This window comes from Choloepus didactylus (genome assembly GCF_015220235.1).
Source record: "Choloepus didactylus isolate mChoDid1 chromosome 11 unlocalized genomic scaffold, mChoDid1.pri SUPER_11_unloc1, whole genome shotgun sequence".
In the NCBI taxonomy this organism is placed as follows: Eukaryota; Metazoa; Chordata; class Mammalia; order Pilosa; family Megalonychidae; genus Choloepus; species Choloepus didactylus.
Genome location: NW_023637577.1, coordinates 2,369,456 through 2,513,634, shown reverse-complemented (window position 1 = coordinate 2,513,634; position 144,179 = coordinate 2,369,456). Strand labels below are relative to the sequence as shown.

Genomic DNA, 144,179 nt, shown 5'->3' with positions numbered 1-144,179 from the left:
ATCCAAATTGGAAAAGAAGAAGTAAAACTGTCATTGTTTGCAGATGATATGATCTTATATCTAGAAAACCCTGAGAAATCAACGATACACCTACTAGAGCTAATAAACAAATTTAGCAAAGTAGCGGGATACAAGATTAATGCACATAAGTCAGTAATGTTTCTATATGCTAGAAATGAACAAACTGAAGAGACACTCAAGAAAAAGATACCATTTTCAATAGCAACTAAAAAAATCAAGTACCTAGGAATCAACTTAACCAAAGATGTAAAAGACCTATACAAAGAAAACTACATAACTCTACTAAAAGAAATAGAAGGGGACCTTAAAAGATGGAAAAATATTCCATGTTCATGGATAGGAAGGCTAAATGTCATTAAGATGTCAATTCTACCCAAACTCATCTACAGATTCAATGCAATCCCAATCAAAATTCCAACAACCTACTTTGCAGACTTGGAAAAGCTAGTTATCAAATTCATTTGGAAAGGGAAGATGCCTCGAATTGCTAAAGACACTCTAAAAAAGAAAAACGAAGTGGGAGGACTTACACTCCCTGACTTTGAAGCTTATTATAAAGCCACAGTTGCCAAGACAGCATGGTACTGGCACAAAGATAGACATATAGATCAATGGAATCGAATTGAGAATTCAGAGATAGACCCTCAGATCTATGGCCGACTGATCTTTGATAAGGCCCCCAAAGTCACCGAACTGAGCCATAATGGTCTTTTCAACAAATGGGGCTGGGAGAGTTGGATATCCATATCCAAAAGAATGAAAGAGGACCCCTACCTCACCCCCTACACAAAAATTAACTCAAAATGGACCAAAGATCTCAATATAAAAGAAAGTACCATAAAACTCCTAGAAGATAATGTAGGAAAACATCTTCAAGACCTTGTATTAGGAGGCCACTTCCTAGACTTTACACCCAAAGCACAAGCAACAAAAGAGAAAATAGATAAATGGGAACTCCTCAAGCTTAGAAGTTTCTGCACCTCAAAGGAATTTCTCAAAAAGGTAAAGAGGCAGCCAACTCAATGGGAAAAAATTTTTGGAAACCATGTATCTGACAAAAGACTGATATCTTGCATATACAAAGAAATCCTACAACTCAATGACAATAGTACAGACAGCCCAATTATAAAATGGGCAAAAGATATGAAAAGACAGTTCTCTGAAGAGGAAATACAAATGACCAAGAAACACATGAAAAAATGTTCAGCTTCACTAGCTATTAGAGAGATGCAAATTAAGACCACAATGAGATACCATCTAACACCGGTTAGAATGGCTGCCATTAAACAAACAGGAAACTACAAATGCTGGAGGGGATGTGGAGAAATTGGAACTCTTATTCATTGTTGGTGGGACTGTATAATGGTTCAGCCACTCTGGAAGTCAGTCTGGCAGTTCCTTAGAAAACTAGATATAGAGCTACCATTCGATCCAGCGATTGCACTCCTCGGTATATACCCGGAAGATCGGAAAGCAGTGACACGAACAGATATCTGCACGCCAATGTTCATAGCAGCATTATTCACAATTGCCAAGAGATGGAAACAACCCAAATGTCCTTCAACAGATGAGTGGATAAATAAAATGTGGTATATACACACGATGGAATACTACGCGGCAGTAAGAAGGAACGATCTGGTGAAACATATGACAACATGGATGAACCTTGAAGACATAATGCTGAGCGAAATAAGCCAGGCACAAAAAGAGAAATATTATATGCTACCACTAATGTGAACTTTGAAAAATGTAAAACAAATGGTTTATAATGTAGAATGTAGGGGAACTAGCAGTAGAGAGCAATTAAGGAAGGGGGAACAATAATCCAGGAAGAACAGATAAGCTATTTAACGTTCTGGGGATGCCCAGAAATGACTATGGTCTGTTAATTTCTGATGGTTGTAGTAGGAACAAGTTCACTGAAATGTTGCTATATTATGTAACTTTCTTGGGGTAAAGTAGGAACATGTTGGAAGTTAAGCAGTTATCTTAGGTTAGTTGTCTTTTTCTTACTCCCTTGCTAGGGTCTCTTTGAAATGCTCTTTTATTGTATGTTTGTTTTCTTTTTAACTTTTTTTTTCATACAGGTGATTTGAAAAAAGAAGGGAAAGTTAAAAAAAAAAAAAAAAAAAAAAAAAAAAAAAGAAAAAAGACAAACAAGGGGAAAAAAAAAAAAAAAAAAGATGTAGTGCCCCCTTGAGGAGCCTGTGGAGAATGCAGGGGTATTCGCCTACCCCACCTCCATGGTTGCTAACATGACCACAGACACAGGGGACTGGTGGTTTGATGGGTTGAGCCCTCTACCATAAGTTTTACCCTTGGGAAGACGGTTGCTGCAAAGGAGAGGCTAGGCCTCCCTGTATTTGTGCCTTAGAGTCTCCTCCTGAATGCCTCTTTGTTGCTCAGATGTGGCCCTCTCTCTCTGGCTAAGCCAACTTGAAAGGTGAAATCGCTGCCCTCCCCCCTACGTGGGATCAGACACCCAGGGAAGTGAATCTCCCTGGCAACGTGGAATGTGACTCCCAGGGAGGAATGTAGACCTGGCACCGTGGGACGGAGAGCATCTTCTTGACCAAAAGGGGGATGTGAAAGGAAATGAAATAAGCTTCAGTGGCAGAGAGATTCCAAAAGGAGCCGAGAGGTCACTCTGGTGGGCACTCTTATGCACACTTTAGACAACCCTTTTTAGGTTCTAAAGAATTGGGGTAGCTGGTGGTGGATACCTGAAACTATCAAACTACAACCCAGAACCCATGAATCTCGAGGACAGTTGTATAAAAGTGTAGCTTATGAGGGGTGACAATGGGATTGGGAAAGCCATAAGGACCAAACACCACTTTGTCTAGTTTATGGATGGATGTGTAGAAAAGTAGGGGAAGGAAACAAACAGACAAAGGTACCCAGTGTTCTTTTTTACTTCAATTGCTCTTTTTCACTCTAATTATTATTCTTGTTATTTTTGTGTGTGTGCTAATGAAGGTGTCAGGGATTGATTTAGGTGATGAATGTACAACTATGTAATGGTACTGTAAACAATCGAAAGTACAATTTGTTTTGTATGACTGTGTGGTATGTGAATATATCTCAATAAAATGATGATTTAAAAAAAAAAAAAAAAAAGAAAAATGTCCATAATAATGTAAGATATCAATTTCAAAAATAAAAATGTCAATTATCTTTTAAAGAGATTAAAATAATATGAGCTATTTTATATTTACTCATGCAATTACCATTTCTGATTCCCTTCGTTCCTTTGTGTAGATCAGTATTTCTCTTTAGTATCATCTTTCTGCCTGAAGGACTACCTTTAACATTTTTTGTAGTGCAAGTTTGGTGGCAATAAATTCTTTCATCTTTTGCATTTCTGAAAAGCCTTTATTTTGCCTGGATTTCTAAAAACTGTTTTTGCTGGGTATAGAATTCCAGCTTGACAGATTTTTCTCTATGATACTTTAAGATGCTTACCCACTGCCTTCTTACTTCATTGTTTACAGTGAGAAATCTGCTGTTATGCTTAGCTTTCTCTCTCTGTACATAACATGTCTTTTTTCCTCCGGTTGCTTTTAAAATTCTTTGTCTTTATCACTGGTTTGAGCAATTTGATCAAGATGTACCCTGGTGTAGTTTTCTTCAAACCTTTGGTGTGCTTGGGATTTTTTTGAGTTTGTTTGTTTTCACCAAATTTGAGGAAATTTTGACTTTATTTCTTCATATATTTTTTCTGTCTCCCCTTTCTTTTCTCCTCCAGGGACTTCAATTATACATATATTAGACTGCTTGAGGTTGGCCCATAACTCATTGGTACTTATTCTTTTTTGCTTTCTCTATTTGTGTGTTTGTGTTTGTGTGTGTGTGTGTTAGATTGTTTCTATTGCTTTATTTATAAGCTCACTAACCTTTTTCTTCTGCAATGTCTGTTGTTAATCCCATCCACTGTATTTTTCATCTCACATAATGTAGTTTTCATCTCTAGAAGTTCAAATTGCATTGTTTTTACATCTTCCATGTCTCTATTTAAATTTCTGAATGTATGGAACAGAGTTATGCTAACTGTTTCAACGTCCTTCTCTTACTAATTCTAACCCCTGTGTCAGTTCAATTGATTGATTTTTCTCTTCATTATGAATCATATTTTTTTCTAATTCTTGCCTGCCTGATCATTTTTTAGTTGGATGCCACATACTATGAATTTTACCTTGTTGGTCATTGGATCTTTTTTATATTCCTACAAATATTATTGAGCTTTGTGCTGAAATACAGTTAAGCTACTTGGAAACAGTTTGAGCCTTTAAGGTCTTGCTTTTAAGATTTTTCTTATGTAGAACCAAAGCAGTGTTTAGTCAGCAGCTAATTATTTTCCACTACTGAGGCAAGAATTTCCTAAGTGCTCTACCAAATTCCCCATAAGTTATGAGGTTTTCCGGTCTGACTGGTGTCAAAGGGCACTATTCCTGGCCCTGGGTGAGTGCCAGATACTCTTCCCTCTAATCCTTTTAGGTGTTTCTTTCTCTTGCCTCAGCTAACATCCTCACATGCATACAATGATCAGTTCTTTGCTGAATACTCTAAGAGAACACTCTGCAGGTCTCTGGGGTTCTGTCTTTGTGTAGGTCTTTCCTCTCTGGCACTCTGTTCTGGAACCTATAGCTGCCTTGGTCTCCCTGGACTCTGAAATCTGTCTCCTCAACTCAGAGGGTCTGCCAGACCCCACCTGTGATCCTCCTCCTTGCACCATTGCATGGAAACCCTCCTGAGACAGTAAGCTGGGGCAATTGTAGGGCTCACCTGATTTGTTGCCTGATGCCCAGAGTCTTGAAAGCCATTGTTTCATATATGTTGTCCATTTTATTGGTTGTATCAGGTGAGAAGATAAATACAGTCCCTGTTACTCCATCTTGTCTGGAAGTAGAAGTCTCAACCTTCTAGATTTTAAATCTAAAAAGGAGAAAGAATCCAGGCAGGCAAGGGAAATTGACGTTGAAAATGGAGACTGGTTTAGCTATAGTGGTTTTCTTCTGGGAGTTTGTTTGTTTTTGCACCTGCAAAACTGCTACTGACCCATAGCTCTAGGTTACCATCACACTGTCTCTTGACCTGATCTCACCTGTAATTAAGCATTCTTCTTTTCCCCTATTTAAATCCCTTGGTCTTGAGAACAATACTGAATCAGTTTGGCCCAGCCTAGCTTTCTGGGGCTATAGGCAGAGTCAATTCTTTGAGAAGGGATGAAGTGGCTAAGAATGTCAACATTCATTCCATAAATATTTATTGAATGCCTTCTATTGGTCAGATACTGTTTTAGGTGATGGGAGTATAACAGTGAACAAAACAAACATCTCTGTCCTCAACAAGTTTATATTCCAGTGCTACATGATGGATATCTCTTGCACAACACAATATAAGATTGCCATGAGTTTCAATTTTGTTGAGAAGAAAATAAAGCACATACTAGCAAAATCATAACCCAAGCTAAGAGAAAAGACAGGCTAATTCACACAAAAAAATTTACACTATAAAAGTGTAGAATGCATTTAAGTCATCTTGGTTAGTCTTCTTTAGACCATTTGCAGAAAACAAAAAGCCCAGGGGACAATCTTTGCAGAGAAAATGCTGAAGTAGGCTCTTAAGGCTAGATGTCATTGCTGAGTGGAGAAATTGGTAAGTTGCTTTTTGGGTGCATGAGGCAATGTATGATTGGAAGACCCCAAAGAGTATCCTTCCATTCAACAAGGGATCTAGGAGCCAAAAAGCCTTCCCCCACCAGCCTGCCTCTGCCATTGGTTAAGTCACTTTCTCTCCCTGCCAGCATAATCACTATTCACTCTTACCTGCCCCTACCTCAGCACCAGGTGCCCTGATTCTTTGATAAGGTAGCATTGAGTCAGACCTAGGTTGGAATCTTGGTTCCACTAACATTAGCTGTGGAAACTTAGTTAAGTTTCTTCTCCTTTCTAACCCTCTTTTAAAAAGAGAATACTACTACTTACCTTGCAAGTTGGTTGAGAATATTAAATGATATCCACTCTACCAATTTCAAGTAGAGAGGCACATATCAGGAAATGTTACCTCCCTTTACATTTTGGTTTAGCAAAGTGTGTGTTTGTTGACTTTTGCCAGCCCAATGCCCATTTCACCTTCTCAAGTGAAAACATCCAAATTCTTGTGGGGGGGGGGGGGCGGATTGTGTGTTCTTTATTGAATATATTCTGGTGGTTTGATAAGGTAGTCAGCCCCTCCCTAGCTAAGGGGGTGGACATGCTTCCTCCTTGGGAATGTGAATTTTTTTTAATTAGAGAGGTTGCAAGTTTACAGAAAAATCATGCAGAAATCACAGAGTTCCCATATGCCACCCTCCTATTATTAGCACCTTGCATTGGTGTGATACATTTGTTACAATTGATGAAAGGATATTACTATGACTGTATTTGTAACTATAGTCCATGGTTTACATTAGGGTTCACTGTTTATGTTGTACAGTTGTGTGTGGTTCTTTTTTTTTTTTTAATTTTTATCCCAGTCACAAATACACAATACATAGTTTCCCCTTTTAACCGCATTCAGATATATAATTCAGTGCTGCTAATCACATTCACAATATTGTGCTACCATAACCACCATCCAGTACCAAAACTTTTCCATCATTCCAAATAGAAATTTTGTACAACTTAAGCATTAACTCCCTGTTCCCCACCTTCACCTCCCTGCCCCTGGTGAATTTGCTTATTATAATTATTTCATATCAGTGAAATCATATATTATTTTTCCTTTTGCTTCTGGCTTATTTCACTCAACATGACGTTTTCAAGAAAAGAATTTGAATCTTAAGCAGAAAGGCTGTGATTCTGTTCAGGAAACTCTTGCTTCCAGGATCCCCAGGTGCTTTGTTCTCTATCTACTCCCATGCCTGATTCTATAGCCTCCCTCCCAGGTAACTGAAATGTCACCTTTTCAGTGAATTTCCTTTTGCTTAGGTTAGCCATAGTAAATTTCTGTTGCTTATAACTAGAGCGTGTTCCCTGATAAGAAAGAAAAAAAAATGTATTTCATGTTGTATTTGTGTTTAAATCAACTAGAACCACTATTTTTACTTTACTTGCTTGGTCAGCAAGGAGAGAAACGAAACACAGGAGGTCTCAGGTTTTTTCCAACTAATAGAAGAGTCTGCATAATAGATATAGTAATGAGTACTCTCCATAACATTTCATTTACAAATTTCATTCCCTAAAACATACATAGTCAAAAGATTAAATGATGAATATGGTATATTACCTGCTTCCAGTGGGCAACTGTCTACCCCTGATCCCTAGAGTTTCCTTAGCTACCTCTGCCTGGAATCCTTGGAGCCAGCAAGCACCAAATCCCCACATGTTGGATACTTGGATTTGCCTGATTGGCTGGACCTACAAAGAGTAGAGGCCACCATCCCATCTTTGAGTGGGTGGGTGGGAGGATCAAGGGAGTCTTCCTGGAGGAGATAACAACTAATCTGATCTTAAAAGAAAGATAGGGAATATCCAGATGAAGAATGAAGGAGAGATTAGCTTGACAGAGGGAATAATATAGGCAAAGACCCAAAGGATGAGAAGGGCAGGCAATGGCAGGAGATGAGGTTGGAAGATTGGAAGAAAGATTAAGAAGGGGGTCTTCTCCTGCCTTGGAAATCCAAGCATTTTAAAAATCAGTGTCTTTTATTCAGGGACTAATAGGGGTCTCAAGGATACCCAACAGACCTTGTGTCATGGGGCAGGGGAATTACAGGCAGATGTCTCCTTGTTTTTCAATGGTTCCATTTCAGAGGAGATGGGAAACTTCAAGAGGGGCCAAGAGAATGGCTTACAACCTTATAGACAGAAATCTGGGGGCCTTGTCAAAAGGTTCTTCTTCACAATCTGTTCTGGTTTGCTAATGCTGCCAGAATGCAAAACACCAGAGATGGATTTGCTTTTATAAAAGGGCTTTATTTGGTTACACAGTTACAGTCTTAAGGCCATAAAGTGTCCAAGATAAATCATCAACAATTGGGTACCTGCACTGAAGGCTGGCCAATAGTGTCTGGAAAATCTCTGTTAGCTGGGAAGGCACATGGCTGGTGTCTACTCCAGAGTTCTGGTTTCAAAATGGCTTTCTCCCAGGATGTTCTTTTCTAGGCTGCAGTTCCTCAAAAATGTCACTCTTAGTTGCTCTTGGGGTGTTCATCCTCTCTTAGCTTCTCCAGAGTAATAGTCTGCTTTCAACGGCCATCTTCAAACTGTCTCTCATCTGCAACTACTCGCTCAGCTTTTTGTGCATTCTTCAAAGTGTCCCTCTTGGCTGTAGCAAGCCCACACCTTCTGTCTGAGTTTATATTGCTCTAGTAAACTAATCAAGGCCCATGCTGAATGGGTGGGGCCACAAGTCCATGGAAACTATCCAATCAGAGTCATCACCTACAGTTGGGTGGGGTGCATCTCCATGGAAACACTCAAAGAATTGCAATCTAATCAACACTAATACAACTGCCCACGCAAGATTACATCAAAGATAATGGCATTTTGGGGGACGTAATATATTCAAACTGGCATGCAATCCATTGTGGCCTCTATCTCCAGCCCCCACACCTCCCTTGAACTCTTGTGTCTGCCCACTTTTGCCTATTTCCCTAACTATGATTCCAGTTCAGTTCTCAACAGCTCTCACCCAACTATTATCCAAGCCTTCTCCAGGGTATATGTCTAGGACATGAACTGTTATGCCATGGGTTCTGGGTCTCTAATCTTGTAAGGTGGGGTTAGCCACATTTAAACATTTTAATTGCTCCCTCTGTGTTCCTTTGTGAAGTTGCCAGATACGATAGCAAATATTATATGCCACTTGTTCCTTTCTTTAAAAACCCATATTTATTATATATTCTTTCATTAGGTCTTAGATTTCTTCAGGCCTTGCCCTTCTGGATTCAATTCTAATAAAAGGAATTCTTTCTTCAGCCTTGAAAATGAAATCCTCTTAATTATAGGTAAAGGAAGTTAAAAAGCTGGTGCAGATGCACTTGGAGGTGAAATCCTAAACAATACATCCTTTGGGGAAAAAATTTTAGATAAAGTTGGAGACAGGCAACATGTTACAGAGAAAAATCCTGAGTTGTCTGTTTAGAAAACTCAAACGGTCCTCAGGAGGTTGTCTGTAAAAGTCCCTTTGCATATATGTGGGCTCAGGGTCTCCCTGTGGATTGTAGTCTTTAAAGCCCTCTCACACTGATTGGCTATCATCCCACGAAATGGTATTTGAGCATATATCATTCTCTGCCAGAAAAAAAGGAGATGCAGAATCCAATCTTGTCCCTTCTCCCTTGTGCACAAAGGTCAGTAAATTTATGAACCTGGCAGATTCCTCATCTTCAACTAATTTTTGCAAATAATGATCATCCTTCTATCCCTGGCCACCTCGGGTTTGTTCACCCAGAAGCCTCCTCCTCCAGGCCATGTGATCCTGGTGGGCTGCCCATCATGAGACTCAACTTCCCTGACCAACCAGGATGCACGCTACTCTACTCAGATTCTCTCCCAAGCACCTGAACTTTGAGACACAGAGTCACAAGGAGGCAGAGATGAGACATCAGATGGCAGCATCCTAAGTGGTGGGCTGTAGGTACCTGCAATTGAAGATCCTCATTCCACTGGACCTTCCATATGAAGCTGATGGAGCAGCTCTCCTCTCCAGTCTGGGAGTTTCCCATTGTCCTTACCTTAAAGTCCTCTTTGAGCCTAAGTCATCCAGGGTAGGCTTCTTTTTGCCAAAGAACATTAACTGAAATTCTGGCATTCCACAAAAAGCTACTGCAGCTGTTTGCCTAATGGGCTGCATCCCTAATTCATTTGATGGAACAAAGAATCTCTGCCATTTGTTTGGTGTTCCTTATGTACTCTGTTTCCACCTGTGCCTGATGCCTCATCTTCAGGTCACCCTATCTATCCAGGCCCTTCAGACTGAAGATTCCTTTGGCAATACACTCGTGTTTTTGTTTTGGCTTCTTTCCAATATTTTTTCTCCCTTTCATGCCCATCAGTGACATGCATCACAGCCCTTGGGGCAGTAAAAGCCACCAATCTGCACTGGCCCTGATTCTTGGACCTGACAAAGGAGTGTGCATCCATTCTCTCTGCTGAAGAGATGGTGCAGACATAATTTGCATTTTTATCCAAGAGGAGAATTGATTTGTCCAAAGTCACAAAATGCAAAAGATGGTGGAGCCAAAGGTCTTTCCCAAGCCTCTCTGGCTCCAAAGACCATAATCTCAATACACTGGATAGAGGACAATAGAGGGTATGCCTATCAGGGTTAACTATTTTAGGGTTAACTATTGAGAACCTTAGTTCTCAAACCTGAGAGAACCAAGCATAACTCTCCAAATCTCATTCATATATTTGGGACTAGGACTCATTCTGATTTTTTATTTTTAAATTAACTTTTTTAAAAATTACTTAAAGATATGAAAAACAAATCCATAAATTGAAATAAAGGAGTCATTATATCAACAGATGTCATTTTTTAATGCCAGATTTAGCACATTAATTAGAGGATATAAGACAAAGTGGCAGAGCCAGAGGTCACTAATAGCTCCTGGTGTTAAGTTACTGCCAAATGGAGCCCATACCCAAATGGTTGGGGTTTCTGAATCAAAGCCAGTATTGAAAATGTTACTTTGTATTTGCTGCACTGTAATAAATGTCTCATTCATGCTCATATGTGCTAAAATGAAACACATCAAAAAGCAACAATATCTACAAAGCAACAATGTGGGAAGAAAACTAACGTTTTTTTAGTGCCATCTATGGGCCAACTCAGGAAAGTTTTATCATTCTTGCTGAAATATGAAGAAACTGGGGCTCAGTAATATTTGTTAACTTTCCCAACATCACATACTCATAAGATGCAGGAATGGCCTCTTATAAGTATGTATCTTGAGCAACATAATTCTGAGATCTGGCCACCTAATTCTGTCTGATTGCAAAACCTGATCACTTTCCATGTTACTTCAATTTATTTATTTATTCATTCATTCAATAATGATTTATCAGAAACCTACCCTGTTTACCCCAGAACCATGAGCAACAAAAGAAAAAATAGATAAATTGCAGTCATAAAAAGTTAAAAAACTTTTTGTGCAAAGGACATTATCAAGAAATGAAAAGAAAACAAACAGAATTGGAGAAACTATTTAGAAATCATATACCAGATAAGAGTTTGATACCCAGAATATCTAAAGAACTTCTACGATTCAACAACAAAAAGACAGGCATCTCAGTTTAAAAATGGACAAAGGACCAGAATAGACATTTCTCCAAAAAAACATATGAAAATGTCTAATAAGCACATGAAAAGATGCTCAACTTCATTAGCTATTACAGAAATGTGATTCAAACTCACAATGAGATACCAAATTATACTCACTAGAATGGCCACTATTAAAAAAAAAAAAAAAATAGCGGTATGTTTTAGTTACTCCTCCAGGAAAGTAGGTAGAAAGCCAGGAACTGCGTGGACTGGACACCACAGAGCAATCTGACTTTGGGCATACTTCATACAACACTCATGAAAACGTGGAACTGCTGAGATCAGTGAAATCTGTAAGTTTTTGCGGCCAGGGGGCCCACGCCCCTCCCTGCCAGGCTCAGTCCCGTGGGAGGAGGAGCTGTCAGCTCCGGGAAGGAGAAGGGAGAACTGCAGTGGCAGCCCTTATCGGAAACTCATTCTACTGATCCAAACTCCAACCATAGATAGACTGAGACCAGACACCAGAGAATCTGAGAGCAGCCAGCCCAGCAGAGAGGAGACAGACATAGAAAAAAACAGCACGTAAAACTCCAAAATAAAAGCGGAGGATTTTTGGCGTTCCGGTGAACATAGAAAGGGGAAGGGCAGAGCTCAGGCCCTCAGGCTCATATGCAAATCCCGAAGAAAAGCTGATCTCTCTGCCCTGTGGACCTTTCCTTAATGGCCCTAATTGCTTTTTCTCTTAGCATTTCAATAACCCATTAGATCTCTGAGGAGGGCCCTTTTTTTTTGTTTTTTTTTTAATCCTTTTTTCTTTTTCTAAAACAATTACTCTAAGCCCAATACAGAACGCTTCAAAGACTTGCAATTTGGGCAGGTCAAGACAAGAGCAGAACTAAGAGAGCTCTGAGACACAAGGCAATAATCCAGTGGCTGAGAAATTTCACTAAACACCACAACTTCCCAAGAAAACAGGGGTGTCCGCTCACAGCCATCATCCTGGTGGACAGGAAACACTCCTGCCCATCGCCAGCCCCATAGCCCAGAGCTGCCCCACACAACCCAGGATGACAGAAGTGCTTCAAATAACAGGCACACACCACACAACTGGGCGTGGACATTAGCCTTCCCTGCAACCTCAGCTGATTGTCCCAGAGTTGGGAAGGTGGAGCAGTGTGAACTAACAAAGCCCCATTCAGCCATCATTTCAGCACACTGGGAGCCTCCCTACACAGACCAGCAGCCCAGAACCGCCCTAGGGGGACGGCACTCATCTGTGACATAGCACAGTCATCCCTCAACAGAGGACCAGGGGGTGCACGACCTGGAAGAGGGACCCATTCTCAAGTCTCAGGAGCCATACGCCAATACCAAGGACTTGTGGGTCAGTGGCAGAGACAAACTGTGGCAGGACTGAACTGAAGGATTAGACTATTACAGCAGCTTTAAAACTCTAGGATCACCAGGGGGGTTTGATTGTTAGAGCCACCCCCACTCCCTGACTGCCCAGTAACACGCCCCATATACAGGGTGGGCAACACCAACTACACACGCAAGCTTGGTACACCAATTGGACCCCACAAGACTCACTCCCCCACTCACCACAAAGGCAAAGCAGGGGAGAACTGGCTTGTGGAGAACAGGTGGCTCGTGGACGCCACCAGCTGGTTAGTTAGAGAAAGTGTACTCCACGAAGCTGTAGATCTGATAAATTAGAGATAAGGACTTCAATAGGTCTACAAATCCTAAAAGAACCCTATCAAGTTCAGCAAATGCCAAGAAGCCAAAAACAACAGAAACTTATAAAGCATATGAAAAAACCAGATGATATGGATAACCCAAGCCCAAGCACCCAAATCAAAAGACCAGAAGAGACGCAGCACCTAGAGCAGCTACTCAAAGAACTAAAGATGAACAATGAGACCATAGTACAGAATACAAAGGATATCAAGAAGACCCTAGAAGATCATAAAGAAGACATTGCAAGACTAAATAAAAAAATAGATGATCTTATGGAAATTAAAGAAACTGTTGACCAAATTAAAAAGATTCTGGACACTCATAGTACAAGGCTAGAGGAAGTTGAACAACGAATCAGTGACCTGGAAGATGACAGAATGGAAAATGAAAGCATAAAAGAAAGAATGGGGGAAACAATTGAAAAAATCGAAACGGACCTCAGGGATATGATAGATAATATAAAATGTCCTAATATAAGACTCACTGGTGTTCCAGAAGCGGAAGAAAAGGGTAAAGGTCTAGGAAGAGTATTCAAAGAAATTGTTGGGGAAAACTTCCCAAATCTTCTAAAGAACATAAATACACAAATCATAAATGCTCAGTGAACTCCAAATAGAGTAAATCCAAATAAACCCACTCCGAGACATATTCTGATCACACTGTCAAACACGGAAGAGAAGGAGCAAGTTCTGAAAGCAGCAAGAGAAAAGCAATTCACCACATACAAAGGAAACAGCATAAGACTAAGTAGTGACTACTCAGCAGCCACCATGGAGGCAAGAAGGCAGTGGCATGATATATTTAAAATTCTGAGTGAGAAAAATTTCCAACCAAGAATACTTTATCCAGCAAACCTCTCCTTCAAATTTGAGGGAGAGCTTAAATTTTTCACAGACAAACAAATGCTGAGAGAATTTGCTAACTAGAGACCTGCCCTACTGGAGATACTGAAGGGAGCCCTACAGACAGAGAAACAAAGAAAGGACAGAGAGACTTGGAGAAAGCTTCAGTACTAAAGAGATTTCGTATGGGTACAATAAAGGATATTAATAGAGAGAGGGGAAACATATATATGACAAACATAAACCAAAGGATAAGATGGCTGATTCAAGAAATGCCTTCACGGTTATAACGTTGAATGTAAATGGATTAAACTCCCAAATTAAAAGATATAGATTCACAGAATGGATCAAAAAAAAATGAACCATCAATATGTTGCATACAAGAGACTCATCTTAGACACAGGGACACAAAGAAATTGAAAGTAAACGGATGGAAAAAATATTTCACGCAAGCTACAGCCAAAAGAAAGCAGGTGTAGCAATATTAATCTCAGATAAAATAGACTTTAAATGCAGGGATGTTTTGAGAGACAAAGAAGACCACTACATACTAATAAAACGGGAAATTCAACAAGAAGAAATAACAATCGTAAATGTCTATGCACCCAATCAAGGTGCCACAAAATAGATGAGAGAAACACTGGCAAAACTAAAGGAAGCAATTGATGTTTCCACAATAATTGTGGGAGACTTCAACACATCACTCTCTCCTATAGATAGATCAACCAGACAGAGGACCAATAAGGAAATTGAAAACCTAAACAATCTGATAAATGAATTAGATTTAACAGACATATACAGGACATTACATCCCAAATCACCAGGATACACATACTTTCCTAGTGCTCACGGAACTTTCTCCAGAATAGATCATATGCTGGGACATAAAACAAGCCTCAGTAAATTTAAAAAGATTGAAATTATTCAAAGCACATTCTCTGACCACAATGGAATACAATTAGAAATCAATAACCATCAGAGACTTAGAAAATTCACAAATACCTGGAGGTTAAACAACACACTCCTAAACAATCAGTGGGTTAACGAAGAAATAGCAAGAGAAATTGCTAAATATATAGAGACGAATGAAAATGAGAACACAACATACCAAAACCTATGGGATGCAGCAAAAGCAGTGCTGAGGGGGAAATTTATAGCACTAAATGCATATATTAAACAGGAAGAAAGAGCCAAAATGAAAGAACTAATGGATCAACTGAAGAATCTAGAAAATGAACAGCAAACCAATCCTAAACCAAGTAGAAGAAAAGAAATAACAAGGATTAAAGCAGAAATAAATGACATAGAGAACAAAAAAACAATAGAGAGGATAAATATCACCAAAAGTTGGTTCTTTGAGAAGATCAACAAGATTAACAAGCCCCTAGCTAGACTGACAAAATCAAAAAGAGAGAAGACCTATATAAACAAAACAATGAATGAAAAAGGTGACATAACTGCAGATCCCGAAGAAATTTAAAAACTTATAAGAGGATGTTATGAACAACTGTATGGCAATAAACTGGACAATGTAGAGGAAATGGACAATTTCCTGGAAACATATGAACAACCTAGACTGACCAGAGAAGAAATAGAAGACCTCAACCAACCCATCACAAGCAAAGAGATCCAATCAGTCATCAAAAATCTTCCCACAAATAAATGCCCAGGGCCAGATGGCTTCACAGGGGAATTCTACCAAACTTTCCAGAAAGAACTGACACCAATCTTACTCAAACTCTTTCAAAACATTGAAGAAAATGGAACACTACCTAACTCATTTTATGAAGCTAACATCAATCTAATACCAAAACCAGGCAAAGATGCTACAAAAAAGGAAAACTACCGGCCAATCTCCCTAATGAATATAGATGCAAAAATCCTCAACAAAATACTTGCAAATCGAATGCAAAGACACATTAAAAAAATCATACACCATGACCAAGTGGGGTTCATTCCAGGCATGCAAGGATGGTTCAACATAAGAAAATCAATCAGTGTATTACAACACATTAACAAATCAAAAGGGAAAAATCAAGTGATCATCTCAATAGATGCTGAAAAAGCATTTGACAAAATCCAACATCCATTTTTGATAAAAACACTTCAAAAGGTAGGAATTGAAGGAAACTTCCTCAATATGATAAAGAGCATATAGGAAAAACCCACAGCCAGCATAGTACTCAATGGTGAGAGACTGAAAGCCTTCCCTCTAAGATCAGGAACAAGACAAGGATGCCCGCTGTCACCACTGTTATTCAACATTGTGCTGGAAGTGCTAGCCAGGGCAATCCGGCAAGACAAAGAAATAAAAGGCACCCAAATTGGAAAAGAAGAAGTAAAACTGTCATTGTTTGCAAATGATATGATCGTATATCTGGAAAACCCTGAGAAATCAACGATACAGCTACTAGAGCTAATAAACAAATTTAGCAAAATAGCGGGACACAAGATTAATGCACATAAGTCAGTAATGTTTCTATATGCTAGAAATGAACAAACTGAAGAGACACTCAAGAAAAAGATACCATTTTCAATAGCAACTAGAAAAATCAAGTACCTAGGAATAAACTTAACCAAAGACGTAAAAGACCTATACAAAGATAACTACGTAACTCTACTAAAAGAAATGGAAGTGGACCTTAAAAGATGGAAAAATATTCCATGTTCATGGATAGGAAGGCTAAATGTCATTAAGATGTCAATTCTACCCAAACTCATCTACAGATTCAATGCAATCCCAATTAAATTCCAACAACCTACTTTGCAGACTTGGAAAAGCTAGTTATCAAATTTATTTGGAAAGGGAAGATGCCTCGAATGGCTAAAGACACTCTAAAAAAGAAAAACGAAGTGGGAGGACTTACACTCCCTGACTTTGAAGCTTATTATAAAGCCACAGTTGTCAAAATAGCATGGTACTGGCACAAAGATAGACATATAGGTCAATGGAATCGAATTGAGAATTCAGAGATAGACCCTCAGATCTATGGCCGACTGATCTTTGAACTGAACTGGGTCATAATGGTCTATTCAACAAATGGGGCTGGGAGAGTTGGATATCCATATCCAAAAGAATGAAAGAGGACCCCTACATCACACCCTACACAAAAATTAACTCAAAATGGATGAAACATCTCAATATAAAAGAAAGTACCATAAAACTCCTAGAAGATAATGTAGGAAAACATCGTCAAGACCTTGTATTAGGCGGCCACTTCCTAGACTTTACACCCAAAGCACAAGCAACAAAAGAAAAAATAGATAAATGAGAACTCCTCAAGCTTAGAAGTTTCTGCACCTCAAAGGAATTTCTCAAAAAGGTAAAGAGGCAGCCAACTCAATGGGAAAAAATTTTTGGAAACCATGTATCTGACAAAAGACTGATATCTTGCATATATAAAGAAATCCTACAACTCAATGACAATAGTACAGACAGCCCAATTATAAAATGGGCAAAAGATATGAAAAGACAGTTCTCTGAAGAGAAAATACAAATGGCCAAGAAACATATGAAAAAATGTTCAGCTTCACTAGCTATTAGAGAGATGCAAATTAAGACCGCAATGAGATACCATCTAACACCTATTGGAGTGGCTGCCATTAAACAAACAGGAAACTACAAATGCTGGAGGGGATGTGGAGAAATTGGATCTCTTATTCATTGTTGGTGGGACTGTATAATGGTTCAGTCAGTCTGGCAGTTCCTTAGAAAACTAGAAATAGAGTTACCATTCGATCCAGCGATTGCACTTCTCGGTATATACCCGGAAGATCGGAAAGCAGTGACACAAACAGATATCTGCACGCCAATGTTCATAGCAGCATTATTCACAATTGCCAAGAGATGGAAACAACCCAAATGTCCTTCAACAAATGAGTGGATAAATAAAATGTGGTATATACACACGATGGAATACTACGCGGCAGTAAGAAGGAACGATCTCGTGAAACATATGACAACATGGATGAACCTTGAAGACATAATGCTGAGCGAAATAAGCCAGGCACAGAAAGAGAAATATTATATGCTACCGCTAATGTGAACTTTGAAAAATGTAAAACGAATGGTTTATAATGTAGAATGTAGGGGAACTAGCAATAGAGAGCAATTAAGGAAAGGGGAACAGTGATCCAAGAAGAACAGATATGCTATTTAACGTTCTGGGGATGCCCAGGAATGGTTATGGTCTGTTAATTTCTGATGGATATAGTAGGAACAAGTTCACAGAAATGTTGCTATATTAGGTAACTTTCTTGGAGTAAAGTAGGAACAGGTTGGAAGTAAAGCAGTTATCTTAGGTTAGTTGTCTTTTTCTTACTCCCTTGTTATGGTCTCTTTGAAATGTTCTTTTATTGTATATTTTTCTTTTTTGTTTTTTGTTTTTTTTAATATTTTTTTCCGTACAGTTGATTTAAAAAGGAAAAAAGGGTTAAAAAAAGGAAAAAAATATGTAGTGCCCCCTTGAGGAGCCTGTGGAGAATGCAGGGGTATTGGCCTACCCCACCTCAATGGTTGCTAACATGACCACAGACATAGGGAACTGGTGGTTTGATGGGTTGAGCTCTCTACCACAGGATATACCCTTGGGAAGACGGTTGCTGCAAAGGAGAGGCTAGGCCTCCCTATAATTGTGCCTAAGAGCCTCCTCCCGAATGCCTCTTTGTTGCTCAGATGTGGCCCTCTCTCTCTAGCTAAGCCAACCTGAAAGGTGAAATCACTGCCCTCCCCCCTACGTGGGATCAGACACCCAGGGGAGTGAATCTCCCTGGCAACGTAGAATATGACTCCCGGGGAGGAATGTAGACCTGGCATCGTGGGATGGAGAACATCTTCTTGACCAAAAGGGGGATGTGAAAGGAAATGAAATAAGCTTCAGTGGCAGAGAGATTCCAAAAGGAGCCGAGAGGTCACTCTGGTGGGCACTCTTAAGCACAATTTAGACAACCCTTTTTAGGTTCTAAAGAATTGGGGTAGCTGGTGGTGGATACCTGAAACTATCAAACTACAACCCAGAACCCATGAATCTCGAAGACAATTGTATAAAAATGTAGCTTATGAGGGGTGACAATGGGATTGGGAAAACCATAAGGACCACATTCCACTTTGTCTAGGTTATGGATGGATGAGTAGAAAAATAGGGGAAGGAAACAAACAAACAAACAGACAAAGGTACCCAGTGTTCTTTTTTACTTCAATTGCTCTTTTTCACTTTAATTATTATTCTTATTATTTTTGTGTGTGTGCTAATGAAGGTGTCAGGGATTGATTTCGGTGATGAATGTACAACTATGTAATGGTACTGTGAACAATCGAATGTATGATTTGTTTTGTATGACTGCATGGTATGTGAATATATCTCAATAAAATGAAGATTAAAAAAAATAGCAAGTGTTGATGAAAATACAGAGAAATGAGGACCTTAGTACAGTGCTGGTGGGAATGAAAAATGGTGCAACTGTTGTGGAAAACAATTTGGAGATTCCTCAGAAAGTTAAACATAGAATTACCATATGATCTGGCAATCCCACTTCTCAGTATGTACCCAAAAGAATTGAAAGCAGGGACTGGAACAGATATTTGTATACCAGTATTCATATCAGCATTATTCACAATAGCCAAAAGGTGGATATTTTTTATAGACTCCAAGCATCTGTCAACAGATGGATAAATAAAAATGTGATATGTACATACAATGGAATATTATTCAACCTTAAAAAGGAATGAAGTTCTGATACATGCTCCTACATGAATGAATCTTTTTTTATATTCATTTTATTGAGATATATTCACATACCACGCAGTCATACAAAACAAATCGTACATTCGATTGTTCACAGTACCATTACATAGTTGTACATTCATATGAATGAATCTTGAAGACATCATGTTGAGTGAAATAAGTCAGACACAAAAGGATATGCAAATTCACAGAGACAGAAGGGAGAGTACAGGTTACCAGGGATGGGGACAGGGAAAATGGGAAGTTAATACAAAATGAGTAGAGGGTGTCTGATTGTGGTGATGGGAGAGTTCTGGAAAGGATGGTGGTGAGGGTTCTGCAACATTGTGAATGTGATTAATCCCACTGAATGGTATGCTTGGGAGTGGTTGGGCTGGGAAAGTTTACATTGTCTATATGTTTCTACAATTTCAAAAGAGAGGGAATGACTAAAGAGACAATGGCAATTTAATGCAATACATGGTGCTGAACTGGATCTAACAATGGAGGCAAAAAAGGCCCAAAAGGACAATACTGGGACATATGGAAAAAATTAAGCTTTATACCAATGTTAAATTTCTTGAATGTGATAACGGTACTTAAGGTGATTACATAAGTGAATATGCTTATTCTTAGGAAATGTACATGGAATTACTAGGTGTTCAAGGAGCAGGATGTATATAACCTACACTCAAAGCTTTAGAAAATAGGTAGATACATAGATAGATAGATAGATAGATAGATATAGATGGAATATATAGCAAATGTAGCAAAATGCTTAAAATTGGTAGATATAGGTATATGAGTTGACGGGCTATGTTTGAGTTCCCTTATGGGTTTTGTATTATTTTTGCAATGATCATGTAAGTTTCAAAATAAAAAAATTTAAAAACAAAAGCCTACCATGACCCAGGCCTCCATGATACACAGAGTTTTTAAGTAAATGTGGATTTATTTACCATTTACTACTGTAGTGAATACTAAGAAAGAAAGCAAACAAGAGGAAATTAGAGAGAATACAGAACAGGGATGACTTTTTTGGAAGATTGTTTTGTTGTTCAAATATTTACTGCCCCTCCCTGGGAGAATATTATACTTCCCCAGCACATTGACTGCAAGGTTGATCATGGCCCTTTGGGAGCATTATTTACTCCACCCCCACTGAACTCAGGAGTCCATGTGACTAGTTTTGGCCAACAAAATGTGGCTGTGAGTGATGTATATTATTACCAGGTAGAAGCTTTAAAAAACAGCATGTCCCCTTGAGGAGCCTGTGGAGAATGCAGGGGTATTCACCTACCCCACCTCCATGGTTGCTAACATGACCACAGACATAGGGGACTGGTGGTTTGATGGGTTGAGCCCTCTACCACAGGTTTTACCCTCAGGAAGACGGTTGCTGCAAAGGAGAGGCTAGCCCCCCCTATGGTTGTGCCTAAGAGCCTCCTCCCGAATGCCTCTTTGTTGCTCAGATGTGGCCTTGTCTCTCTAGCTAAGCCAACTTGAAAGGTGAAATCACTGCCCTCCCCCCTACGTGGGATCAGACACCCAGGGGAGTGAATCTCCCTGGCAACGTAGAATATGACTCCCGGGGAGGAATGTAGACCTGGCATCGTGGGGTGGAGAACATCTTCTTGACCAAAAGGGGGATGTGAAAGGAAATGAAATAAGCTTCAGTGGCAGAGAGATTCCAAAAGGAGCCGAGAGGTCACTCTGGTGGGCACTCTTATGCACACTTTAGACAACCCTTTTTAGGTTCTAAAGAATTGGGGTAGCTGGTGGTGGATACCTGAAACTATCAAACTACAACCCAGAACCCATGAATCTCGAAGACAGTTGTATAAAAATGTAGCTTATGAGGGGTGACAATGGGATTGGGAAAACCATAAGGACCAAACTCCACTTTGTCTAGTTTATGGATGGATGAGTAGAAAAATAGGGGAAGGAAACAAACAGACAAAGGTACCCAGTGTTCTTTTTTACTTCAATTGCTCTTTTTCACTCTAATTATTATTCTTGTTATTTTTGTGTGTGTGCTAATGAAGGTGTCAGGGATTGATTTGGGTGATGAATGTACCACTATGTAATGGTACTGTAAACAATCGAAAGTACGATTTGTTTTGTATGACTGCGTGGTATGTGAATATATCTCAATAAAATGAAGATTAAAAAAAAAAGTGAATTTGCTAATGGCAAAATTTCAAATGGTAAAAAAAAAAAAAAAAAACCAGCATGAGGTTCACCAGTCTCTTCTCTCTGCCATAAGTCCAGCACTGCCCCGCATAGAGGCCATGGATCAGCTGTGTCCTAGAGTGAGACCATCACGGGGCAGAGCTGCAGCTGACCTTTGATGGACATGTTGCTGTTATAAGCCCCTGAGGTGTGGGGGTCATTTGTTGCTGCAGCATGACACCACCTGTCCTGACTGATATACTGTCTTCACCCACAGGGTGGTCAATAAGAACTCTTTAAGGAAGTGACATTCAAGCTGAGGCTGAATGAACAGAAGAATCCATCTAGGTAAAGAGCAGGGAGGAGAGGTTTTCAGACAAGGCCAAATAGTCAGTACACATACTCTGAGACAGGAAAGAACTTGACACATTTGAGAAAATGAGGGCTGGGTGGCTAGGGGCTAACAATAGTGGCAAGAGATAAAACTGGACAGGTTCCTGGGCCTGAGCACAAGGACCCTCAGAGCCATGGCGAGGAGTCTGGATTTTATTCCATGTGAGATAGGAAGCCATTGAAGGATTCCGAGAAGTGGGATAAAGGGATCTGTATCCCTTTTAAATTCAAGGGATTTTAAAAGATGGCCCTGACATCTGTGTAGTAAAGCAGGAAAGGAAGCAGGGACACCAGCTGGGAGCCTATTGCATTGTCCAAGCCAGAGGCAATGGAGACTTGGACTGAGGTGGTAGCATCGGGGATAGTCAAAAGCAGGTGAATTTGGCTAGCCTACTTATAATTGTGCCTTAGAGTCTCCCCCAAAAAACCTCTTTTGTTGCTCAGATGTGGCCCTCTCTCTCTAAGCTGACTGTGCAGTTAAACTCACTGCCCTCCCCCCTACATGGGATATGACTCCCAGGGGTGTAAATCTCCTTGGCAATGCAGGACATGACTCCCAGGGATGAGCCCGGATTCTGCATTGTGGCATTGAGAAAGACTTCTTCACCAAAAGGGGGAAGGAAATGAAACAAAATAAAGTTTCAGTGGCTGAAAGATTTCAGATGGAGTCAAGAGGTCATTCTGGAGATTATTCTTATGTGATATATAGATATCCCTTTTTAGTTTTTAGTATATTGGAATAGCTAGAAAGAAATACCTGAGACTGTTGAACTGCAACCCAGTAGCCTTGATTCTTGAAAACGATTGTTTAACTATATAGCTTACATGCTGTGACTTTGTGATTATGAAAATCTAGTAGCCAAAATTCCCTTTATCCAGTGTATGGAAAGATGGGTAGAAAAATGGGGACAAAAATTAAATGAATAATGGGAGGAGGGATGGGGGATGGGATGGTTGGGGTGTTATTTTTATTACTATTTTAATTTTTTGGTATAATGAAAATGTTCAAAAATTGATTCTGGTGATGAATGCAGAACTCTATGATGGTACTGTGAGCAATTGTACACTGTGGATGATTGCAGGGTATGTGAATAAATCACAATAAAACTGAATTTTAAAAGCAGGTGAATTCAAGACACATTATGGAAGGTAGGAGTGATAGAATTTGCTATTGGATTAGACATCAATTAAAATGGAAAGGAAGGACTCAAAGATGAAATTGTGAATTGAGCTATCTGTTTTATGCTTTCATGGATTATTGCCTCATTTCATCTTCATAAAAGCCTGTGTGTCAGCCAGGTCCTCTGGGAAGCAGATGCTGAGATGGAGCTAGGAATACAAAAGATTTACTGGGGGATAACGCCTGTGAAAGACAAAAAGGGGAAGAAACAAGGCTGTGCAGGGAAAGGACTGTGATGCAGATCTAACAAAGTTCCGGCCAACCCAACCCGATGAGGAGCTCCAGTGGAAAGCTTTCCCATCAAAGGAGTCCTGCATTGAGCAGAAATAGACAGGCTCCAGTGTTCCTACCATGCCTGGTCATTGGCTACCCAGAAAAAGTCTGGCAGATCCTGGAAGTTCTGACAGCTGAAGGCTGGCAACTCACTGCATTCCTTGCAGCCAAACAGCAAATTCTTCCTCGAGAGGAGATCCAAGCAGTGTACCGTATCAGCAGGGTATGGGAACCTATTTTACAAATTGGGAAACTGAGGCTCCAAAAAGCCTACTTTGAAACTTTGCCTTGAATGGGACAACCAGAGTCTCTGGCTCTGCTCCTCTAATATCATGGTCTCTGCCAAATTCAGGTTAGTATTTGTGGCAGAGACTGAAAGCTGGCTCACCCAGCATCTATTCCAAGCCCCTCCTAGCTTGTTCCCTCTCTGTGCTACAAGGGGTAAAAAGCTGAAAGATCATGTTTCCCGGGTTCCTTTGCAGCTGGGTTCCTTTCCCAGGTTTGTGACCTGCTTTCAGCCTATCTGATATACATCAAGAGACTTGGATCTGGCAGCAAGTGAGGGGAAGCAGGGCTTCTAGCAAGTGAGGACCATCTAACAAGCTCTGTGGCAGGGGCTACAGTCCCCCACCAGGGGTGCTGAGCAGCAGGTGGCAATAGCAGCAGTGTTTTTGCTAGAACAGTCCTTGTGTGATTGGCTGTTTCTCCCACCTAATTTATTTCTGACCATGTACTCCCAAACCTGGTTCTCCAAACACCTTAGAGGTCTGCAAGCTAGAGCACCCTTTAACAAATTCCTCTTTGTTTAAACTAGGAGGAGGGACCTCTGTTGTCGGCAACAGAGAACCCTGAGTTATGTGATGTCGGATAGCATGCAGTGGATAAAAGGACAATGTATGCCCCATTTAGCAGGGAAACAGAATTTAGATCCAAATGCATATTCCAAGCTCTGCCACACTTCAGTTTGGCATTTACTTCCAAATAAATCAAGCACATTTTGGACTTCGCAGCATGTAAACGTATCTAAAACATCAAATACACCCCAGTAGGCACTGTTTTGATCAAGAGAGTCTATATACTTTCAGATCTGCTAGAAATTGCTTTGAAAAAGCCAGAATTTGCCCCCCCCCAGCTGTATGCAAATTAACTATCAGCATCTTTAAACAAGCCAAATAATAGTGCTGAAAATTTTGAGTGGCTTAGTAAAAAAAAAAACACAGAAAATCAGCTTACATGGCTTTTTGTATTCAAGACCCTTTACAAAACACCCCTTTACAGTCTTTGATGTAAAGTCAAAGAACATGTTTGATTTCTTCCTTCCTCCATGTCCACTAATAGCAAATCCAAAGCAGTTTTCCTCAAGCCATTTTCCATACTGTACAACAGCCAAGACCACCAAGGGCTGACTTGTGAGCTGAAACCAGAGTCACATCAAGGACTTCTTCCTATGCAGGGGATATTATGGGGGAGAATGACAAATTCACAATATAAAGGAATGAAATGCCAAGTTTTTGGTCCTGCCACATCAGGCTGATTAACTCTGAACAAGCTCATCCCCTCTCAGAGTTTCCATATCCTTGTCAGGATTGAACTGAAAGCTGCACAGCAGCTGGTGAAGTGGGAAGCTGAGACAGTATGGTCTGGAGAGGCCACTGGATTCAGGTGTAGAGGAGCCAACTACACAGAACTATGCCCAGCCCACCAGCCCAAGTCATCCTCAGGACATCCCAGAAATGCCAGCTCCCAAAGTCCTCTTCATCAAAAGTCCTACCCCACTGGGGCTACTATACCTGTGGCATTTCCTGACTCCCAAGAAGCTAATCTCAAAAATCCTATCTGTTCAGTGGATGAACAATTACTATGTATTCATACAACGCAACATTACTCAACAATATAAACAATATAACAATATAATATAAAGGAATGAAATGCCAAAACACACAATATCATAGATGGATCTTGTTCTGGTTTGCTAAGGCTGCCATTATGCAAAATACCCCTTCTATAAAGGGGGTTTATTTGGTTACAAAGCTACAGTCTGAAGGCCATGAAAATGTGCAAATTAAGGCATCAACATGAGTATACCTTCACCAAAGGAAGGTCAATGGTGTCCAGAAAACCTCTGTTAGCTGGGAAGGCACATGGCTGGCATCTGCTGATCCCGGGTTGTGTTCCAACTCCACTCTCAGCTTCTCTCAGGCTTTTTTCTGTGTCTTCTCTCTGTCTTTCATCCTCTTTCATAGGACTCCAGTGATTAATTCAAGACCCACCCTGAATGGTCCACATCTCCATGGAAATAATCTAATCAAAAGTTTCACTCCCAGTTGATTGAGTGACATCTCCATGGAAACACTCAGTCAAAGGATTTCAACCTAATCAACAATATTATGTCTGCCCCCACAAGACTGCATTAAAGAACATGTCATTTTGGGGGACATAATACATCCTAACCAGCACAGATCTTATAGTCATTGTGCTGAGCCAAAGAAGCCAGACACAAAAGACTAAATACTGTATGATTCCATTTATTTGAAATTCTAGAAGAGGCTGAAGTAATATATGGTTACAGAAAGCAGATTATTGGCTGTCGGGGGGAGCATGACTATAAAGGGGCACAAGGGAAATTTTTTAGGGCAATGGAAATATTCTATATCTCGATGTTGGTGGTGTACACATTTGTCAAAACTCAATGAACTGTACAACTCACTGTGAAGTACACATTTTATCTTATATAAGTCCTACCTCAATAAAGTTGACCTTAAAAATTTGATCAGGAGGAACAGCACTTTTTATGCAAAAACCCCTTTTCTACTTGTTCCTCTTCAAATACATGCCCCTTCACTTCTCTAAAGAGAGAGATAGTTTTGCTGCCACCTAACCCTGAATTATAGCTATCCTTATCAGAAGAGTTAGGTTTTGGGCCTGTTTGAATGTATTATGTCCACCAAAATGCCATTATCTTTGATGCAATCTTGTGTGAGTGACATATTAGTGTTGATTAGATTGTAATTCCTTGATTGAATGTTTCCATGGAGATGCGACCCACCAAACTGTGGGTGATAGCTCTGATTGGATAATTTCCATGGAGGTGTGGCCCTGCCCATTCAGCATTGATCTTGATTAGTTTACTGGGGCACTATATAAGCTCAGACAGAAGGAGCGAGCTTGCTACAGACAAGAGGGACACTTTGAAGAATGCACAGGAGCTGAGAGAGGAACCACAGTTTACAGAGACATTTTGGAGATGGTCTTGAAAGCAGACTCTTGCTTCAGAGAAACTAAGAGAAAAAATGCCCCAAGAGCAACTGAGAGTGACATTTTGAGGAGGAGCTGTGGACTAGAGAGGAACATCCTGGGAGAAAGCCATTTTGAAACCAGAACTCGGAGCAGATGCCAACCACGTGCCTTCCCAGCTAACAGAGGTTTTCCGGACACCATTGGCCATCCTCCAATGAAGGTACCTGATTGTTGATTCGTTACCTTGGACACTTTATGGCCTTAAGACTGTAACTGTGTAACCAAATAAACCCCCTTTTATAAAAGCCAATCCATTTCTGGTGTTTTTCATCCTCTGAAAGAAAAAAAAAAGATGTAAGCTCTGCCAGTTAACTTCCTGTGTGACTTTTAGTACAATATACCTCACTTCTCTTAGACTCAATTTCCACATACATAATATGATAACAGTGTTAATACAGTAAGGGTTATATTAAAGTTTATATGAAAGTGCTGAGTCCAGAGCTGAGCATATTTGGGTGTCCAACAAACATTGGTTTCCTTTCTTCACTCTTTCAGTTAGGATTTGTATGGTTTGAAGTTATATAAACCTCAGAAAAGATCATGTTCTTAAAACTAATCCATTCCCGTGGGTTTCGACCTATTGTGGGTGGGACCTTTAGATCAGGTTATTTCAGTTGGGGTGTGCCCCAGATGGGTCTTAATCCTCTTAGTGGAGTCCTTTATAAGAGTTGAAATTCACAGAAGCTCAGAGAGACAGAAGCTAAAAGAGAGAAACACACAGGAGCCCAGAGAGGAAGCCACTGAAGCCAAAAGCTGGGAACAATGAAACCCAGGAGAGAAGGGAAAGACCAGCAGATGTGCCATGTGCCTTCCCATGTGACAGAGGAGTCCTGGATCACCAGTAGCCTTTCTTCAGGAAGAAAGTATCATCCTGTTGATGCCTTAATTTGGACATTTTCATGGCCTCAGAATTGTAAACTTGTAAGTTAATAAATCCCCACTGGAAAAGCCAACCCAATTCTAGTATATTGCATTTCATCAGTTTACCAAACTAAAACAGGATTCTTTTGATTTCAAATGACAGAAAATGTAAGTAGAACTGATTTAAGCAAAGGGGAGTTTGTTGGCTGAAGAGCTAAAGATCTCAGAATTTATGATGGCTTCAGGGAAGGCTGAATCCAGGGGCTCAGAATTGATAGCAACCACTGGATCTCTCTCCTTCTCTTTGCTCTACCACATCAGCCTCATGCTCCATATGGTACATGTTATGGGTTGAGATATGTCCCTCAAAAAGATAAGTTCAAGTCCTAACTCCCATGAATGTGATCTTATGTGGAAATGAGGTCTTTGAAGATATGATCAGTTAAGATGAGGCCCACCCTAATCCAATATCACTGGTGTCCTTCTAAAAAGGGGGAATGAGACATAGACACTGGGAAGGAGGCCATGTGACAATGGAGACAAGAAAGAAGGCCACGGGGATGTGGAGGCAGAGGGGTATCCACAAGCCGGGAATGCCAAGGTTTTCTGGCCACCACCAGAAGCCAGGAGAGAGGCATGGAATGATAAATCCCTATAGACTTCAGGAAGAACATGGCTCTTCCAAGTCTTTGATTTCAGACTTTTAGTCTCCAGAACTGTATGACAGTGGATTTTTATTGTCTTAAGCCACCCAATTGGTAATATTTGTTACAGGAGACCTAGGAAACTAAGCCAGTGCCCCCCACCCCCACCCCCCAGCAGCTCCAGCCTCTCTCTTTGGGTCTTCATAGTTCTACACTTCACATTCTCAGAGCACATCACTGTAACTAGTGCCTGCTGGCAACAGTGCCAGGCAGAACCCCATTCCAGGTTTGAGACTCCTGCTGCAGAAAGAATTCAGAGACAAGAGGAGCCAGTTGGAATAAGTAGTAAAGTTTTTTAAAGGAAGAGAGAAACAAGACATGTTAAAGAGATAACATAGACGTGTTCAAGGGAGAAGCATGAACTGAGTGGCAGTGGGTTAGCATCTTATAAAGGGAAGTTTTACAGTGATTTTATCTCAACCTTTGAATACCAGATGTTTTTTTTTTTGTTCTAGAAGGAGATAGTTATGGCAGTTATTGGAACTTGTGACCTGCTCTCACATATCTAAAATTTGTCTTTGAGCAGATGTTTAGCAATCTTTATGATCCCATACTTTCTGTCATTAACTGAGAATTTGCTTAGGGTTCATGATTTTACAAGCTTTCATGGTTTGTGAGGTTTTGGAGCTTTAGGGGGTCTGCAATAACTCTTTTGAAGCTCAATATAAGACTAGGGACCACAGCTTTGATGCCTTATTCTATCCTACCTCACCACCCTGGGATAAGGCACTTTCACTGACACAAATTGGGACACATCCCAATCCCTAAGCCAGTGACTGCAGCTAAGAAACCAGGATGTGTTCAAGAATTAAGCCATTGACCCTAATGCTGAAATCTGGGCTCAATTCCACCTAAACCAAATGACTGCTGTGAAACAGAGGAGATGCAACTGCTCCAAATCAGGGTGTTCTCAGCAGAATGAGGGGGATAATGGATGTTATAAGGTAATCAAAACAGAGGTCCTCTGAATGATTCTATCAGTCAGTGTCTTGATAAGGAAAATAGAAGCTTCACAAGTTATTTTCACAGGATTTAATCTAAAGGACAGTTTAAACAGATGTTGGAGCATTGAAACAATGAAGAGGAACACAAGGGTATCACAACCTAGCAACTGCAGGAAGCAGCTACCATTCCTAATGCTAGGGGAGCAAAAGGAAGAGGCTGGAATGATTAAATCTTAGAGACTTGGAGGACAGGACATTGGTGCTGTTGTCTCTGAGCTTGGAGGGAAGGCCCTAGGCATCTAGGACCAGAACTCTGAAAAGGGCCACCCAGCCTGTTCCAGTTTGCTAATGCTGCCAGAATGCAAAACACCAGAAATGGATTGGCTTTTATAAAGGGGGTTTATTTGGTTACACAGTTACAGTCTTAAGGCCATAAAGTGTCCAAGGTAACACATCAGCAATCAGGTAACTTCACTGGAGGATGGCCAATGGCATCCAGAAAACCTCTGTTAGCTGGGAAGGCACGTGGCTGGCATCTGCTTCAAGTTCTGGTTTCAAAAATGGCTTTCTCCCAGGACGTTCTTCTCTAGGTCACAGCTTCTCTCCAAAATGTCACTCTCAGTTGCTCTTGGGGCATTTGTCCTTTCTTAACTTCTCCAGAGCAAAAGTCTGCTTTCAAAGGCCATCTCCAAAATGTCTCTGTAAACTGCCATTCCTCTCTCAGCTCCTGTGCATTCTTTAAAGTGTCCCTCTTGGCTGTAGCAAAGCTCACTCCTTCTGTCTGAGCTTATATAGTGCTCCAGTAAACTAATCAACGCCCATGCTGAATGGGTGGGGCCACACCTCCATGGAAATTATCCAATCAGAGCTATTGCCCACAGTTGGGTGGGGCACATCTCCATGGAAACACTCAAAGAATTACAATCTAATCAACGCTGATACATCTGCCTACACAAGATTACATCAAAGATAATGGCATTTTGGGGGACATAATACATTCAAACCAGCACATAGCCTGTTAGCGCATGTTGCTCCCTCCGCTTTTGTTTTTCCATCTCCTCTAGGTACCTGTGACAGTTTGGATATATTATGACCCTGAAAAGCCATATTCTTTAATGCAATCTTGTGAGGGCAGACATTAATCCTTTGATTGAGTGTTTCCATGGAGATGTGACTCCAACAGTGGGCAAGACCTTTGATTGAATTATCTCCATGGAGATATGGACCCTGCCCATCAGAGTGGGTCTTAATTAAATCACTGGCATCCTATAAAAGAGCTTACAAACAGAAGGAGCTGAGAGCAGCTGAAAGAGACATTTCGAAGATGGCCGTTGAAAGCTGATGCTTTGAGATGCTGGCCCAGAGTTTGCTCCAGAGAAGCTAAGAGAAGACAAAACGCCCCAAGAGCAACTGAGAGAGACTTTTGGAGAGACACTTGGGAGCTGACAGGGATACCCAGAGATGCTTGGAGTTGCAGACAGAAGAACATTTGGAAATGCCAAGCTAAGGATGCACGGGAACTGAGAGAGGAAATGAAACACAACCCAGGACCAGCAGACGGCAGCCACGTGCCTTTCCAGCTGACAGAGGTTTTCCTGATGCCATCGGCCACTCTTCATGAAGGTATCCTCTTGTCAGTGTCTTAGTTTGGACACTTTTATGGCTGTAGAACTATAAATTTGTGACCTAATAAATCTCATTTATAAAAGCCAATCCAATTCTGGTATTTTGCATAACAGCTGCTTTACCAAACCAAAACAGTTCCCTATTGGCAGAGCCAAGCATAGAATCAGCTTGCAAAGTGGAAATGTGATTTGCAGAGATCTAGAATCACAATGCAGAGTCAGAAAATTGGGTTTGGAGCTGAGAGCCAATTATTTAATAACCAGCACACAAACCATTCACACAATCAGGATATCAATGGGAATGTTTTGGCTGCAAGTAAACTCAAAACGTAAGGCAACAAATTGATGATTTAATTACATCGACATTAAAGGTTTCTGCTCAACAAAAGACACTGCAGGCAAACTTAGACACATTGGGAGAAAATGTTTGCAATGCTTACAACTGATGTTGAACAACGGCAAATAAAAAAAAGACAGGAAGCCCAATAGAAAACAGGCAAAAAAATATTATCAAGTGCTAATAGGTAGATGAGAAGATGCTCAAGTTCTTTAGTAAATCAAGAAATATAAATTAAACAACAATATATCCTTTTACACCCATTATGTTAGATTGACAGAAATTAGAAAGAAGAATAACACCAAGTCTTGGGATGTAGGAAAACAGGAGGATTTGTACACTGCTGGTGAATTCTTAGCTATTGCCACCATTCTGGAGAGCACTATAGCAGAGCTTTTCCTAATTACAGGTGCATATATGTGCAGAAGTCTCACTCCTGGGTATATATCCCACAGTCTTTATTAAACAGGACTATAAGTGGACATGTGTAAAGATGTTCATCTATAATAATGAGTGGAGGAAGATATCCTGGATGTCCATCATGGGTAGTAAATAAGTAAAATGTGGTGACTCTGTACCAAGGAATTTTATCAGAAGTTAGAAGAAACAGACTACATGTACACAAGCAACATGAATAGCTCTCGAAGGCTTAGTGATGAATGAAAAAGTAAGAAACCAAATAAGATCTACAGAATTATAGGATATTATTTCTATAATTTAAAAAGCTTGTACCCAAACATTACTTGGTCTACAAGGATACATAGTAACATGTTCAAGCTGTTGCCTACGGAGGGGAGAAAAAAAAGAAGAGGAGAATGGCTTTAATGGGAATGAATAAATATAAAGGGAAAAAGGATAAGATGCTGTCACATATAATGTTTCTTTCAAACATTGTGTCTCCATCCAACCTCTCTCCATTCCCCTAAGGACTCAGACCTTTTAGAAGGCCAGGGCCTATAGACTTCTTTTCTATACTGTCGATGCAGGGTAGAATAGAGCATTTAGGCTGTGGTCTCCCGCCTAGCTCAGAAGGAGTTAATACACAACTACTAACTCCCTAGAGCAAAAATTTCCCCTAAAGCCCCCAAACTATAAAACTTACAAAACAGAGAGACAGTGAATGAACTCTTGGTACATATCAAAAGAGCTACAAACACTGAAGGTTATCTCCTACAGAAACAATGCAAAGGATGTAAGCACATGGTGTTCCAAGGTTACTACCGCCTGCAAAGACCTCCTTATAAAACATAAACCCCTGCCATTAGGCACATGCCTCTCTCTCTCTCTCTATCTCTATCTCTACCTCTGTCTCTCTTTCTCTCTCTCTGGCACTAATTCCCGTGCTAATTTCTCTGGCGTGTACCATCCTTTCAATAAACTAATTGCTACTACTGGCCATTCCACTGAGGAAATCAGCCCAAAACAACCTAGTTATTTGAAAAGTAAGGATGGGAGAGCAAAGGGTGTAGGGATAGAGACCAGTTAATCCGCTAAAAATATTATCCTACTACAAGTGTTTCAGGCTTCCTGGTAAGAGTTTTTAAAAGCATTAAAAACAAAACAAACAAACAAACACAAAACAGAAAAGACGGTCTCTTCCATCCTGCCATTTTCCTGTGACTTAGATGGTTCTGTTTTACATTGAACCTCAGAAAGGGCTGCCACATTTAGTTGTGCAACCCGTGCAATGCACAAGATACTCCTAGCTAAGAAAGCCAGTGGGAGCTGGAATCCAGCTGGATCTCTGCTTATAAGTTGGGCCAGACTGCGGCTGCTTCAATCACAGGTAAAAGTGCCCTTTTGTAACTTGTCTGCCACACAGGGTATCCTTTTCTAATTCCCACAAAGGCATTATATGTGCCAGCTGGAACCCTGATTTAATTCACCCTCAGCAAACTGGTCTTGGTCTGATCAACATGCTATTCAGAAATTCACACATCAACTGCAAAGTTCCTTTGCAACTTTTGCTTTTAGGACAGTCCAGAGGCAATTCTGCTTGTTCTCCCTTCCGTCCAGAATGCTCTTCTCCAGGTCTTTGCATAGATCCTCCCCTCCCTTCATTGAGGTCTCTGCTCAGATGTCACCTCCTCCGGGAGGCCCTCCCTGAAAATCCCCTCTAAATAGCTCCCGCACCCCTGCCTTGCTCTATTCTCTTATCCAGCTTTCTTCACTCCACTTACCACTCCCTGAAATTGTAGATCTCTCGGTTTATTGTCCATCACCCCTCTGGGAATGTAAGCTCCGTGGAGAGAGGACTTAGTCTCATTCATTGCACCATGTCTAATGTCACAAAGCTGATGCTCAGTCAATACATGTTGAATGAATGAATAGATTGGATCCAAAGAGCAAGCAGAGCTTCATATTCTTTTCAAAAGAGCTAAGGAATCTGAACAGTGAGTGCTTAACCAGAGCAAAAAGAAATGTGAGTCATTATTTCTTCCTTATTTCTGTGCTATTATATTAAGATTAATTTGACTAATGAATCAGTCCCTGAAAACCCTAATGGAATGACTCAGCCTTCTCAGTATAATCAACATTGTCTTTAGCCTCCAGGACCTATCTAAAAGTCATAATTGGCTTCTGAGTGATATCTAGCATTACTTTATTTTTAAACGAAGAGTCAACTCCTGATGTGGTTTTTGTGCTCTTGTGTGTGTGTGATACACCAAGCTTTCACTCCAAAACAGGAAGCCTTTAGGATTATTGCCTGTGTATTTGGGGAACAAAAGATAAAGGCTTATCTACTTGGTAGTGTCCATTACCATGGTCAAACGGCAGGTCAACTCTGTGATAACCACTAAAATTCTGCAGCAAAACTTGTGGCTCAAGAAGAGGAAGCACCATCTTGGATCAATGGAAGCATGCATGATTCTGCTGGTTCTTTGGCTTCTGATTCATCCCTTTACACAAGTAGTTTCCATCCTTGGCTGCAAATTGAAGTTTTAAAAATCCATATTCTGGGTCCTACCCCTTAAGAATCTGGTGTAATTGGTCTGGGGTGTGATCTGGACATTGGAGTTTTTGTTTTTAAAGCTCCCCAGGTGATTCTAATGTACAATCAGGGTTTAAAAGATAATTACTCCAGCAATCCAACTTGAAAATCTACTTACACCCACACTCTGCCTTGAGAAACATCCTTGGTTGTTCATTTGTCCCCTTCATCCCTCCAGCTTCTCTGCTCTACTAGCCCCTTGATTTCCCCCTCCTGGCCTAACTCAGGCTCCACCCTCTGCCTAGCATCTTCAATGAAGAACCCATGAGGATGCTTCCTCCAGTTTTAACCTCAACCCCTCTCCCAGGCAGAATCCCTACTCACTCTCTAGCTATACCTACCCACTCACCCCCATCTAAGTGAGGAAGGGATGCTCCTGCCCTCTGCCACCACCCATCCCTTGGGATCAACCAGTCAAGCCCACCCCATCCCCATCACTCCCCCACAAGGGTCTCAAGGTAGTTTGGGGGTGTGTGTACCCCAGAAAAACATGTTCTTAAACTTAATCCATTCCTGCGAGTGTGAACGCATTGTAAGTAGGACCTTTTGATGAAGTTACTTCAGTTAAGGTGTGGCCCACCCTGATCAGGATTGATCTTAATCCTATTACTGGAGTCCTTTATAAGTGGAATGAAATTCAGACAGACAGAGAGAAAGCCACAGCGGGAGCAGTCGGAAGCTGAACATCAACAGAACCTGGAAGAGAAGGGAGAGAAAAGGAGATGCGGCCACATGCCTCGTCATATGACAAGCTAAGGACCAAGGATCACTGGCCATCAGCCCCAGAATGCCACAGTCTTTGGGGATAAAGCATCATCTTGATGATGCCTTGATTTGGACTGTTTTTCCTAACCTCAAAACCATGCACTGTTAAATTCCCATGGTTTAAACTGACCCATTGCATGGTATTTGCCTGAGCAGTCAAGGAAACTAAAACACCCACCTACACCCAACTTGTCACACCTCTGTGCCCTTGCTCATACTGTTCCCTCTGCAAGGAATGACCTTTCCCCAACTCGCCACCTTACTTTTGTGTGTCTGTCACCCCTGCCAGGAAATCTTAGTTTCCTAGGGATTTGGTAGCTAAGTATCACAAACTAGATGGCTCAAAGCAACAAAAATGTACTGTCACATTTCTGAAGGCTAGAAGTCTGGAACCAAGGGGTTGGCAGGGCCATGCTCCATCTGCTGTCTCTGGAGACGGATCTGTTTCATGCCTCTCTCCTGGCTTCTGGACACTCCTGGCAGGCAATCCTGGGCATTCCTTGGCTTGTGGCAGTGTCACTCCAGCCTCTACTTCCATCTTCACTTGGTCTTCTCCCCTGTGTCTATCTGCCTCCTCTCCCCTTCTTTTAAGGACACTTTAATCCAGTTTGGCCTCATCTTAACTAATAGTGTCTTCAAAGACCCTCTTTCCAAAAAGATAAAAGAATACATATATATTTATATGGAATCTACCAGATTCCCTGCATTGTGCTAGATGCTGAGGATAGATAGTCAAATAAGTTGGAGTTTCTTAATTTAAAGAGTTCATGGTCTAGAGAGAAGACAAGACTGTAAAAGTATGGTTAAATACATTGCAGGAAGAGCCAGCAGAGAGATTTATGAATTTCTGTGGGAGCCAGGAAGCTGGGACACTAATAAAGAGAGCTCTTCATTATGGCTATTCCCTGTGGGTCAGGTGCCATGCCAATCTCTGTGTGTCCATAAACTCACATAATCTTTGCAACAGCCTCGGGAGGCAGGTATTATCCTTAGCACACATTAGAGAGAGAAGCCAAGTCCCGGAGAGGTTGAGGAATCAGTTTGATTAGGATCACACAGCCAGACAGGGTGGAGGTGGAATCAGAACCCAGTTTGGCCTTTCCCGAGAGCCTGTGTCCTTAGGAATTGTGCCATTGCACAGAAAGCTCCACAGATGAATGAAAGTTTGATGGGTCAGAAAAGAAAAGAAAATACTGGTAGGAAATATACTAAAAAATCTAACAAGAAGTCTGGGATGTGGGGGGTGGAATTGAATGTATGCATGTACTTTTCAAATTCATATGATGATTATGTATTTCTTTCAACATCAAAATTGACTGCATATTATCTGGAGATTCAAAGCTTTCATTAAAAAGTTTATTTGAAAGAAAAAATTAATTCTCACTAGATTTCCTGTTCCACCATGAGAAAACCTTCATCTTGTGATACACTCAGTAACATCTTTCCTCAGGTCACTGAACTTATGCTATGTTCAGATATGCCCCCCGTCTTTGCTGACTGAGCGTCGTTTTGTTTTGCTGTGTCCCGAAAGGTTCAAAGTCCATATTAGTATGCAAGGGTTTTGCAACCTTTGTCTATGCAAGCTTAGCAAAAGTTCCCAAACACTCAGTTTCCTTATCAACAAAGCTGAAAAAAATACCATGTTAGCTTCATGGAAGCTGTTTCTGAAAAGCCTTCATGTAAAACGGTGGTGGGAACACAATGTTGACAACTGCTTTTTATTTTTGATTCTCACTCTTCATTTCTTCTTCCTTTGTCCAACCTCCTTTTCCCACTTTTTCTAATTTGGGTGCTTTCAGCTCAAACACAACCTCTGCAGATTCCTCAGTCAATCAGGGATAGAAAGCCAACACAAATAGCTTAAAATTTTAAAAAGCATGGGGGTGGGTGAGATTTATAGGCTCATATAACTAAACTGCAAAGCCCTCATGTGGTTGGTGATAGATCTCACTTCGACATTGGCTGTGTCCCAGGCCTGAAATGATGTCATCCAACTCCGCTTTCTCACTGCTTCAGCTCTGTTTCATTTTTGCAGACTGGCAGTTTAACAATCCTAATCTCCTAACTTGACTATCCTAGTGTAAAAAAAATTTTTGAAGACCTCTCTATCCCAGGGTCTATATATAATTCAGGGCAGGATTCTATTTAGCCCAGTTTGTTTTGACTGTGGCAAATATGGGAAGATAAAGTCTCATGACTGACAATCTGACCAGAATCAAATGAAGTGAGGGAGGGGCAAGCTCCCCAAAGGAAACGGGAATACTGGAAATGCAAAAAAACCATTTATGACAGAATTTAGAAGGAAATAAATATCCCCAATTCTCTACCATTCCATGTAACTATACCTATTTACAAGATCACGTCAGCGCTCCTCCCATCAGCAGTGGATTCTATTTCCCCACTTCTGGAATCTGGGCTGGTCTTGTGACTTGCTTTGTCCTATACGATGCAGCAGAAATGATGGTGTGCCAGTTTCAAGGCTCAAGAGGTCTTGAGCAAGTCTCATTTCACTTTCCCATCTCTACCTTTGTCATGTGCATATACCCAGGCTCCACTGCTAGAGAAATGAGACATGAAACAGAGCCAAGTCTGCCCAGTTATACCAGCTAAAACCCCCAATCTGTGAAAGAGCCCAGCAAAGATCAGCAAAGTCATACAGCCAACCCATAGGCTCACCAACAAAAATAATTGTTCAATGCTGCATGCCTCTGCAGTTGATTGCTTGATTGTAATGTATCTTTCATGCAGCCATTCATAGCTATTATACTTTGTATTTAGTATACCTCCCTGCCATCCCCTTCAGCAGGAAAGCTAGTCAATCTCTCCTCTATGCTTTTGTAACACTTAGGTATACACCCCACATGTAGACTGTTACAACTGGCATGTTGAATTGTAATTGTTTATTATAATTACTTGCTTGCATGTCTATCTCCTTTTGCCCATAAGCTCTTTAAAGGGAGGAACTTTTTTTTTTTTCCTTTTCTAATCTTTGAGGTCAGCACTTGGCACAGGGCATAGTAAAGAGCAGAAGCTAGCTAAACATTCATAAGAATTCTAAGGACGAGGACTACTGCCCCAAAGCATCGTGAAACTTCTTCTAAGAGCCAAATCACCAGTAAGATGGAATATCTTCTCTTATGCTTCAGGGCCATTTGTTTTCCCTTTTCTGTCAATCACCTGAATTCATGTCTTTTCCAGGTTTTTCTGTTGGATGGTTTCTCTATCTTCTTATTAATTTGTAAACTTTTCTTATATTTTCTGGATATGTATTCTTTGCCAGATACATATGCTGAAAATATTTTCTCCTCATCTGTGCCAGTTTGGATGTATTATGTCCCCCAAAACACCATTATCTTTGATGCAATCTTGTGTGGGTGGGCTTATTAGTATTGATTAGACTGTAATTCTTTGATTGTTTCCATGGAGATGTGACCCACCCAACTATAGGTGATAAATCTGATTAGATAATTTCCATGAAGGTGTGGCCCTGCCCATTCACTGTGGGCCTTGATTAGTTTAGTAGAGCTCTATATAAGCTCAGACAGGAGGGGCGAGCTTGCCACAGCCAAGAGAGACTTTGAAGAACCCACAGGAGCTGAGGGAGGAGCTGCAGCTTACATAGTCATTTTGGAGATGGCCTTTGAAAGCAGTCTTTTGCTCCTGAGAAGCTAAGAGAGGACAAATGCCCTAAGAGCAACTGAGAGTGACATTTTGAAAAGGAGCTGCAGCTTAGAGAGGAACATACTGGGAGAAAGCCATTTTGAAACCAGAACTCCAGAGCAAAAGCCAGCCGCATGCCTTTCCAGCTAACAGAGGTTTTCCGGACGCCATTGGCCATCCTCCAGTGAAGGTACCCAATTGTTGATGCATTTCCTTGGACACTGTATGGATTTAAGACTGTAACTTTGTAACCAAATAAACCCTCTTTATAAAAGTCAATCCATTGCTGGTATTTTGCATAATGGCAGCACTGGCAAACCAGAACACTGTCTGTGAACAGTCTCACTTTTATTATGGTGTCATTGGTGAGTGTGAGTTTTTCCATTTTAATGAGATTTGACTTAGCAATCTTTCCTTTATATTGTTGTAGCAGGATAACATCTCTACTGAGGAATCTAATAATGAGGATGCTGACTCCTCTCTACGCTGCTTTCATATTTTCTGTTCTAACAGTAAAGAACCAGTTATTCCTTCTGATATAGAAGAATATTTAACAGAACTTTTACCTAAAAAACACTCAAGTACAATTTCCACATAATAAAAAGTGGAAAGGCCTTACTATAATATTTGGGACAGATGATTCATACCCTTCAAGTCTCATATTAGAAAATTATACTGAAGGAGAAGCAAAACATTTAAAAGAACTGTGAATATTTTCAAGAAAGCAGACACACCCTCTCAACCTTCTTAGATATAGATAACATATAATCACCTAGTCCTCTGTGAAAACAGAATGGGCTGCAGCTATTACTTTAATCATACAGAAGTTGTAAATAATGTAGCAAGGTTAAATACAGTCCTAATCAAATGTATGTTTACCAGTATGATGTAATGGCTAAATTAATTAATAGAATAAAATAAGAAAACTATATTAATCAGTTAGAAACAAGTAATAGTAATCTCTTTTCTAATTCTTAGACTTTATACGAGTAAAAGTATGTTACATTGCTCTTACAGAAATCATAGCTTAATTAGTAAAAGGATTTTTAGAAGTTTTACAGGCATTCAGGGCTAAGTCTCTGATAATGTGGATACCTTTCTTTGATCTTGAACCACTCATGAATTGAGATGCTTTGCTTCATGAGACATTTGTGTTCATAAGTCTTCATTTAATGTAAAAATAGAATATGATTTGATTGAATGCAAACCAAAAGTGCTATAAATTCTCTGTAACTGAGACAAGGGGGAGCTCTCTGATCTCATGTCCACCTGTGTCTGGAGGATTGGGGGCTCCTAGGCTTGGTAATGTATCAATTAATTATTACATTGTTAACTTGTTCCTTTTTACCTTAAGTGCTCCTTTAGTAAAAATGTGTTAAAGGGGAATTCTTGTCTTGAGTGCTCTTTACTTTTAAATTATTGTCTGTCCCTGCACTCTTAATTGAGTGGGAAGGTACTTGAGGAAGCCCAAACCCATTAAATCATGACCTGATTAAGCTCAGGCCTTTTCTAATGGAGATCCTAGGTTTGGGATGTAAAGAGATGAACTTGTGACATTGTCAACCTAGCAACAACAAATTAAGCTGCATGGCAATAAAGGCATTTATTTGGGGTGATTAGAATTGCAATTTGGGGATCACAGATTCAGATAGCAACTTGTTTCCCACCTTCATTTCTAGGTAAGGATTTTTAAAGGAAAAGAAGATTAGATAAGTTGTTTGTGGTTGATGGGTATTTGGGGTACTCTGATTGTCCCCCAGGTTAGACAGTTAACTGGGTTCATTATCTTGTGGGTTTTTTTGTTGTTGTTGTTGTTTGTTTTTGTTTTGTTTTGTTTTGTTTTTGTGGTGTCCAGATGTCCTTTGGGTTTTCAGGGACATTGTTGCTTGAGGCTTTGCCTACTGTGGCAGTTTGTGAGACCTACCTAAGGGTAACCTCCAAAATGACCTCTCCACTCCATTTGAAATCTCTTAGCCACAGTAACTCTATTTTGTTTTATTTCTTTTAACAATATTTTGTTCTTTTTGTGTTTATTTAAGAATGCCTCCTCTATCCTAGGGTCATAAACATACCTTCCTAGATTGTCTGCTACAAATTTAGAAGTCTTGGGTCTTTAATTGCCTGGAGCTTTGTGTATGACACAAGGTAAGGATCCCATCATCCTAGTATCCTTTAAAGAATATCTAACCTTTCTCCCTCTATCAGAGAGGCCAGGTTTCTATATATGCAGAAGCCCACATCCAGCATCTCTATTCGGTTCCATTAAGTTCTTTGCTTTTCCTGCACAATCGCACGATCTCGTTTATTTACCAGCACCTATAACAGGTTTTGTATCTGTAAGCTGAGTCACTCCACCTTGTTCTGTCTTCAAAATTGTCTTGGCTAGTTCCGGCTCTTTATTTTTCCATGTCTCTTACAGTCACCTTTTCAAGCTATCCACACACACTGTCATCCACACTAGAGTTGTCAGAATTATATTTGGAACTGCATTACATTAGAGGGTTAATTTGGGGAGACATCTTTAAAAATAGAATCTTCCTATCCATGATCATGATGTATTTTATCACTCACTAGATTTCATCTGCCTTCAAAATATGCCCAGAATCCAATACTTCTCACCATCTCCAGTGTTACCAGCCTGGACCAAACCCATCATCATCTCACCCCTGGCTTACCCCAATAGCCTCCCTACTGACCTCACGTCAGGTCTGTTCTCCCCATAACAGCCAGAGTGGTTCTTTTCAAGGCATAAATCAGGCCATGCCACTTGTACCACCTAAAAATCACCTTGTAGCATCAGTGGTTCCACCCTTTGGGAAACACTGGTTTAAAGAAATTAACGAGTGAGTGAATGAATGAATGAATGAATGATGACTTTATGCAAGACCCTGAGAATAAAGAAATGATTGAGGGGTAGTCCAACAAGGAAAACCAAAATGGAACACAATGGCTTTATCCTGAGCAGGGCTCTGCGCCACAGTGAGCATGAACTTGGGAGTCCCTGATTGCAGACGCGAGGCGGACGAGGAACCCCAAGCTAAGGCGCGGGCCAGGGGCGGGCTGGAGCGTGGGAACAAGGAGCGCGGATCTCCGGGCCTCCCGCGCGCGGCCGCCGACCTGGTCCAGCCAGGCCTCGCGGCATCCTGGTCCGGGGCGCGCGCCCGCCAGCTCGGAGACGCGCTCCGAGGACGTGCTCCGGGGCGGCGGAGGCGCGCAGGGCCGCCGTGGCGGGAGAAGCGCTTCCGGTGGCGGCTGAGGCGGCGCTGAGCGGGACCTGCGAGCTGCGCGGGCGGCGGCTCCCGGGAAGCGGTGAACTGCAGGAGGAGGCTCTCGCCAAGGTGGGTGGGGAAGGCGCAGGAAGCATGGCTGAGGCGCGCGGGCTGAACGGGGGGCGCGCGCCTATGGGCCGGTTGCGTGGAGACTCCCCCGAGCTCGGAGGTCGGAAGCCCCAGCGTGGAGCTGGGGACTCCCCGATCCTGGGGTCTCTTGTACCTTGGGGACCCTTGCACCTTGGGGACTCCTGCAACCTGCAGCCCCCTGTCATCAAGGCTGCCTGACAGCTCCCCATCTACAGCATGTCCTCCGCGCGCCCTCGCGGCCCCCACGGTGGGGCGAGTCTCGCCCCTGAGGTGAGGGGGCTCGGCCCCTCCACAACCTCCGCGCGCTGTGCCATGCTGTCCCCGTTGGCGGCGTGACGAAACTCGCTTCGGGGAGGACACCCAAGATGGCTGCCGCGGGAACAGGCCACAGCGCGGGGGGCGCGAGCGATTGGTAGGTGACCAGGTGGTCCCGACCCCCACGCTCCTTAGCTCTCGGCTTCCGTGCCCGGTACAGAGCTGGGCGAGGGGTCAGAGAGACCACCGGCCCCTGTCCTGGAGCTCACTATTTAGCGGGCAGGAGAGATGCAAGTAAGTAGATTCTTGGAATAGTGGTAGTCGCTCGTGGCCCTTGCATTTCCGTGCTTTCCTCTCTGATCTTTCTAAGTGTCTCAGATCGCGAACCTTCCGTGAATGATGAGAACCACAATATCTACTGTGTGTGTGTGTGTGCCAGGTGATTTGGGTCCATTTATTTTTACAATCTTCCAGCCCCATAATCCAGATGAAGAAGCTGGGGCTCAGAGAAGTTGAGTAACCTGCCCACGGTCACACAGCTGGCCATCTGTAGAATAAGGTCATCTGAGTCTCAGCTTAAGTGCTACCTCCTCAAAGATGCCTTCCCTTGCCTATGCTGTCTAAAATTGTACCCCCTCCTGCACACATCCTTTGTTACATTACCCCTGTGCTTTTTCTTTCATAGCATTTGTCACCTGTTGTAATTAACTATTTGCTTCTTTTATTCTCTCCAAAATGGACAAGGCCTTTGTCTTGTTCACCTGTCTATCCCCCTAGCAATTGCCTGCATAAAGTAGGCCCTCAGTGAGTATTTGTTGAGTGCCTGAATGAAAAATCCCAGCTCTCCTTGACTTGGGAGCCCTGGCACTTAACTACTCCATGGGCAACAGCCTCTGAAGCCACATGGCATTTTATTTGTATACTTTCATCACATTTCTAATCCCTCTTCTGCCTTGCCTTCTAGATTTTGACTTGAGTGCCTGTGGGTTTTATCTTCCTTTGTCCATCCTCAGTTTACTGAGTGTCTTCTGTGTTCCAGGCTTTGTAATAACAGGTGCAAAGTGGGGTATGCAGGTAAATAAGAAGGCTCTGCAATTCTTATGGCACTGGCTGCAAACTTGATATATATGACATATAAGTTGAGAAGAACTTTTGAGGGGGATAAGTGGAGACTCTATTGGACATTTCAGGGGCTTGAGTAGGTCCTTCTTTCCCTCATAACTGCAGGTATCTCACTTGCAAAAATAATGGTGTTTGGAGAGGTGGTTCGATCAGTTCCCATCCAGCTATAATGTAAAATTGCACTAAATATATATTCAGGGATTATATTGAATGTGCAGGCTCTTAGGGTGCATAGGCCTTCAGAAAGGGGATATCTGTGGCTGCAATGGAGGAAAAATGTATAGCAAATGGTGGCTGTAATGCAGGGACAGTAAATGTATAGCACATGGTGGCTATAATGCAGGGACAGTAAAATGTTTAGAATGCTCTCAATATTCTGGAAAGTTTTATGAAATTCCATGAGGATGAATATAGAAAGTTTCTCTCTGCATGGAAGGCTGAGAGGACAGCTAGGGCAAGGTTGGGAGCAGCGACCATTAGAGCAGACTCACCACCCAAGTTCTTTGCTTTATGATGCCTTAAAATGAAATACAGCATCTGTACCCTACTATGCAAGCAGCAGTGAACTGTATTTAGCTGGGGTGTGAACATGGGTGAGACCGACCTTTCATGTGTGGTTAAAAGTAAGAAACCAGCAGTAGGAAATTGTTAAAAAGACTTGCCTAAAAAGTGAAAAATCACTAGAATATGTATCAAAGTACTCGTATTGATACAAAGTCTAAAGTTGTTTTTGTTTTTTTTTTTTTTCCAATTTAACTACTGTTAATGAGTACAATGCTTTCATAGATTTCAGTATATAGAATCTTTTGGTTGATTCTGTTAAGTGGGTGGTAAAATATTCAACTGAATATGTCCACAACATTACAGTTTGGTGGCATTTTTATCATTTTTACAGGCTGATGCCACCATCCAAAAATGGAAACTGGTAGAGATTTTCTTTTAATGGTTGTAAGCTCCACCACCCTGAGATACTGCTTAAGAAACCCAAGACCAAAGTTTATCTTGAGGACTGGAACATAAGCAGTAAATGATTGTCACATGGGGCTTTTAAAGCTAATATAATGGTGGGCCCTTCACTGAAGGGGTTGGGAGAGAAAGGGTGGAAGGCAAGTCTTCTCCATATCTTTCTGATCCTAGACAGGCCCCACTTCATATAGAACTGTCCCAGCAATAGAGGGGAACATCCAACAGAAAGCCATTGCTGAGTGGAAAGACTCTTTGAAAGAGTCTGATTGTTTGCACAGGATTCTGTTTCCCGATCCATAATTAATTTCGTCTCCTGTGTGAAGGGATGCTGCGAAAAATTAGGCAGATGGCCAGCCCTAAGCCAAACAAATTAGTAAATTCACTTTTTGGGCTCCTTCAGTTAGTGTGATTGTCCTTTGGAGACAGATCCCCTCTGGCATCCAAAGGGTGAGAAGTTCGAGAAAGTTAGACAATTAATACTACCTCCAGGCTGTGCCGCTTTGGGCGTGGCGCTTAATTTCTCTGGATAATTCTCAAAACAGGATTGAATATTTTGGAGGGCTGTTAAAGAGGATTTAGTGCACTAATATTGTATGTAAAACCCAGTGTCTGGAATGTAATGGACACTTGGTCATCTAAAGCTTCCCTGGGTGGGGAACACCAATGACTGCAACAGGTTGTTTCACACCTGCCTGGCCCTAACTAAACAAACTGGGCAGTGATGCCCTTTCTCTCCTCTTTCAAAGGCAGCAGTTGTAACCAACAACAAACTTCCATTTTAATAGCTTAGTTGCCAGTGTTCATCTTTAGGCCTCAGAGTTCAAGGTTGTTAATAAATAATTCCCTGACAAAGCACATTCCCTGCTGTTTTGGTTTGCTAAAGCTGCCAAAATGCAATATACCAGAAATTGGCTGGCTTTTAACAATGGGGATTTATTAACTTAAATTTATGGTCCTTAGGCCATGAAAATGTCCAACTGAAGGCATCAATAGGATGATACCTGGACTCTAAAGACAAGCTGCCAGTATCAGGGACATTTCTGTCACATGAGAAGACACATGGCCAGCGTCTGCTGGTCCTTCTCTCCCGTGTTTCACTGCTTTCAGTTTCTGGCTTCAGTGGCTTCCTCTCTGAGCGTCTGTGGGTTCTCTCTTAGCTTCTCTGGGGCTTTTCTCTATGAGCATCTCTTAATTTCATCTCTTAGCTTCTCTATGTATTATATCCTCTTATAAAGGACTCCAATAAGAGGATTAAGACCCACCTTGAATGGGCTGGTTCACATCTCAATTGAAAGAACCTAATCAAAAGGTCCCACCCACAGTAAGTCTGTACCCACAGGAATGGATTAAAAGAACATAGCCTTTTCTGGTGTACATAACAGCTTCAAACTACCACAATTGCTAACCTGTTTTCTGTGAAATATTGGAAGGTTCTCCTCCCCACCATGCCCCAGTTTCTTGGCATGGAGCTAAAAGCTTGAGATGAAGCTTATCTTGGAGAAAATTTCTTTTTCTAAGACATTTCCAGTCATCTTCAAGAAGCTGTGGCAGCCAAGCTCCTTCTTCCCCTTCCTCTCCCCAAATTGCCTGCAAAACTGGCTTTTTGAAGATGGTCCTACCTCAGTGTAACACTTCAGAATTCATAAAGGTTAGTATAGCCCTGGTTTATACCTCAGCTTGCTAATCCTACTAACTTAGTGAGCCACTCTCATCTCCCATTTTATAGATGAGAAAATTGAGGCTCAGAAATGCAAAGTGCCTTGCCCAGAGTTACATGCCTAGAAAGGAAGTGACAGAATCAGGACTTCAGATTGTCTTCGTTCAAGTTCAGTTCTCTATCCATAGGTTGTCAGGATAGGGACTCAGGAGAATGGGCCACAGGCCGGCAGCCTCCCTGGACAGAAACCAGTCAGAAAGAACAGGTCAAACCAAAACAAATAGCCACGGAGTCTTCTGAATATTTATATTGCCCCTATATGAGGATAAGAATCTTCCCTTAACTGTTAGGTCATTCTTTCTTTCTCTTTTTTTTTTTTTTTTTTTTTTTTTTGTCGGTGGGGGGGATACAACATAAAATTTCCCATTTAAACTACTTTTAAGCATACAATTCAGTGGTATTAATTACATCAAGGTGTTGTGTTACCATCACCACCATCCATTACCGAAATTTATCCATCACCCTAAACAAACTCTGTACCTAGTAAGTAATAACTTCCCATTCCACCTCCAGCTCCTGCTAACCTATACTCTTACTTTCTGTCTTGCTGAATTTGAATGTTCTAGTTTTCATATAAGTGATACCATACAATATATGTTCTTTTGTGTCTGACTTATTTCATTCAACATGATGTCTTCAGGGTTCATCCATGCAGTAGCATGTATCAGAACTTCATTCCTTTTCATGGCTGAATAATATTCCATTGCATGGATATGCCACATATAGTTTATCCATTCATCTCTTGATGGACACTTGGGTTGCTTCCACTGTTTGGCTATTGTAAATAATGCCTCCATGAACATTGGTGTACAAATATGTCTCTGAATCCCTGTTTTTCATTTTTTTGGGGTATATACCTGGAAGTTGAATTGCCAGGTCATATGGTAATTCTATGTTTAACTTTTTAGGATCTGACAAACTGTTTTCCACAGCAGCTACACCATTTTACATTCCCACCAGCAACGTAGGAGTCTTCCTGTCCTCACTACCACTTATTCATTTCCATTTTTTCAGTAAATATATATATTTTTAATATACAATATATATTATTTTTATTTGTGAACACTCTATACCCAACAAGCAAAACTTCTCCTCCACCACCTTCTCCCATTTCCTGGTAACCTCTAATTTATTTTCTGTCTCTGAAAATTTGCAATTCCAAATATATTTTATCAGTAACATTATGTAATATTTGTCTTTATGTGCCTTGCTTATTTCACTAAGCATAATGTTTTCAAGGATCTTCCATATTGCAGCATGTCTCAGAATTTCATTCCCTTTTATGGCTGAAAATATTCCATCGTGTGTAAGTATGTACCACATTTTGTGGATCCATTCATTTATTGATGGTCACTGGGTTATGCCCACCTTTTGGCTATTGTGAATAATGCTGCTATAAACACTGGTGTGCAAGTATCTGTTTGAGACCCTGTTTTCACTCTCTTTGGGTATACACCCCGAGTGGAATTGCTGGGCCATATGATAATTCTATATATAACTTTCTGAGGAACTGCTATATTGCTTTCCACAGTGGGTGCACCAGTTTACATTTCCACCAACAATGCACTAGAGTTCCAATATCTCCACATCCTCTCTAACACTTGTTATTTTCCATTTTTAAAATAATAGTCCTCCTTGTGAGTATGAAGTGGTATCTCATTGTGGTTTTGATTTCCATTTCCCTAATGGCTAATGATGTTGAGCATCTTTTCATGTGCTTATTGGCCATTTGTATATCCTCTTTGGAAAAATATCTGTCCAAGTCCTTTGCCCGTGTTGTGCTTTTTGTTTTTTTTTAACGTTGTATTTCAAAGGGCAGATAAGTATTTCGCTAGGCAACAGCCAGGGAAACAGATGGCCAGAGGACAATTTGAGTTTATCTTAATAAATAACAAAATACCATTTACATTGCTTAAAACTTCACATAACCCATTTTAAGTAGATAAAATCCACTCTGTTGCTTTGTACCTAAAAACAACTCCCAGGCATTTGTGTGTGTCTCAGAGTGAAGCAAATCACTGAGCTTGAGGCAGCGTCATGCACAGCCAGGCTGTGACTGTGACACCCCCACCCCCACCCAGGTCCCCTCTGCAGGAGACCAGCAGCTTTAGAGACTGCTGATTATAGCAGTAATGGCCTCGAAGCTTGGCGGCAAACACAAAGCTTCCAGAATAACCACAGAATTCCATGGCTGGCATTTCCTGACATGCCTCAGGCCAGTCGGCCAGTGTGGAAGCTTCATTGTTCACATCTTGAAATCTGGACATCTTGAGTCAGAACAGTGCCTCAGGGCAGGGTGGCAGAGTCTTTGGGGTAATATGGTGGGTCCAGATTCTGTCTTGGTTTGTACTTTGGTTATCAGGTTTTCTAGCATCATTTGAGAGGTTGAGCTCAGTTGTGTGCTTGCTAACACCCCTTTGCTGGCAGGTATTTTCACATATGTCCTCATATCCTAATGTTTTTCACACAGCATATTCAAGTTCTCTGGAAATGTCAGACACATGTGTTGCCCCCATCCCTGGCATGCCTTTGCCCATTTTTTAATTGAGCTCTCTGTCTTTTTGTTGTTGCATTGTAAAAGTTCTTTATATATTAAACCCTTATCAGGTATAGGGTTTCCAAATATTGTCTCACATTATGTTGTCTGTTCACTTTCTTGATAATGTCCTTTGATGCACAAACATTTTTTATTTTTATGAAGTTGAAGTTATCTAATTTTTCTTTTGTTGCTTGTGGTTTTGGTGTGAAATCTAGGATTCCACTGCCTAATACAAGGTCTTGAAGGTATTTCCCTTTGTTTTCTTCTAAGGGTTTTATAGTTTTAGCCCTTACATTTAGGTCGTTGATCTATTTTGAGTTAATTTTTGTATATGGTATAAAGTAAGGATCCACTTTCATCCTTTTGCCTATGAAAATCCAGTTTTCCTGGCAACATTTATTGAAAAGGCTATTCTTTCCCTATTGAGTGTATTTGGCATCCTTGTCAAAAACTAATCAGCCATGGATGTGTGGGTTTATTTCTGAATTCTCAATTCTATTCCATTGGTCTACATATCTGTCATTGTGCTAGTACCACACTGTTTTGACCACTTTACCTTTGTGATAAGTTTCAAAATCAGGAAATGTGAGTCCTCCAACTTTGTTCTTTTTCAAAATTGTTTTGCCTGTTTGGAGTCCTTAACCCTTCCATATAAATTTGATGATTCCATTTCTGCAAGAATGCTGTTGGAATTTTGTTTGGAATTGCATTGAATCTATAAATTGCCTTGGATAATATTAACATCTTGTCTCTAGTAAGCCTTTTGATCCACAGGATATCTTTCCATTTATTTAGTTCATCTTTAACTTCTTTTAGTAAAGTTTTGTAGTCTTCCTTGTATAAGTACTTAATGTCCTTAGTTAAATTTATTCGTAAGTATTTTATTCTTTTACTTGCTATTGTAAATGGAATTGTTTTCTTGATTTCCTTTTTTGGTTGTTCATTGCTGGTGTATAGATTTTTGTACCCTGCCACTTTGCTGAATTCATTTATTAGCTCTAGTAGCTTTCTTATAGATTCATTGGGATTTTCAATATATAGGGTCATGTCATGTGCAAATAGGAGTAGTTTTACTTCTTTCTAATTCAGATGTCTTTTCTTTCTTTTATGAATAATAGCAGTGAAAGCAGGCAAGTCATTCTTTTTTATTATTATTATTATTTCCATATTCTTTCCAACATAGTGTTTCCTAAAGTTACCTTGTCATAGGATAACCCTGGTGAACTTCTTAAGAAGCTGATTCCTACACTCTTCTGTATCTACTGAATCAGAATATCCAGGGAGATGCTTTCATGCTCACCATGAAAGAGCAGTGGTTCTGGAGCCAAGTGGCCCATGTGCACATCCTGGACCACCATTTATTTGAGAAGCCCCATCCCCTCCCCCCCACCGGTAACCACCTTCATGTGTAAAAGGAGGATGGTGACAGCTGGGAGGATGAGAGAAGATAATTGTTGTGGTTTGCTAATGCTGCCCTTCTGCAAAACACCAGAAATGGATTGGCTTTTATAAAAGGGGGTTTATTTGGTTACACAGTTACAGTCTTATGGAAATAAAGTGTCCAAGATAACACCTGAACAATCGGGTACCTTCGCTGGAGGATGGCCATTGGCATCCGGAAAACCCCTGTTAGCTGGGAAGACACATGGCTGGTGTCTGCTCCAAGTTCTGGTTTCAAAATGGCTTTCTCCCAGGATGTTCCTCTCTAGGCTGCAGCTTCTCTCCAAAATGTCACTCTCAGTTGCTCTTGGGGCATTTGTCCTCTCTTAGCTTCTCCGGAGCAAAAGTCTGCTTTCAAAGGCCATCTCCAAAATGTCTCTGTAAACTGCAGCTCCTCTCTCAGCTCCTGTGCATTCTTCAAAGTGTCCCTCTTGGCTGTAGTAAGCTCACTCCCTCTGTCTGAGCTTATATAGTGCTCTAGTAAACTAATCAAGGCCCACGCTGAATGGGCGGGGCTACACTTCCCATGGAAACCATCCAATCAGAGCTATCACCCACAGTTGGGTGGGTTGCATCTCCATGGAAACAATCAAAGAATTACAATCTAATCAACACTAAACATCTGCCCACACAAGATTGCATAAAAGATAATGGCATTTTGGGGAACACAGTACATCCAAACCAGCACAATAATATAAGGAAAGCTCTGAGGATATGTATCTATTAAATGTTAGTAGTTATTATTAGGAAATATTATCCTCATTTTATTGATAAAGATACAGTTGCTTGGAGCAGTTGGATAACATGAAAAGGGCGCAGAGTAGTTGGTGGTCCTGGGATTTGAACTCAGATCAGCTAATCCACTAGCTTTTCTACAAACCTCTTCCCCTAACACCTCCATCCAGGATTAGAGGAGAGCAGCCGGGAGCCAGGAATTCAAGTCAAGCTAACCACTCATTCAGTGCAATTCTTTGGAAACTAAATAGATCACCATGGCCTAATTGTGGTGAACTGTTAACTAGACACTAAGAATAATGCATGGGGGGTGGTGTTCCAGGTCCTGGGGGTCAAGGAATGGGGGTCCCCTGCCCTTGCAAAGCTACATGCTGACTGTGGTCTCAGGCAAGGTGTCTAACCGTAAAACAAAGGTGGCATGCCCTTCCACTATCACAGAATTGTTCACAAGTATTGTCATGTAAAAAACACATTATCATTTATCATATGCAACCAATTTGGGCTCATATTCCTAAGAACTTTAATAATTGGAGGAAAAAAAGATGTTACTTATTTCTAGTAGGCCTAGAGTAATAATATATGACTGTATTATGAATATAGAATCTTTTGTCATGCTACTCATTGGCTTTAAAACTTATAAATTGTGTGACTGAGTTATTGTGGATATCAAAGCAGGTCTACTCTATTGAAATCTTGGGCATGCGTTGAAAGGTGTGTATGGATTTGTATACCAAAGAGTCATTCATATCAGTCTACAATAAGACTTGCCCAGATTAGTAATCTAGTAATTCAGTTTAAGACATCAGCAAAGTTGGGTGATGTCCATACAAAATTTGCTGAATATGTGAAGGGTGACCACAAGTGTGTTTGGGGAAATTGGGACTGTATTCATAGATGATATTTTATTTTTCAACTTACCATTTGCTGTGTATGAGGGGGTCTTTCCAAATCCAGAACTAAGCCAGTATTGGATAATGAGAGTGTTTTGTTTTTTAATTTTTAATTTTTTGTTGGATATTAAATATATAAATTAATTTTATTTATGAATTAATGATTAGAAATCATTTGAGAAGTTTCTTTTGATGAGGCTCCATGAGGCTTATATTTGCCAAAAATTCTTAGCTAAGAGGTGAATTTTAGCAGGGTTTTTTTCCCCTGTCTAAGAGATTATTTCTGTCACCTTTTAGGGGTTAATTAATATATCAACATATATAAGCTGTAAAATAATTTCTTTAGGAGTGACTCATTAAATAGAGTATAATGCTATAATTATTAATGATGTCAGATAACTGACATCCTCAGTTCATTGTAAGTGAGAGTCTTCAAATGATAAAGCCTTAAAGTGACTTTGCTTCTTAGTGCAAGTGGTATCAGTCAACCACAGGGAAAAAAAATTTAATCCCACTTTTCCCTCCCATACAAAACAAAACTTTTTTAATGCCTGTAAAATCCAAAATTTTCTTTAAAATCATTCATGAAAAAAAAATTCTCAATCAAGATTAACATCTCAATTAGTCAAGCATCAGGAAGTTACATTACAGCTATATAACAGGCAAAGAAACCTCTTTCCCCAGTCATTTCCATCGAATGCCTTCATTCCAGAACCTGCAGCCTCTCTCGCTTCTCTAGGATTCCCAGTTCATCATTTCTTCAGATCATGGAAACTGAATTTGTTGACCACCAGAAAGGAGTTAACAAGATTCTGTGTAAACATTCTGCTGTTGACCATCTGCAGTTAAGGCAGCCAGTACCTGGCTTCGTCGGTGCCTCCTCTTTAAGCCCTTTACTTCGTCTGTCTGTAGGTGCATCAGTTCTACCCACTCCTGCCTCTCTTTTCATAACCTTGGAATTTCCCAAGGGATTGTTTCAGATGTTCTCCACAACCATCCAAGCCTAAGGCAAATACAGCTAGGAGACTGTCCTTCCCATTGGTTGTCATTTCTCTTGATTGCGTCTTTCACTTGCTTCAGATATTAAAAAGCTGAGGAACTCACTCATGCCACCTTAAACATGTTCGTTTGCATCTTCTGCAATCTTTCACCGTGGCGGTATGGCATCTTCCATCGTTCTTGCCACATCCATCGGAAGATACATACGTTATTCTCTGCCACTTTCTTTTGGAACATTTGTCTTGGTGCTGGTTCAGGCTGTCCACGGTGTCACCAGGAGGCTCTGTAAACTGACTTCTTCCAGGGCAGCTGGCACTCCCTAGTTGAGAAGCATCTGTGGGAAAACTGCCACCACCTGTTGTCTTGAAGTAGCATCTAGAACCGTGTTGACAGCGGCACTTAAAGCCATCGGGGCCCAATTTCAGCCTTGGCAGTAAGTCCAGGAACTGCAGTGTGCCAGACTGTGGGGAGACCAAATCCACTTCTCAGGGCCAGTACCGGGGACCCCCCATCCACCCCTCCTCGGTGGCTGGTGTGGCCCCGGCCCCACGGCTGGGTGCAGTGGACTGGTCAGTGGCGCGTATGCTGGGATGGGTGCATCCCTCTGACTCTATATCCCGGTGCTGGGGGCGCAGGTCCCCGTGCCCAGTGCCTCCCTCCTGCCAGCCCCGGCCGGCTGTGCCCCGGTGGGCAGGCACCAGGTGCTCCCCAGGGACCCCCACGCGCTGCCAGGGGCTGGGGGCCTGGGCCATGCCCCTGCGGCCACGCCTTGGTGCCCTCTTCTCAGCTTTGAAACCAAGCTCAGTGGAGGTCTCGCAGGCCCAGACCCGGGGCAGGTGGGTGGTAGGGGAGTGGATCCTGTGCCCCACTGTGCTTTAGGATGGGATAGGAAATCAGGTTTTTTTTTTCAAGTGAGACTCTTGGTTATCGAAACTGTTCAGTTTTTTTAGAATGGAGAAGGTGAATCCTGTTTGTGTCCTTGAGGGTGGAAGTTCATGCTTGAAGAAAAGTCTTGTTTAATTGAAGCATGGGAACCATAGTTAATAATTTAAAAATGTTACCTGGCTGGAGATCATCTGTCTTTGTAAGAATGTAACTATGACATCCCCTATTGGTCTTTATGTTTTTGCAAATCTGGGGGTGGGGAGGGACATCATCAAGCCTGGTTGGTATTTCTTGTTTTTTTTTGCAGAATATAACATATATAATTGCAACTTTCCAAGTGCAATTTAACAAGTAGTAAGAAAATGTTTCAAAGAATATTAGAGATTACAATTCCACTGTTTCAGTTATTTCCTTATTATGAAATATAGCATGTATACAAAAAGGTAATATTTTTCAAAGTATGATATAACAAGTAGATATATAGGAAATTTCCAAAGTTATTATGAGTTATAGTACCATATTTTCAGTTATTTCCTTATTGTGAAATACAACATATATACAAAAAGGTATAGCTTTCAAATTACCATTTAACAAGTAGCTATAGAACAAATTTCAAAGGATGCTATGGGTTACAGTTCCACCCTTTCAATTCTTTCCTTCTAACTATTCTAATACCTTAGCAACTAAGAAAAAGAAAATTATATAAATATCCAGTATTCATAATCCTTTGTTAAATTCCATCATGTCTGTTGCTACCCCTTCCTCTAGTTTAATCACTTTCCCAGTCTTCAGGAATATATAGGCAATACTGGTTGGTATTTCTTAATGCCAGTATAGTGCTGTTTGAAAGCCTTCTTCATAGGGAAAATAGTGCCGTGTGAATTTCCTATGACTGCCATAACAAATGACTGCAAAGTCATAGCTGGGAACAACACATACTTATTATCCTACAGTTCTGCAGATCAGATGTCTAAAATGCATTGGCATTCCTTCTGGAGGCCCTAGGGGAAAATCCGGTTCCTGGCTTTTCCTGCATTCCTTGACCCTGGCCCGGCATCAACTCTACCCTCGGCTCTCATTGTCACCTCTCCTTGTCTCATTCCCCCTGTCCTGTCTCTGTCTTTCCCTCATAAGGAACCTCGTGGTTACATTGAACCACTCTCCCCCCGCCCCGAGTAATCCAGGATAATCTCCCGACCTCAAAATCTTTACCTTCATCACATCAGCAGAGCCCCTCATTGCCATGTAAGGTGACAGTCACAGGTCTGTGGTTTTGGATGTGCACTTCTGGGGGGGGGGGGGGTGGATTATTCTGACTTCCACAGGTGCGTCAAGGTCAATGAAAGTGAGCTTTTAGTGTCAGGTTTTGGGGGTGCTTGACCAGGATGAGTCAGAAGATAAGCAGTTGGAGCCAGCAACCCTGCTTCCTCCCCAGGGAGATGAGGGGTGGCTGTGAGTGACAGCTCAGAATCATAATGTCCTTGTCTATGAAAAGTGCATAGTATGCTTGAAGCACACAGTTGTGAGAATTGAGATCAGGTCAGCCTTGGCGCATAGTAGGAGCTTGCACTCTTAGGCAAGCAACTAGCCCAATTCCTCGTTTGTAGCAGAAACTCCAAAATGTGGGGTTTTCTTTCCCCATCTCCTTCCTTTTTCTTTCCTGTTAAAGAAAATACTTCCGTACAGCCTCCTCCACCACATCCTTCTCTCACTCACTGGTGTGGGGCAGTCACCATAACATTATTGTAGTACAGAACTTGATAGCATGAGTAGACAGTTTTTATTTAAAGGAAAAAAGGAAGGAGGCCTCAAAATATCAGTTCTGTGCAAACATTAATAGGTAGCATACATTGGGGGAAAAAATAGCTGAAAGAGAATAGAAATTCAATGCCCTGGGGTCCAGGCCTGCTTTGGAACCTCCCACCCCCCAGCACCAGTCATACAGCCTGAGTAGTTATTTTTCCTTATGGACCCGTTTCCCCATCCATAGGAGGAGCACATGGGTCTGGATTATTTTCAAGACCCTATCCAGCTCTTCCACGATTATGAAATATTCATTTTATAAAGGCGCTGTAATTTTTTTTTAATTCATTTTATCGAGATATATTCACATACCATGCAGCCATACAAAACAAATCATACATTCGATTGTTCACAGTATCATTACATAGTTGTGCATTTATCCCCCAAATCAATCCCTGACACCTTCATTACCACACACACAAAAATAACAAGAATAATAATTAAAGTGAAAAAGGGCAATTAAGGTAAAAAAGAACACAGGGTGCCTTTTTTTGTTTGTTTTTTTCCTTCCTCCATTTTTTACTCATCCATCCATACACTGGACAAAGGGGAGTGTGGTCCATATGACTTTCCCAATCACATTGTCACCCCTCATAACCTACATTTTTATACAATCATCTTCAAGATTCAAGGCGCTGTAATTTAAAAATGATATCATGATTTGCAACAACTCGCCCTAAATGTAGCTTCTTTGTTTTAATTTGATAAATTGAAGGTGGTTTACCATTACGGACCAGGACTGTATGAAATCCCCATTTTAAATTTAGGGGGAATTATTTATGTCAAGCATGAAGGAGAAAGAGTGATAGAATTATACTTGAAAGGGAAAAATGATTCCTTGGAATTGTTATTTTGGTACTCACTTTTTTGAGAAAAAAATAGATACCAGGCCTGAGGGAAGGGACAGGCAGGGCAGAGAAGGAAGTGGATCATGGGCTCGTGAGTCTGGTTCTCGGAGAACTGGGGGTCTGCATCCAGAGTGCCCCCAGAATCACCTGCCCACCTTCTGCTAGACATGCTGGGTCAGACTTTGGAAGAGGGATCATATTTGTCTTTTTAAAAAGCCCTCTAGGTGGTTTCTTTGTGTTCTGTGGGTTAGGAACTTCCCGTCTGTGCGTGTGGCTTTGCAAGAATAAACAGGTCCCTGTGAGGGGGATTTAATGTGCTATGCAGTTTCTCCCTTCTTGCTACCACCATTGCTTAGAATTTTTAGATCTTGCCAAGAGGATTCTCTTTGCAGTATCCCCCTCCCCCAGACTGGAGATGTATCCTCCTTTTTCACTACCTGACAGTGGGAGGAACCAGCCACCAGGGTGTTCTCTGCTTTTGGCCAATTAAACTACCGAGAGCGTGGCTTCCCCTGGATTCCCCTGGGCACTCACCTCTCAGCCTCCTTTGCTCTAACCTGTTCTTTTCCAGCCCTCAGGGCTCAGCCATCTCACCCCATATCCTGACTTTAAATGCAGTCTCTGTGCTTACTGTTCCCAGATGTTCATCTCCACATTAGACCTCTCCCCTGAACTCCATATTTGCATTCCAGCTGCCTCCTGGATGTCTTCTAGGCATCTTCCACTTAATGCGTCCAACTCTGGCTTCCCTGTTGCTTCCTAAGACTTCTCCAGTTGTTCCAACCAAACGCCTTCACTGTCCTGCATTTTCTTTCTCTCACGTTCCATGTGTAAGCTTTCATGAAATCCTGCTGGCTCCACCAGCAAAATATCCAGAGTACCAGCACCTCCCACCCCTCCACTTCCCATCACCTCTCCCCTGGATTACTACGATGCCATCACAAGTGGTCTCTCTGCTTCTTTTCGCCACACAGACTCTTCACAGAAGCCAGAGAGATCCTTTTAAATTGTCAGTCAGATCAGTTTATTCTTCTGATCGGCACCCTCCAAAGACTCCCCATTTCCTTCAGAGTAAAAGAACCTCAGCAGAAAGCCTTCTTGACCTAAAGGGGGAAGTGAAATGAAACAAAGTAAAGTTTTAGGGGCTGAGCAATTTCAAGTGGAGTCAAGAGGTCACTCTGGAGGACATTCTTATGTGCTATATAGATATCCCGTTTTAGTTTTTAGTGTGTTGGAATAGCTAGAAGAAAATACGTGAAACGGTTGAACTGCAACCCAGTAGCCTTGATTCTTGAAGGCGATTGCATAGCTATGTAGGTTGCACAGTGTGACTGTGTGATTGTGAAAACCTGGTGGTTCACACTCCCTTTATCCAGGGTATGGACAGATGAATAGAAAAATGGGGAAAAAAAAAGTAAATGAAGAATAGGAGGGATGGGGGGTATGGGATGTCTTGGGTATTGGGTATTCTTTTTTACTTCAATTTTTATTCGTTTTTTTTTTTTTGGAGTAATGAAAATGTTAAAAAATTGATTGTGGTGATGAATGTGCAACTATATGATGGTACTGTGAACAAGTGATTGCACACATTGGATGACTGTATGGTGTGTGAACATATCTCAATAAAATTGAATGTAAAAAAAAAGCAGTAGTTCAGCAGCAATTCTAAGTCTCTATAGACAAGTCTGAAAACTGCTCTCCTGTGTACAAATTGGAGATTTTGTTCTGCTTTATGTATGTTTTATGAATAATTCATTTGATGTATTCTGATTTGAAATTTAGACCTTTCTATATACACTGACACAGCTCTTTCACATCTATTTTAATCCTTGTATCCATGGACTTAACATGTACAATTCTGATGAGTTCTAATTTGAAATTTAGACAGTTTGCTTCTCATAGCTTAGACAACCAGTGACCACCACGGAGAAACCTGCCATCCAGTGAAGTCATGTCTGTTGGCTCATTGCAAAGAGGGAACATAGTGACCTTGGAAGAAAATATTGCGTCCTATTAACTTAGCAAGCTGGCTTTTATCTGTGACCGCAGCCTGATTTATAAATGGCAGGGCTTATTTTTGCTTTCTCACTCTAAACACTGACTGGCCATCATTTCCCACACACTGGATTATTCACAGTCTGTGGACCTAACGTACGTCATTTTGATCCATTGGTCTGGTATGTACTTTGAGATTTTGATGAAGTACGGATTCCAAGACTGCCCAGCATCTGTATCTGAAATCTTAACATATTTAATGACGTGTGAAGTACTAAAAAATAACTTGATGAAAAATGACCTGGAATAGAAAGCTCCTATTGGAGCTGGTATTTAAAAAGTAGGAAAGGAAACAAGGTTTAAGAAAGCAATGGTTTGAAGCCTTGAAAGCGATTAGATCCTTTTACCTGCTATTATCATGTAGTGTAAGGAAATTACCAGCTGTAAAGATTCATGTGCAAGAATGCAGCATAACTGATAATGGTGAAAAACTGAGAATGACTTAAACATTAAAGACACCATTGTTTAACCATGGGAAACACTCATAAACTAAGTGCAAAAATCTCAGAGTATATCAGCCTAATTTGCTTTATTTGAAGGAAATTGTGTGATAATATGTATAGAAAATGCCTGCATAAACGTTAAAGACATCACTGTATAACCATGGGAAATGCTCATGAACTAAGTGCAAAAAACTCCAGAGTATATCAATTTAATGTGCTTTATTTGAAGGAAATTATATGATAATATGTATAGAAAATGCCTGCAAGGAAATGTACCAAAACATTAACAATGGTTATTTCAGAATGGCTGGATTATGGGTGATTTTGTTTCTTTATTTTCTACAAAGAGCTTGTATTATTCAGAATACAACAGTAAGCATGTGTTAAAACAGTACAATGCATTTCTAAAATAAGCATGAATTACTCAGAAAAAGAAATTAATTACTTTTGGGGAAAAAGTAATGGTTCTCAGCCAGAAAGTAGACATTTTTTAAAGGAAATTATATGCTACAGTGTTGTTCCTTAGTATGTGGCTCACGGAGCTGTCAGAATGTGTTTCTCCCACTATGCCCCTGGTAGGTTGAAGAAGAAAATTTTTAATTTTTGATTAGTGGTTTATGTCCAGAACAAGGACGAATGGATCTAAATCTTTTTAAATTATATAATTTTTAGCACCCAAACCTTTTATGTAATTAGTCCCTTCTACTAATAGTAATAAAAACTTTAGTAGACTAGAATGCAGTAGTAGCTTGAACTTTTAACTATTGACTACCATTGTGCTCAGAAAAGGAGTTTCAGACTTCAGACCCCTATCTGTTGATGCTATTTTTAAACTTTTTATGTCTCTATTTTTCTAGAGTATTTCAAGATCAATGGGAATATTTGGACAAAGTTAGCTTTGGCTTTAGATCATCTTTCTGCCATGTATAACAAAATCATTTTTATAGATGGGAAGAGTACATACATCTTTACTTGAAGACTAGTGTGACTGTAGAGATTTAAAATGTTTAGAGACTTTGTAACCCTTAAATGAACTTGTCTTTTTGACACCCCTGTAGTCCAGGACGATGTCTGGAAAATTGCCACCAAACCTTAACATCAAGGAGCCTCGATGGGATCAGAGCACTTTTGTTGGACGAGCCAATCATTTCTTCACTGTAACTGACCCCAGGAATATTCTGTTAACCAATGAACAACTAGAGAATGCAAGAAAAACAGTACATGATTACAGGTAATTATAGTGATTATAATGTTTTTCAACTCATATATTAATAGATCAACATGTTAGCCTATTGTCTTTAAAATTTCACTTAGTGATTTTACAACTTTTTTTTTCTTTTTTTTTTACATTGGAGTCCTTTCTACAAACAAGTAGGAAGTAGGAAGCCAGGTGTTAACTGCCATTGCTGACCCTTAACACAGATATCCAGGGTTCATAGTAACTTGCAAGTGAGACAGGTCACTTCCCACCCGTAGGTACCAAACTGTGTGGTTGCCCTTTCCTAGCACTCTGCCTCTTGCCCCCATCACAACCACCCTAAGCATCTTTCTGTATCCAGACAGAGACAGTATCATGCAAAATGTAAGCTGGCAAGAATTAGGGGAAGGTTTGTTGCTTCCAGGTGGCTGCCTACCTGTGTAGATATATGTGCCAGTTTGTATGTATTATGTCCCCCAGAAAAAGCCATATTCTTAAATGCAATCTTGTGAGGGCAGACGTATTAGTGTTGATTAAGTTGGAAACTTTGGAAGAGGTTGTTTCCATGGAGATGTGACCTGCCCAACTGTAGATGATAACTCTGATTAGATAATTTCCATGGTGGTGTGGCCCCGCCCATTCTGCATGGCCCTTGATTAGTTCATAAGTTCACTGGAGCCCTATAAAAGCTCAGACAGAAGGAGCTCGCCACTAGCTGCAGCTGAGAGACACATTTTGAAGATGGCCATTGGAAGCTCACACTGACATTTTGGAGAATGCCGTTTTGAAATGCAACCTGGGAGCAAGCAGGCCACATGCCTTCCTAGACAACAGAGGTTTTCGGATGCCATTGGCCATCCTTCAGTGAAGGTACCCTGTGTGATGCCTTACATGGGACACTTTATGGCCTTAAGACTGTAACTTTGTAACCAAATAAACCCCCTTTATAAAAGCCAATCCGTTTCTGGTGTTTTTCTTAATGGCAGCATTAGCAAACCAGAACAATACACTATAAGGCAGGGGTCAGCAAACTTTTCTGTAAAGTGTTAGAGAATAAATTTTCAGGCTTTGCAGATGACAAAGGGTCCCTTTTACAGATTCTTTTTAGCATTTTTTACAGCCTCTGACAAAATATAAAAAGAGGCATACAGGCCAGGGACAGTGGTTTGCTGACTCCTGCTCCTGCAAAAGCTGGGAATTAGATAGCTGTGCACCTGCATGCATCCATTGGTAATTCTTCTGAGACAGACATTTGACTATTCGTGTAGGTGGTTAGAGAGGCAACCAAGGACAATCTATAAACTTTGTGGCCAAACACTGAGTCTGGCCAGATCTTACCATGTGCCAGTAGGAATAAAGAGGGAACATCCAGACAACAGAACATCATGGGGCCTTATGAAAAATATTAGAACAGTATTGAGACCAAGAGAAATTGAGAAGGCTTAGACAAAGCATACTCAGGCATTCAGAAAAATGAATCTGGAGCACAAAGCCATAAAAAGAGGAAAAGTTGAGATGAAAAGAAAAGGACATAAGGACAAATTGCAAAGAGCCTGAAAATGTAAGAAAAAAATAAAATCTTCACTGGAGGCAAAGGTAAAGAACTGTGGCAGATTGTTATGGAATCCAGAAAAACACATTCTTAGCCTTCATCCTATCCCTGTGGGTGTGAACCCAGTGTAAATAGGACCTTTCAAAGATGCTATTTTTAGTTACAGTGTGGCCCAACTGAATGAGGGTGGGTCTTAACCTTGATGACTAGAGTCCTTTTAGAGAGAAAGCCATGGGGAGGAGCTGGAAGTCCAGGGAACCCAGAAGAGAAAGGAGAGGACATCGCCATGTGATAGGAATGCCAAGGAACCCAAGGATGGTCAGCCAGTCCTCTAGGAGGAAGCAAGCCTTCTAGCTTCTGAAACCATGAGACAAAAATGCCTGTTATTTAAGCCAACCCATTGTGTGGTGTTTGTCATAGCAGCTGGAAAATTAATACAAAAACTGAGCAAAAGAAATGGCATAGTGAAACAACAGAATCAGAGATGTAGAGAATAAACCCAAGAAGTTCTCCAAGGAAAGAGATCAAAGGCAGACTTATTTCTATAGAACGCCAGATGTTAAATAGTTTAGGCTTTGCAGAACACAAAGGGTCTCTGTGGCATATTTGTCTTTGTTTGCTTGCTTATTTGTTTTTACAAACCTTTAAAAATGTAACACCTATTCATAGCTCACAGGCTAGATAGAACGGGACATGGGGTATAGTTTGCCAACCCCTGATGTAGATGAAAAGGGAAAAAAGCATGAAATAAAAATTATATTTAAGGTAAATAGAAAATAGAGAGTGGATATATAATTAATTGATGCTACTGGAAGAGAAACTAGAAAAAAATGCAAAAGAAGAAATATTAAATAAATAGCAGAAAGAAATTTTCCTCAGGTGAGAAAAACATGTCTGCAAATTAAAGAGACTCACCCTTTTCTAAGCAAAGAGACCCACACATGGCAATTTAAAAAAATACTTTCTACAAACTCTTTAAAATTCTATATGCATCCAAGAACAGGAGAAAATGTTATATATACAAAAAGAAAAAAGTGAAATAGGTCTCAGTCTTTTAATCTATATCGTGGTTGCCAGAAGATGGTGAAGCAATTGTGCAAAGTTTTCAGGAGAAAGAGTGTAACCTAGGTTTTTAATTCCACATTATCTTTATTTGCAAAGGCAACAGAAAGATGCTGGAGCAGCAAAAACACACTGCTCATAAATACTTCTTGAGTGACCAGGGGATGAAGCAAAATTGAGTTCAAAAATAAAAAATACATAATATGGAGTAGGGATGAATGTTGAAACCTATTGAAATAGAGATAATTATTGTACATCTGATTATAAAACATCACATAGGCAAAAAGAAATTTTTAAAATGTAAAAATAGTAATCTATCTATCTGAACCTACACACCCCTCGGTTATAGTATCAAAAACAAAAAAGGTAGAGGAATTGAAAGTGTACCAGACAACTTATCTTAAATAGGAGAAAAACTCAAAAATATGTGATTTTGCTCTTTACTGTATTATAGGAATACATTATAGAATGCTTTTGAGAATCTTAAAGGTAACCTAGTCAAGCTTAAACTTTATTATATACTGAAAACTCTGGAAGGCATAAAAGCAAAGAAAACCTAATCAGTGTAACAATAAATATAACAGTGTAAAATGTAACAATAAAACCAAAGGACTAAGATGGAAGCTTTAAAAGTAGCTGAAAAAAAGATGGCAGAAGGCCAGATATCTTAGTTATAAGGATATATGTAAAAGGATTAAAATCCCCTATTTAATCCAAGCTTTTGAAATTGAGTGAAAGTACATCAAAACCCCAATAATGACATGGCACTCCAGTTTAATATGCAAGGGTTGCTAGCTGTGACTAATGATATGTGTGAGGTTAAGCATGTTACATTCTTGAACACATTTAATCCTTAAGCAGCCCTAGAAGGTAGTTATGTTGTTATCCACACCTTTCAAATGGAAAAACTAAGACAGGAAGAGTTTAATTTGCTCAAAGTCATGCCACTAATAAGTGGTAGAGCCAGAATTAGACCCCAGACAGTGTGACATATAAATCAAAATGCTGCCTTTTAAGGAAAACAGGGAAGAATAAATTTTTTAAAAGACAGAAATGAATTAGAAAACGGTACAGTTGAAAAATAAATATAAGAACTTTTTGTTGCTGTTGTTGTTTTTAGATAAACCCAGTAAAAGATAAGCCTCTGGCAAGTCTAATCAATATAAAAATAAATAAATAAAACTCAAATTGTATAACAAGAGAAATAAGAAAGGTAGCTAAAAGAGAAATAGGAGCATAAAAATTAAGTCTATTAATGTAGCTTTTTGCCAAATAGTTCTGCAGAAAGTAATAAAAACAAAACAGAAAAAAGAAGAAAAAGAAAAGGAAGGAAGTCAGGGAGAAAGGAAGACAGGAAGGAAAGGCTGTTTTAGGAGTCAAATTTGGAAAAGTTCATATCCCATGTTAACTTTTGAAAGGTTGCAGGAAGTCCTGGAGTAATGAAAGCTTTATGAGTAATCTGGACTGTTTCTTTTCCCATAAGATCAATTAACATCTGAGTAAACACACCCCTGGAAATTTTGCACTGTGGAGCATTCTTTTTAGAGTTAAGTTGCAAATTGGGGTTCCCTGTATCTTCGCTGTTATACAACATTGTTCTGGAAGTCCTAACTAATTCAGTAAGACATAGAAAAGAAAAAGAGATGAAATATAGAGATATTGAAAAGAGGAGGCAATATTCCTTATCATATTTTTATATATTAAAAATATGTGACAAAAATGATCGTGAAAATACTAGAAGTATAGGTGAGCATTTGCATAATCTTGAGGTGAGCCAGACCTTTCTAAATCTGACTCTGAAGATAGTAACTTCATTTATTTCTACCTGGACTACATTTAAAAAATAAAACATGGTAGCAGATAACACAACTAACAAAATTTAAATTTGGAGTTTATTATACACAATATGTCGAGTATACATGCAAGTTTATAAATAATTATGATTATACTGTTGCTGATAATGATGATGAAAAAGACATAGTCCAGTAGAGAAAAAGGGCAAAAGACATATCTAATGCCTTAATATTTTATATAACTTTTATCTCAGCAAATTTATTCATTTCTTTGCTTAATAATCTTGAATGTGGGCAAAGATTTATTCAAGAGGGTACTAACTTCCTTATCCTTTACCTTGTGCAAATATAAAATGGAAGCTATTAAAATATCCATCAATAGGGGATTGGAATATTATTTTACGATCATACAATGGAATATTATGCAGCATTTAAAAGGATGGTAAGAAGAATGTCTAACAACACTGAGAAATGTTCACAGTATATTACTGAGTAAAAAAGGTGGTTACTGTGGGATGCTTTGAAATAAACACATGTATAGAACATAGAAGAGAGACTGCTTGAGACAGCTTGTGTATTCACCAAAATGCTAACAGTGATGATAAGTGAGTAAAGGCTTGAGTGATTTTAATTGTTTTGGTGCATTTCTGTAATATCTAAATTTCTAGCAACAAACGTGTTTCTTTGAATAGGAGAAAACATAATGAATGATGTACCTAACACGTTTTATTTTTTACTAACAAATCTTCCTGATCTAGGTTTTCAAACTAGATCAGGTTTAAAAATGAATTAATATTCTTGAATGCCACTGCTTTTATCTAATTGGTTGAAGCTGTTTTAGAATTTGCAAAGTTCAAAATACATTTTTAAATATGTAATTTAAAACAGAATATTTCAAAGTTGAATACTTTCCTATTTTACAAGATACTTTTTTTTTTGCTTTTCCAAATTACTGATAATCTGATGATGTATGGATTTGAAATGTTTGTTGCATTTATTGTCCTTTGTGTTATTATACTTTCATTGACCATATGTAATAGTTACATTTGTGTTACTCCACTCAGGAACTGTTATTTTAGCATAAATTTTTAATGCAATTTTATTAAAATATATTCACACACCATACAATCCATCCAAAGTATACAGTCAGTGGCTCACAGTATCATTATGTAGTTGTGCTTTCATTGCCACAAATTTAGAACATTTTCATTACTCCAGAAAAAGAAATAAAGAAAGAAAACTCAAAACATCCCTTACCCCTTATCCCCCCCTATTACTTACCCATAATTCTGGTGTGGTACATTTGGGTGTAGATGAAAGAATATTAAGATATAACTGTTAACTATAGTTATAGTTTGCAATAGGTACATTTTCTCCCTATGCACTCTATTATTAACTCCTTGTAATAGTGTTGTACATTTGTTCTAGTTCATGATAGAACTTTTTTCTATTTGTAGAGTTAATCACACTCGTCCCCCACAAAATTCACTGTTTGACATTCCCATGTTGTTGCTTTTTTATATTCACATACCATATATTCCATTCAAAGTAAGTAAAAAGTTTTTCTTTCTTTTATTTTTTTAATTCAATTTTATTGAGATATATTCACATACATACAGTCATCCATGGTGTACAATCAGTTGTTCACAGTACTATTGTATAGTTGTGCACTCATCACCACAATCAAATTTTTGAACATTTTCATTACCACACACACAAAATAGAGTAAGAATAAAAGTTAAAGTAAAAAAGAACATCCAAAACATCCCATACCCCCATCCCTCCCTATTATTCATTCACTTTTTGTCCTCATTTTTCTATTCCTCTGTCCATACACTGTATAAGGGAGTGGGAGCCACAAAGTTTTCACCATCACATGGTCACACAGTGTAAGCTATATAGTTACACAATTGTCTTCAAGAATAAAGGCTACTGGGTCACAGCTCAACATTTTCAGGTATTTCCTTCTAGCTATTCCAATACACTAAAAACTAAAAAGGGATACCTACATAATGCCTAAGAATAACCTCAAGAATGACCTCTCGACTCTGAGATCTCTCAGCCACTGAAACTTTTATTTTGTTTCCTTTCTCTTCCCCATTTTGGTCCAAGATGTCTTTCTCAATCCCATGATGCCATGGCCAAGCTCATCCCCACGAGTCATGTCCCTCATTGCCGGAGAGATTTACACCCCTGGGAGTCATGTCCCACATAGGGGGAAGGGCAGTGAGTTTACCTGCAGAGTTGGCTTACAGAGAGAGGCCACATCTGAGCAACAAAAGAGGTTCTCTGGGGTGACTCTTTGGCACAATTTTTAGTAGACTTAGCCTCTCCTTTGCAGTAACAAGCTTCATAAAGGCAAGCCCCAAGATCGAGGGCTCAGCCTTCTAAATTGGTATCCCCCAATGCCTGTGAGAATATCATTAATTTCCTGGGTGGGGAAATGTAATATTTTCACATTTTCCCCCAGTTCCTCAAGGAGGCTTTGCAAATACACTTTTATTCTCTGCCCAATTACTCTGGGGTATATTGGGGCTTCACATTAACCTGTACAAACCAACCAGATTTCACTTCCTATTCAGCCATGTAATTATATTGTTTGAATAAACTGACCATACAAGTTAAATTATATAGTGTTACAAAAAAATATAGATTTTGCACCTAATTAACATCTTTTCCTTTGGTCTCATACAGACAAGGAAGTTTTAAAAATACTGTCAATATCATCCTTTACCCTTTAGTCTGATTTACCTTAGTCCTAACCAAGTCCATTTCGTTCATGTCTCTACTTGATGTCCGATCTCTTTTTTCAAACTCCGTAACATTTGCTGTGGGAGTAATGCTGACATTCATAGCTTCCAGACTCTGGCTCTGAGTCTCAGGTGTCACACAGATACCCAAAGTTTCAGGGACAAACCAGGTTATACACAAACAGCTCAGCATCTCAGAATCTAGAAACAACCATCACAGCTCAGGAATAGATATAACTGCTGTAAGCTTACAATCTAGGAATCTTTACAATAAGCCTTCCCCCGATAACCCATTCTCCCAGACTCAACTCTCAGTCAGAGTCCACACACCACCGTCAGTCCACATCAATGACGCATTAGAATGCTTTTCTTTTCATTTCTGATTTATTTCACTCAACGCACCGCCCACACTGTCCATTCACTTCACAACTGCAGTCCTTGTAGCAGCTCAATATTCCATTGTATGTATATGCAACAGTCTGCCATTTTTTTCATCAGTTGATGCACCCCTAGGCCACCTCAATCCACTGCAAATTGTGAACACTGACACCACAAATCCCACCATGCAAATGTCCATTAGTGTCCACCCCTTTGGTTCTTCCAAGTATAGACCCAATAATCAAGCCGCAGGACCACATGGCAACCCCACACTGCCCCCAGTATTAACTTTCAAAAGCATAGTAGCTACTTCTCTCCCTTGCGTGCTGGTGAGATTTGCGATGACCAATTACCATGTTATTTGTTGTTTCTAGACAAGGAATCATTCCTCCAGGTCTTACAGAAAATGAATTATGGAGAGCAAAGTACATTTATGACTCAGCTTTCCATCCTGACACTGGCGAGAAGATGATTCTGATAGGACGAATGTCTGCTCAGGTTCCAATGAACATGACCATCACGGGATGTATGATGACATTTTATAGGTAAAGTTATGGATATGTAACCACAGGTAGTTCGTCTTTTATTACCAATGCTTAAAGTACATTTTACATATGCAACTAATTTGGGGGAAATAAAATGTCACTTCACCTTTAGTTCCATTTTGTAAAAATCTTGCAACCATAGCTGTCTGTTTCACTTTTTCCATCTGCTAAATAGAATTGTCTTTGTTGTTCAACTGGAGGTTAAATTTTCCCTAAATCTTAGACCTAAAGGAAAATGAGATGGAGAAAGAAAATAAAAAGAGTCTCTAAGAGAATTCTCTTTTTAATCCATTCATTTAGATTTAAGTATAGACATAGATATATAGGATTGCTCCTGCATTTGGGAAGACCAGGACTGCTTAGCTGACAAATGGCTCTTTTTCCCCAAGAGAAGAGACCTGAAACTTACTTAGTGCGTCCTCTGTGCCAGACTTTCTACAGATTTTAACTCATTTCATCCTCACAGTAACAAAGTTACACGTCCGAGCTTGGCATTATCCATACCTAAAAGAAGAGGAAACTGAGGGTCAGAGAGGTTAAAAATCTGCCCAGCCACAAACACATTAACAGACCTGTACCCAGTGTTCTCCCTTCTCCAGAACAACCCCCCCCCCACCTCCTTTGTTTATTGGTCTTCACATATTCAGTACTTTATAGCTGCCAAGTCACAGGTGAGGTTGGGTATGTGACGGACTGTTGTGTTTCAGGACTACTCCAGCAGTGCTTTTCTGGCAATGGATAAACCAGTCCTTCAATGCTGTTGTCAATTACACCAATCGAAGTGGAGACGCTCCTCTCACTGTAAAGTAAGACTGTAAGATTTAACCGTCTTTCATGGGTCTCCATTTTTAATCTCATTAAGGGGCAATATTCTTCTGTTTAAAAAAAAAGAGGTGCATTTGTGCCACCAGCATCAGAAGTAGCTCGGTCAACCCGCTGGGGTGTCTGCAGAAATCAAGGGGAGACCATGGGGATGTGCTTTTATATCTGATTTGTTTTTGTTTTAAATTTTTTTTTTTGTTAGAGAGGTAGTAGGTTTATAGAAAAATCATGCTGAAAATACTGAGCTCCCATATAATCCATCACCACCCCATTATCAACACCTTGCATTTGTGTGGCACCTTTGTTACAATGGATGAAAGTATATTATTATAATTGCCCTATTTGTCCATAGTGTTCATTAGGGTTCACTGTGTTGTACAGTCCTAAGGTTTTTTGTTTTTTTTTTTAATTTTTTAAATTTTTATATACAACCTAAAACTTCCTCTTTTAACTGAAATCAAATATTAATTCACAACTGTAAATTACATTTGCAATGTGCTACCATCACCACCATCCATTACCAAAACCTTTCCATCACCCCCAAACAGAAATTCTGTGTCAAAGAAGCATTAACTCCCCATTTCCTATCCCCACCCTGGCCCCTGATTACCCGTATTCTAGTCTCTGACTTTATGACTTTGCTTGTTCTAATTCCATATTAGTGAGATCATACAATTTTTGTCCCTGTCTAATTCATTTTTTAAATTGGTCATGTATGAAGCCACAAAGAAATGGTGTAAAATTTTGCCTCCTGTCAAAAAAATTTTACGCAGGTTAAAGAGATCCCTTAACCAAAAATTTTAGCATAACTCACGAAACACTTAAAGGTGTTTTCTTTTTTGTTCTGTTTGTTTTATCATTTAAAATTGCTTTTGACGGTCTGTGTTCTACTATCATCATATGGAATGAAGGATATGGAAATCTGCGACCCATTTCATGCTATCCTTAGACATAACTTTTCTTTTAAAGTAAAAAAGAATTGCTTTTGTTTCATTGTATTTTAAAGATGAGACTCAGTATTTTTATGCAGTAAGATATAATTTCAAGGATGGCAGCATTGTACCTTTACTCTCCAATAGGTATGTTAGTATTTTGAGAAGTATTTTTTTATTTAAGCAAATATGCTACAAGCATTTAACCCAATATGCATTTTCCCACATTTGCAGCTTCCTACATACTCACAGCTATCCTCCTATGTCTACCCTAGAACTCATTCAATATCTACTTATTTCAAATTGTCGCAAGGTTATATGTGAAGAGTCACATTTTCTGTGGGACTACTTGCAGACTGTCCTTTCTTAACCATCTTCTTTTATCTTGCTGCCCTTTGAGTGCCTGGCATTCACCTGTTGTTTAGGAAGTATTCTTTTTCTTTTCAGTGAATTGGGAACAGCCTACGTTTCTGCAACAACCGGTGCTGTAGCAACAGCCCTAGGGCTGAACGCCTTAACCAAGGTACTCTTGATTTTTATCTTCATGGCAAAGCATCTTATTTTGTGATCAGCTGCCAGCTCCAAGTTCCTCTGTTATTTCTCAAGATAGTTCAAGTCATATGGCTATCTAAATATAATCATTATCTTCACCTGCAGATTTTTAAGTGTATCTTCCAGTTAGCTTGGAAAGGGTGGTGACCACTGATTTCCACCAAGACCCTGCCCTGTGCTGACACTGTGTGTTAAATGCTAAGGGCTCACCCACCCTAACACCCCATCGGAGGCCATGAGGCGGGCAGTGAGTCTCCCGCCACACCTCTCAAGAGGTGGAGGAGCCAGTATCTGGACTCAGAACCACGGGACTCCAAAGTCCGTACTCCCTCAAGCATGCTAAGCTGTGCAAATGTCTTAGAACGTGTGCAGAGTCCCAGGATGTCCAGGCTGGAAATGTAAAAATACCACCAGTAACCAACTTCTGAAAGAGATCTTTGTCTGCTTCAATACAAATAGGACTCTGACTTTTTAAAAGTTTTCATGCAGAAATAAATATCCCTATTCAGTAATACAGGAAAAGTAAGATCGTGTTTTATAATTGTCTTTTCTGCAGCATGTCTCACCACTGATAGGACGTTTTGTCCCCTTTGCTGCTGTAGCTGCTGCTAATTGCATTAATATTCCATTAATGAGGCAGAGGTAAGATTTCATATGTACCTTAAAGATTTAGATTTACCTTAAAGTTGTAGGTTAAAGGACCTGGGCTTGGCAGTAGGGTCTCTCTTAGAATAGTTAGTCTTGTTGTATCTGTTTGTTTTTTTTTTTTTCTTATTTAATATTTATCTATGAAATTATATGCAATCCAGGATTTGCTTCAAGATTATCAGGGATTGGCAGTGAGGAAGGGGATAGATCCATAGATGAAACAAGAATAGACACAAGTTGCTTATTTTTGAAGCAGAGTGATGGGTTCCTGGGAATTTAGCAGACTCTTCCCTCTTCCTCTGCTTAATAAAAAAATTTTTTAAATACATCTTAAATCTCACGTTTAGTTGTGCTAGGGCTAGGCAGGGAAGGTCTATGCAAAGAAAGTTTGTTCTTTAAATTAGGTTCTTTTTCTTCCTTTTTGGGTTTAAAGTAATATTAATCTATATCTTTGGAAGTATTTTTTTAGAACTGGCAAAAATTAAAGGAGAAGAAAGAACGAGAAAAAACATTTTGGAATGGATAACAAAAAATAGGGTAAAAATAGGAGTTATAATTATAACATTAGTAACTATAGTTAATAAAGTTTCAATAGCACCACATACTAGTGACTCCTTCTATGTTAGCATAGTTAGTTTACTTATAATACCACATATCATATCTACTCATTTGGAAAGTTGCTCAAATTTGCACATGAGCTTAGGAATCAGCTCTGTATTTAGGGCAGTATATCTACCCTTTGAACCATAGTTGCTGAAAAAGGTACATCTTTTTAAAAAGTTTTCTAGTGTTGTTTTACTTTTGAGTGTCTATCACACATGGATTAAACTTGCTCATGGTATCTAAAAATGGACTTGTCACTGCCAAAAATGACACTCGAGTGGGTATTTGGATTAAGTAGGGACTTAATTTTCCAGCATCTTAGTATCTCAAGCCATTTCCTAAAGGCATTTGTGAACTTCTCTGCACGTGTTTTGCTCTGCAGGGAACTGAAAGTTGGCATTCCTGTCACAGATGAAAATGGGAACCGCTTGGGCGAATCAGCAAATGCTGCAAAACAAGCCATCACACAAGTCGTCGTCTCCAGGATTCTCATGGCGGCCCCTGGCATGGGTAAGTAGAACATTGCCAGCTATTCATTTATTCAGTTAATATGTAAGTACATGCTGAACAACCTCCTATGCACAACAGTGAAAACACACACGCAAAAAAAAAATAAAAATTCACCCCTCCTAGTGGAATTTACATTCCAGTGGGGAAGAGAGTAAATAAAATAACTAAAATACATCAATCCTCATGATTTGTAGTTTCTGTTTGCGAATTTGCCTAGTCATTAAAATTTATTGGCAGCCCTGAAATCAACACTCACGGCACTTTCACATTATTTGCAGACGTGTGCGATTTGAATTGTCCCACATGCCCGTTCCCAGCTGAGGTTGAAGAAAGTCAGTGCTCTGCTATCTTCTTTCAGCCCTCATACTATAAATGAGCATCCTTTTCATAGTATATTTAGTGCCACATTTTTTGCATATTTGTGCTTTTTGTTGGTGGTCCTGCTGTTTAAAATGCCTTCCAAACTTAGTGCCAGAGCGCCATTGTCTAGTGTTCCTAAGAGCAAAAGTTTGTCCTGTGCCTTACAGAGAAAATATGTGTGTTAGATAAGCTTTGTTCAGGCATGAGTTACAGTGCTGTTGGCCGTGAGGTCAGTGTTAATGAAACTACAGTATGTATTAAATAAGGTGTCTTTAAACAGAAATACACTTAAGACAGTCGGTTGTCAAAAATGTGACGAGAGACTCACTGGAACCTAACCTGTATTTCCCCTGGGAGCAGTGGCTCGGTATTCAGTAATTCAGTGTTCACGGTAACTTTATAGAACAGAACTATGGCAAATGATGAGAACCAGCCATTCATAGTATGTGAGGTGGTGATAAGGGCTAAGGAAGAAAAGAGGGATTGGAAACATTGGGATGGAAGTAGGAAAGGTTCTAGCAAAACTGGGAGTGGAAGAAGGACAGGCTGTTTATAGGCTTTGGCAAGTCATCTCACCACATTGAAGTAGCTCTCGGTTCTGTCTCTACCCATGTGCTGGGAACTGCATTCAAAGTCAGTAATGTGAAATTTGATCACAGGCTAACTAACCCCAGAGCAAACAGAAGGAGAAAAATAACAAAGGTTAGAGCAGAAATTAATGAAATTGAAAACAGGAAAACAATAGAGAGAATCAACAAAACCAGACATTGGTTCTTTGAGAAAATAAATAAAATCGATGGGCCCTTAGCTAGGCTAACAAAAAAGGGTGGATGCAAATGAACACAAAGGGGGACATTACTGACCCTGTAGAAATAAAGGAGATAATGTATTCCCTTGACACCTTCTCCACCCTTTGCCACTGGTATCCTTCCATTGTGGGGAAAAAGAGAATAAAGAAACTGCTTTATGTGTCTCTCCCCGCAGCCTACCTAGGTCCACCGTGTCCAGCAGTCAGTGGCCAAGGACACCACACACGTGTAGAGTCACACAACACGCACAGAGTTGTCTGCTCCCTCTGTGGGCTTGAGAGAGGGAGGGAGATTGTGACTGATGGACACTTGTCATTTGGGATGGACAGGGAAACAAATCCCACAATAGACTCCCTGGCTATTCCCTGCCTATAAACACACAGATGCTACAGTTCATAAACACGCAGATCCTACAGTTCAATACTGGAAGAATGTTCAACAGTGGAAGAATTGCAAGTGGCCGAGTGCCCTCCATTCATTGAAGCTAAGAGAAGAAGTGGAAAGCAGGGCTCATCTCCCCACCTTCATCACGAAGGAAAAGGGTCTTGGGTGAAGTGTCCTTTCTTCCTCTAATAGACCGATGGACATAGATCACTTCCTACCCCTCTGAATTCACAACCTAGCCATCCTCAGATGTCCACTTCTCCTACTGGAGATATGTGAACCTGCAGGTCTCTCATCCTTCCTGGAGGGCAATCTCTGGTCCTGTTAGGCCTGTGGATCCCCATCCACCCCATCCTCCTCAGGAAAGAGGAAGATGATTAGGGAGGAACTGTTTGAGGCCGGGACTGGAGGGTGGGATTTTAATGAATTTTCTCTGTGTTATAGGTTCCTAGAGATATTAATGTGTGTCTTTGCAAGTTTTTAAATGAAAAATTGAGGGAAAAAATGTTTTAAATGAAAAAGTTATCTAAGAACATGCAAATGAAGTATGGCCCCATGGCAGTGTAAACTTCCCACCATGCACAGGGTTTTTAGAGGCCAAAACGGGCACTAAATAGGCACTGAAACTACCCCTGTATTTTATCTAAATTCAAGCCATTGGAATACTCTAAACCTCCACCCAAATGTGGCAGAGATAGACACGACACTGTTATTTGACAAAATAACTATATATTTAATGATATTTGGGGGGTTAGGAAGAGAAACAGGGTATCTTGGGGGGAAGGAGGATTTACGGGTGTTGGGGGGAGAAGCAACCCAGGAAACACAGCAGGGGAAAGTGGTGACAGCCTGGGGGACCTGACACCATTGGTCCGTGCTGGTCAGACGTGATGGAAGACACCGTCTCGCTGGCAGGGTTGCAAGGGCGACGATGCAAACACAGGGGCTGGAAGCCTGACAGCGGTCTCGATGGTTGCAGGGAAACTTGTTGAGTGTTGTCCTTCCTCTTTGGGCAAAGAAAGTGGGCCACACGGCTCAGCCTTTGGCGTAATTTCTTTTTGGGGGGTCCATGTCCCTTTGGGGGCAACTGGTTCTCCATGGATTCCTCATCCCAAGCAGGTTGACTTATCTGTATGGCCTGGGAAGTCCCTAACATGGCATTCTGTTCTGGATTCTCTCCTGGAGAGGTCCTCTATTTCTATACTTGTATCTCCTCTGTAAACAGTAGGGGCCCGGGGTTCAAAGTCCTTGGAAGGTAGACTGTGTGACTTGGGGCTCTTCAGGAGCCTGGCTCTGTGAGTCTCCCTGTGGATGGAAATTGGACTCTCTGTCTTGATGGTCTTTCACATGCGGGTTCACTAAGCCTTGCACCCCCAAAAGGCTCGGTGGTGTGGGGCCTTCTTCAATGACTGCACCCCCAAGACTGGTCAGTTGTTCAATAACGTGGGAACTTCCAGGCTCACCGGCCCTCAGGGATTATCTGAACTTGGCTCTGGGAATATCAGACATCGGAGCCTTGATGGTGTTCTTATACAATTTCCCTGGCAGATTGCAAATTCTCGGGAAAGGAGGAAAACTTAGGGTATCCTGATCAATGTGAACTATCCCAGAAATTAGTTCCCAGCCCTGCCTCTGTTGTATCATATATGCTTGCTCCCCCTCTTGTGTCTCAGATCACTTCAGGACACCCACTCTCCTCATGGCTCTTATGTCCATGAGCTCCGGAACAACCAGCTGATGACTAGAGAAGCTTCCTGAGGGCATACGAAATGGTTTAGGGTATCCATAGACTAAAGCGTGTAAAAGAAGAAAAGAAAGAAATCCTTTATGGGGAACATTCTGAGAAGGTGGAAGGGACAAGTTTTAGCCAAATAACTGCCTCCAGGAGAAGGCTGAAATGAGCAGACATGTGTCCTCCAGGCCTGAAAGTGTTGGAACACAAAACAGCAACCCGCATGGACATTGGAGATGAGCTCTCTGGGCCAGAGTTCAACAGAAAGGGAGACAACTTATCCTGATTCAGCATTAAGGAGGCGTATGTGGTGGTGGAGTGGAGAGGCCAGTGGTGGAGGAAGGCAAGTGGGATCCATGGGATGGGCTGAGTTTAGGGAGAGAGTGATGTCCTCAGAGTGTGGGGTCCGGTGAAGGTATCCTTCTCCTGACTCTGCCTTGACACTGAAGGAATCAGGAGGTGGAACCCAGTTCTCACTCTCCTCTCCTAGGCAAACTGCAGACCTCAATTTTTCATAAACTACATGACTTTCTACCACAAAATCTATCTTTTAAAGGGGATCAAACATTTTCTGTCATTCCTCCTTTAAAAAACTCAACTAAAGGAGGCGGGGCAAGATGGCAGACTGGTGAGCTATATGTTTTAGTTACTCCTCCAGGAAAGGAGGTAGAAAGCCAGGAACTGCGTGGACTGGACACCACAGAGCAATCTGACTTTGGGCATACTTCATACAACACTCATGAAAACGTGGAACTGCTGAGATCAGCGAAATCTGTAAGTTTTTGCGGCCAGGGGACCCACACCCCTCCCTGCCAGGCTCAGTCCCGTGGGAGGAGGGGCTGTCAGCTCCGGGAAGGAGAAGGGAGAACTGCAGTGGCAGCCCTTATCGGAAACTCATTCTGCTGATCCAAACTCTAACCATAGACAGATGGAGACCAGACACCAGAGAATCTGAGAGCAGCCAGCCCAGCAGAGAGGAGACAGGCATAGAAAAAAAACAACACGAAAAACTCCAAAATAAAAGCGGAGGATTTTTGGAGTTCTGGTGAGCGTGGAAGGGGGAAGGGCAGAGCTCAGGCCCGAGCTCGGGCCCTTAGGTGCATATGCAAATCCCGAAGAAAAGCTGATCTCTCTGCCCTGTGGACCTTTCCTTAATGGCCCTGGTTGCTTTGTCTCTTAGCATTTCAATAACCCATTAGATCTCTGAGGAGGGCCCTTTTTTTTTTTTTTTTTTTTTTTAATCCTTTTTTCTTTTTCTAAAACAATTACTCTAAGAAGCCCAATACAGAAAGCTTCAAAGACCTGCAATTTGGGCAGGTCAAGTCAAGAGCAGAACTAGGAGAGCTCTGAGACAAAACGCAATAATCCAGTGGCTGAGAAAATTCACTAAACACCACAACTTCCCAAGAAAAGGGGGGTGTCCGCTCACAGCCATCATCCTGGTGGACAGGAAACACTCCTGCCCATCGCCAGCCCCATAGCCCAGAACTGCCCCAGACAACCCAGTGTGACGGAAGTGCTTCAAATAACAGGCACACACCACAAAACTGGGCGTGGACATTAGCCTTCCCTGCAACCTCAGCTGATTGTCCCAGAGTTGGGAAGGTAGAGCAGTGTGAATTAACAAAGCCCCATTCAGCCATCATTTCAGCAGACTGGGAGCCTCCCTACACAGCCCAGCAGCCCAGAACTGCCCTGGGGGGACGGCACTCACCTGTGACATAGCACAGTCATCCCTCAACAGAGGACCAGGGGGTGCACGGCCTGGAAGAGGGGCCCACTTGCAAGTCTCAGGAGCCATACGCCAGTACCAAGGACATGTGGGTCAGTGGCAGAGACAAACTGTGGCAGGACTGAACTGAAGGATTAGACTATTGCAGCAGCCTTAAAACACTAGGATCACCAGGGAGATTTGATTGTTAGAGCCACCCCCCCCCTCCCTGACTGCCCAGAAACACGCCCCATATACAGGGCAGGCAACACCAACTACACATGCAAGCTTGGTACACCAATTGGACCCCACAAGACTCACTCCCCCACTCACCAAAAAGGCTAAGCAGGGGAGAACTGGCTTGTGGAGAACAGGTGGCTCGTGGACGCCACCTGCTGGTTAGTTAGAGAAAGTGTACTCCACGAAGCTGTAGATCTGATAAATTAGAGATAAGGACTTCAATTGGTCTACAAAACCTAAAAGAACCCTATCAAGTTCAGCAAATGCCACGAGGCCAAAAACAACAGAAAATTATAAAGCATATGAAAAAACCAGACGATATGGATAACCCAAACCCAAGCACCCAAATCAAAAGACGAGAAGAGACACAGCACCTAGAGCAGCTACTCAAAGAACTAAAGATGAACAATGAGACCATAGTACGGGATATGAAGGAAATCAAGAAGACTCTAGAAGAGCATAAAGAAGACATTGCAAGACTAAATAAAAAAATAGATGATCTTATGGAAATTAAAGAAACTGTTGACCAAATTAAAAAGATTCTGGACACTCATAGTGAAAGACTAGAGGAAGTTGAACAACGAATCAGTGACCTCGAAGATGACAAAACGGAAAATGAAAGCATAAAAGAAAGAATGGGGGAAAAAATTGAAAAATCAAAATGGACCTTAGGGATATGATAGATAATATGAAACGTCCAAATATAAGACTCATTGGTGTCCCAGAAGGGGAAGAAAAGGGTAAAGGTCTAGGAAGAGTATTCAAAGAAATTGTTGGGGAAAACTTCCCAAATCTTCTAAACAACATAAATACACAAATCATAAATGCTCAGCGGACCCCAAATAGAATAAATCCAAATAAACCCACTCCGAGACATATACTGATCACACTGTCAAACACAGAAGAGAAGGAGCAAGTTCTGAAAGCAGCAAGAGAAAAGCAATTCACCACATACAAAGGAAACAGCATAAGACTAAGTAGTGACTACTCAGCAGCCACCATGGAGGCGAGAAGGCTGTGGCACGATATATTTAAAATTCTGAGTGAGAAAAATTTCCAGCCAAGAATACTTTATCCAGCAAAGCTCTCCTTCAAATTTGAGGGAGAGCTTAAATTTTTCACAGACAAACAAATGCTGAGAGAATATACTAACAAGAGACCTGCCCTACTGGAGATACTAAAGGGAGCCCTACAGACAGAGAAACAAAGAAAGGACAGAGAGACTTGGAGAAAGGTTCAGTACTAAAGAGATTCGGTATGGGTACAATAAAGGATATTAATAGACAGAGGGGAAAAATATGACAAACATAAACCAAAGGATAAGATGGCTGATTCAAGAAATGCCTTCACGGTTATAACGTTGAATGTAAATGGATTAAACTCCCCAATTAAAAGATACAGATTCGCAGAATGGATCAAAAAAAATGAACCATCAATATGCTGCATACAAGAGACTCATCTTAGACACAGGGACACAAAGAAACTGAAAGTGAAAGGATGGAAAAAAATATTTCATGCAAGCTACAGCCAAAAGAAAGCAGGTGTAGCAATATTAATCTCAGATAAAATAGACTTCAAATGCAGGGATGTTTTGAGAGACAAAGAAGGCCACTACATACTAATAAAAGGGGCAATTCAGCAAGAAGAAATAACAATCGTAAATGTCTATGCACCCAATCAAGGTGCCACAAAATAGATGAGAGAAACACTGGCAAAACTAAAGGAAGCAATTGATGTTTCCACAATAATTGTGGGAGACTTCAACACATCACTCTCTCCTATAGATAGATCAACCAGACAGAAGATCAATAAGGAAATTGAAAACCTAAACAATCTGATAAATGAATTAGATTTAACAGACATATACAGGACATTACATCCCAAATCACCAGGATACACATACTTTTCTAGTGATCATGGAACTTTCTCCAGAATAGATCATATGCTGGGACATAAAACAAGCCTCAATAAATTTAAAAAGATTGAAATTATTCAAAGCACATTCTCTGACCACAATGGAATACAATTAGAAGTCAATAACCATCAGAGACTTAGAAAATTCACAAATACCTGGAGGTTAAACAACACACTCCTAAACAATCAGTGGGTTAAAGAAGAAATAGCAAGAGAAATTGCTAAATATATAGAGACGAATGAAAATGAGAACACAACATACCAAAACCTATGGGATGCAGCAAAAGCAGTGCTAAGGGGGAAATTTATAGCACTAAACGCATATATTAAAAAGGAAGAAAGAGCCAAAATCAAAGAACTAATGGATCAACTGAAGAAGCTAGAAAATGAACAGCAAACCAATCCTAAACCAAGTAGAAGAAAAGAAATAACAAGGATTAAAGCAGAAATAAATGACATAGAGAACAAAAAAACAATAGAGAGGATAAATATCACCAAAAGTTGGTTCTTTGAGAAGATCAACAAGATTGACAAGCCCCTAGCTAGACTGACAAAATCAAAAAGAGAGAAGACCCATATAAACAAAATAATGAATGAAAAAGGTGACATAACTGCAGATCCTGAAGAAATTAAAAAAATTATAAGAGGATACTATGAACAACTGTATGGCAACAAACTGGATAATGTAGAGGAAATGGACAATTTCCTGGAAACATATGAACAACCTAGACTGACCAGAGAAGAAATAGAAGACCTCAACCAACCCATCACAAGCAAAGAGATCCAATCAGTCATCAAAAATCTTCCCACAAATAAATGCCCAGGGCCAGATGGCTTCACAGGGGAATTCTACCAAACTTTCCAGAGAGAACTGACACCAATCTTACTCAAACTCTTTCAAAACATTGAAGAAAATGGAACATTACCTACCTAACTCATTTTATGAAGCTAACATCAATCTAATACCAAAACCAGGCAAAGATGCTACAAAAAAGGAAAACTACCGGCCAATCTCCCTAATGAATATAGATGCAAAAATCCTCAACAAAATACTTGCAAATCGAATCGAAAGACACATTAAGAAAATCATACACCATGACCAAGTGGGGTTTATTCCAGGCATGCAAGGATGGTTCAACATAAGAAAAACAATCAATGTATTACAACACATTAACAAGTCAAAAGGGAAAAATCAATTGATCATCTCAATAGATGCTGAAAAAGCATTTGACAAAATCCAACATCTGTTTTTGATAAAACAACTTCAAAAGGTAGGAATTGAAGGAAACTTCCTCAACATGATAAAGAGCATATATGAAAAACCCACAGCCAGCATAGTACTCAATGGTGAGAGACTGAAAGCCTTCCCTCTAAGATCAGGAACAAGACAAGGATGCCCTCTGTCACCACTGTTATTCAACATTGTGCTGGAGGTGCTAGCCAGGGCAATCCGGCAAGACAAAGAAATAAAAGGCATCCAAATTGGAAAAGAAGAAGTAAAACTGTCATTGTTTGCAGATGATATGATCTTATATCTAGAAAACCCTGAGAAATCGACGATACAGCTACTAGAGCTAATAAACAAATTTAGCAAAGTAGCGGGATACAAGGTTAATGCACATAAGTCAGTAATGTTTCTATATGCTAGAAATGAACAAACTGAAGAGACACTCAAGAAAAAGATACCATTTTCAATAGCAACTAGAAAAATCAAGTACTTAGGAATAAACTTAACCAAAGATGTAAAAGACCTATACAAAGAAAACTACATAACTCTACTAAAAGAAATAGAAGGGACATTAAAAGATGGAAAAATATTCCATGTTCATGGATAGGAAGACTAAATGTCATTAAGATGTCAATTCTACCCAAACTCATCTACAGATTCAATGCAATCCCAATCAAAATTCCAACAACCTACTTTGCAGACTTGGAAAAGCTAGTTATCAAATTTATTTGGAAAGGGAAGATGCCTAGAATTGCCAAAGACACTCTAAAAAAGAAAAACGAAGTGGGAGGACTTACACTCCCTGACTTTGAAGCTTATTATAAAGCCACAGTTGCCAAAACAGCATGGTACTGGCACAAAGATAGACATATAGATCAATGGAATCGAATTGAGAATTCGGAGATAGACCCTCAGATCTATGGCCGACTGATCTTTGATAAGGCCCCCAAAGTCACTGAACTGAGTCATAATGGTCTTTTCAACAAATGGGGCTGGGAGAGTTGGAGATCCATATCCAAAAGAATGAAAGAGGACCCCTACCTCACCCCCTACACAAAAATTAACTCAAAATGGACCAAGATCTCAATATAAAAGAAAGTACCATAAAACTCCTAGAAGATAATGTAGGAAAACATCTTCAAGACCTTGTATTAGGCGGCCACTTCCTAGACTTTACACCCAAAGCACAAGCAACAAAAGAGAAAATAGATAAATGGGAACTCCTCAAGCTTAGAAGTTTCTGCACCTCAAAGGAATTTCTCAAAAAGGTAAAGAGGCAGCCAACTCAATGGGAAAAAATTTTTGGAAACCATGTATCTGACAAAAGACTGATATCTTGCATATATAAAGAAATCCTACAACTCAATGACAATAGTACAGTTGGCCCAATTATAAAATGGGCAAAAGATGTGAAAAGACAGTTCTCTGAAGAGGAAATACAAATGGCCAAGAAACACATGAAAAAATGTTCAGCTTCACTAGCTATTAGAGAGATGCAAATTAAGACCACAATGAGATACCATCTAACACCGGTTAGAATGGCTGCCATTAAACAAACAGGAAACTACAAATGCTGGAGGGGATGTGGAGAAATTGGAACTCTTATTCATTGTTGGTGGGACTGTATAATGGTTCAGCCACTCTGGAAGTCAGTCTGGCAGTTCCTTAGAAAACTAGATATAGAGTTACCATTCGATCCAGCAATTGCACTTCTCGGTATATACCCGGAAGATCGGAAAGCAGTGACACGAACAGATATCTGCACGCCAATGTTCATAGCAGCATTATTCACAATTGCCAAGAGATGGAAACAACCCAAATGTCCTTCAACAGATGAGTGGATAAATAAAATGTGGTATATACACACGATGGAATACTACGCGGCAGTAAGAAGGAACGATCTCGTGAAACATATGACAACATGGATGAACCTTGAAGACATAATGCTGAGCGAAATAAGCCAGGCACAAAAAGAGAAATATTATATGCTACCACTAATGTGAACTTTGAAAAATGTAAAACAAATGGTTTATAATGTAGAATGTAGGGGAACTAGCAATAGAGAGCAATTAAGGAAGGGGGAACAATAATCCAAGAAGAACAGATAAGCTATTTAACGTTCTGGGGATGCCCAGGAATGACTATGGTCTGTTCATTTCTGATGGATATAGTAGGAGCAAGTTCACAGAAATGTTGCTATATTAGGTAACTTTCTTGGGGTAAAGTAGGAACATGTTGGAAGTTAAGCAGTTATCTTAGGTTAGTTGTCTTTTTCTTACTCCCTTGTTATGGTCTCTTTGAAATGTTCTTTTATTGTATGTTTGTTTTCTTTTTAACTTTTTTTTCATACAGTTGATTTAAAAAAGAAGGGAAAGTTAAAAAAAAGAAAAACAAGGAAAAAAAAAAGATGTAGTGCCCTCTTGAGGAGCCTGTGGAGAATGCAGGGGTATTCGCCTACCCCACCTCCATGGTTGCTAACATGACCACAGACATAGGGGACTGGTGGTTTGATGGGTTGAGCCCTCTACCACAGGTTTTACCCTTGGGAAGACAGTTGCTGCAAAGGAGAGGCTAGGCCTCCCTATGGTTGTGCCTAAGAGCCTCCTCCCGAATGCCTCTTTGTTGCTCAGATGTGGCCCTGTCTCTCTAGCTAAGCCAACTGGAAAGGTGAAATCACTGCCCTCCCCCCTACGTGGGATCAGACACCCAGGGGAGTGAATCTCCCTGGCAACGTGGAATACGACTCCCGGGGAGGAATGTAGACCTGGCATCGTGGGACGGAGAACATCTTCTTGACCAAAAGGGGGATGTGAAAGGAAATGAAATAAGCTTCAGTGGCAGAGAGATTCCAAAAGGAGCCGAGAGGCCACTCTGGTGGGCACTCTTATGCACACTTTAGACAACCCTTTTTAGGTTCTAAAGAATTGGGGTAGCTGGTGGTGGATACCTGAAACTATCAAACTACAACCCAGAACCCATGAATCTCGAAGACAGGTGTATAAAAATGTAGCTTATGAGGGGTGACAATGGGATTGGGAAAGCCATAAGGACCACACTCCACTTTGTCTAGTTTAGGGATGGATGAGTAGAAAAATAGGGTAAGGAAACAAACAGACAAAGGTACCCAGTGTTCTTTTTTACTTCAATTGCTCTTTTTCACTCTAATTATTATTCTTGTTATTTTTGTGTGTGTGCTAATGAAGGTGTCAGGGATTGATTTGGGTGATGAATGTACCACTATGTAATGGTACTGTAAACAATCGAAAGTACGATTTGTTTTGTATGACTGCGTGGTATGTGAATATATCTCAATAAAATGAAGATTAAAGAAAAAAAAAAAAAAACTCAACTAAAGAAGGCTTTTTGTGAATGATCCTTTATTGACAGCCCAGGCAGGAGTCCTGTGCTGAGAAAGGTGCAGTCTCTGACCTCGAGGTGCCTGTGCTCCCTCAGGTAGGACTCTGCTCCCTGAGGCCAGAGCTCAAGTTCAGCATCTGTTCAGAGGCTGTCAGAGACTCAGCCTTGCTCTCTAGATCAGCCCTAAGACAGAGGCTTCAGCCAGAGACACCAGACTTGGGCAGGAGGATAACGAACAGTTATCCTGTGGTTCTGTCCCAGCGACATATCCTACCCTCTCTTAATAACCTACCCCCGGGACACTGAGTCACAAGGCTTGGAATTTACCCTGGAGTCCCCTGCCACCCCCAGAGAGATTAATCTGTGCATGTGGATAGAAGCTCCTCTGCCCACCCATTCATCTTTCCCTAAAGAAAGATTTTCATCTTTCCCAACAGCGCCCATCTCAGGAGTCTGCACAAATATAACTGATTTACTACAGTGGGAGGAACAGGGAAAGCAAGAGTCCACTGCGCTGGGGGATGGATCTGGGGTCCCCTACCTGATTTCCGTTTCCTTCTTTCACAAATAAATTCATCTGGATGATGGATATAAAAAGAAAGATCAACATTGCCAACAAAGAGAGTGTAAAACATAAAAGTCTCCACACAGATAAGTTGGTGCTTGCGCACTGGGCACCGGGGCTCCTCGGAAAGTGGCGATCTGTCTCCATCTTCCGGAGCACACACCTATCTCAGGCAGCACTGAGCACTGAGCACCACCCCTGCGCTGCCTAGAGATCCAGGCCCACATCACAGAGCCAGAACTCTCAGATGGTCTCGGGGGGGGGGGTGGGGGGTGGAGGGAAGGGGCACCCCAGCCCCTCTTCCACCTTGAAGACCCCACAGCCCACCTGGGCCTTGCTACTCTCCAAGTTTACAGTGTATATCTTACTAATATTTTCTATTTATTCCATATATCACCCAGTATAAACTGGATGCAGCTTTTACCCTATGGTGTTCTCAGTTTTGATGCTGTCAGTTCCACAGCCCTGAAAGTTTGAGGTTTTCTCAGGATTTTGTGCTAATTCCCAGGGCTTTACAAATTTAGGATTTCCTTTGTCCTTAACCCTAAATTCTGAGATAAACTCGTGTTTCCTTGCATCAACCTAGACATAAATCTTGAGTTTTACCCAAATCATCCACAGCTACGGAAGTAAAAATGAACAGTGTTGCCTCTATGAAAGGTATTATAAGGGTGGTAAAGTGGGAGGGAGGTGCTAGCACACCCCATGGCAAGAAATTTAACAACCTTTCTGAGCAGTTTTTATCTAGCATAGTCTCTCTTGTGCTACTCTGCCCCAGGGCCTCTCATTTCTGTCCTCTTGGTCTATCCAGTGTTCTATCTTGCTGACCTCTGTCTCCAAGGTCCATTCTCTGAGGTCCCTTTACACCCAACAGAATTTCACAAAGAACTGTACTGAGTAATTTTGCTCTTCCAAATTTCATACCCCAGTCCACACACATAAACCTACCTGGATTTGGAGCCTGAGTGTGGCCTTCTCTTTATCAGTAGTTGCAGAGTTTTAAAGCAACATAGCTACTTTTTGTTTTCTCTCCAAAGCTCTTTTTACTTACCCTATGAAGTTTTCTCATATTCTTTAACTTCTATGTCCTAATTTTTCACCAAAATTCTTATTGGCTCATCAATAATTCTTATAATTAGTCAACGAGAATGTTTATATGCATATATTCTCTCTCTCTTTCTCTCTCTGTCTCTAATACCCCCCCGACCCCACCCCCACCCCCCCCACACACACACATCAGATATATCTCCCATTGTCGGCAGACATACAACAGAATTTTAATATTGACAGCTTCATTACCTTCATTACCAACAGTGTGTTCATGATGGTTTAGGTAGTCTCTGAGATAATATGTGCTTCATCCATTATTCTCCTCACTTCCTTCTGAGTCCTTGCTAACCAAGTGATTACCAGCCATATCTCAGCCAACAATGTTCAAGGCATTCTAAGCTTTATCTATCATGTTCCTCAATTTTTTTCCTTCTCTTCTCATTTCTCAATTCCAAGGTATTTTTTATAGCCTCATTCCACTTTCTGGTACTAGTGTCTATATTAATTTCCTTTTCTTAAATGCAATTGTATTGAGATATAATCACATAACATACAGTCATTCAAAGTGTACAATCAGTTCCCAGTATCATCATACAGTTGTGCTTTCATTACCACAAACTTTGAACATTTTCATAACTCCAAAAAATAAAATTAAAATTAATATAAAAAAGAACATCCAAAACTTCCCATTCCCCTACTCCCTGCATTTTCATTTACTTTTTTTAATACAGTTTAATTTAGATATATTCACACACCATACAGTCATCCACAGTGTACAATCAGTTATTCACAGCAGTTGTGCGTTCATCACCAGAATCAATTTTTGAACCTGTTCCTTACTCCAAAATAAAAATGAAAGCAAAAGATAACCCCTAACTCTTTCCATCCCTTCCATCCCACCCTATTCTTCATCTGATTTTTGTCCCCATTTTTCCACTCATCTGTCCATACGCTGGATGGAGTGCAAGCCACAAGGTTTTCACAGTCACACAGCCACGCTGTGCAAGCTACATAGTTATACAATCGTCTTTAAGAATCAAGGTCACTGGTTTGCAGTTTGACACCTTCAGGTATTTCTCTCTAGCCATTCCAACACACTGAAAACTAAAAAGTGATATGTATATAGCGCATAAGAATACCCTCCAGAGTGATCTCTCCGCCACTGGAACCATACTTTGCTTCATCTCTCTCCCCACTTTTGGTCAAGAAGATCTTCTCGATCCCACAGTGCTGGGTCCAGGCTCATCTCCAGGAGTCATTTTCCATGTTGCCAGGGGGATTCACACCCCTGGGAGTCAAGTCCCACATAGAGGGGAGGGTAGTGAGTTCACCTGCCAAGTGGGCTTAGAGAGAGGGGAGGCTACATCTGAGCAACAAAGAGGCTCTCTGTGGGGGGGGGGGGGGGGGGCTCCTAGGCACAATTATAAGTGGACTTAGCCTCTCCCTTGTAGCAACTAGCCTCACAGGGGAAGGCCCCCAGATCCAGCGCTCAGCCCATTAAATTGGCAGTCCTCAGTGTTTGCAGGAAAATCAGTAATGGCCCAGGTGGGGAAGTCCAGCACTTCTGCATTTCTCCCCAGCTCCTTGGGGGACCCTGCAAGTACACTTATACTCTTTGCTTGTATCATTCTGGGATGTGTGGGGATTTCACCCCAGCCTGTACCAACTCACCAAATCCCAATTCCCATTCAAAGTTCCATGCTCCTATGGTGTTCAAACTGATCATACAAGTTAAATTATCTAGTGTGCTACAGAAAATATTGATCCTGTTCCAGGTAAACATCTCCTCCCTTAGAACCAACACCCTTGTCATTAACCTACGAGGAGGCTGGGGATCTCACACAGCTGACCCTACACTTTTTTTGAAAGAGCATGTTTGGTAATATTGAGGTTGCAACTCCAACTCTTACCCTGGGTTTGCTTTCACTTTTGTTTCTTTTTTTCCAGTTTGAAATGCTTTGCTCCTCTTAGAGTTCAGCCAGTCCAAAAAATCCATTTCCAGTGACTCAGTCATTGTTAACACTGTTTAGTCCTCAGAGAAGATGACGTTCTACAAGCATTGTGTTCTAGTTTACTAATGCTGCCAGAATGCAAAACACCACAGATGGATTGGCTTTTATAAAAGGGGGTTTATTTGGTTACACAGTTAGTCTTAAAGCCATAAAGTGTCCAAGGTAACACATCAGCAATCGGGTACCTTCACTGGAGGATGGCCAATGGCGTCCGGAAAACCTCTGTTAGCTGGGAAGGCACAGGGCTGGTGTCTACTCCGAAGTTCTGGTTTCAGAATGGCTTTCTCCCAGGATGTTCCTCTCTAGGCTGCAGTTCCTCAAAAATGTCACTCTTAGTTGCCCTTGGGATATTTGTCCTCTCTCAGCTTCTCTGGAGCAAGAGTCTGCTTTCAACGGCTGTCTTCAAACTGTCTCTCATCGGCAGCTCCTGTGCTTTCTTCAGTGTCCCTCTTGGCTGTAGCTCCTCTTCAAAATGTCGCTCTCAGCTGCACTGAGTTCCTTCTGTTTGTCAGCTCATTTATATGGCTCCAGTGATTTAATTCAGACCCACCCTGAATGGGCAGGCCAACACCGTCATGGAAATTATCCAATCAGAGTCATCATCCACAGTTGGGTGGGGCACAGTTCCGTGGAAACACTCAAAGAATTACAAACGAATTAACACTGATAGGTCTGCCCACACAAGATTACATCAAAGATAATGGCATTTGGGGGTACATAATACATTCAAACTGGCACACATTGTCATAATGCATTTAATCATCGCAGCAAATTTGATACATTTCTTCTCCGTTTCATAGAAAAGGAAACTGAGGCTCAGAGAAGTTAGGGAACTTTACCAGGATCATCTAGCTAGCAAGTGGTCCAGCCTGTATTAGAACCAGATCTTTACACATACTCCACACGTGATGGATGCCCAGGGAGGTTTCATTTGCTTTGTTTAGTACCAGAAGGAAAAGTTCCTAGTGGTTATACTGCTGCATATTTAAAGTTAAATGTAAAGTTCTCTTGAAGATTATAAAACTTGTTGGCTAGCAAAGAGCATTATATTATTTTTCAAAAATCTAGAAAATGAGAACAATGGGTTTTTTTTTTTGTACTAAAGTATTTTAAATAATTATTGCAAATAGTCTTTACTCTGCCAGTGTGAAAATAGCCTTAAAGTTGCATAAGCCTTTCGTCGAATGATTAGAAAAAAATATCTGAGCTGAAAATTAGGCATCAAATAAAGATTTATGTGGATTTATCTTTACTTCCAGCCATCCCTCCATTTATCATGAACACTTTGGAAAAGAAAGCCTTTTTAAAGGTAAGCCCCAGTTCTATTTGTCATTGTTTCATTCCTTTTAATTCCTCTTTTAGACTTCAAACTCTGCAGAGTATTTCCTACGTAAATAGTGAGTAAAGAACCTGAAGGCCAGTCTTTCTTGGGCAATAATCTAAATAAAAAGATGTTTCCAAGAGCATTATGTTTCTAATCTCAGAGATTTGAAAAACGCTTATAAATGAAGACTACTGCTTTTGTTGAGAGGCTGTAACTCAGTTACACACTTGTCTTAGTCATTAATTGGCTGCTTCACTGAGTAAAAGTGAAGAGATGGTATGATTTGGGGATGTTGGATATATAATAAGTCACTAGCTTAACCGTCAAGAATGAAAAAGTCATTTGGAGTAGTAGTGTCATGGAACACTGAATTAGTGCCCCAGTGTATTTTTATTTGGCAATCATATCTAATAATTCACAATGTGTCTTAGTTAATCTATATTAATTAATTTTCAAGGTCTGAAAATATTACAGGACAAAACGGTCACCAAGGAATCTCATTGCGCCACCTGCATTCTTTCAGTGTTGTTTTTTGTCGGTTCCATACTTTAATGCAATGTCATTTATCATATTATTTATCCTTAGCTTTACTGGAACAGGGTGACTCATTTGACTCATGTTGTGTGTGGAAACTGACATCATTCAGTCTGTCAGGAGAAGGTTTCCTTGCTGGAGGAACAAATGTGCTGCAGGGAAACAGCAGCTCTCTAGAAGCAAATTGTTTTAGGTTGTAGAACCAGAACTGCAACATTGAGGGGACACTATAAAGCTTTGGAAAAAAAGGGCAGAGGCTGCAGACCAAATGCTTCCTAAATGATTTCAGTTGTTAATGGAATTCTAAATGTCCCGCCTAAAAAGTATGTCATAGATAGACTCGTATGCTCCCTAAAGACCCCAAATAGAAAAACTAAAGCAAATGCTAAGTGAACCCTCAGTGCCGTTATATTCTTAGAAAAAGAAGTTAAGGAAGGATGATATGAAGCCACAGTGTTATGGAGCACGTGACTTGCAGGACAAGCCAGGCTGTTAGATGTTGATGCACCAGCCCCCTGGGAGGGGATGTGGGCACTCTCTAAAGCATCCCCCTCATATTCTTTCTTGGGAGCTTTGGGAACACAGAAGAATTATATCCCCTGAGCTGCAGTTTTTGGAACCGCTGCCTCTAGCAATCTGGCATGCCAATATGAAACTTGCATTAGCGTTTCGCAGTGCCTTGGTGGTGCCTGAAACATCCTTTTGCTACTTGGAGAGGTCCTAGGGGAAATCCACAGATGCCTGTGCCTCCAGGAAGCCACCCCCTTGGGAGCCATCGGATTCCCCAGCCACCTTCTTTGTAGATTTCTGATAGCCTTAATTGTAGGGTTAAACAAAATACAGATTTCAAAAATATTAATCAGTTACGTGTACTTATGGAGTAGATTTATTGGTATAGACCAAAATCTAATTGTGGCCTCATTTGACATTTTGCCAACTTCAATAAGCTCTCACTTTGAGGATTCATGAAGGGTTTTGCCAAAATCTCTTTCTGGTGCTAAGTTTAGAAAAGATCAGTGATTGTTTAAGGTTTCTAAGGGATTAGTTTCTATACTGAAACAGTAATTGTATCTTAAAATTACCAAATTATAAAATCATCTGGAATTCACCAAATTTGACACCTCATGATTTTTGGATAATCTGAAAAAAATTGGTTAGGCTTTGAGGGAGAAAACTGATAAAATGAATTCAGAATAGGGACCATCAGCATCACTCTCCATAACGCTGTTTAATAAGTGACAAATCAAGTGGACCCGTAACTGCAGGCATTAACTGATGCCTGTGTTGGTCTCTGCTGACTCTTGACCTGGGTTAAGTCATTAGGTTTAGAGTATTGAACCTGTGTTGATCCACTAGCGCCTCTGTTGATCCAGACAAACTTGTTTTTTTCTGCACCTTGTTTTTTTTTTTTTTTTCCTAATTCAGTTTTTTTTGTTGTTGTTGTTTTTTGTTTTTTTTTTGTTTTTTGTTTTTTGTTTTTATTAAATTCATTTTTATTGAAATACATTCACACACCATACAATCATCCATGATATACAATCCACTGTCCACAGTATGATAACATAGTTATGCGTTCATCACCACAGTCTATCTCTGAACATTTTCCTTACATCAGAAAGAACCAGAACAAGAATAAAAAATAAAAGTGAAAAAAAACACCCAAATCATCCCCCCATCCCACCCCATTTGTCCTTTAGTTTTTATCCCCATTCCTCCACTCATCCATACACTAGATAAAGGGGTGTGATCCACAAGGTCTTCACAATCACACTGTCACCCCTTGTAATCTACATTATTATATAATTGTCTTCAGGAGTCCAGACTGCTGGGTTGGAGTTTGGTAGTTTCAGGTATTTACTTCTAGCTATTCCAATACATTAAAGCCTAAGAGGTGTTATCTATATAGTGCATAAGAATGTCCACCAGAGTGACCTCTCGACTCCATTTGGAATCTCTCAGCCACTGAAACTATTTTGTCTCATTTTGCATCCCCCTTTTGGTCAAGAAGATACTCTCAGTCCCACGATGCCAGGTCCACATTCATCCCCAGGAGTCATACTCTGCGTTGCCAGGGAGATTTACACCCCTGGGAGTTGGGTCCCACGTCGGGGGGAGGGCAGCGAGTTCACCTGTCGAGATGGCTCAGTTAGAGAGAGAGAGGGCCACATCTGAGCAACAAAGAGGTACTCAGGGGGAGACTCTTAGGCACCATTACATACAACTTTAGACTTCCCTTTGTGGTAATGAGCTTCATAAGGGCAAGTCCCATGCTTGAGGGCTCAGCACATCAAACTGCCAGTCCCAATGTTTGTGACAACATACGCTAGGGGATCAGCATCTTAAAGTTTAGAGATAGGCCTTACAATTCAGGGATAGAGTTAACTGCTGTAAGAGCTTACAATCTAGGGACTATTACAATTATTGTGTCCACTTAGGCTATGTTCTAAGATTCAATTCTGAGTTTACACATTGTAGTTAGTCCATATTAGTGAGGCATCATCCCTCTCACCATGTTTTCTCCAACACTTTTACTCCTATATATATATTTTCCTACAATTTTATAGAGTTATATTCACATACCATACATTTATCCACAGTGTACAATCAGTTGTTCATGGTATCATCATAAAGTTGTACATTTATCACCACAATCAGCATTTGAACATACTGATTACTACAAGAAAAATTGTTTTTTTTTTTTTTTAGCAATAAGAAAAAATGATAAAAAGAAAAATAACATGTCATACAATACAATATACTACTAAGGACAGCAAATAACACCACTACCAAGAATCCCATATGACTCCCCTATATCCCCTTCTCATATACATTTAGCATTGGCGTATTGCCTTTGTTACATTTAATGGAGGTATATTACAATGTTACTGTTGACCATAGACTCCAGTTTGCTTTGATTATGTTTTTTCCTGAATACCATTCCTTTTTCAAATTTCTACATGGTTGACATTCATTTGCTTTCCCACATGCAAAAACATTTTTATATTTGTATATTTAGTAACAGTCATTGGCCACTCCAGTTTTTGCCACATTATACAGTCCCAGTCTTTATCATCTATCTTTACCTCTGGTGTCATACATTCTCCTATCCCACCTCTTTCAGCTTTACTCACAGACATCTTTGTTCAGTGTACTTACAATACTGTGCTACCATCACACAGTATTATGCTATCTATTTCTGGATCTATGCAATCAATCCTAAACATTCTGTAGTCCTTCAGCATCAAATGGATGATCTCCGCCCTCTTTCTATCTCCTGGTCGCCTGTGTTGTCAGCTTTTAACTCCCAAAGTTTGTTCATTAATGTCTGTTCATATTAGTGAGACCATACAGAATCTGTCCTTTTGTTTCTGGCTAACTTCACTCAACATAATGTCCTCAAGGTTCATCCACATTATTACATGATCCATGTCTTTGTTCTGTCTTAGAGCTTCATAATATTCCATCATGTGTATATACCACAGTTTGTTTATCCACTCGTCCTTTGATGGACATTTGGGCTGTTTCCATCTCTTGGCAATTGTGAATAATGCTGCAATAAACATTGGTTTACAAATGTCTGTTTGTGTCTTAAGTTTCAGTTCCTCTGAGTATATACCCAGCAATGGAATAGCTGGGTCATATGGCAAATCTATATTTAGCTTCCTGAGGAACCTCCATACTGTCTTCCAGAATGGTTGCACCATTCTACATTCCCACCAACAATGAATAAGTGTGCCTCTTTCTCCACATCCTCTCCAGCACTTGTCATTTTCTGTTTTTTGGATAATGGCCATTCTGGTAGGTGTGAGATGATATCTCATTGTGGTTTTGATTTGCATTTCCTTAATAGCCAGTGAAGTTGAGCATTTTTTCATATGCTTTTGAGCCATTTGTATTTCCTCTTCAGAAAAATGTCTGTTCATGTCTTTTGCCCATTTTTTAATTGGATTGTTTGTCTTTCTGTTATTGAGATGCAGGATTCCTTTATATATTCGGGATATTAAACCCTTATCTGATATGTGGTTTCCAAATATCATCTCCCATTGTGTAGGTTGCCTTTTGACTTTTCTGACAAAGTCCTTGGATGTACAAAAGTGTTTAATTTTGAGGAGATCTCTAATTCAGTTTTACTGAGATATATTCACATCCCATACAGTCATCCATGGTGTACAATCAACTGTTCACAGTACCATCATATAGTTATGCATTCATCACCGCAATCTAATTTTGAACATTTTCCTTACACCAAAAAGAATAAAAATAAGAATAAAAAATAAAAGTAAAAAAGAACACCCAAATCACCCCCCACCCTATTTTTCATTTAGTTTTTGTCCCCATTTTTCTACTCATCCATCCCTACGCTGGGTAAAGGGAGTGCAATCCACAAGGTTTTCACAATCACACTGTCACCCCTTGTAAGCTACATTGTTATGCAGTCATCTTCAAGAGTCAAGGCTACTGGGTTGCAGTTCAGCAGTTTCAGGTATTTACTTCTAGCTATTCCAATACATTAAAATCTAAAAAGGGATATCTATATAGTGCATAAGAATGCCCACCATGGTATGTGAGTATATCTCAATAAAATGAATATAAATAAATAAAAATTTAAAAAAATTTTTAAAAATTAAAAAAAAGAATGCCCACCAGAGTGACTTCTTGACTCCATTTGGAATTTCTCAGCTAATGAAACTTTATTTCATTTCATTTCGCATCCCCCTTTTGGTCAAGATGATGTTTTCAGTCCCACGATGCCAGGTCCAGACTCATGCCCGGGAGTCATATCCCACATTGCCAGGGAGATTTACACCCCTAGGAGTCAGGTCCCACGTAGTGGGGGAGGGCAGTGGAGTTTACCTGCAGAGATGGCTTAGCTAGAGAGAGGGCCACATCTGAGCAGCAAAGAGGTACTCACGGGGAGACTCTTAGGCACAATTATAAGCAGGTTTAGCCTCTCCTTTTCCAGGCAACCTTTTGACTTGCCTGATATTTGGCAAACTTCTTGACTATTTTAAATTCTTATGGCATTGGCATGAGCAACTTTAGAAGCAACAGAGAATCAAAAATACTTTGTAAACCAAGCCTCCCCTCCTGCTGAATGTGAGCAAAATCAGATTGTTAAAGCAAGTCCTGATTTCTAAGTAGATGAAAAAGCTTGGAAATTGTCATCTTCTCATGCTAGTTTGTCTGACGTAAAAATGACAGCATCTGGAAGAGAGGAACAGTAAATTAATAGTAAATGCAGGTCACTCAGCCAATAGTAGGAGTTTATGATTGCCAAGAATTTGCAGGTGATCATGAAAGCACTGGGGGGCTACCTTCACTGGCAACATCTCCACCATTTAGGCTCCCCCAGACCTTTTTCTCTGCCTTTCAAATGCAACACCTGATTAGCAGATGAATCCTAGCAGCTTGGCTCTGGAGCGTAGGCTCAGAATCTTCTGTCCACTTGCCACTGCATTATTCTTTGGCATCTGGCTCCAGCTATAGATAGCAGCCACACTTTGCTCTCTAGCCTATGTCCTGATCCTGTCTTGGGGTTCCAGAAATCTTATACGAAAGTCTGCATTTCAGTCAACATTAATGCTGAAAATTTAGGTTACTGAGGGAAACACATGAAATATGGTGGTTACTTCAGTATCCCAACTCAGTCGTGCCTTTGAACTCCTTCTGGGGTTTCAGTGGTGGAGCAGTTACCGCAGGTTCTTTCATCTGGACAGAAGACTTATTTGGGCATGTTGCTCAGTTTCTTCCTATAATAAGAGATGGAAATTGCTATAGATAGAGCCTCGCAGTTTTTCACATGAAGGAACTGGTGAGTGATACAGGCCATTAGCTCTGTCTTTTCCCACCATTACCACACTAGTCTCGGCTCTCTCATAAGAATAAAATGGAAAAATATTGTGTTTAGCTCCCTTCTCTTAGTTTGGATATTTTTAGCTTTGTTTGCTGCTGTGACCTTCAGTAATAATTTGTAGTATGCTGCCATGCCTACTACAGAAGCCGTCTGCCTGCTCTCCACACACACCAAAGGGCCTCGCCCAGAGCTGAAGGGGCCAGTGGCTCCGGCACTGCTATGGCCAGGTCGGGAGAGGCAAGTGGAGCAGCCCCTAGCAGTCTGAGCACCCCACTCGCTGCAGGGGGTCTGGTTGTAGCTGTACTTCTTTGGTGGAAGAGTTTACTTTGAAAAAGCAATGGCAAAATACTCTTCAGGTGCCCACACCCCTTTCGCACCGCCAAGTTTGGGGTTGCTGTTACAATTAAATATTGCATTTTGTCCATGTAGAGAGGGCCTTGGGATTTAATTGCGCCTACGACCATCACGAAAACGTAGGCCAAGGTAGCTTAAATTACTGCCCATCCCTTTCGGTTTTCAAAGCACTTTCTCGTTCTGTTTTGAAAGGCAGGCTTTACCATACTTCTGTTACAAAGGCTTGAGCCATCCTTTGCTCAGTAACTCATATACATATCCCAGCGGTAGCCACAGTCAGACGGATCACGGTTGGCCCCTGTGGTCGGCCCCCCAGCTCCAGCAACCCATGTACCTCTCTGCTCTGATATACTTATCTGGGCTTCTACCTGGGAAACGATTGAGCTTTCTTGTCTTTTTAAAACGGTGATGCTTAGGGAGCGTTCAGCATGACTCATCTCTCCCCCCACGCCTTATCTTTCCCCAAGGGTGTGCTGGGAAAAAAACTGTCATCTGTGTGCAGGTGACTCATGGAAATTTTTACAGTAAACACAAAACTGCACTATCTAAAATCTGGTAATTTGAGGAACAGTTTTCTTGAAGAATAGTTCCTGTGTCTTTTTACTTTATGTCATTCTTGCTGGCACTTTCATTGGCAATAAAATTGATAGGGTTTGGGTCCAATGATGGTTCTCCCTATTACTTAAGTTTTAATTCTCTTATATTCCCCTTTAATAAAAGTATCCTTCTGTTACTACTTAGTAAATACTCTGGATTGACTGCTGATTGGATGTGCAGGGAAAATTTATGTGTTCATTCATTTATTAATTCATCGGTCCTTTGCTGAGCGCCCGAGGTATGTCTTGCAATGTATTGGGGAGCAGAATCACAGAAAAAGGACAGAAATTGTTCTCAGGGAGCATATGACATGGGGGAAAGAGACACAGCATCAAATGGTGAGTACAGCTCAGGGAGCACAGCACGGAGGGAGCACAGAGTGGGTGCCTTATCCACTTGGCTGGTGGGGACAGATATGAAAAGGACTTGTAAAAATCTACAACTATAAAACTTCTACAAGAAAATATAATAGGAAATCTTTGAGACCTAGAGTTAGGCAAATATTTCTTAGACACACCACCCAAAGCACAGTCTGTCAAAGAAAAATTGATAAATTGGACTTCATCAAAATTTAAAATGTCCAGTTTTTGAGAGACACTATGAAAAGAAAGAGAAGATAAGCCACAGACTGGCAGAAAATTTTTGCAAAGCAGATAACTGATAAAGGACTTGTATCCAGAATATATAAAGAATCCTCAACACTTATTTAAAAAAAAAAGGAGCAAAAGGATACTTCACCAAAGAAGATATACAGATGTGAAATAAGCATGTGAAAAGTTGCTCCATGTCTTGAGTCATTTAGGAAACTCAAATTGAAACCGCAATGAGCTACACACCTGCTCGAATGGCTAAAATTAAAAGGACCGTAACAGGTGCTGGTGAGGGTGTTGGGGAACTAGAACCCTTAGACCCTGCTGGTGGGAATGAAAAAAATCATACAACCACTTTGGAAAAGAGTGTGGGAGTTTCTTAGTAAGTTGAATATATGATCCCACCATTCCTCTAATAGGTATTTACCCAAGAGAAATGAAAGTATCTCTGTGTATGTAAGAGATACACAGATGTTCATAGCAGCTTTATGTATCATAGTGAAAAACCAGAAACAACCCAGGTATTCAGCAACAGGAGAATAGTTAAATTGTGGTTCATCCATATGGTGGAATACTTAACTCAGCAGAAAAAAAAAAAAAAAGACATGAATCTCAATAACACAAAAGAGTGGATGACAAAATTCTAGGAAATACAAATGAATCCATATTGACAAAAACAGATCAATTGTTGTCATTTTAAAAAGCCAAGAATGTTCTATTAGTTTTATGTTTGCTGAGGAGTTTGGTCATTTCCAATGGGATATGGGGTTAAGGGAAGGAGAGGGATTGCAAAGGGGTACAAGGAACAAGGAGAATTTTAGGAAGGATGGATATGTTCATTATCTCTATTTTAGCGATGCCTTCTCAGGTATATACCTGTGTCAAAACATATTGCTTACTTGAAATACATGAGGGTTTTGTATGTTGTTAAAAGATCATCATCGCTGTAACCCATAACATTCTTTGAAATTACTTATATAGCTACTTGTTAAATTGTACTTTAAAAGTTATACGTTATATTTTACAATAAGGAAACAACTGAAATTGTGGAACTGTAACCCATAACATTCTTTGAAATCTGCTCTCTAACTACTTGTTAAATCGTACTTTGAAAGTTATCACTGTTCTGTATATCACTGCTCTGTTAAATTTCACAATAAAAAAAAAGATCAGGGGAAAAGTGTATAGAGTCATATCAACCTTTTGCACTTTTTACGTCACTGCCTATAGATTGTTTAAGCTTATGATCACTGTCTTTAATTCAGGTAAGCTTTTTATTTAAAATACCCTCTGTTTGTACCATTCTGTTCTAGACAAGAAGTGCCCTTTTCCTCAGGAGTCCTATCAGTATATATAAAAACAAACTCTGCAGCTCATTAACTTAGTCCCCAACTAAGTTCTGTTTAAGACGTACCTGTTTTATAGTGTTGTGGGAGCATGAGAGAAGGGATGAATTTGTCAGGATGGAGTGCTGGGGGAGTGACATCCAGGTTGGGCTTGGCAGGATAAATCGGAATTCTCCAAGGTCCTTCTCATTCCCGGGAAGTGGGGAGCAGGGTTTTGTGCAAAACCCTCTGCACGAGCCACAGCCAGCATCTGCAGGTAGGAGACGTCCATCTTTGAGATGACACTCAGCTTTACATTTTTGGATAACAGAGCAGCTCTGTTTGCTGCAGGCGGAGTCCACTTGAAATGAAGAGGTCCATCCCATCCCCTGGGATCAGTTCCCTGCATTAGTTCTGTGTAACACACCAGATGTCAGGTGTTTGGGAAATCTCCTTATGAAAATCCTTCATCATCAGAGGAGCCGGTTAGAAGATGAAATATGTCCCTTTCTTTCTCTCCTCTGAGGGGTGGAGCCCCCTGCTTAACCTCTGTGGTCTGCCCTGACCAGCGTTCTTCATTCCTCTCTAGCCCGTGCCTGTCCCCTCATGCTGACCCTTGCGATGCACCATTTCGCCAAGGACTCTCCTCGGGGACCAGGATACCTCTCACGCAAGCCCCCTTGGGATCGTTCTCTTTTAACGGCATGTGTTGACGCCTCGCTAACTTGGCTGATTTCCCTCCCAGCAGCTCACGACTTGGTTGCAGCTATTTCTGTGGCCGTATGTTTTTGATAACCATGTATTGCATCTCTCTTTACAGTGTATTTTGTACCACTCCTTTTTCCCAGCTAAAAATCTAACAGCATTTATTTTCCAAAAGACCAACCAACTCCTTCAATTCCATTTAAAAGAAAAAAAGTGACTAGCAAATATGTTTTATGCCAGAAATAGTTGTGACCATAAGGACAGCAGCTAAGACTAAGAAAAGCCAGGGTGGGCAAGAGGGAAAATTTTATGAGGTTTGTTCTGTGCCAGCCACTGGCCTTGGTGCTTTATGAGTGTCATCTGGCAATATCTTTACCCGCATGCCTTTCAGAAGCTGTTAGAAGCCTCGTTTTGCAGAAACAGAAACTGGAGTTTAGAGGGGTTGGGCTCTGCCTGCCCTTTCCCTGCAGCAGAGAACTAACCAACCAGGAGGGCAGAAGAGATTTGAATGCAGGTTGGTTTGCCTCCATAAACCTTAACACCCAGCCATACTCCAGGAGATAAGTTATAATTAAATGATAGCTATTTCTCCACCTCCTGTATTGGGCCAGGCATCACTCAGATTATACATGTAAAGGGAAAAAACATTAGAACCTACTTGATCCATGCATGGAGGTCAGTAACTAACGTACTTGTTGCAGTGTTACCCCAAAATTTCACTAATCACATTTACAGCTGGATCTTGGAATGTGGTCAAGTTCCTTTTATTAACCAGTGGAAGAGATTGCCTCTAAAAGCCTGTAAAAAATGTATTCAAAAAGAATTTATTTCTCTATACAGAGGTTCCCATGGATGAGTGCACCCATTCAAGTTGGATTAGTTGGCTTCTGGTGAGTTGAAATTACTTTTATACAGTTCTCTTCTTTTTAGAGATAAATATACAGCATGTTTTGAAAATGAGACTGTCCTAAAACATCTGGAACTCAGGGCCCCAGTCATTAGACGTAAACTGTCTTTAGAGATACTTTCAACATTGAGGGCTCTTATCTATGTGATTCTTTTTTTTTTTTTTTTTTAATTAAATTCAGTTTTATTGAAATATATTCACACACCATACAATCATCCATGGTATACAATCCACTGTCCACAATATGATAACATAGTTATGCGTTCATCACCACAATCTATCTCTGAACATTTTCCTTACATCAGACAGAACCAGAACAAGAATAAAAAATAAAAGCGAAAAAAGAACACCAGTATCATCCCCCCATCCCACCCCATTTGTCCTTTAGTTTTTATCCCCATTTTTCTACTCATCCATACACTAGATAAAGGGGGTGTGATCCATATGTGATTCTTTTTTAAACTCCACTTCCCCTGTGATTTTGACCATCTTATGTAGTAAACTTACACAAACAAGCAAATTGTTGTGAGGCAATATGATGCTGTTATGAAAGAAAACAAAAAAGTTTTGAAAATTTGATCATTTCTAACATGCTCTGATTTTGTCTTTTTTTTTTTAAGTTTGGTGTTTGCTACACCCCTGTGCTGTGCTCTCTTTCCTCAGAAAAGGTACGTATTTGCTATTCTTCAGAGTGACTATGTCTTAATCCTAAAAACCCATAAAAGAGGCAAGTGCTATTATCCCATTTCAGCAGTAGGAAAGTTAAGACTCAAAAACATTAATGAAGTCAGGGTCCCAAAAAGACACAGGTAGAAGCAGAAATCCAACCCAAGTCTGCCTAATTTCAAAACTCTTTTTACCCAACTCTTCTACCCCCTACCATTAAATCTGAATATACTTTTATTCTTTCCTGAGAGGTTAACTCTGGTGCAAATTTGCTTCTATAAAAATGTAAATATAGTTCACCATCTGATCCTTTGGCAAATGCATCTGTAATATGGATATATAGGAATTTACGTCTTACTCTCAGGGACAGCAATTGTATGCACTTAGCTTAGGTAGCTGCTATGTTTGCTTTCCTTTTGCCTGCTTTTGTCTTAAAAGTCTTATTGTGCACGTTTCTTTCATCACGAGTGGTCCTTGAATACTGACTCTGGTGGAACAGTGGTTAAATTGACTTTGTCTAACCCTAGACCATCTGCCTCCTAATCTAACGCCAAGCACAGAGAAGCAGCATTTCGTTGCTTTAAATGTTAACCGGCTCCTCCCTTGTCTTGCCCTTTCCTTCATGAGCCAACAGGTCCCAAACATATATGGTCTTTCATGTTCTAATCTTTCAAACTGGGTTTTGGATGAGGTATTCTATTCTAGAACCTTCTAGGTGATAAAGAACTCCACCTCTTATCTGCTGGTTCTACTTCGGTTTTTGACCCCTACTGTTCTCGAATGCAGATTTAAATCTCACAGAGAGGGAGTCTTTCATTGCCTTGGAGAAGACAGGACTGTCAGGCCCTGTTTAAGTGTACAAACCCCCAAATCTCAGGACTGAACCCAAGAAAAGCCTATTTCCCTAGTGTATAAACAGCTGAACACCAGTATTGATTTAGAAATTGCTTATCTAGAATTGAGGAAATTCGCTGATAGAGCACCAATGCTTAATAAATGTCTTAATTTGAGATTGAAAGGATTTTAGATTTGAAAGTCAGTAAGGTGGCTTCCTATTTCGATAGGCCTTGATTTTTTTAAGTGTTATGAGAAAAACAGCATTTTCTCTTTAATGTTCATTTTTATGATTTAATTTTAGTTCTAAGTAGAGCAATTAAAGGTTTTCTGTATCTACTTGTATCACAAGGTCACATGCCCTGGGAGAGTACATGGTTTTATATTTAGGAGACTGAGAATCCTCTTTCATCTCCCTCTGTTTAAAAATGAAGCCTATTAGTCTGCTGTTTTGCTTATGCGTTGTCTGTAGGCTTATTTTTCTTTTTGTTTCTTGTACCTCAATTGTCCAGGATAGGATCCTATTCCTTGGTTCATAACACACTATCCTCTTGGTCCAAGCAGGACCTTGTTTTATCTTATTTATTTTATTTTATTTTAATGACATAATGAACATCCATGAATCCACTGCCCAACTCACAAATGAAAATATTACCAATAAGTTGCATCTATCAACAGGCTGTCCCATCCCTTCTCTGTACCTTACCTGCAGATTAACCGCTATCTGAATTTCATGTTTATCTTGCTCTTGCATTTAAAAAATTTTATTATATATATATATATATATTCCTGATATTGTTGGTGTTTAGGTTTGCTTCTTTTGGAACTTTTTAGAACAGGGTGTCAAACTCTATCTAGTCTTCTGGGACTTATTTTTTTGTACTCAACATCATAGAGTAGATTTATTTACATGGTTGTGTATAGATGTAGTTCTTTCATTTTTACCACTGTCTGATAGTCTGTGGTGTGGAGACTACCACAATTATCCATTCTCTGGCATGAATGAGTGATAATGAAACACTCCTTATCAAAATTTGTGGGAATCAAAGTGTTGCTTTGAGAGAAATTTGGAATGTTTATATGAGAAAGGAAGAATGGCTGAAAATCAACACATTACATGTCCAACTTGAGTTTAAAGAAAAGAACAAAAGAATACCAGAAAGAGCAGAAGGAATGAGATATTAAGACAAGAGCAGAAATAAATAACATAGATAACAAAGCAAAAATAGAGGATCAACGAAGTCAAAAGTTGGTTCTTTGAAAATAGTAATAGAATAGACAACTATCTGTTGAGATCAATCAAAACAGAGAGAGAAGGCACAAATACATAAATATTATAAATTATAAATTGAAAAGGGAGCATAACTTTGGATTCAGCCAAGATTAAAAAAGCAAGAGAATATTATCAACATCATCACACAAAGAGACTTGAAAACAGAAAAAAAAGGACACATTCCTAGAAAAATACTAGCAAAGCTGAAAAACTAGAAATAAGCTTATAGCCAAGAGGAAGTTGAAGCATTATTTAAACTTCCTCCCACAAAGAACCAGGTGGTTTGACAGATGAGTTTTACCCACCTGTCAAGAAAGAGAACTCTGATTTTAAACAGACTCCTAGAAGATAAAAAGAGACTACTCCCTATGGAAAATAGCCACTGTTAACAGTGTGGTATTTTTTTTTCTAGGTTTTCCCCCTATATTCATAGTTTTCCTTTTATTTCTTTTACATATTTTTATACAAATTTATATCTGGACTTTTTTCACCTCACTTGTTGCCACATCTCAACCATATTAAAAACTTAATATTTGTAAAAGACTACTTAATAAAATATTAACAGTTTTCTTGGTAGTAAGGATTCTGAAGAAATTTTTCTTTAAACTTTTCTGTACAATGGATATGTATTTATAATAAAAAATGGAATTCATATAATACCTAGGAATACATTTTTTAAATGTATAAAGCAAAGATTAACAATGGTTATCTCTCAGTGGTAGGTCTAGGAATGATGTTTTATCATACACATTTTAGTATCTTTGTACAAGTTTTATAATTAATCATGTGTTACTTTACAGTGAAAAACAGCACTTTAGTATAAACAAAATTTTAGTGTTGCAAATTCCATTGAGTGCTTGTATCATTTTTTTTAATTAGTAGTGAACATTTTTTTTTTTTTTTTTTTTTTTTTGGTTTGCTGTTCATTTTCTAGCTTCTTCAGTTGATCCATTAGTTCTTTGATTTTGGCTCTTTCTTCCTTTTTAATATATGCGTTTAGTGCTATAAATTTCCCCCTTAGCACTGCTTTTGCTGCATCCCATAGGTTTTGGTATGTTGTGTTCTCATTTTCATTCGTCTCTATATATTTAGCAATTTCTCTTGCTATTTCTTCTTTAACCCACTGATTGTTTAGGAGTGTGTTGTTTAACCTCCAGGTATTTGTAAATTTTCTAAGTCTCTGATGGTTATTGACTTCTAATTGTATTCCATTGTGGTCAGAGAATGTGCTGTGAATAATTTCAATCTTTTTAAATTTATTGAGGCTTGTTTTATGTCCCAGCATATGATCTATTCTGGAGAAAGTTCCATGAGCACTAGAAAAGTATGTGTATCCTGGTGATTTGGGATGTAATGTCCTGTATATGTCTGTTAAATCTAATTCATTTATCAGATTGTTTAGGTTTTCAATTTCCTTATTGGTCTTCTGTCTGGTTGATCTATCTATAGGAGAGAGTGATGTGTTGAAGTCTCCCACAATTATTGTGGAAACATCAATTGCTTCCTTTAGTTTTGCCAGTGTTTCTCTCATGTATTTTGTGGCACCTTGGTTGGGTGCATAGACATTTACGATTGTTATTTCTTCTTGCTGAATTGCCCCTTTTATTAGTACGTAGTGGCCTTCTTTGTCTCTCAAAACATCCCTGCATTTGAAGTCTATTTTATCTGAGATTAATATTGCTACACCTGCTTTCTTTTGGCTGTAGCTTGCATGAAATATTTTTTTCCATCCTTTCACTTTCAGTTTCTTTGTGTCCCTGTGTCTAAGATGAGTCTCTTGTATGCAACATATTGATGGTTCATTTTTTTTGATCCATTCTGCGAATCTATATCTTTTAATTGGGGAGTTTAATCCATTTACATTCAACGTTATAACCGTGAAGGCATTTCTTGAATCAGCCATCTTATCCTTTGGTTTATGTTTGTCATAATTTTTCCCCTCTGTCTATTAATATCCTTTATTGTACCCACACCAAATCTCTTTAGTACTGAACCTTTCTCCAAGTCTCTCTGTCCTTCTTTGTTTCTCTGTCTGTAGGGCTCCCTTGAGTATCTCCAGTAGGGCAGGTCTCTTGTTAGCAAATTCTCTCAGCATTTGTTTGTCTGTGAAAAATTTAAGCTCTCCCTCAAATTTGAAGGAGAGCTTTGCTGGATAAAGTACTCTTGGCTGGAAATTTTTCTCACTCAGAATTTTAAATATATCGTGCCACTGCCTTCTCGCCTCCATGGTGGCTGCTGAGTAGTCACTACTTAGTCTTATGCTGTTTCCTTTGTATGTGGTGAATTGCTTTTCTCTTGCTGCTTTCAGAACTTGCTCCTTCTCTTCTGTGTTTGATAGTGTGATCAGAATATGTCTCGGAGTGTGTTTATTTGGATTTATTCTATTTGGAGTTCGCTGAGCATTTATGATTTGTGTATTTATGTTGTTTAGAAGATTTGGGAAGTTTTCCCCAACAATTTCTTTGAATACTCTTCCTAGACCTTTACCCTTTTCTTCCCCTTCTGGGACACCAATGAGTCTTATATTTGGACGTTTCATATTATCTATCATATCCCTGAGGTCCATTTCGATTTTTTCAATTTTTTTCCCCATTCTTTCTTTTATGCTTTCATTTTCCATTCTGTCATCTTCCAGGTCACTGATTCGTTGTTCAACTTCCTCTAGTCTTGTACTATGAGTGTCCAGAATCTTTTTAATTTGGTCAACAGTTTCTTTAATTTCCATAAGATCATCCATTTTTTTATTTAGTCTTGCAATGTCTTCTTTATGCTCTTCTAGGGTCTTCTTGATTTCCTTTGTCTCCCGTACTATGGTCTCATTGTTCATCTTTAGTTCTTTGAGTAGCTGCTCTAGGTGCTGTGTCTCTTCTGGTCTTTTGGTTTGGGTGCTTGGGTTTGGGTTATCCATATCGTCTGGTTTTTTCATATGCTTTATAATTTTCTGTTGTTTTTGGCCTCGTGGCATTTGCTGAACTTGATAGGGTTCTTTTAGGATTTGTAGACCAATTGAAGTCCTTATCTCTAATTTATCAGATCTACAGCTTCGTGGAGTACACTTTCTCTAACTAACCAGCAGGTGGCGTCCACAAGCCACTTGTTCTCCACAAGCCAGTTCTCCCCTGCTTAGCCTTTTTGGTGAGTGGGGGAGTGAGTCTTGTGGGGTCCAATTGGTGTACCAAGCTTGCGTGTGTAGTTGGTGTTGCCTGCCCTGTATATGGGGCGTGTTTCTGGGCAGTCAGGGAGGGGGGGGTGGCTCTAACAATCAAATCTCCCTGGTGATCCTAGAGTTTTAAAGCTGCTGCAATAGTCTAATCCTTCAGTTCAGTCCTGCCACAGTTTGTCTCTGCCACTGACCCACAAGTCCTTGGTATTGGTGTATGGCTCCTGAGACTTGCAAGTGGGCCCCTCTTCCAGGCCGTGCACCCCGGGTCCTCTGTTGAGGGATGACTGTGCTATGTCACAGGTGAGTGCCGTCCCCCCAGGGCAGTTCTGGGCTGCTGGGCTGTGTAGGGAGGCTCCCAGTCTGCTGAAATGATGGCTGAATGGGGCTTTGTTAATTCACACTGCTCTACCTTCCCAACTCTGGGACTATCAGCTGAGGTTGCAGGGAAGGCTAATGTCCACACCCAGTTTTGTGGTGTGTGCCTGTTATTTGAAGCACTTCCGTCACACTGGGTTGTCTGGGGCAGTTCTGGGCTATGGGGCTGGCGATGGGCAGGAGTGTTTCCTGTCCACCAGGATGATGGCTGTGGGCGGACACCCCCCTTTTCTTGGGAAGTTGTGGTGTTTAGTGAATTTTCTCAGCCACTGGATTATTGCGTTTTGTCTCAGAGCTCTTCTAGTTCTGCTCTTGACTTGACCTGCCCAAATAGTAAGTCTTTGAAGCTTTCTGTATTGGGCTTCTTAGAGTAATTGTTTTAGAAAAAGAAAAAAAGGATTAAAAAAAAAAAAAAAAAAAAAAACGGGCCCTCCTCGGAGATCTAATGGGTTATTGAAATGCTAAGAGACAAAGCAACCAGGGCCATTAAGGAAAGGTCCACAGGGCAGAGAGATCAGATTTTCTTCGGGATTTGCATATGCGCCTCAGGGCCCTTCCCCTTTCTATGTTCACCAGAACTCCAAAAATCCTCCGCTTTTATTTTGGAGTTTTTCGTGTTGTTTTTTTTCTATGCCTGTCTCCTTTCTGCTGGGCTGGCTGCTCTCAGATTCTCTGGTGTCTGGTCTCAGTCTATCTATGGTTGGAGTCTGTATCAGTAGAATGAGTTTCCGATAAGAGCAGCCACTGCAGTTCTCCCTTCTCTTTCCCGGAGCTGACAGCCCCTCCTCTTCGGGACTGAGCCTGGCAGGGAGGGGCGCGGGTCCCCTGGCCGCAAAAACTTACAGATTTTGCTGATCTCAGCAGTTCCACGTTTTCATGAGTGTTGTATGAAGTATGCCCAAAGTCAGATTGCTCTGTGGTGTCCAGTCCACGCAGTTCCTGGCTTTCTACCTACTTTCCTGGAGGAGTAACTAAAACATACAGCTCACCAGTCTCAGTAGTGAACATTTATATTGTATTTCTTGGGAAGCAACATTACCACAAATTGATAACGATTTATTACCCCAGATTTGTTAGTCAGGGTTCTCTAGGGAAACAGAACCAACAGGAGATATCTGTAAATATGAGATTTTATACAACTGTCTCACACAACTGTGGGGATGCACAAGTCCCAGTTCCATAGGGAGTGAGCTGGCAACTCCGATGAAGATCTTCGATGAAGTCCACAGGAAAGCCTGGCTAGCTGAAGAAGAGAATTCCGTAGGGTAGACTGCGAGCTGGCACGCCAATGAGGGTCTTCAATGCATTCCCCAGGAGAGGCTGGCTGGCTGAAGAAGTCAAAGTTCTCTCTTCTCCCATTAAAGTCTTCAACTGATTGGATTAAATCCAGCTGATTGAATTCTCATTGCAGAAAACACTCCCTTCATTAATGTAATCAGCCACCGATGCAATCAATTAACTGCTGATTTAATAAACCAGCCTTCTGATTTATTAACCAGCCACAAATGTCCTTGCAGTAATGGTTAAGCCAGTGCTTGCTTGACCAGACACCTGGACACCATCACTTGGCCAAGTTGATACTTGAACCCAACCATCACAGTGTGGGAAAGCCTCACATTGGTGGCGTCTTAGTGTCATTCACCATGCATCCTTCCCAGTGTGATTTAAGCCTTTAATAATATGAGAAGTCAAATATCTCCGTGTCAAGTTCTTAATGTGCATGTCTTTAATTATTAGTGACAACTTTCTGAAAGAATTAGGATGCTTAGTTTGCAGCCATGAGAATTTTTTTCAGACAGGACTCTGGTTTTTGTTTTTGTTTTTGTTTTTTTAATTAACTTTATCAAAAAATTAAACAAAAAAAAAAACCATTTCCAGATAAAATAAAACAAAGGAACAGGAAAAACAAATATCCTGATATAACTTCATTGATACAACTGATATCATGGGAATGTTCAAGAATGACTATGGTTTGTTAATTTTTTTGTGGTATGATAGGAGCATATTGGAAGCAATGAAGTTATATCAGTTATAGCAGGACTCTGTTTTATCACTGCCAGCCCTGTCTCCTCCCCACCTGCCAGCCCTGCCCCCCCCCCAACCCCGCTCTCTCTGCTCCCATCTCTTAACTATGTGATAACTATCATTTCTCCCTTATCCCAGCTCCATGTCTGTGACAAGCCTGGAAGCTGAGTTGCAAGCGAAGATCCAAGAGACCTGTCCTGAATTACGGCGTGTGTACTTTAACAAGGGATTATAAAAAGGAGGAAATCAGACCTCTAAGGCTGATCCTACAGCCTGCAAACCTTGTGTCACCATGTTGGTGAGGAAAACCCCATTCCACCTGGGTTCTCCTGGTTACAGAGACAATTCAAAGCTCCACATTATTAGCCTTTTCAAGGAAAGCTGCTACCTGTAGCACAGCACCTGGTGCAAGCCAGGAACCTGACACCTGTTGGCCAGTACATTTGAATCATGTTTCAGTTTCCAGATATACCATTCTGTTAGCTTTTATGGTCATTGTTTTTTTAAAGTCAATATCCCCACCCTCACCCGGGGTGTTAAAAAGCACTGCTAGGCATAGAGTAGGTGCTCTATAGAGTATTTATTGATTATCAATCAGTGAAAAAGAAATCTATTTAAAATATTGAATTTTCATCCCAGTTGTGTTTCAGATCAGGAAGTTCGTTCCCAGCCGTGGCTTGTGAAAAGACAAAAATTCTGAAGCTGAACTGTAAAACTTACCTTTATATATGAAGGGTACTTTGCTTCTCTTTGGGTAGTGAGCAGGTCCAAAGTAGATGTATTTTCGGGGGGGGGGGGGGGGACCGGGATTTGTAGAGTGAAATCTCCTTCCCACACCTCTGAAAGTCATCGTAATAAAGCAGCATGGCAACCCTTCCCTGCTGTCCACATTCACGGGCATTCAGATGGTTGGTGGATTTCTTTGGTTGATTTTTAAATTCACTCGGTTTTAAATTCTCATGAAGATGTTAACCTTACCTTGTACTTACTGACTGTGCAATTATTTACTTTAAATAATCTGAAATTTACAAATGTCAGCATTTGAAAATACTCAGCACTGTGTGATGGGGTTGAATCTGGTTTGTCTAATTTTTTAGAAGCGAGAGCACAAGTCCAGCTGCCCTTAGCTTTTAGGAAGATGCAGAGATAATGTGCTTATGAAACAGCAACTAAATGAATCTTACTTGAATGTTGTATATTACATTGTTTCAAAATAATGAATCCATGTACCACTGTTTACATCATCTGCAGTCATTTCACATATAATTCATTTAATAACACAAAGAGATTAGGTTTCAAGTATGTAGATATTCAAAATGATATACAAGGTATTTGTTTCCTGGAGTGTAGCTCACTGTCACCTTTAAGTGAAGAAATGTAGAAAACTATTTAGTTTTGACAGATTTTCCTGACAATGTGACCGGACTGAATTTCCTCATAAAGAAAAAATGGTGTGCCTTGTGTCTGTGTTTCTCTTTTCTCTGAAAGGATTAATGGATCTGAAGCTTTGGGTAACCGAGCCTGCCTTTAAGCTGCCAGAATTTTCTCGTTTAGAATTTCTATCTTAAACTGTTTAAAGCAAGATGGCTTCCCCATGTCATTCTGACCTTGGAAAGATTTTGTTGCCGTAAGTGGTAGAAGCCTGAAATTTGAGGCAGATCTCCATGAGGAGCTTAAAGGGCACTTTTAACCTCCTCTTCCCCCCCCCCCCCAAAAAAAGCAGCATTCCAAACCCTTGCTTTTCTCACCTCAATTACCCCATCACCCCAGCTAATCTTAGAATTCTTATCCCCAGTGAGCTTGTAGCTCCATTGCAGAATCTTAACCTCCTTCTTCATTGAAGTTAACAACCAGTGGAAAGATCAATGAACTAACTAACCAGGAACATATGACCAAAGCAGAGTTACAAAGAGGATAGTGAACGTGGAGATGTGTGTCTTTTTAAAGATGATTTATTAAAGCTTCAGACTCTTAATGCTTTTATATAGAAATATTAACTGTATAGTTTAATCGTGGTTTATTAAAAAAAAGAACAAATGAACCAAGATTGGCAGTCTTGGCCGATCTTTTAGAAATACTTTTCTGTGGAAAAATCCACATGAAGTGCAATATGCTTGTAAAAGTAAAGTTATTAATATTTCTATTATCATGATATAAGCAATTCTGATTTTAAGTATTCACTGACTGGCAGTTTTTATTTCAGTATTAGCACAGTGTCTTGCCAGTGTTGGAGTCATTGTATTATCTCCGTTCAACTGGATGAAATGTTAAATAAACTCAGACTGAAATTAAATTCTCTCTTTTATTTGAATGTAAAGGATAATGCAGTTTTATGTTACAGTCAATGGCACCTCTCATTCAGTCGTAATGTCTTTGGTGCCATCGGTAGCTCCTAATGAAGAGAATGAAGAGATTGTTTTATATTATGCCTTCCACAGAAAATAGTTTGGACCACCAGTCTCTCTCCTTCTTGAATACGATATACGGAGAGGCAGAGCCCCTAACCCCCAGCCCCACAGCAGTGTAATTCCAGAAACATTCATTATGAGCACGGGGCAAATGTGGTTCTGCCACAGACTCTAACGATGATCACTGTCAAACATCAGCGTGCGGCAAATCTGCTTTTATTTTGTTTACGAGATTTTAATATGGGACTAGCTTCTGCCATGGTCAACAGAGAAGGTCTAAACTAACCCAAAACTGGAGATTGCCTTATTAACAGATTTAATAAAGAACTGAGCATTTGAACCAACCTGCACATGACTCTGCATCTGTTTTGTTCCAGTAGTAACTTAAAGTTAAGATGTAAGTAGTCACTTAAATCAGTTAAATATATTCAAAGACATGGGTGTGGGAGTCAGGGCCAGGTCCAAACTTGGTTATACCCACCTGGAAAATATTTGCCTTTGGACTTGGAATGTTCTCTGTGACCTTCAGTTTTGTTGCTTCTTGTTTGTTTTTTCTGGTTGTTACTCAGGGAAAATAATTCAGTCCGCACTAATCAAAATAATCCCCCGTTAGCATGTTTCCTGGCACATAGAAAACATCCAGTAAGTGGTTGTCTGTCACAGATTTGTCCCAGAGACACCAGACATGCATTCAAAAACACCAACATATGAGAGATTTCAAATGGAGTGGAGAGGTCACTCTGGTGGACATTCTTACGCACTATATAGATAACACTTTAGGTTTTAATAAATTGGAATAACTAGAAGTAAATACCTGAAACTATCAAACTCCAACCCAGTAGCCTTGACTCTTGAAGATGATTGCATAACAATGTAGCTTACAAGGGGGAAAAATGAATTTGAAAATTGAATAACAAATTGTAGAATATTGAAATGTTATTATTAACATGAATATTAAAATAACAACTGGCCATTAAACCAAAATGCAGAAATTGACCAATATGAAAATATACTAAATTACACAAATTATGACAGAAAATGTGCATACAAATATAGTTCAATGTTCTCTGACTTACTACGCTACCGTGTATTTTGCCTACTGCAGAAAAAAATCTAGTTTTATATCTTTATTTTAATATTTATAAAAGTATGGACAAGTAATACATCTAATAGAATGTTCTAATTTCACCAAGATGTGCTCATTAGGTACTAATTAAGAGTTAGACTATAGAACTTAGTTTCAAGGAAAAGTTGGATCAGTTCCATTTATGTATTAAAGCTTTATTTACCCCCCCCCAAAACCAGGATATTACTGTTAATTGTTCATCTGCCCCATATATATAATCCACTACTTAACTAAAAAGTGTCAGATTAAAATGGTCGAATGTAGACACTTGCGTCCATCCCTTAAAAATGTCTTAACAGTTGAGGTTTTGCCAAAATGAGACAAAGGCAGGGAAAACCCACTCAAGGCTGCTCCCCCTTACTTAGCGGTATTGGGAGCCCGGATCTGACCCCAAACCTACAGCCCTATTCAAAAGCATAGACAACTGTAATAGCTATCGAATACAATTAGTTTTGCCCCTGCGTATTCACAATTTCACTGAAAGTGAGGGAAATTAAGATGGTGTGTGGGGATGCTTATGTTCTCACTAGGACCTTTGGTGCTCAAAATGTGATCTGGGGACCAGCAGAATCTGAGCTTGTTAGAGAAGCAAATTCTCAGGGTCCTCCCAAAACCTCAAATATGCATGATCTGGTGTGGTCCCACTACACATCAAAGCTGAGAAGTGCTGGCTTACAGCCACATCTGTGGTGTCCCCAGAGGTCAGTAGCCTTCATTGTGTCAATTCAAGGTCAACTTGTGAGGATTTGCCCCTCACCAGATTCCAAGAAAGCATCATGGTCACCTATTGACATACTTATGGACAAGCTTGGGAGGACAGGGACTTTTGTCCATTGCCATATTTCCAGCATCTAGAACTGTTGGCACCAGCTAAGGGTACATGGGAACATTGGGTTCAAACTGCGTTGTTCCCCAGTAATCTGAACATCTTCCTCACGTCCCATCTAGTTGTTGAAAATAATCCAGTTTGTGTCACGCAGAGGCCCTCACCAGGATGTGGAAAGAAAAGGGAGTATGTTATTTTCTGGGGACAGCTAGAAGTGAATATGATCCCTGGGAATATGGAGGGGAAACGACTGAGCAACCAACTTGTCAGCATTGTTCTAGAAGGTTCTGGAGCGAGCCTTTTCCTTGCTGAGGATCTCTGGCCTAAACACCACTACCTCGGGTTGCTTCTGGAATAGAAAGTGCCTAGGGTGATACCCATTGGTCTGGATTAATCCTCAAGGAGCCTATAATACTCCCATTTTTTTTTCTAAGAGAAGAAACTGGAGGCTCAGAGAAGTAGACTGACTTTTCTAGGGTTCCTCGGTGGCCGAACCATGATCTCAGGCCTGGCCACTGTACCTCACTGTACCTCAGAGCTTTTGGATCAATAGGAAGAATGATAACTGAGTTTTGGATAGCATTTTATGTTTTTTTTAAGGTGTTTTTGAATAAATATTCCTCGTAATACCACCACCACCACCACCCCTGATTGTGCTCTGAGACATCATATCCATTAAAAGGGGGGGCAGGAGGACTGAGTCTTGAAGAAATGATATCACTTCCCAGAGCCACAAAGCTTACTTGGGGTATTCAAAATGACTATGGAAAGGTTCTATTCACCTACATCCCCCATATACACATTTGACGTTCATAGACTACAAAGAGTTCAAATGAGGGCTCAGCCAAGGTCAAAGGTAGGTAAGCAAGGTCATTTCCAGGTAGGGCCCATTTTTAGAGCAATAGTTAGGAGCAATGGTTCTCAAAGTGTGGTCCTTGGAGTGGCATCAGTGTCACCACAAACTTAGAAATGCAAATTCTCAGGTCCATCCCAGACTTCCCGAATCAGAAACTCTGCAGGAGGGACCCATCCAACTTTAAACAAGCCCACCAAGTGATTCTGATGAACATGCGAGTTTGAGAACCACTGGTGAGGATAACTGCTGGAGCCGGACCTTCAGGCTTGAATTCAGCCCAATTCCTTGAATTGAAGCAGACTAACCTCTTCAAGCTTCAGTTTCATCATCTGTAAAATGAAGGTCATACCACTTCCCTTACTGGATTACTGGCAGTGACCCCAGCTCAGGCTGACTCTCAGTTTCCCCACTCACAAGCTGTGGGATCCTGGGCCAGTCATCAAGTCTTCCTTGGCCAGCTCGCCATCTGGAAATGATGGAAATAATATCTGCCTCACAGGATCGTTGCCAGACCTGAGCCAGGCTGTGGTTTCCGAGACAGCCGCATTGCTGCGAGGCGAGGCCAGGGGGCAGCATTGCCTACAAGATTGCGCAGCTCGAGCCTGGAGCTCCCAGGAGCTGCCGGCAGGGGGGAGCCAGTGCCACGTGGGCAGTGCCGCCAGCGAACGTGGATCTCTGGCTTTCCCAGGCAAAGGCAGAAAGGGGTGGAGGACGCTACGAGAGAGACGTGACCTCCCCAGCTGCAGCAACCTGGAAAGATGCCCTGGTTTGGCATCAGACAGGCAGATAAGGATTCATCCATTCCATGTGCGTTTTATTTGGGGGTGCATTGTATAGAGCACCTGGTTCCGGGGTGTGGCGGGAGGCCGGGTGGAACATGAAACGATGGTAGACCAGACCTGGCCCTTTTCCTCAGACCTGGCCCTTTTCCTCAGGGCGATCAATGACACCAGTTGCTGCAGGGCACGGAAGATGGAGCAGGAAGTCTAGAAGGGCTGACTCTAGAGGATGAGCCGGAATTACTCCGCGGAAGGAGGAAACAGGCAGGAAGGAAGCTCAGAGCTTCTATACAGAGGGGAAGGCAGGACACCAAATCGTGAGGGCTCATCAGTGGCCAAATGGACTCACCCTGAAAGCAGGGCTCACTCCGAAGGATTTTGTGCAGAGGCTGAACAGTATTCAGATCCTAGCTCTGCCTGCCACTTGCTCTTTTTGTGAAACGGGACAAGCCGGTTTCCCTCTCTGAGCCTCTGTTTGTTCATCTGCAAAATGGGGACAATAAAACCTCCCTTTGCAGTCTTCGGTGAAAATTAAAAAAGATAAGTGGAGAATCCTAAGTCGACATTCAATACTTCCCTTCCTTAATCCTTTTATTTCTCTGCTATAAAATCCAAATGGGAAAAAGACCATTTCCAGTATGCTTGGCAAAAAATTAGTAGTCCAGGAGAACCTTCTCAGCTGGTTTCCAGGGGCCAGGCAGTCGTAGTCATCGTGTTCGATTGCAATCAGGAACAGGTTCTGCCCTCTTATTCCCCCTTTTAAAAAAATAAAAATAAAAATTGTTTTATTCTGATTATAAAAATAATATATGCAATCTCCAGGAAAGATAGTAGCATAAGTGCACGATTTTTAAAGCCCTAAAAATAGAAATGAAAATATCAACTCTATTGAAATAGGAAGGGTCCCAACCTCATGATTCAAACTCTAAATAATAATTTTTGGTCCAAAATATAGGAGGCAGAATGCCGGGGACCCATTTCCTGAGCAGAGCGGTGTGGGGTGAAGGAAGAGAAGCGCGTAACGTCGAATGGCCTTCGGGATGGGAAGGTGGGACACGCTGGTGCAGGCTCAGGCCGCTGCAGGATGTACGGGAAGCGTGGGATTCGACACCCTCCCCCCGCCCCCCATTGGTGCGGCAGCCCCGGCCCGCCCCGGGGAGAATACATGACTAAGCAGAAAGTTTTCCTTCCCCCGTGATGACATCAGGAAATCCTGCAATAACGATCCAAGGAGGAAGAGGATGTTGTAACCGAGAGAGAATTAGGACTGTATCCCACTTCCCCGATGAACCTCAGCTTCCCCAGTGCCCCTTTGGGAGTCCCAAGATGCTGAATACCTGTAGAACATCACATGGGAGTAAGAGGAGGGGACTGCCCAAAAAAGCTGCCTGGACTGGGTGTCCACAGCATTTTTAAGTCTGGGAGTCAAGAGTGGGAGAAAGAGAGAGTTGGGGAAGGGGGCAGCAAATGGAAGACACCAATTTTAAAAGTTAGACAGACCCCCATTTTGACATAGAGCAGGGTTTTTCCTCCCTGGCTTCACTCCAGAATCACCTGGGGAGCAGTTCAAAAATCCCATTGCCCAGGTCCCATCCAAAGAAATTGCATTGGAATGACTGGTGGGTAGCCCTGGAATCTGCATTTTTAAGCTCCCCAGGCAGTTCTGAGGTGCAGCCAGGGTCCAGAACCTGTGCTTTAGAGGTGGAGGAGTGCTTTAAAGCACTTCTGATAACGTTGCTGAGTGGTGACTTTAATGTGCTACAGTGGTGCAAATGCCCAGCACCCAGCTAAGAGTACTGACGTGTACTATCTCATTTAAATCCAACCAACTACCCAGGAGCCCCAATTTACAGATAGTGATGGCTGTCATTCATTGAGCAGTTATTTTGCCCTAGACACAGCATTTAATCTCACAACACCCCTATGAAATAACTACTGTAGTTATCTCCATTTTGCAGATGAAATTGAGGCACAGAGTGTGCAAGTAACTTGTCCAAGATCAGGTGGCCTGATGCATGATGGCAAAGGCAGAACTGAGCCTGAGCAACTGGCTCTGGCACCAGCTACCCATCACGTCTTGTCCAGTCCTCCCCCCACCTCCCAAGGCTCCATTCACACGGACCTAGGAGAAGGAGCCTGGAACAGAGCCGAATGCAAATAGCAGATGCTTCTGTTTTGGGAAAGCACGGCTCTGGAAGACTCCAGTATGAATGCAGTATACAAGTTGAAGGATGCAGCGTCCAGGGCCCTGCAGTGGGTGCTACTCTGAACACACACCTGCCTTCTCCATTCATTCCCATCCCAACTCCTGTCCTGGCTCTGCCTTACTCTTCTCCTCCTCTTTCTGCCTTAGTTCATACCTCAGGATCCCTGATCTGAACTCATTTAGTTTAAAAAGCTCTTTATTTTATTACCGAGGGAATGCATGCTCAAATGATAAACTAATACAACATTAAAGTCTATAAAGTGATAGCTTCCCTCTTCTCCTAATCCCACCCTCCACACCATCCTCTCCCACCATGTATGCCTGGGTACATGTTCATCCAGACCTTCTATATGCTTATGCAGACATATACCTGCAAATGTATTTGGCTTTATTTTGCCTATAAAAATGAAATCCTATTATATATGGTACTACAAACTCCTCAATCCCGCTTAAAGCTATAACATGGATATTTCCCAAGGCACTATCTGTGTTATTCCTCGTTCTTGTTAATAATAGCTCTACAGAATTCCAAAATAATAATTCCCATAATTTTTTTATCTTTCCCCTATTGATGTACATTTTGGTTATCTCCGTGTTTTCACTATTACAATGAGAAAAACACCATTGTGAATATCCTTATTATGTAGCTTTATATTGTTGTGCTGTAGTTTCTGAACAAGAGGTTCCTAGAAGTAGGATTAGCTAGATCATGGGATGGGAGCCTTTAAAATTATGATGAGGATGATGATAGCTAACTGTATTTAGAGCTTATTTTGATGTGACAGGCATTATAAAATGCACATTATGCTTATTATTCCATTTAATCTTCTCATCAACCCTGTGAGATAGTTCCTATTATCCTGATATTGCATGCAGTGAAATCGAGGCCCAGTGAGGTTAAATCTCTCACCCCAAACCACACAGCTAGTAAATGGACTGCCGTCCAAAAAGGCAGCACCCATTTTTATTCTAGCAACAGGGATTCCCGACAAACCACCAGTTGCTTAGAAGAGACAAGGAAGGTTTCACCAGAGCTCAACCCTGCTAACACCTTGACTCTGGACTTCCAGCTCCAGAACAGTGAGACAATAAATTCCCATTGTAACTCACCTCGTTTGTGGTAATTTGTTATGCCCGCATGGCCCTGAGAGCCCAAGACAAGTGGGGTTTTCCAAAAGCTGGGTAGAGACTAGAAGAAAGGCATTCTTTCTCAGGTGATTACAGACCTGAGTGAGGTTAGCACCTGGGGTGCATTTATGAGGAAACTGTGGGGTAGCTTTTGAGGTGCATGCTCCAACCTCCCTTCAGGAAAGATCTCACCATTGGGCTACAAGAAGAGCCTCCAGCTGCCCGCCTCCTACTGTTAGAACCTTCTGGATCCCCCTCAGAGTTCTAGCCGAGGCCATGCTTTTCCCAAGAAATTCCCAGCCAGTGACGGAGCATGGTGTGGTCCTCAGTCCTGGTCATTTCAGCCCTATGGGGATTCTTTTAAGTAACAATCTTTTCTCTGGAGCATCAGCTGCCTTGGCTGAATGCCAGGTCTATGCCACGGTCTGAAGGTTTTTCTCTGCCCAACCTGTTTCTTCCTCTTTTTATCTCCCACAGCATTACATCCAATCAGCCTCTGGCTCTGCTATATCTAGTGAGCATTTACTGTGTACCAGGCACTGTGCTAAGTGGTCTCTATAAATTTCCATTGTTAAAATAAAACAAAATAAGAGTTTCTATGGCTAAAAGAGATTTCAAATGCAGTCAGGAGGTCATTCTGGAGGTCTCAGCCAGGTATCACAAACTGGGGCACTATGCAAAGCCTCAAGGAGCAAGAAACTTAAGGTTCCTGAAAACCCTAAGAGCATCCAGACACGATCAACAAACCACCAGATAAAGAGCTCAGTTAACTATATAATGAATCTGTGTTCCCCAAATTGCAATTCTAAGACCCCACATAAATGCCTTTACTACCCCCCAGCTTAATTTGTTCTTTCTCGGTTGACACCATTTAGTCCCCACTGGCAATCCCACGAGGTGAGACTCACAATCATCCCCATTGCCTGGATGGAGAAACTGAAGATCGGAAAGATTATGTGACTTGTGGAGCCAGAAGGGAGCTCAGAGATTAGGTCTGCACCCTCCCTGCAAAGGGGAAGATACATATGTGGCTTTTCAGCACACTCACAGCTCTGTCCTCTTGCCTGGATGTTTTCCAGACTCTAATTTCCTCCAGATTTAGGGGGGTTAAAAAAAAAAGGCTCCTTCTTTCCTGGAATTTGTCTTATTTCGGAATGAAGTTTCCCAGTAATTTGGTCATAAATTCATCAGTGAGAACTAAATTTAAGGGCTTCCCTTCAGTAAGATTTCATCAGTAGTCCCACCTTGGGGAACTGACTTTGATAATGTAAAGGAAAACAGTCTGCATAAAGTTAAGGAAGAGCTGCCTCAGTTTCCCCAAGGCCCTCACAGCCTCAAAGGCCAAAGGCCTGAGTTTTGGGATTCTCACTGGTTAGAGGAGAAGCAAAGTCTATTGGCTCCCTCACGTCAGAAATGTGCTTCCAAGAGTGAACTGGGGAAGTTCCCAGCATCGTACCTGCCTCACAGAGGAGGCCAGGAGTTAGTTGTCCTTCTTGTCCCAAGAAAAATCACCTCCTCCCCATATCAAGCACAGAGAATGGCCCACGTTCAGACACTCCCCTTTTTATATGCTTCTAATAACATCATCAGAACCCAATGCTAACTCTCCCATAAGCCTCTTCCGTGGATCAGAATCCAATATCATTTTTTTTTTTTACTGTGAACTTTAACATATATACACAACAGTGATAACTTTCAAAGCATGATTTTGCAAGTTGTTAGAGAACAAATTTCAAAGAATGTCATGGGTTAGAGTTCCACAACTTCAGCCATTTCCATTATTGTAAAATACAGCATGCATACAGAAAGGTGTCAACTCTCGATGTACAGCTCAACAAGCAGTCATATAGGTAATTTCAAAAATTGTTACGGGTTACAGGTCCACAGTCTCAGTCCCTTCCCTATTATGCAACACAAGGTATAGACAGAAAGGTGAAGACCTTCAAGACACAATTTAATGAGCAGCTACAGAGCAAATCCCAATGAATACTATAGGCCGTATACAGTTCCACCATGTCATTCACCTCCTTCTAGCCATTCCAACACCCCAGCATCCAAAAATATATATAATTATATAAAGTTTCAGTATTCCTAGAGCTTTGTTAAATCTTATCTAGTTTGTTTCTACCTCTTCCTCTCACTTAATCTCTTTCTCCATCTTCAGGGGGTCTAGCCAGTGATCTAGACAATCGGGGACCAAATTCATTTATATCTCATGAATCTAGGTTCTTGACTTGTGGATTTCTAGTGTCTGCTAGAAACTCTCCAGCCCATCACCGGCCCCAAGCAGAGGTAACAGTTTACACACTTACAACCAAAGCGCATTCAGATTGACTTGCAGGTCTCCAAAGTGTTTTCTGAATAAGCGATTCCTCATGTCGAATGGATGAGATAGACAGAACAGAACCAACCAGCCTCAAGCTGTACTTCTGGCCCAAGTATATGGTCCTGGAAAGTATCTAAGTCCCTGTGTGTAGTTGGGGAAATCACTTACCTCTTTGAGCCTCGGTTTTCTCATCTGTAAAATGGGGATATTAGTGGTACCTGCCTCATAAGATTTCCACGAGGATCCCCTGCAGTGGTCCTTCTGAAGAGCAGAGCATGGTGCCTGGAACACAGCCAACCCTTGATAAAGTCTAGTGACCATCTCAGTGTGGGTTCCTCAAAGAGTGGGACTTGGGTTCGTGGTTCATTCATGAGATGATCCTGGGAAGCACAAGTGGGGAGAAGGGGAGAGTGAAAGTCAGTAAAAGAGTATAGTTATGAGTGCGTTCCTGCCGTGGGCAACTGGGGCTCAGCCCCTCACAAGCCCTTCTGAGAAATTGTGGAATGCACACCGAAAGCAGAGGCTGGGAGGCTGGGAAGCTGGGGCATTGAACCATGGACTCCCATGCCCTGCTGGACAAGCCCACAGTACTTCTGGGTGCACCTGCAAGAGGACAAAAGTCCTCAGCCAAGAAGGGGATTCAGATGCTCAAGGAGGAAAGTTGTCAGCTTGCGGGCAGAACTCAGCTGATCACCCATAGCTTCGGCTCCTCTTACCATGATGACCACCAGTAATGGCAAGTATGTATAACAGGGTACATTGTCTTGCACTACCCCCTTTAATATAACAGACAACTACAACCAACCCAATCCAATCTCTATTGTCTTCTGGGGAGCTTGAATTTCAGTAAATCCCCAAACAGCCTCCGTGGTTCACTGCAAAGGAAAAGAAGGGAAAGGACCAGTTATCGAGGGCTTCTGTTTACCAGGAACTCTGCTTAGCACATGATCATCACACCACTCATGAGACTGGGTGCTAATATCCCCATTTTGCAGGGAATAGAACCGAGGTATAGAGAGATGATGTATCTTGCCCAAGATCATCCAGCCCATAAAAGGCAGAAATGGATTCAAATACACCAAATAAGATTCCAGACTCAATCACTTTCCCCTCTCCTGGATTAAACTGAAAATGTCATGATTTTATGAAGTGGTCCAGAGACCTGCGAAAGCACCAAGAAAGCTCATTTAATGATCTTGCTACACATCACAAGTGTCCCCACCTGAAGGATTTCTCTTCTGCTCTTGGGGAAGCTGAAGAAACAATTGACACACTTAGAACAAAAGCGCATTCAGATTTACTTGGTATCACCCATATCAATTGTGCTGGTTTGAGCAATAAATGCATGTCTCCCCATACATGCTGGCTGTTTTACTTAATCCTCCCCGCAGTCCAGAGAGGGAGCTGTTTCTGGCACTACTGGACAGAGGAGCAAAGCGAGACCCAGAGAAGTTGAGATAAATTTTTCGCACAAGGCTACACTGTGAGCCTCTGCATGGCTAAGACTGGAACACAGATGTCTGATTCCAAAGCCATCCTGCATTGTTCTTCAATTGGTTTCCACTCATTTTCATTCATTCATAAATTATTCTTTTTGTTTTGAGCACATTGTATCAGCCCTCGTGTTTGGCTCTGCTTCTGGAAGCTCGGGGTCTAGAATGACACAAAAACCAGGCTCGGGTCTGTCACAAAGCTAAGATGAGATTCTGCACATGTCCCGTAGTAGCTCCGACTCTCCAAATCTGCCTCTTGGGTTTAAATTCTGATTCTGGTGTTTACCAGCGAGCCAAGGGACTTCTTCTGGGTAAGTCACAGATTCTTCATCTGCAGAGTAAGATAATAAGAGTAAGTGTCCACCTTGTGCAGTGTTGGATGACGTGAGCTCAGGCTTCAGGAGGACTCAGCTCTGGGCCTTGGTGGCACAAAGGGAGCCCTGAATAAAAACGGGAGCCATGATTTCCTTTATCAGATGGGAAACACCACCCAGATTTGAACCTAGATGATGGAGTCAGCTCTAGAGAACCAGAGGATTTGCATTTTGTTTTTGATTTGGGCTCTTAGATGGGAACAATAATTCAAAAAATTATTTACCATCCCCCATCCCCCACCCACCCCCGGGGAATACGGACCACATTCGGAAGAACATCTGGGCTGTGGGGACAACAGCTCTTTGGCTTCTAAGGAAACGGGACTCGGGAAATGAAACTTTATTTCTGCATCTGTGCCCCATTTATCCTAAGAGAGTCTCCATTTAATCATAAATTGAAGGCAGGACCAAAGGGCGCATATTTGCATAATAAAAGAGGAGATTGAATTCAAATGTGTGGAGTCTTTACCTTTTAGAGCCTCCAATCCCTTTTGTTCCTCTTTCTAATCATTTCTAGCAGTTTTTTTTTAAAGGCTAAAAAATGTGGCACCGGGAGATATCAATTCAGGAAGAAAAAAGTAGAGGTCATCAAAGGGGTTAATTCGAACCGTGGGCAGAAAGCTTTTTTTCTTTTTCTTTTTCTTTTCCTGTGAGGGGCCCTCACTCAGAAGGGGAGCAGTGACTGATGGGGTAGAAGTAAAAAAGCCACTGAATTTCTGGCTTCCTTTTTCATTTCTGTTTTTTTCTTTCTTTCTTTTTTTTTTTTTCTTATGAGGGTGTTTCTTAAAAGGGGAATGTTAAAACATGCTCAATACCCATCTGTTCTGCAAAACAAAAAGGACCATAAGGCTATTCAATAAATGCAAATAAAACATTAAACTTTTTAAGCATACTTTAGTTTCAATGTTAGGACCAGCTGGAGAAGAAAAAAATGCATGGATTGAGTACCCACCATCAACTTAATCTTCTCAAAGTCCTTGATGGGTTTATGATTATTTCTGTTTTACAGATGAGGAAATGGAAGTTTAGAGAGTTAAAGAGAGTCCCTGGAAAGTGCCTCACCCAAGATACAGCTAACAGCAGAGTAGTTCTCAGCAGAGGTTGAATAAAGAATTCTAAATCGACTCCTCCAGTCTCCTTCAGGGAACAATCCTCCACTGTCAGTCCTCTTGTTTCCTGTAGAGATGACTCCACCTCTGCTTCTGGGGATGGACATGAAACTTGAGGACAGCCAATAAGAACATCGTATTCCCTTAGTAGGGTGATTGGGTCAGAATTGGGTGCCTGATCCAGTGAGAGCTGATGAAACACCCTTAGATCCTTTCTGTGACTTTAAGAAATTACACGGCGGCTCTTTCTGCCTAGATGGGAATGGAAGAGAAGGTAGAGGGGCTGGAGCTGTGCAGCTGTTTTGTAACATGAGGCCTGGTAATAGAGTTAACACTGAGGAAGCACAACCAAGAAAAGGGGAGAGAAAAGTTCTGGGTCAAGCCATGCCAAATAGTAATCATATCCTGTTTATGCTAGTTAAGATGTTCTCTGCTGAAAAATCTTCAAGTCCTCAGTGTCTGGTCCAAACCCCACCTTTTGGCATCCAAGGCCTCTCTGATTTGACTTCAGTCTTCAATTTCAGCTTTGAGGCTGTCCACAACTTCCTACAGTCAAAATTACAGCTGCTTTATATCACTTACTCTTCAACAACAAGCCAGGGGTTTGCCTTCCTCTTTGCTTTTGTATATGGCTCTACCTTGAATGACCTAACCCTCCCTACTTCAAAAGGAATAAAAACTTTCTAAAAGTCTTAGATGTCCAAAGATAGGGTTCCCATCACTAAGAATATCACAGGGAGGATGAAAGGCCTTCAGAGGGGATGTTACAAAGGGAAATCAGGCATCAAATGGGGCTTTGTTTGGCTCAGGGTTTCTCTGGTCTGTGTCAGAATCACCAAGGGGTAATGGTTAAAATTTAGATTCACGCATTGAAATCTCACCCAGATCCACAAAATCGGAATCTCTGAGGAAGCCCCCACCCCCAAGGAATGTGCCCTTTTATCAAGATCTCCCCGATTCTAATGCTCACTAACATTTGAGAACCCCTGGCCTAGAGAAATATTAAGGGTCTTTTAACTCTGAAATCTTATAAAGGCTGGACTTCTATCAAAGTTCTCAACTCCCCCTCCCACCACTTCTCATCTCGTGGAAGTTCCTGATTTTTGTCCTCTTTCCCTATAGACTCTGAAATAGGGAGTCTCCTTGGAAATCGTTTCTACTGGGCTTTCTTGGAAAAGAAGGGAGAGGATTCACGGTTTAAGGAATGGAATTCCACAGCCTTAACTAATCCATGCATGCACACACACACACACATTCCGACATGAGGTTTTGAGGCTAGAAGTCCAAAACCAGGATATCAGCAAGGCCTGCTTTCTCCTCAAGTGTGTAGGGTGCTGGCTGGCTGCAACCCTTGGGGTTCCTTGCCTTGTATCTCTGCTTCCCGTCACCTGGTGGATCTCTCTTTCCTTGTGTCTGCTCTTCCACTTCCCGCTGATGTCTGGCTTCTCCCTATGTCTTTCTCTGGGTTCTGGTTTCTTCTCTTTATAGGGCCTCCTATAACATGGAGTAAAATCCACCTGTGTTCAGTTGGGCCACACTTAACTAAACAAAACATTTTCAAGAGGTCTTATTTACAATGGGTTCCTACCAACAGGGACATGGATTAAGATGAAGAATATGTGTTTGTTGGGATACATGACTCAACCCACCACATGGGGTGGTGATGATACAGCTGTGGGCAAGCAGACAAAACCTTGCACTGCTGGAGTCCTCATTCCAATGAGAAAGACAGATGCCAGAAGAGTAAACACATGAGCACAATGATATCCACAGCAATGCGAGGTAGGAGGACAAGAAAACTGGAGAATGCCAGAGAGTTAATTGGGGCAAGGGTGGCTGTGCGCTGAAGTGCTCAAGTAGCATGGGGGAGGTGGAAGTCGATGTCTCCCTAAGGAATTGACCTTTGAGCTGAGACCTAATCCTGAAAGGAGCCATCAGATCAAGATGGGGGAGAGAAGCACCCTACCCCAGGCAGAGGGGACTTCCAGCACAAAGCTCCTGAGGGGCTCCATGGGCTCCAGGAACTGGAAGGCTTATCTGCTGAGGGCATATGTGTGGGAAGAGGGGACAGGAGATGAAGGGACCAAATCCAGCAGGACACCCCAGCCCCAGTGGAAAATTTGGATTGTATCTCAAGTGCAATGGGATGCCTTGGAAGGGTTTTAAGCAGAGAGGGAGGGGGTTGCAGAGAGTGAGGTCTAAGATTGGAGTTAAGAAAATATAGCAGGGTCCAGTGGGAGAGGCTATCTTGATCTAAGTGGAGTCACTATGGAAACAAAATGATGGGATCAAAATATAACTGGGGGTGGGGTAGGCTGGAGTGTGTGGAACCAATAGGATGTATGTGTGTGTGTATCTGTGCGTTTGTGTATGTATATATGTATACACATGTGCAAGTAAAGACATTTATTATAAGGAATTAGCTCACATGACTATGCGGGCTAGCAAGTCCAAACTCTGTAGAGCAGGCTATAAGCCAAAAATTCAGACAAAGGTGAACCAAAGTCCTTAGTCCACATTCCCCAGGGGAGACTGGCTGGCTGGAAATTCCAACAAGAGCCAATGCTGAAGTTGAGTCCAAATTCTTCTGGTCTCTGAAATTCTCAGTTCTGACTTTAAGACCTTCAAACAATTGGATGAAGAGACTCCCCACACTGCTGAAGATAATCTCCTTTGTTGGTGGTAGATGCAGCCAACTGATTGTAGATGCAAATCCCATCTTGGAATACCCTCACAGTAACAATCAGACAAGTGCTTGCTTTACCAAACAACTGGACACCACAACCTAGCCAAGTTGATGCAGGAAGTTTAACCAAAACAGGCAGGTAGAGAGAGAACCAAGTAGATCGAAGACAACCATCTGACAGATGATATCTGTCACCTTTAGCTTAAGCTAAAGGGTGGATGGTGATGCTGTTTACTGAGAGGGGAGAGAAACTGATTGTTCTGGGGTGCAAGGGAGTGGGAACCCAGATATCTGTTTTGGACATGTAACATTGGGGGTGCTTATTAGACATCTGAGTGGCCATGTTAGTGTTGGTTGTACAAGTTTGGAGCTCAATGGGATTGACATAAACGTGGGAGTTATGGGCACATGGCCCTACCAGAGGGCTGGCCATGGGATCATGGACTGATCAGGAAGGAAGGATCACCTCAATGGAGGGAGGGGTGGAGAGAGGAGAAAATTCCCCCATATCTAGTGTATCACTTAAGGACTTCTGATTATGATTTTCTCATAGACGATGATAAAAGCCTCTTGGCTGAGATTTCAAAAGGGGAGAACCAGGTAAGGCCTGCATGTCAGCAGCAGAAATTCAAGGATGGTCTGGGGACGTCTCAGTTTCAACTCCTGTGTCCTTGTAAGAAATCATGGTGAGCGGAGGTTCCCAGGAGATGAGGTCTGAGGGGTCCACGTCTTGGCTATGGGGTGGGGGACGGGGAGCCACCTGGTTCCACCAGGCCCTCATGAGATGGGGAGGGGGGTTCTCAGAGAAAACCTAGGTGTTATCACCAAAGAAGGGAGAGGAAAGCTGAGCAAGCTAGAGTAACAGAAGGCCATGGTGCCTGGCCTGCCTGCCAATGCCCGCACATCTTTCAAGAGGTGGTTCGAACGTCAAATTCCCTCTGAGGGGTTCTTTGACCTTCACGGATGAAATGAATTGCTCTTCTTCTGTGTTCCCATCCTCTGAATTGTAAGCACTTGTAGACTTGTCTAGCCACCACCTGATTCTCCCCAGACTGAGTACACCAAAGTCAGAAAACACACTCCTATTCATCAGCGAAACCCCAGCAGCTCACACAGGGCCTGGCAGAGAATTGGCTTTTAATTTTACATAGTTGGCTCCTAAACTTTGGTTGCATTAAATGTGGTGTCATCAGTTTTAAGACAATCCTGACCGCAGCCCTGCAACTTTTTTTGGATGCATCATTCTATAGTCATCCTAAAGTCCAGAGTGAATTGAGTGAAAAATTACACAGATTTTTCCCCCAAATGCCTTTCAAGTCACACAGCCAAATCAGTTCAGCAAATTATATGTAATCAGCGAGGAAATCAATAAGTACTGCAAGTGCATTAAAGAGTTTAGCAGATTCATTATGTATTTAGCACATTCAGTCCAATTTGCAGGAAGTTCAGAGAAAAACAGGCTTTAGCATGTAAACAGTGCCTCTGATTGATTCTTTGGAGAGTCACTGGCTGCACAGCCTTCTGAAGTGAAGGGAGATCAGGAGATGCTGGCTGCTGCATCCCCACCCCACCCCCACCCCAGCCCAGAGAGGGAGGGAGGAGCAGGGAAGGAAGGCAGAAGAATACCAAAAGTAATAACCTCCTTGGAATTATGGCCTTTCCCCAATTTCTCGGCAGCCACATGTCTTTGCAAAGGGGCCATTCACTATTCATTCACCAAACTCCAATTGAGCATTTCTCTGTGCCATGTCAGGTGCTAAGCTCTGGGGCATCAGTTGAATCAGACCCAGACCTGCCTTCGAGCAGCTCACAGCCTGGCAAAGGAGATGGAGAGAGGCACACAACTGCAAGGCTCAACTCAAGGGAGGCTGTGACTCCTTCTTGAGGAGGGGACATTTGAGCAGGGCCGTGCAGAATGGTGAGGAGTTGGTGTCTTCGTTTTGCTAGGCTGCAACCAGGTTTGGCTGAAACAATAGGAATTTATTGGCTCATGGTTTCAGAGCCTGGAATGTCTGCTTCCTCCCTGGGTCAGTAATGTTCTGGCTGGCTGGCTGTCCTTGGGTTCCTTGGCTTTCCTATCACATGGTGATGTTCACTCCTTTCTCTTCTGGGTTCCATTGACTTCTAGCTCCTCCCTGTGGCTTTCTCGATACATGTCTGAATTTCTTCTGCTTATAAAGGACTCCAGCCATCTGGATTAAGGCCCACCCTTCCTCATTCAGTTGGGCCACACTAAAAATAGCATCCTCAAGAGATCCTTTGTACCACAGGTTCACACTCACAGGGACACAGATCAAGACCAAGAATATGTCTAAATGGGGGTATATAACTCAATCCACCACAGTTGGTAAGGGTGGCATCTCACATGGGGAGATAAGCATCCTCAATGGGCAAAATGATGTGTTTGGGGAATGACAAGTAGGTCAAAGTCACCAGAACATTAAGTACAGGGGGAAGGTGGCTCAAGAAGTTATAGTACCTCTGCCAGCCCTGCTCTAGTTGAACTCTCTTATATTGAAGAGTCAGCATGGGTGCCCAGGAAAGGGAGTGATTTTCCCAAGACCTCCCAGCATGTGGCTGAAGCTAAATGTCACCTTTGTCCCTCTGCCCCAAGCCCCTTGCTAATTTCCCTCCACCCCAGGTGCCACAGTCACCTCTGGCCACAAATCTTCCCATGCACCAATTTCTGGTTTGGGTTGAGAAGTGGCAGCAATTTGGGAAAGGTTTGTGTCCATGGGGCACATAACCATGAAAATAGGTTTTTATGGATTCGGAACCTATAACATCAGTAAAAGAGGAATTCACACTGGCAAGGATGTAGCATATGCATCTGTGATCACTTACAGCTTCCATGGCAGACATTACTAATCAAGTACAGCATTCCTTCCCACTGATGGTTTAAGCCAACACTCCAGGCAGCCAATCAAAACAGAGAAACCCCTTCAGGTGAACACTACTTTCTCCAGCACAAGCATGCTGGCTGTTACCAGGGGCTAGGCTGTAAGGAGTGATATAATAAAAGATAAAAAGAGCAAGTATCCAGCTCAAATTATAAGAACCCAAAGAGGACCCACATCAGTCACCAAGTGAATCCATAGCAGTGATAGAATATTTAGGCTCAAAGCACAGGCTTCAAACTTGGTGGTTGCTGGTTGTAGTATACCTTCAGTGACAAAAAACAAACTCCAATGGACTTTAGCCAAAAAAAAAGGGGGGTGGGGTGGGGGGGTGGAGGACAGGGATCCACGAACAGTTGATTCTGTAGTGGACCTCGTTTTGAAGCCTGACTGGGTCCAGGAACATTTTTTTTTTTTAATCTCTTTTCTCCCAACTCTTCTTTCCTCCATGCTGACTCCCTTCCCAGGCAGAATTTCCCTTTGCCAGCACAAGCTGGCCCCCAGCCTACTTTCCCATAGCTTCCAGCCAAGGGGGAGAACATTTCAACAAAATCCCCAGACCTGTGGCCAGCTGTGAGCCACTTACCCAACCCTGAACTGACCCCACCGCCCATCCTGGGAGTGGGAGTGGGTGGCCCCACCCAAACCAAATGCACATGGGGAAGGGGCTCCCCCAGGAAGGGAGAAGTGATGATATCAGAAGGAGGGGAAATAGATAAAGTAAAAATGGATGGCATATACATCACAAAAACAGAACCATCCACTACAATAAAGGCTGCTCATTTTATGGAGGAAGAAATTGAGGCTCAAATAGTGAAGCAGCTAGTCCAGCGAAGTGACGAGTGAACTTGGAGAGACTCATTCTTATCTCCATGCCACACTGTCACCTCACCCAAATGAAATAAAGTAGTAAACAAGAGAAACTTCCCCGCAGGAAGGGTTAGCCCTGCTGACAGGAAATGCCCCTAGCAGTGGGGGCCTTGAAACTGCCATTTATGCAGATTCACGGGGCATGGTGGCGGGTGGGAGAGTTTTTTAAATGCACACGCCCAAGCCCCATCCTGAATCTACCGAATTTGCAGTTTGCAGAGCAGACCCAAAGTTTGTACTTTGATGTAAGTAGTGCATGGGCGACTGATGGAGATTATAGAAGTAGATACTGAAGACCCTCCACCCCCTTTCTGCCTCCCCCAGCCAAGCTTTGGCACCATTGCTGCTAAATCAGAGCCTCCATCTGCTTATTATGCTAACACACCCCTGGTTATTTGGATCCCACTTCCCCCATCCCACCCACCTCCAGCCACCTCCCTTTGTTCTCTTTGCAGCAAACCTCCTGGTGTCTTTGCTTATAGTTTCAACTACTCCCATTTGCCTTAAACCCCCTTCAGTCAGGCTTTTGCCCCAACCCTCCACCAAAATGGCTCTTGCCCAGGTCATTGATGACTCCACATGGCTAGATCCAAGTGGGTTCTCCCTCCTCTTGCTGGACCCTCAGAGCACTGGGTAGAGGGGATCTCTTCAGCCTCAGCCTCCAGGAAACCCATTCTTCTCCAGCTGCACAGTGAGCTCTCCAGGCTCTTCCACCCCTCTGGCCTCTCCTCTCAGCTTCCTTTGCTCTAGCCTTCTCCTTTCCCAGCCCTTTCCGAGTTCTGGTGCCCCAGGACTCAGTCCTAGCTTGGCTTCTCCAACAACACTCCCTCCCTTGGCGTTCTCAGCTTTAAATGTCATCTCTGCCTGACAACTCCCAAATTCACACCTTCGGAACTACTTTCCTGAACTCCAGCCTCCTTCCTACTTAGCGTCTTCTCTTGGTCATCTAACGGACAAAACTCAATATGTCGAAACCTAACTTGGATCTTCCTCAAAAAAACTGGCACACAACCCCCCGTCCCCCAGCCACAGCCTTGCTCATTTCGTTTTGGGCTACTCCTTCTTCCAACAGCTCTGCCAAAACCTTGACGCCATCCTCTTCCTTTCACACTTCACATCCAATCTGTCACAAAACCCTGCTCGTTCTACTGAAATAAATCCAGCATCCTCTGACTCCTCGCCATCTTCTCTGGCTTGGGTTCTACAGCAGCCTTCTGTAAGGTCTGCTGTGGCTTTACCCCACAGCACAGCAGCCACAGCTGCCTTTAAAAACGCAAGTCCGATTGATGTCATTTACTGCTCAAAAACTCCCAGTGGTTCCCCTTTCACTCGGAGAAATAGCCTCTGTCTACGTAGGGACCAACCAGACCCATGTGGTACGGCCCACTTCCCACGCCAATCTCCTCCCTGCCACGCTCCGCTCCCTCTGCTCCAGCCCCCCTGGACACCTGGGTAATGCCCTGACAAGCCAGACCTGCTCCTTCTGAGGGCCTCTGCCCTGGCCCCATGTCTGACTTTGTCTGAAATACTCTTCTCTTGGTCAGCAGCCTGTCCCATGCCTCCTTGCCTTTGAAGTCTTGCTCAAATGTCTCCTACTCCAGTCACCCTATTTAATAGCAAAACCACACAGCTGTGTCTGCCCACGTACTTTTCTGATCCTCAAACCCTGCTCTTTCTGTTCCTTTTTCCTGCAAACTTTTCATCTTTTAACATTCTGTGGAACATTCTTATTGCGGTTTTTGCCTATGGTCTATATTCCCCAGCTGGAATGTAAGCTCCACGAAGGCAGGGATTTTCATCAGTTTTGTTCACAGATTTATCCCAGATGCCTACAAAAGGGCCTGGCACATAGTTGCTGCTCAATAAATAGTTCAAATTGTTCAATTGTTCTGTGCCAGACATGGAGCTGCCTCACTTGAAGTCTCAACAATCCTGGGGAATATTTCACAGACAGAAAGACAAGGCACTGGGAGATGGCAGGATGGACAGTAAGCGCCAGGGCAGAAGACTGCCCCACGGCTGGTGGAAATGCATGGCTGAGACGCAGCCAGGGTGCTGGGCAGGGTGGGTACCACATCCCCAGAATCCCGGATGTCAGGCCAAGGAGGATGGATGTGTAGATGTTGGATAGGCCAGAGGTTCTCACATGCAGCACCCATGGGGATCGCCTGGAGGACTTGTTAACCACGGACCCCTGCCCTCTAGTAGCCTCGCCCCCACCCATCCCCACCTCTGCCTGCTTCTGATTCAGTAGATCTGAGTTGGGGCCAAGAATTGGGTTTTATAACAAGTTCCCAGGTTCATGCTGATACTGCTGGGCTGGGACCCCACTTTGAGAACCGCTGGTGATCATCAAGGAAGGTGGCAGCCTCCAGATGCCTTTAGAAAGGCCCACCATGCTCAGGGCAGATGAGAGGTAAGGAAATCAGGGGGGTAGGGTTCGCCCGGGGAGCGCAGGGCGTCAGGGCTGGTGGCAGCGAATGCCCCAGGGTCCTCTCCTCCCGGCCGGGGCCGTGCAGCTGCGGCCCTCATTTCAAGCCGACTAGCACGCCTCTTAAGAAGATGCGGCTCTCTTTGCTCCTCACTCACTTGAGATTTTAATTATCTGCCAGAGCGTGATTTGCACAGCCACCCCCAGCAGGGGTGGGTGTGAGAGAGAAGCCACGCAGCTCCAGCCAAAAAGGAACGGCAGGCTCCGCCTCGGAGGCTTTGGCAGCTCCTGGGAGCGTGGGAATGAACGCAGAGGCCGCCTTCGCCCACCGGGTGGGTGTGGGCAAGAGGGGAGTAGGGGCAGCGGAGGAAGGGGGAGAAGCGCAGGGGGTGGGGGGCTCCAGCATCGACTCACCCGCGTGCCTTGGACAAGCCCCAGGACTCAGTTTCCTCAACTGTGAAATCAGTCAGTAAAGCAGTGCCTGCTTTTCCCCAGGCCCCGGGCTGGAAGCCGGGACGGGAATTCCGAGGTGGGCCTTCCTTTCAGGCATGGGAGGCTTGCACTGTCCTCACCCGTGACAGGCAGGTTGACTGCTGTGCTGGTTTGAACGTATTATGTCCTGCAAAAGCCATTATCTTTGATGTAATCTTGTGTGGGCAGATGCATCAGTGTTGATTAGATTGTAATTCTTTGAGTGTTTCTGTGGAGATGTGCCACCCAACTGTGGGTGATGACTCTAATTGGATAATTTCCATGAGGTGTTACCCCACCCATTCAGGGTGGGTCTAAATTAAATCACTGGAGCCATGTAGATGAGCTGACAAACAGAAGGAACTCAGTGCAGCTGTGAGTGACATTTTGAAGAGGAGCTACAGCCAAGAGGGACACTTTGAAGAAAGCACAGGAGCTGCAGATGAGAGACATTTTGGAGATAGCAGTTGAAAGCAGACTCTTGCTCCGGAGAAGCTAAGAGAAGATAAATGCCCCACGAGCAACTGAAAGTGACATTTTTGAGGAACTGCAGCCTAGAGAGGAACGTCCTGGGAGAAAGCCATTTTGAACCCAGAACTTTGGAGCCAATGCCAGCCACGTGCCTTCCCAACTAACAGAGGTTTTCCAGACACCATTGGCCATCCTCCAGTGAAGGCACCTGATTGCTGATGTGTTACCTTGGACACTTTATGGCCTTAAGACTGTAACTGTGTAACCAAATAAACCCCTTTTATAAAAGCCAATCCATCTCTGGTGTTTTGCATTCCGGCAGCATTAGCATACTAAAATAACCACCTTCATTTGAACAGTCATGCATTTGTTTGAAAAGCAAATTTTTAAAAAAAAATGTATCATTAGCATATCCAATCTGTGTGGTTACAGAGAATTATTTCTTAGGGTGAAGCTAAGTTTAAGTTTTTAAAAAGCATTCCCTTTACTGTCTTGAAATTATAATATAATCTACTGTTTGGTTTGCTAATGCTGCCCTTATGCAAAATACCAAAAATGAATTGGCTTTTATAAAGAGGATTTATTAAGTTACATATTTACAGTTCTGAAGGCCATGAAAATGGCCAAATAAAGGCATCAACATGAGTATACCTCCACCAAAGATGGCCAATGGCATCCAGAAAACCTCTGCTAGCTGGGAAGGCATGTGGCTGGCATCTGCTGATCCCAGGTTGTGTTCCAGCTCCTCTCTCAGCTCCTGCGCATTCTTCAAAATGTTGCTCTTGGAGCGTTTTGTACTCTCTTAGTTTCTCCAGAGCAAACACTGGGCTAGCATCTCCAAAATATCAGCAAAAGTCTGCGTTCAGCAGTCGTCTCCAAAATGTCTCTCTCAGCTGCTCTCCAAAATGTCCCTCTCAGCTGCCCTGAGCTCCTTCTGTCTGTGAACTCCTTTATAGGACTCCAGTGATTTGATCAAGACCCACCCTAAATGGGTGGGGTAACACATCCATGGAAATAATCCAATCAAAGGTCTTGCCTACAGTTGATTGGGTCACATCTCCATGGAAACACCCCATCAACACTAATACATCTGCCCCCACAAGATTGCACCAAAGAACATGGCATTTGGGGGGACATAATACATCCAAACTGGCACACCTACTTACATACATGTTTTAAGTATATAATATAGAGAGATATATATCTGCCCATGCTTAATATAAAGGAAATTATTTATAATAAAATAATCTGTATTTCAATATGTATGTGTTTAGGCATGATCTCATTAGAGGACATAATGAAGTAGACACTCGCTACTATTTATAATGTACAAATTTGGATTAAAGAGTGTTCTAGTTTGCTAATGCTGCAGAACGCAAAACACCAGAGATGGATAGGCTTTTATAAATTGGGGGTTTATTTCACTACACAGTTACAGTCTTAAGGCCACAAAGTGTCCAAGGCAACACATCAGCAACCAGGCACCTTCACCGGAGGATGGCCAATGGCGTCCGGAAAACCTCTGCTAGCTAGGAAGGCAGCCGGCGTCTGCTCCAAAGCTCCAGCCTCAAAACAGCTTTCTCCCAGGACGTTCCTCTCTAGCAAGCTTGCGCCTCTTCAAAACATCACTCCCAGCTGCACTTAGTTTCCTCTCTTTGAGTCAGCTCATTTATATAGCTCCTCTGATCAAGGCCCACCCTGAATGGGCAGGGCCACGCCTCCATGGGAGCAGCTCATCAAAATCATCGCCGACAGCTGGGTGGGGCACATTCCAAGCAAATCCAACCAGCACCAAAACTTCCACCCCACACAAGACCACAAAGATAATGGCATTTGGGGGACACAATACACTCAAACCGGCACAAAGAGAAATAAGGCATTCAGATGCCATTCTGGATAAGAAGTACAGGGAAATTAAGTGGAACTTAGCTTAAAAACCAGTGTTGGACCAATGTTCATAGCACCATCATTCACAGTAGCCAAAAGGGGGCAGCAACCCGTGTCAATCCATAGATGGAGGATAAACTAAATCTAGTAGACACATGCTATGGAATATTACTCGGTCATGAAAAAGAATGACATTCTGATATATGCTACAACATGGATGAACCTTGAAGACATCATGTTTAATGAAATAAGCCAGACAGAAAAAGACAAATATTGTATGTTCTCGCTTACATGAAATACCTAGAATAAGCAAATGCTTGGAGACAGACTGTAGATTACAAGTTACCATGGGATGGTGAGCCATTACTTAATGGGTGCAGAGTTTCTGTTTGAGGTGATGGAAAGTTTTGCATAAAGGATATTGGTGATCATACACAATACTGCAAACATAATACAGTCATTAAATTGTACACTTGAAAGTGATCAAAATGGGAATTTTGGAGTTTTATGTATGTTACTACAATAAAAAGTTTTTGAAAAATTCAGTTTTGCAAGCTAGAAAGACTGGAAACTCAGATCTTTCAAGAGGATCTTAAAAAAAAAAATGGAAAATCAGTGTCAAGGTTAGTAAAAGTAGGCCAGATTTATTTACATGTGATAAGAGAGAGGGGAATAACCTTAACTGAAGTTTGGCTGATATGCCAAGACAAATGAATAAATGAGGAGGTGTGATATTCTCACAAAGCAGCTGGGCCTTATTTGTCAGTGTAGTGTCAAAATAATTCCCCATGGTATGACATAGAGCAGGCTAATGACAAAATATCCCAGAAAACATATCTCTTGTCTTGAAATTTCAATAAATGAGGAGGTACCCATTCAGTCTGAAAGACATGGGACTCTAGATCCTTGGGGAGGGGGCACAGGAGATGGAAGGGGAATAGATTGGAAAGCAAGAAAAATAATGCTAGAAGTTTTAGAAAAGTTGTGTGCTCAGCTGAAGATAGTTTCAGAGGAAGAATAAAAACAGGCACTCCCAAAAATAAATAGTTTCATTATGTAGTTTCTGGAAGATAGATTTCTTACCATTATGCTGTAAGATACTTAAAACTACATTGGATAGCAATAATTTTAAATATTTTTGAAGAGTTTATTAATGAAATTTTGTGAAATTCCTCATGACATGTATCTTTGTAATTAATAAAAATTTGTTTCTAGGTCTAGTTAAAAGGAATATCTGATCTCTTTTGTAAAAAATATGCAATGCAATGTGTTCCAGTTTGCTAATGCTGTTGTTATGCAAAATACCAGAAATGGATTGGCTTTTATAAAGGGGATTTATTTGGTTACAAAGTTACAATCTGAAGGCCATGAAAATGGCCAAATTAAGGCATCAACAGAAGTATCCTTTCACCAAAGGAAGGCCAGTGGCATCCAGAAAACCTCTGTTAGCTGGGAAGGCATGTGGCTGGCATCTGCTGATCCCAGGTTGTGTTCCAGCTCCTCTCTCAGCTCCTGTGCATTCTTCAAAGTGTCTCTCTTGGCTGCAGCACCTCCTTCTGTCTGTGAACACTTTTTATAGGACTCCAGTGATCCAATTAACACCCACCCTCAATGGGTGGAGTAACACCTCCATGGAAATTATCCAAGCAAAGGTCTTGCCCACAGTTGATTGGATCACATCTCCATGGAAACACTCAATCAAAGGTTCCAATCTAGTCAACACTAATACATCCGCCCCCACAAGATTGCATCAAAGAACATGGCATTTGGGGGAACATAATACATCCAAACTGGCACACAGTGACTGCCTGGAAACTCTTCTCAACTAAATATGAGATTGGAAATGCTATGGTCTCTGATGAGTTAGACCAAATGCACAGAAGAGAGAAATTGGTCAATAATCTCAAGACAGTATTTTTCTTCTGTCCCAGCCCCTCTTTCCATAAGAATCTGAATAACTGAGAATCTGCATGTCATCTTGAAAAAACTTTTCCTTACCAAAATATTGAAGCATCACTGATTTGTATTTGTGACAGGTTGAGCCTGGTGGGACGTTTTAACATCTGGAGGGATGCAGAAAATTCTTCCTTGTGTGGGATTGTCCTATCTGCAGCAGGATTCCCCGTTCCCTCCTCCAAAGGCTTGTAGCACTCACAATTTTTGTGACAACAAAAACCCTGGCCTCTGTTTCCAAAATGTTCCCCTGGAGGTGATTGGATCCAGGTAAGAACCCCTGATTTACACAGTGAAAGAGAACTTCAGTTAGGCTGTGCTGGTGATCTGCTGTTTTGTTGAGTCCCTCCTATGAGCCAGGTACTTCTTTAAAGTGACCTCTATTCTTGTTTTCACACGTAAAGAAGTGGAATTCTGTAAAGAAATGGAATTCCGGAATGGTGCAGTGACTTGCCAAGGTCACCCAATTAGTAAGGGCTTGGCTGTCTAAATTCAGTGTCCTCATTTTTAAACTAGATGTAAGAATTCTGATTTTGTATAAGGGTTATAGGAATGAAATGAAATCCATGTTTCCAAAGTATCTGACATATAATAGTTCTCCTCCCTTTCTACATCCTTCACCCCACCTTCACCTTCCAAGGGCAAGAAACAGATACACCTCAATAAAACAATCCTCAATAAAACACCTTAATAAAAACTATCTATAAATTGTAAACCTGTATAAATTAAAACCTGTCAATTGACTACAGCAATTGACAGGTTGTGTATGCGTTTTTACATACACTGTCTCACATGAACTTCATTTATTGAAAGAGCTTGTTTTGAGCTTCTTACTGGCTCCCAGAGACACCAGCCCAGGGAGGAAAATAGATCTGCTCTCCTTTGCCCCACTCAGATTCCCACATTTGCTCCCTCCACCCTCCAATGAACAATTATGCTTAATTAGCATTGGAAGCAAGTCTTTGGCTAAATAAACCGTACCTTGCACACTCTGGCTCTGTGCTAAGATTCCGTTTTAACCATACTCCACATACTTCCATGGACTAATTTCCCTTTCAAGCCCCAGATTAGGTTCTTAAGGAGCTGTGCCTCTTGTTGGCCTTAAAAATACTTTGAAGATATTCCTTGAACATCCATTCATACAGATTCTCAAACAGTCTCTCTCCTCATCTCCTGTGGGGTGGTGGGTGGGAGCTGGGGTTCCCTCTCAAGATGAAGGCAATTGGGAAAAAACAGAGTGGAGGAACTGGAGAGCCCAAGGCTGTAGTCAAATCTGTCTTCATTTGGAGCTTAGCATGGAGTCCCACCTCCCTCAGAGCTGAGTCCCCAACATCTGCAAGGGAGAATGAAAAGGAAACTTGATGTGACAAATATAAGGACAAAACAGGGTCCCTTGCAGACACTTGGCAGTGTCTGGGTGGACATAAGCCAGTCCTCCCTCTTCTCACAACAAAGCACTCTCACTGATTCTGGCTTGCCTGAAACACAGGCGGTGCAGGAAGGAGAGCAGACACCTTGGACTGGCTTCTACAGATGGGAAAGGGTCAAGGCTTGACCGTCCCATCTTAGGAGATAGCTTGTGTGGCAAGTTTGAAGCTGTTATGTACCCTGGAAAAGGCCATGTTCTTTTAATCCATTCCTGTGGGTGTGGACCTATTGTAGGTAGAACCTTTTGAATAGGTTATTTCAATTGAGATGTGACCTACCTCATTCAAAGTGGGTCTTTTTTTTTAAATTCAGTTTTACTGAGATATATGCACATACCCTACAATCATCCACAGTGTACAATCAATTGTTCACAGTATTATCGTATAGTTGTGCATTCATCACCAATATCAATTTTTGAGCATTTTCATTACTCCAAAATAAAACAAAAATAAGAATAAAAATACAAAAACACTCAAAGCATCCCATCCCCCCATCCCTCCAATTATTCATTTAATTTTTGTTCCCATTTTTCTATCCATCTCTCCATACACTGGATAGAGGGAGTGTGAGCCACAAGGTTTTCACAATTACATAGCCACACCCTGTAAGCTACATAGTTCTACATTAGTCTTCAAAAATCAAGACTACTGGGTTGCAGTTCAACCGTTTCAGCTATTTCCTTCTAGCTATTTCAGTACACTAAAAACTAAAAAGGGATATCTATATAACGCATAAGATCAACCTCCAGAATGACCTCTCAACTCCATTTGAAATCTCTCAGCCCCAAAACTTTATTTTGTTTCATTTCTCTTCCCCCTTTTGGTGAAGAAGATTTTCTCAATCCCACGATGCTGGGTCCAGGCTCTTCCCTGGGAGTCATGTCACGGTGGGTCTTAACCCTTTTACTGGAATCCTTTTAAAGGGGATAAAACTCATACAGAACCTAAGAGATGAAATTGAGAGAAGCTCAGAGAGAAAAGTCCCAGAGAAGTAAGAGGATCCAGAGAAACTGAGAGAGGAAGCCACTGAAGCCAGAACTGAAAGCAACAAAACCCAGGAAAGAAGGACCTACAGATGCTGGCCATGTGCCTCCCCATGTGACAGAGGTGCCCCAGATCCAGCAGCCTGTCCTCAGAGTCAATGCCTTGAGTTGGACATTTTCATGGCCTAAAAACTATAAATTATAAATTAATAAACCCCCATTGTAAAAACCAACCCATTTCTGGTATATTGCATTTTGGCAGCTTTAGCAAACCCAAACAAACTTGTTTTCCTCCATAGTTCCCAGCTTGGGGCTGGAGCCAGGGCTCTTCCCAAACCACACCCCTAAATCCCTAACCAGGCCAAAGGGATGGTTTTGTTGTTATTTATACCACACCCAAAAGAAGCCAATGCATGCTGGGCCCAAGCCTGGCTGCAAGCTGCGAGGGGAGAAAGCAGACCCCCTTCAGTGAATGTGACCTCCCCTCTCTGTCTGTCTGGCTCACCCCCTGTACCCCAAATGCCTAGGACAAGACACAGCATGCAGTCAGCACTTAGTAAGCACTTGCTGAATAGAAGAAAGGAGGAAAAGAAGGCGGGCAGACAGACAGACAGGCCCTTTGTGGCAGGTCATCCTTTTCCCGTGTTTGCAATGGACTGGGAAACACATGAGTTTCACATATATTATCTCCCTGCCTTCCAAAGGGCATCAGAACTGAACTTTAACTTTAGCCCTTGTGTTTTTGATTAAGCAGACTTACAATTTTCTTTCAGGGAAAGGAATTAATAAACCCCTAAGAAATGCTAAAATGTTTACCCTTTTAAGTAATTAGCTCTTAGAAGTCATTTACTCAAAAGAGAGAGGGACCCCTAAGGAATTAATGGATCGAGGCTGTGATCATCACCACAAAAAACCAGATGTAGTCTTGCAAAAGAGAGAAGGGGGAAAAAAAGAATACAGCCTTAAACCCGTCAAGTTTCAATTAGAACTGTGGGAGGCGGGCAGAGCGACATGAAAAATAACACCTGGGAGATGTGGTCAGCAAAATTCTATAAGACAAATGAGCAAGTTCCTTCAACAAAAGAAATTGTTTTTAAAAATTGAAAGAGAGAGAGATTAAAAGGGGTCTAAAAGAACACACCCATCAACCAATTGCTGTGTATGCAACCTTAACAGGGACAAGTGGCAAAACTTGGTTCTGGTGGGAAAAAACAAACTTAGGTATTACAATGGACATAGATACATAGATATTGTATATCCATAGTATTGAAATTTCACAGGGGAGGGGCATGATGATTGGGAAATAAATGTCTAAAAAAGCTCCTTAGAGGAAGGAGAATTAAAAAAGATTGAGAAACAGTGGATTAGAAGGGACAAAAAACACTGTATAAATATAACTCTACAGTCAGTTTGTTCAAACACCACAATTACATGGAACTTTGAATAAGGAGTGAGATATGGTAGGTTAGTATAAATTAGAGTGAAATAGTGACACATCCCAAAGTAATTTGGGCAGAGAATAAAAATATATTTACAGGGCCCCTGTGATGGTTAGGTTCATGTGTCAACTTGGCCAGGTGATAGTACCCAGCTGTCTGGTCAAGCAAACACTGGCCTAACAATTGCTGTGAGGACGTTTGAGGCTGGTTAATAAACCAACAGGCTGGTTTATTAAATCATCAGTCAATTGACTGCAGCTGTGACTGATGACTCACCAAAAGGGATGTCTTCCACAATGAGAGAATGCAAATGGCTGGATTTAATCCAATTAATCAGTTGAAGACTTATAAGAGAGACAGAAGGAGGACCTTCACTTCTTCTTTGGCTGCTCAGTGAAGTGTTTCCTGAGGAGTTTGTCGAAGCTGCTGGTTCATTTCCTGAGGAGTTCATCGAACACGTTCGTCAAAGATCCCAGTTCATTTCCTGAGGAGTTCATCGAAGTTGCTGGTTCATTTCCTGAGGAGTTCATTGGACATCTTCCTTGGAGTTGACAGTTTGCTGACTGCTCTACAGAATCTGGACTCATGCATACCCACAGTTGCATGAGTCACTTTAACAAATTTGATAATCAGAGACACCTCTCACTGATTCTGTTTCCCTAGAGAATCCTAACTAATACAGCCCCCCTGAGGAGCTGGGGGAAAATGTGAAACTGTTGGACATCCTCACCTGGACTGATGCTGATGTTGTCACAAACATTAGGATGGGTGGTTTCATGTGCTGAGCCCTCTATCATGGGACTTGCCCTTATGAAGCTCATTACTGCAAAGGAGAGGCTAAACTTGCATACAGTTGTCCCTAAGAGTGTCCCCCTGAGTGCCTCTTTGTTGCTCAGATGTGGCCCCTCTCTCTCTCTAATTGAGCCACCTTGGCAGGTGAACTCACTGCCCTCCCCACTATGTGGTACCTGACTCCCAGGGGTGTAAATCTCCCTGGCAACACAGGATATGACTCCTGGAGATGAATCTGGACCCAGCATCATGGGATTGAGAATATCTCCTTGACCAAAAGGGGGATGCAAAATGAAATGAAATAAAGTTTCAGTGGCTGAGAGATTTCAGATGGAGTCAATAGGTCACTCTGGTGGACGTTCTTATACAATATATAGATAACATCTCTTAGGTTTTAATGTATTGGAATAGATAGAAGTAAATACCTGAAACTAACAAACTCCAACCCAGTAGTCTGGACTCCTGAAGATGATTATATAACAATGTAGATTACAAGGGGTGACAGTGTGATTTGTGAAAACCCTGTGGATCACACTCCCTTTATCTAGTGTATGGATGGATGAGTGAAAGAATGGGATCAAAAACTAAATGAAAAATAGGGTGAAATGGGGGAGATGATTTGGGTGTTCTTTTTTACTTTTATTTTTTATTCTTATTCTTTCTGATGTAAGGAAAATGTTCAAAAATGGATTGGGGTGATGAATGCACAACTATATGATGGTACTGTGAACAGTTGATTGTACACCATGGATGACTGTATGGTATGTGAATATATTTCAATAAAATTGAATTTAATTAAAAAACACTATATTAAAAGCATATACGAGATGATAAGGAAAAGATTGACTACTTACTGGATAGCTGATGAAATCTATTAATTTTTTAAGTATGATGATGTTTTTGAAGAGTCCTTATCTTTTAGAGATAAAGAACCACCTATCTGCAGATGAGACAGAAAGGAGAGTGAGAGATAAAGCGAAAGTTAGAGACAGCTTGGTTTATCTCAGCCCCATAAGCTTTCTTTTTCTTGTGCTCCAGGACCCATCTTTTCTTTTCTTTCTTTTTTTCTTTTTTTTAAATTCAATTTTATTGAAATATATTCACATACCATACAGTCATACAAAGCATACATTCATTTGTTCACAGTACCATTATATAGTTGTGCATTCATCCCCCAAATTAATTTTTGAACATTTTCATTCACACACACAAAAATAATAAGAATAAAAATTAAAGTGAAAAGGAACAATTAAAATAAAAAAAGAACACTGGGTGCCTTTCTTTTTTTTTTTTTTTTTTGCCCCCATTTTTCTACTCATTCATCCATACACTGGACAAAGGGCAGAGTAGGACTAACTTTTCTTAGACTGTGGTTGCTAACAGATGGCCCACGGATCAAATTCAGCCCACAGGTGTTTCCTTGGACCTCCCATCATTTTAAGAACTATTTGAGCCAACATTTTTTAATGAGTGATTTTACTTAAAATTTCACAGTTGCAGCCCCACGTGAGAAATCAGAACCTCTGGGACCTGGACCTGAGCCTTAAGTAGAGCTTCTGCTCCTTCTTTCCCCAAGGCCACCCCAGGTCCCACCAGGAGCTCCCAGGCTCCCATTCTGTTCTGCTTCCTTCCCCATCCCCTCCCCAACCCTCCTTATCTTTTCCTGGCAGCCTCTATATTATTAAAAACATCCACCAATCATTGCTTGCTAATTGTGGGCTGGGCAGTTGCTCCAACCCAGCTTAGCCTCAAGACCCACAAACACACCAGGCACGAAGTTAGATATGAATTTAACGGGACTTATGGACAGGAGAGATGGTTCCACGGCAGTGGCCAGCTCTGAAAGATGGAAGTTAGGGCTCTGCAAAGAGCGGGGGATGCCAGGGGGTGGTTTACACAGGTTAGAACAAAGACATTCCATAGGGCGTGGAAGAGAGTTTTGGCAGGGTCTTGTGACACAGGGGTGTGGAGATTTGTTATCAACAGTGATCAGGGGAGGGGAGTTTTAATGCTTTGTTTACAATACAGTTTGTACATTCTTTTGCCCTCTGGGGAGGTCTGATGACCTTTAAAGTCTGTCCCTGTCAAGTACGTGGCTACATGAAGTAACTCACTGTGCTGATTTGAAGCTGTTATGGACCCCAGAAGAGCTATGATCTTTAAATAAAATCTTGTGGAGTGAGACCTTTCGATTAGATCATTTCCACGGAGGTGTGACCCCCGCCCATTCCAAGTGGGTCTTAATTAGATCAATGGAGCTCTTTAAGAGAAATCACAGAGAGAAGATGCTCCGAGAAGCTGAGAGACATTTGGAGAGATGTCGACACAAACACATACACTTGGAGATGCTGGGAGATGGAGACAGAGGGACATTTGGAAAGGCTAAGCTAAGAGATGAAGCCCAGAGTTTGCCCTGAAGAAGCTAAGAGAGGACCCCCAGAAGCTTAGAGAGAAACACCCTGGGAGAACCAAGCAGAGAGCTGGGAGAAGCTAAGAGAGACAGAAGCCCAGAGATATTTTGGAGAAAGCCATTATGAAACCAGAACCTGGGAGCAAAGGACCAGCAGACGCCAGCCATGTGCCTTTCCAGCTGACAGAGGTGTTCTGGATGCCGTTGGCCTTTCTTCAGTGAAAGTATCCTCTTGTTGATGCCTTAGTTTGGACACCTTCATTGCCTTTGAACTGTAAATTTATAACTTAATAAATCCCTTTTATAAAAGCCAATCCATTTCTGGTATTTTGCATAAAGGCAGCTCTAGCAAACTGAAACACTCATTTTCACTGTGGAGGGAAGGGGGCCCAGGCTCTGGGTCCCCATAGCATTTGTCTCCAAACAAATGAAAAGTAGATACTGCTATCATCTCCATTTTACAGATGAGGACATTGAGGCTCAGACAGCCAAGGTGACTTACTCAAAGCCACACAGCTAGAAACTTTGGGATTTAAACCTGGTCTTTCTGATTCCGAAGCCTGTGCTTTCACCCATCACGCCAACAGGCTCAGTTCCTCAGACCCTGGACAGTGTCCTTAGATCGAAGCTGCCCCAGCTCCCCTGGGGGCCTCGTCTCAGGTTTGTTGGTTCCCTGCTCAGGGGGCACCCACCATATTTGACACCCAGAGTGAATAATTTGTTAACATCCCCGCCTCTATTTGACAGGGGTGTTAAATGATAA

The 144,179-nt window shown here is 41.3% G+C and overlaps 1 protein-coding gene across 4 annotated transcripts; it reads left to right on the top strand.

The window, feature by feature from the left end:
* Nucleotides 1-38,212: 38,212 nt before the first annotated feature.
* On the top strand, nt 38,213-110,088 carry SFXN1 (sideroflexin 1). Of its 4 annotated transcripts, none has more exons than XM_037823083.1 (11): nt 38,213-38,234; nt 59,894-60,066; nt 67,943-68,113; nt 68,821-68,919; nt 70,315-70,390; nt 70,976-71,061; nt 72,053-72,180; nt 88,802-88,851; nt 99,666-99,715; nt 100,353-100,400; nt 108,207-110,088. In XM_037823083.1, the coding sequence occupies exons 2-11, from the start codon at nt 59,903-59,905 to the stop codon at nt 108,301-108,303; spliced, it is 969 nt and encodes a 322-aa protein (XP_037679011.1). In that variant the 5' UTR covers nt 38,213-38,234; nt 59,894-59,902; the 3' UTR covers nt 108,304-110,088. The 4 variants fall into 4 exon arrangements, with proteins under 4 accessions (XP_037679011.1, XP_037679010.1, XP_037679009.1 ...); XM_037823082.1 differs by lacking the exon at nt 38,213-38,234 and adding an exon at nt 41,953-42,088; XM_037823081.1 differs by lacking the exon at nt 38,213-38,234 and adding an exon at nt 41,964-42,117.
* The last annotated feature ends 34,091 nt before the right edge of the window (nt 110,089-144,179 follow it).

Coding starts and splice junctions, on each gene's coding strand:
- SFXN1 (XM_037823080.1), top strand. Junction 60,067..67,942: donor AAAACAGTACATGATTACAG/GTAATTATAGTG, acceptor TGTTGTTTCTAG/ACAAGGAATCATTCCTCCAG. Junction 88,852..99,665: donor AAAAGAAAGCCTTTTTAAAG/GTAAGCCCCAGT, acceptor TTCTCTATACAG/AGGTTCCCATGGATGAGTGC.